Source organism: Embiotoca jacksoni, unplaced genomic scaffold (genome assembly GCF_022577435.1).
Source record: "Embiotoca jacksoni isolate LCO1_2020_lvr unplaced genomic scaffold, fEmbJac1.0.p SCAF_6, whole genome shotgun sequence".
Classification (NCBI taxonomy): Eukaryota; Metazoa; Chordata; class Actinopteri; family Embiotocidae; genus Embiotoca; species Embiotoca jacksoni.
Genome location: NW_027185414.1, coordinates 3,265,518 through 3,409,696, shown reverse-complemented (window position 1 = coordinate 3,409,696; position 144,179 = coordinate 3,265,518). Strand labels below are relative to the sequence as shown.

The following is a 144,179-nucleotide window of genomic DNA, read 5'->3' as shown; positions in this document are numbered from 1 at the left end:
GAGACAATGGTTTGACAGAATCGCAGCAACTATTGTTGACAAGCCAGTGCAACACACACACACACACACACACACACACACACACACACACACACACACACACACACACACACACACACGCACGCACACACACGCACACGAGAGAGGAAAGGATGACAGACAGAGACAAAAAAAGAAAACAGTGAAGAGAGGAAATCTCACCACACTCTGCAAACCTAATTGAACCCGCTGCCGCTGCTCCCAGACCATCCTCTCCTCGCCTTAACTCCGCCTCAAAATCACGTCATCGAGTCACAGCCGGTGACGTGCGGACGCCACACTCTCCTCCTCCGTCCCGGAGCAAAGCATAATCAAAATCATCCGTCCATCTCTCTCTCTCTCTCTTTCTCTCTCTCTCTCTCCCCCCCCCCTCTCTCTTTCCCTCTCCCTATCCCTGTCTCTCCGTTGTCTTTTTAATGTAACTTCTGAATGATCGGGAGAGCAGGGAGCGTCTGGAAAGCCTGGTCCGGTGTCTCCATCTCTGATGAAGGATCTGCACGCACGACATTCTGTTTAAAGCTGGACACAGTGCAGAAAGGATCCGCTTGTGTATTTTGGGATACCGCTGCTTCCCCTTGTGGATTTCGGCTCTGTCTTCGTGTCTCCCTCTGTGGATGTTATAGTGCATTTTAACGGTTTGAATGAAGCTGTCTTTTTGGATTTCCAGCGCGCCGAAGCTGTTTCTGGGTGACTGCTCGTTCTCCAGCCGTAAAGTCGCGCGTTATCATTTTATCACGTTACCTTATTAGCTCTATTGGTTTTCTATTCCGCTGCCACTCGTATTTAATGTTGTCAAACAATGCCGCAGTTCCCTTGAAAGTGTAGCAGTGATTCATGCCGACAAATCGCGTGCGTTAATTATCGCGTAAAAAGAGGAAAGTTGGGCGCGCAAAAGTTTTGGAGACGGTCGACATGGCTATGGTAGCGTGGAGAAACACCGAGGGCGTCGGGGACGCTCAAGGGACGCTCTCCTCCCCGGTGTCCCAGGTTGCACCTCTGTCTCTGCCCGGAGAGCTGACGGGACACATGAATCCGGCGCCCTCTCTGGAAATACCCCAGGCGGCAGCAGCAGCAGCAGCAGCGCCCCAGGGAGCACCGCCGCCCAATCCGTCCGGCACCACCGCCGCGACCACCAACACCAACACCACCACCAACAACAACAACAACAACAACAGCACCTCCTCCTCCTCCTCCTCCTCGTCCATGGACAAACAGCAGAGCCAGCATATCGAGTGCATCGTGTGCGGGGATAAATCCAGCGGAAAGCACTACGGACAGTTCACGTGTGAAGGATGTAAGAGCTTCTTCAAACGCAGCGTCAGGAGGAACCTGTCCTACACCTGCAGGGCCAACAGGAACTGTCCCGTAGACCAGCACCACCGCAACCAGTGCCAGTACTGTCGCCTCAAGAAATGCCTCAAAGTCGGCATGAGGAGGGAAGGTACGGGCTGGCATCCTCCTGTTGTTGCTATCGGTATAACCACATGCTATTATCCAGCACTACACGGTTCACGCGTATTATTCCGCTTGAACACACTGTCTGTCCTATTTTATTTTATTTTATTTATTTATTATTTTGTGCATGCTACATTTGCATAGCCTAGCTTGGGATTTCTTTGTGGACACAGTAGCCTACTTTGCGTCTCCTTTGTTTAGACCGTGACATTGAGAAGATATTAAATCCGCCGATTTTTTTTATTTTTTTAAATTTTTTTAATATAGGTTGTTGTCATTTTGATGTGTCCCGGATCCAGCTTTATATCACGCAGGCCTGCAGCCTACTCGGCCGGTGTGTTGGTATTCCTGAGACAAGTGTCCGGGCTAGCCCCGTGTAGCATGTTTACTGTGTTATTGTCGCTGCCCTCCCGCTGTTCGGCCGTCACGCGCGATCACTGTGGAACTGGACCAGCGCGAGGACGCTTTCATCATCACGTGCTCTGATTTAACAGCGACGTTGCTACATTTTTGGTTAATTTCGTTTAAATTGTAGCCTTTGAGCGCGTGACGGGTTTTTTTTGTTTTTTGTTGATAGGTTATGTGTGTGTGTGTGTGTGTGTGTGTGTGTGTGTGTGTGTGTGTGTGTGTGTGTGTGTGTGTGTGTGTGTGTGTGTGTGTGTGAACTTGCCTTCGTTGTGCCCGACGGTCGGACAGGCCCGACAGTAGCCTACTTCAGCCCGCTGTTACTGCCGGCCGTACATCGGTGCAATTTTAAAAGTTCTAAAAAAAAAAAAAAAAAATTCCAGTTTTATTGTCAACTTTAAAGTAGTTTCACGCAGCTGTTACCACCGATGACTAACACCGAGAATAACAACAAAAACAGGCCTTGCAATCAAAGTAAAGTTACAGCAGGCCTACTCCGTAGTAGTTCTTACGAGAGGACATTATTTCAAACTGCGACAGTTTTGCTGTTGAAGTGAAACAATTTCAAATACAACGAGGACACGTTAAAGACACACAAACAGCCTCTGACCAAATCATCTCGGGCGCCATTGTGGCTCGTGGCCTGGAAACAGATTTCGAGCCCAATGTGACATTTCATGTCCGTTTGTGAGGAGTCAGCCGACCACGAGCGATGCTGGCTGCAGAAGAGATGGCTAATGGCCGAAAGAGGGTGTGTGTGTGTGTACGTTTGAACTGACGTGTTGTTTTAAAAGATGCGCCGTGCATTTGTCATGTCTGTTTTCTCCTTAAATGTCAGCTGCGATGCTTTAAGCGCCTTCCAGCTTGACGTGGCATTTGTGCTGTTTTTCGTTGCAGCTGTCCAAAGAGGCAGATTACCCACTCAGTCTTATCACGGCCAGTTCGCGCTCACCAACGGAGACCCTCTGCAATGCCACTCCTATCTGTCGGGCTACATCTCCCTCCTGCTGCGGGCCGAGCCCTACCCGACCTCCAGGTTCGGCTCTCAGTGCCTGCAGAGCAACAACATCATGGGCATAGAGAACATCTGCGAGCTGGCGGCGCGGATGCTCTTCAGCGCGGTGGAGTGGGCCCGCAACATCCCCTTCTTCCCGGACCTGCAGGTACCGGACCAGGTGGCCCTTCTGCGCCTCACCTGGAGCGAACTGTTCGTCCTGAACGCCGCCCAGTGCTCCATGCCCGTCCACGTGGCCCCGCTGCTGGCCGCCGCGGGTCTCCACGCGTCCCCGATGTCCGCGGACCGGGTGGTGGCCTTCATGGACCACATCCGGGTCTTCCAGGAGCAGGTGGAGAAGCTCAAGGTGCTGCACGTGGATTCGGCGGAGTACAGCTGCATCAAGGCCATTGTGCTGTTCACCACAGGTAGGGTGTCTCTCTCCATCTCTCCCGCACCAGGCTGGACATTTAGCACCAAAAAAAAACAAAAAAACAACGTACAATTTAGGACACTGAAGAAAAAAAATTATTTCCAGAAATATGTATTATTTATTATTATTTATGAATACAATAGCAATAAAAACAAACACAAATTACTGCAGTAGACTGCATTGTAGCCTCCATAACATGGAAAAATATAAGGTCATAAAATATGTTAAATGTCTTTAGGGAAATTAATCCGAATTTTTTTTATTTTTTTAAATTTTATAATAATGATGTCCTGAACATTGATATAGTGGAATATAAAAAGATGCTTAAAAACCCTTAACATACTTTTATATGAGCAGATGTTGGAAAACACAAAAACCCTGGGTTTTTTTTGTATGTTAATTGTGTATTTTTATGAAATAAAAAAAAATAGGGGGAAAAAGAGATAAAAATTAAAATCAACATTTTGGGATTAAGGTCATCAAAAAACATTTTAGAGGTGATATATGGAAATATTTATTTTTCTATAATTTAAATGTGATCAGAAATATAACCTATTTGATCATTTTCAAGAGAAGATAAGGAAATATATCAGAAATTGTTTTTAATGTTGTGTTTTCTTTTGAAAAAAATTCCCTTCATATAGCCTACATGATGTGTTTACTGGCTGGGCTCTGCAGTGAACCCACGTGACCCTGCGCAGCTTGTCAGCTCTTAAAGCCACAGTTTATAAAGTGTATTATTATTTTCAGAACATTTAAGAGGCAGTGAGTTTCAGGGTTCTGGTTGGTTTACAAACTGCATCGAATCCCTGCAGCTCCTAAATACTTTGTATGAATCATACAATAGTTTATGCAAATGAAAGCAGAGCTGGGCGTTTAACATTTGACAGCATCTAATATTTTATTTCATTGTTGCTTCACTTGAAAGAGACATAAGCAAAGGACTTTATCAAGCAGACTGTTTTATCCCATTGACAAGTTATTTATTATTTTATGCCCAAATAGAAAACTGTTAAATTCACTTAAAATATGATTTGCATTTATTTATTAGATAAATAACAAATTGCTTTTTTTTTTTTTTTTTTTTTTTTTAATTCAATTCTTGACAGATCTAAATGAAAATATGAGTATTGCTTTTTTTTTGTCACACCTTTGTATTTGTCTTTAAATAAGACTTTAAGACTTTAAATTATTTGGTTGTCGCTGCATTACAAAATGTGTATTAGTCACTCTGCAGCCTTTTAATAAGAGTCAGAGTGATGTTTGATGGCTGGATCAAAAGGACGAGTAGCAGCAGAGTAGAAACTAAAATAAGGTCTCCTATGTAGATCTATTTTCATCTCCATGAGCACATCAGAACACGTGTCTTAAAAGTGGGACACGGTAACCGCGCTTTAACCCCTGCTGCCGTCCGGCCTGCAGCGCTACAGTACAAACACAGTGGTCTGCTGTTTCTGGAAATGCAAAGGTCTCCCGGTAGTGCAGTTTGTGCTGTGGCCGTGCAGTGACACTCATTCGTACTGTTTCCTTATTTCGATATCCTAAACAGCATTCGTTTTTTATTTGATGGGAGCAATAGCGCCATCTTTGAACCCAGATGGCTCCAGAGTGATAATATCAAATATGCAGTATTTTTTTTCACCACGCGCTGCACTGATTATTTTTGTTTACAATTTTGACCCCTCTGTTCTTTTATTGCACTTCATTACCTGACCACGTCTGACTGACTTTTGTAATTATTGTTAAATAATGTGCAGAGAGGGTGTGCCCGCTTTACTATTCTGTCGCAATTTCATGCAGACTCAGTGAAAGCTGCCAATTATAAGACAATACATGTTTTATTCAGCCAGAAAAATTCTGTATTTTCACCTGAGATTTCACCTGCCTGTTTGTCTTGGTGTCCTCCTCTATGTCTGCAGATGCTTGTGGTCTGTCGGACATGGCCCACGTGGAGGGTATCCAGGAGAAATCCCAGTGCGCTTTAGAGGAGTACGTGAGGAGCCAGTATCCCAACCAGCCGAACAGGTTTGGGAAGCTGCTGCTTCGCTTGCCTTCCCTCCGCACCGTTTCTTCCTCTGTCATAGAGCAGCTTTTCTTCGTCCGTCTGGTGGGGAAAACGCCCATTGAAACTCTGATAAGGGACATGCTGCTGTCTGGCAGCAGCTTCAACTGGCCTTACATGCCTATTCAATAGAGGAGAGAGCTGCAGCGGTGCTACGTAGGTCAGGAAAGGTCCCACACCTCTAATCAAGTCATTTCAGATGGAGTGTGAAATCTCTGATTCAAACAAAAGAAAAGAAAAAGCTGCCACTTGAGTGAGATTATTAGAGGCATTTTAAGGGTAAAAATTTGATTTAAGGAATGATATGCCTTATTATTCTGTGTTTATAGAAAGGTCCCTGAAATAAATGAACGACACTGATGAATTGAAATGATTTCACCCCACTGGCAGAATTTTCCACTTGTTCAAAGAGAAACATGAGATGACTGGTTATGATGGACATTTTTTTGCAGTGTGGCGGCCACTCACTGTCTATGGTTTTTGGGATAACAAACAATATTTATTGGACCTGTGTGTATATTTATCGTGCTTGTAAATTATGTTTTGGATCCTTTTTAAAAAAAAAAAATTCCGTATTTTTGCCCAAGCCAGTGAGAAAACTGCAGGGATCGTCTTGTGTTGACCTGTTCAATATTTCTTTTCATTATTGTTGTCGTTGTTGTTGTTGTTGTTGTTGTTGTTTTCATACCTTTCAGACATAGCACTTTGGACTAAAAGAACATTTCAGAAAGATTTAACACGAGTGTTTGAGACCCAACATCATCTTAGTTCAGCCTGTTTGCTCATATTCAGACAGAACGGTGAGATTAACGCTCTGTTTTGGGTTCTTATTCTGATTTCATCATCGACTTACAATGAATGAGAACAGCAAAAATCATTTGGAAACTGCACTTCTCGTGGTCAGTGTTAGGTTGCACCAAGTAATGCATTACTTGTTAATCATTTCTTTGGTAAAACTACTTTTTTACATGAATATTCCCTTAAATAAATTAGATGATAGTTTGGCAGATAGATTTATTTCCTTTTGCCATAATGTTCAATTTATACTGTGTTTGCCTTTAAAAAAAAAAAAAACATTTAAAAAGAAGTATTTCTCCTTTAAATAGTCATAAAATTATGTTTATTTCTTATGAAATCAGTAAATTTTGTCAACTTTTCTGTTATTTCTCATTTAAACTGAGAGACAATGGGCAAGGCGGCTGATTCTGCTGCTGGTGAGTAAGGCTGTACATTAATCTGCTATTTTTATATATTCAGAGGGGTTACAGTCCAAATCCTTTTCCCCGAGGCAGGTAACGTTCTCACAGAGAAAAGAAATGACACTACGAGATTAATGCATTACCAAATACTTCAAATTCATTTATGTTTCCAGAACTTTTACACTGACTTTCTCAGAGATTTTTAAGAGCACTGGGTCTGATTTATTGCTAGAATTTCTTAATGGGATAAAGTGTACACAACCTCCCTTATTACTCATGCATTTATGAGCCCAGGCCACGTAAAGGCACAACAGACCACTGCAGGGTATTGCTGAAATGAGAGAGTGTGTGTGTGTGTGTGTGTGTGCGCGCGCACGTGTGCATGTGTGTGTGTATTTGTGTTTACTTCTTTTTGACAACCACTCTGATGTACTGTGAAAGCATATTGGTTAACATATTGGTACCGTATTAAATTATAACTCAAGATTTATAAATAAAGTGTATTTGGTTTATTTATGCCGTTTATGAAAAGTGTGTTTACGTTTGTGTGTGTGTGTGTGTGTGTGTGTGTGTGTGTGTGTGTGTGTGTGCGCGTGTGTGTGGGCACGGGACTTTTTTTGTATGTAAATTGAGAGAGAGGAGCCAAGTAGAGCTGTCTGGTGTCCGGGAGCCTGTCTGTGACTGTAATACTGCCACTAATTGGACAATTTAATCAAACTAATTGCCTCCAGTGAGAGTGACAGCTGTAGGTGAACGTCGGGATGGATTTCAATTCTCCTTATTCTGCTGGTATATTGGGCTTCATCAACCACTTCTGTTGACAACTATAAAAAAAAAAAATACACCGAAGCAGAACAAAAACTGTTGATCTGGCTCATGAAATGTATTTATTTGATCATTTTAAATCAGGTTTTTGATTTTATAGTGCAGTGTTGTTTTATTATTTTCACATTTAATAGAATAAATCAATTCTTTGCATTTTAATTACTATTTAAAGTGTCTAAAGAGAAAAGAAACAACAATGAAAACACACAAATCCTCAGATTCTGACCAGATGTTTCAGGATACTTAAATTTTAATATAATATGGTTTAACCTACATTTTTAGAATGCCAAAATAAAAGCATTAAATGTTTTTCTCATGTAAAAAAAAACAACAAAAAACAGTTTTTACTCAAGTTAAACCAGTTTTTACACTTTCACAGCTCTTTCTGCCATTAAGTGCTGCGTCCTTTCACAGAGCTGGTTAACAATCTGCATAGGAGAAGAGAGCAGAATGAAAATGGAGTTGTAATCTGTCCGCGGTGCCAGATTGAGGAAGACGAGAGGATTAAAACTGCTTCTTAGTGGACAGAGAGCTAATGAGGGGCCCCTGAGTGCTCTGTCACTACAGTTTACCCTGAGGAGGATGAAGCTGGGTGCTCCACGGCCCCTGGGTGTTCTGGGCCAAAGGGCCAACGTAAAACAATGGAGCATTTTCCCACACACGTACAGGTCCAAAGAGAAGAAAATGACAAAAGGAGGCTGATCTAGTGGAGGGAAAGCATTTGAGTTCAAGCTGAGGTCTGTGAGCTCCACTCTGCTCAAACTGAGCTTCATGTGCGGCTTCTTTCCCCGGCCTGAGGAATAAACAAGAGAGAGCTACCTCTGCTGCGTCTCAGGCGCGGAAGCTGGATCGGTCATTACGCAGCCCGCTGTGCACTCAGCCAATCCGCTTCCAGGAGTGAAAGTGTGCAGCCACTCGGATCATTTCAGACTTTTTTTTAAATATTAATATTCAGCGAGTCAAGTGAGGACTCACTTGGTGAACCTACATGTTCGAGTTCACAGGAAGCTCTCAGGGTGTTCACAGCTCAAGTGGCAGAGGAAACGTAATCAGAAATAAAAAGTTGAAAATAAAAGTTGATCAATATTCAATATTATCTGATGATTTAAGTATCCCCTTTCTCGTGGGGCGATCCATTAAACCTGGTTTACGATTATTTGGGGTAATTTTTCTAGAATATAAAAGCCCATAATATTTGATTTGAAATTATTTATTGATGAGGACGCTTCTGGAAAGGTCCTGAAACTGTGTTTAAGACAATAAAAATGAATTTCACTCTACCCGTTTGAAGGAAAAAACGGTTCGGGGGACTGAAGAAGAAATTATATGACGTCAAGTGCATTTCCTATTATCTTTATTATCACAGCCCTTCAACCGTTTGGCTGTTCAACTGTTCCGTGTTAACTGTATGTAAGCACAGATCAAATTGCTTTTATTTATCTTGTTTTTTTACGCTGGCTTTTAAAACTTTTAGTGCGGTGGAACAATAAAAACAGGGCTTCAATAGAATTAATAAGGAATAACTTATTGATTGTTGGTGATTTAAATCGTGTTGATTGCTGTTTTTTGGGGTTGTGAAATAACTTCTGCAGCCTTTGAATCCGTTTCAGTGACACGCCTTAAACCAAGAATAACGACTGTGAACGGATTCATTGATTTTCTTTCTCAAAAATACAAGTTCAATGTCCTCATGTTGGTTTAAAATATCTATAAAATGTGATTTTACTGTTTTAGAGTAGGGTATTATATAAATCCAGAAAATTTTCTAAGAAAAGAGGTTTGGGGAAAATCAAAAGAACGCGACGCCCTTTATTTTTCTCTTAAATAGGCTGAGAATCGTGATCAGTCCTCCAAAACAAAAACAACAACATTGTTTTAGTTTTTCATTTGTACATGAAGTTACCCTGCATACCGAAAAAGCAGCTTTACGGTCGTTTTACTTTACTTTGAAAAGCCCGTTGATAGATGACGAACCTGTGTCTCTGTTGTATTTCTGACATTTGTTTTAATGCGTTTCACTGCTTCGGTTGAGTTTAATAAGTTAAACAGGAAACGTATATAATAAAACAACGGTAATAATTCTTAGAGACTCCTGAGTAAACTGTTGATCCGCAGAGTTGGGACTGAAATGTTAGTAGCCTATACTTGAAACGGAAGTTTCTTAATAATTAATAACTTGGAGTCGCTGTGGATATATTTTAGAAGCGGATATATAAGAGTTTTACACAACTCTTTCTGTTATTGCTGTATCTGTTATTTAAAGGATCAATTTATTATTAATATTAATAGTAAAAAGAAAAAGAAAAGACTCCAGTTCTGAAAGGCTGAAATGCATCCCTCCTTCTGCAGCGCAATCGTTTGAAATACAAAAAACTATTTTTTTTCCAATTTCTTTTAAATTTTATGACGTATTTTTAATCTTATCATTTTTTGCAATTGTAATATTAGAATTTTTAAGATACTGTTTGACGTGTTTTCTTCAGTTTATCTTGTGATAGCAAAGTCTGAGTGGAAAAAAAAAACCCGGGTGTGCTTTTACAATCAAACACTTTAACTGTTAACAACGAAGCCCAATGCAGGAAAAATCAAATAAAATCTTCATAAAAAGTAACACAAGGAAAAACAAGCCTATGTAGGCTACATAAACTGTATATTTTTCATTAATATTGCTGCAGTGACCCGGGGTGTGTGTGGCAGTATAAGAGAATGCTCCGCCGTCCTTTCAGGTATTTTATCCCCAGAACTCCTCTAATAGAATATTTACCGGAGTAGAATGTTTTTAATCAAACATTAATTAGTGTTGGATTTTATTTTGTAGGAACCTCTTAATTTAGTCGTCATTTTTGCGTCTTATTGTGAAGCTTGTATTTATGAAGCACGGCCGCCCTGGACTTTGTCCCATTAAGGAAAGAGCAACAGTATATTCTGTACAGTGGTTTAATTTAATGCCGTTAATCAGCCTTAACTTACACTGACGCTAAAACAACCAACTCTTTTATCCTATGAAGTTCTTCTTCCTGGAGATTTACAGCCTGCTGAAGTCTGCACGCACACGAAAACAGGACTAAATATGTTACAAGTGGATAAAAGTTCACTGATTTGATACAGATGGCCGCTGTATGTTCAGGGGAAGTAAAAGAAACACGTAAATAGCTGAAATGAGACCTAGTATGTGGAAGCTGCGTTTAACGGACCTGAAACATTGAAGGTTTCACATTTTGTGAGGAAAGTCCATTGAAAAGTTACAGTTCAAAAATTGCAAGTGAACAATTAATGGACTTATTTTTTTTTTTTTTTTTTTTTTAATTCTTGTCCTTCAATTAAATGTTGGAAATACTGTGTAAAATCCGTTTCAAGAGTCTTTATCCATTATTTTCATCCTAAGTGAATTGTGAAAATGAAACCATAACTCCATCGTCTCTCTACACATCGTCATGGATACATTGACTGTACATCCATCTGTGTGCAAAGCTGGCAAAAGAGAACAAGTTCTGTCCTTCCTCCTTTATTTCTCTCCGTTGTCCCCCAGTTGCCCTTCTAATCCTGTTCTACATGTCAGACTGACATCATGCCACCCCGGCTCCCTGCTCAGATGCCTTCCAGCTGATGGTGTGATTCAAGAGGTTCCCCCTGCCTCCCTTCAGTGACCTTTGACCCCGGCTTGCCCTTTCACCCTACACCAGCTAAAGAGAAGGGAGATATGAGACTGGTAGGGGATGATGTGCTGCAGCACGAAGCCACCAGACTCCAGCAGCTCTGTCGCGTCATTTAATGTCATTTATGAAACCATGTGACTAGAAAGGTTATTAATACTCACAGGGAAATCATCTTTAAAGGAGCATTGCTCTCAAATCCTCCCTGACAATATTCAATTTCTGTCATTTTTTTCCTCATTTGAAACGTGAACATTTCCACCCAGTGAGGCGACTGCCACGCCTCAGCGCGTCCATCTGATGCTCATGGAAACGAAATGTTAAAAGCAGTGAATATGGAAGGAAGCCTGTCTGCTGAGGAGCCCCCCTCGCAAAACATTTCAGCCACTGAGGAGGAAAAAAAAAAACACACACACACACACACCAATCAGCTCAAGGACTGTACAAAGAGCGGTCTGTTGTTGCTAAGAGACAGATGCAGAATAACCTCCATGAGAAACCTGACCATGACCCTTCCTCCTCCTCCTCCTCCTCCCAAACAGTCTCTGCCTCTCCTACCCAATTACCACTGCACATTAAAGCTCACCTCTGTCACATTAGAGCTGAAGCAGGAGGGTGGAGGAGGGAGCGGAGTTTGTTTTAAGGAGAAGCTGCATGGAAGATTTTGTATTAAAGCTAAAACAAACCCGTTTTTTTTTTTTTTTTTTACATGAAAGAATGAACGTGGTTTGGGCGCAGCCGTCATGGAGGGCTGGTGTTGGTGTGTTTTCTGCAGGCTGGAGAATGGGCGGAGTTTGGGACGGATAAGAAGAGGGTGGGGGTGGGCAGAGGGAGTCTGTCAGACGAATGAGAAGATGAAGATTTGACAGAGAGATGACACAGAGTTCATCTCATACTAGGGCTGCCGATTAGTGCGTTTGTGGCTGACAGGTGGAGTCCCAGGGGCGCGTCTGTCACCGTAGTCTGTTGCCAGGCCCGGCCCCCACCACCTCCACGGGAGACACCCATGGGCGGGGATTTGCCACAGACACCGCGGCACCTCATTGGCCCAGCCCCGGCGGCCCGGCCTCCCTGTCGAAGCCTAGATTAAAGCTTTATTGTGCACGGAAAGCAGGGCGAAAGTCATGTTAATCCCCCATTAATACATTGCTATCAGTGATCTGTTTTTACAACACGATCCAAACAAGCTTCCTGGAATGGACATTAATCTAAACGAAGGCACAATAGATGTTTTTGGGCCGATGTGAAATTCCATTTTTTGTTTGTTTTTGATATGTACTGTTGCAGCAGTGCGTGGAGGCTGAAAAGCAGAGTGCTGAGAGGGCCTCTGCTGTTGCTAAGATCCATTAACATGCAAATCTTCCTTTTAAAAAGTTGTTTTTTTCTTTACTGAAACGGCAACGGGGGCAAAAGGAAAAAAACATACTGAGATGAAAGAAAGAGGACAGTATGGCAAACTCAGATGAGATCAGACACTCATTTTTGGGGATCTTCTAATATCTATCCAATATCTTCCAATATCTAAAGGAAAAGTTGTTTTCAGACCGAGGATGTATATAGAAAACTGTGTTCATCAACCATGACAGCTTACTTTATAAAAGTACTTGACTTTGATTCATGTGGAGAAAGTATTCAGATTACCCACTTAAAGCATCTGTAATCAGTATTTTTATGATAACAATACAAAATAAAACCGATATGATAATGTAACAGGGGTCGTTCATACAGAGAGCCGCTCACCTTTGGCTTTAAGGAGCTTTAGGGAGCTCATCGTCTCGCAACTTAACTGATGTGGTTCATTCTCGCTGCTCTCGTGCAGGAGGCAACAGTTTTCACTGAAAAAGTTAAATACAGCTCTTATGGTAGTAAAACACTGCTATCTTCTACTAAGAAGAAACAAATAGGCCTCCATGTTTCATTGCAAAATATTCCATCTATAAACTGACAAAAGTAGTTAAAGGACCAATATTATTGATTTTTAATATGGGACGACTGCAACTGTTAACAACTCAGAAAGGTCAAACCCATAATCTACATCAATGATGTGTTTACTGAAAGACAGAAGTAATCCATCACATCACATCACAACACTCACTGCTACCCAGAGTTAATGGATCAAAAGTTACACAGTGACGTAAATCTTATTAAAACCCAATTTAAACCCCTCTGGCCACTATTCTTCTGGTCTTATTGGAAAATTAAAACACTTACAAACTTATAGACATTAAATTCAGTCAGACACATCTAAAATATGTAATATAGTTGACATGTTGAGCAGACCTGAGACTGTTAAAAGGTCTCCTGCCACAGTTATGGTGCCATTTCCACAAAATCCCAAATCTCCTTTATTCATGTGGATTCAATCAGAACGGTGAAATTAATAATATTGTACATTTAGACATAAACATGGTGTCTAGCATCCTTTCTGTGGTGACAACATGGTTGAAAGTGCTTCAACTAGTGTCACACAGTGATATAGAATAATGCATTCAACTATCAATTTACCAATTATCTTCTTTTTTTTAATGCAGTTTTTTTTTGTTTTGTTTTGTTTTTTTAAAGCATTTGAAGTTTTATTTTGAAAAGTCAGGAGAAAAATGAAAACAAAAAGTCCACTGATGTTATAAACTTGTGTCAGAAGCTCTTAGCATGACAGTAAACTATCAAACAGACGTCTCAGTGATGCATAACGACATGTTTTGGCCACTAATATGAAGTTTCATCAGCCTGTGAGACGTGCCGGGATAATGGAGGTATTCCGGAGTTCACCGTTCCCCCGTGTTTGCATTTGCTTCGTAGCGTAGCATTGTTCCGAACAAAGACGGAGAGACTTTGAGTCCCTTTTCAGCACTTCTTAATCACATATGATCATTCACGGGTCACAGGAATATTGTCCATGAGCTGTGACCTTTGACCTCTTGATCTCCTGACTACCGGTTGTTTGTAGACTTACTGATTAAGGAAATTGGATGACAGCGGATAAGTAACGGACTGAAAGTCTTCTGGTACAAAACTGCAGCAAAAAATAAACAGTTTGAATTTTTTAACGACTTTGTGACGTCAAGAAATAAAAAAATAAAAATGATGAGTCCTCTGTTTGACACAGAGAGGCTGTTCAGGATCTTTAATTGTCCCTCTGCTCTGCATTTCTTATTACAAGCAGTCAGCGTGATATCCATATACATTTTCTTCAACGGTTGTATTCTATTTTAACGACTCTGAAGACTTCGTACGGTTCAGTCTGAGCCCCCGTTTTTAGTTTGGAAACTTCTCACTGGTCTGGAGAAGATCTCAGACTGTGATTGGACGACTGTCTGTGACAAAACTTTTCATTTGTGGTTTATCGTCTGTTTCTCATTCACCTTACAACAGTCACAAAATGTGTTATTCATCCATCAGCAAGAATAAAGCCCAAATATAAAGTGGTTTAGTCAACATCTTTTATCATTTACCAAACATTTTGCCAAAACAATTTGGGGGTAAGTGCCCCTGGTGCTGGTTTCACATGACTCTGCTGGCCCACACTAACATTTTTTTATTATTATATATATATATATATATATATATTAAATACTAGTTATTATTTTAAGGGTGTGGGTATACCGTGTTTTCCTGGAGATGGGACTCTCCTGTCTGCTGCAACGAAACCTATTTAAGTGCTGATGGAACATTTGGAGTTGTACTTCCTGTTTAGAGCGGCCGGGAGGTGACGGTGTAGATCACTGAGTGAGGAAAACATCAAATCCAAACTGAAGCTGTACATCTTTACAGTACCAGTAGATGCATTCGTTCAGGCTGAATTGTTATTATGTTGCACAGTGTACACACCTTACAATAGCTGTGTGATTTAAACTAGTGTTGGAGTAACAGCAGGTATTTTACATGAAGTGCATGACACTGTTGTATGTTTCATTTTACAGAGTAGAGAATCCAGTAAAAGTGAGGATTATTGTCAGTTTTTTCCCCCCAAAGTTTTTCAATCACTTCTGTGTTTCTAACTAATATGATATAACAGCATACTTACAGTTCCTCATTTATGAGTGTAAAGACAATATATTCATGGTATTGTTTAAATAAAAAGCCCTCCATTTACATCCGTGATGTCCAACAAAATGAAGAGGGGGAATCTTAATCCAAAATCTAGCACCAGTTTTACATTTGGTTGTGTGCAGAGAGAGTCTCTCCATTTAGATGTGTTATGTAACAGGAGGCTGTAATCTGTTATATAATGACAGAGAAAGTTAAATGTACTGTACTTAAATGGGTCGGTTCCAGGATTTGTTTTTATCTTGCTGACATAATTGTTTGTTCCCTCCAACATCTGATAATCTAATAAAATATCAAAGATTATCGGAAAAATAAATTTAAGTTTACACAATTTGAATGCAACCCTTTGAGATCCTCTAAGAATTTGCTGCATCACAAACACGTTTACATTATTTATTGTGGATACATAATGTAGCTACAGTGCACAAAGTGTTATTTTTAGATCTCAGTAACGTTTAACTACAACATGATGTGTTAATTATTTGATCTGTAGTAGTTAAGTTCAAACAAAACTTTAAAAAAATAAAGAACTTCCTGTGTGCCAGAGCACCAAATTAAAAGACTGGAGCCAAATGTGTCTACGAAGTTGTATTTTTTCATAAATTTTACTCTGATAGCAAGCTGCAACTAATTATAGCTTAAACTGCGGTATCTTTTTTTTTTTTTTAAATTTTAATATATTCTTTACCCGTTAATTTAATAATTTGCTTGCAAATTGCCAATTATATCAATGTATTTTGATGTGACATCTACGTAATGCTTTTTACATCCAGCTAAAAGTCCAGAACCCAACATTTACTCTCATGTATGACTAAAGAAAGCAGCACAAATTCACACCAACTTAAACCAGACATTCTGTTGTACTTTTGCTTTAAAGATGACTCAGTTTGTAGTTTAGTATTTTAGAAGAGGAAATAGAAAATATTTCATGAGCTACATATGACTTGAATCATATTATAGAGCACTAAAGGTTTGCAAATTTACTGTCAAACATGTTTTTATATGACAAACGTAAGATCATTTACAGTATTTGTATCCCTAGAGATTGGCAAAATGAAGATGATGATAATTTTGTGTATTTCACAAGAAAAAAAAAAAAAAAAACGGGGCGAGAGGAGAGGAGGAAGAGAGGCCGATGCTCCAGAAGATCTCACACTGCAGATGGTCTGTCGGCTCATTTCAAACAGAAAAATACAAACCAGCATTTCTCCATTACCTGCATGTGGCCCTCATAATGACATCTTGACTTCGTCGTCAAGAGAAACTCGCACTGACTGACTGAGTTAGTGGGGAAAAGTGATTTCATCTCCATCGGATTGAATCACATTCTGTCACAGAAGGTCTGAACTGCTCGGTCCACTCTTGATTCCTCTCTGCGGATATTTTTGGCACTCCGACGTGGCAAACAGAGAGATGCACGGAGAGAGAAAAGAGATGGGAGAGAGAGGCTCACAGAACTCCCCCGGCAGGCAGTGTGTGAGATCTGGGGCCCCGGGGCCCTTTGGATGGCTCACGCTGAATGGGTGCCCCGGAGAGGTGACCAGGCTCATTGAGAACAGGTTACGAGGGGAAGGGAATGCTTTTGGTCTGCATTTGGCCCCCTGACCCACTGTCCAACGTCTGCCTTGGCAGCTTTGAAACCCAACATATTTATTTGCAACCCTCTGAAGAGAGAGGGAGGAGCGGCTGTCAGAATAAAGTCATCGTCCTGCTGACAGCTTCATCTGCTGTTGAAGGGCAGCTATGACAGGCGCACAATGTCGCTGCGTCGGGCAGCCCTGGGCAAAGGACTGTCATATGCGGACATGCTGGGAACCTCCCCTCCTTCCCCTCTCCCAAGCTCCCTTCATACGCCAGAATTATTTCTTTGGCCCAGTAAGAGACGTTTTTCATCTCAAGTGTAGAGTACAAAGATGTCAGCTGGCAAACATGTGGGAACTCTCTGCTGCTTAGCTACTGTGAACTTTTGCTTTCTTTTCATTCTAAGACCTAAAACAATAAAAATCAAGGAAACATGTATGTAACCCACATCTTGATATCTTCGTGCCAATATAAATATCCAAGATTCATCACCATAGAAAAGAAATTGAATTAATCTATCCCACTGACCAAAATATAACTCTGCAATTAAAAACGTGACATATTTTCTCTTTCTTTACTTAAATTTGTTTCTCATTTGCTGATGAATAAGAAGTATTTAAATAAATTGAGGTCTCTGAAGACAATTTAAAAAAAATTCATACAATTCATTTTGACAAATCACACCAAACTACCGCCTGATTAAGATGTATAAAAAGAGGTATGAAATGACATGAGAGCTACCTCTGTTCACAGGCCATCTACAGGTAATTGCATTAGCAGAGCTCTGGGTGGTGAAAGCAGCGGCTCCTCGACCAGCTGGCGTCATGCTCGTACGCACGGGGCACCCGGCATCCTCTCCTATCAATAAGTCATTATCCGAGCCATTCCACTGATGGGCATCCAGCAGCCCTCTCTGCAGCTCAGACAAAGAGGATGTAGGGGGAGGAAGCAGAGGGAGAGGAGGAGGAGGAGGATGAGGAGGAGGAGGAGGAGAGGAGGCACATGCAGGTTTTAGTGTTGGAATGCTGCCCATGTATGAGGTGTTGTTCGTGCCAAAGAAAAGCAGCGACACCACAGCTGCCATACCTGAGCGATCACACTAAAATTAGCGTTCCATTTAGAAACGGCCGGTGTTGGTGCAGCTCCTGATCTGAAGGTGGAAAATGATCCAAGGCACGGGTGTAATTTCTAACAGGGAGTGGCGGGACTGGGGCTGGAGGCACGGGGGAGAGGGAGGCGGGGGGGGGGGGGGGGGGCGGCAGACCCCTCTCTTTTTCAAAATCCTACTTTTGTCTCTCCGCCCACTTTTAAACTTTCAGTTTTATTTACTCTATAAGATCCCTGCAAACACTGTCGCTATAATTAAGATGAGAGAAGCTCTGAGTTTGTAAAATTGTTGACACGCTCGTCTGAGTCGCCCTCAGGTATTACTGACAGTAAAGCTCTGAGCAGCAGCGAGTGATTAAGTGATTCCTTTTTTTTTAAATTTTTTTTATGCCCTAAATACAAACTCCCAGGCAACAAAAACACACTCACCTGCTTTCACGGTGGAGGTTGCTGGGTGGAAGCAGAAGACGTGGAAGGTTGATTAAATATATATAGTGACGTCGTCCACGTGAACATTGGTAATTCTAAAAAAGTAACTTTGTGTGTTTGGGCTTTTTGTCCAAAAGCAAACTGTGTTTTAGGTCACTGAAAACGGTTGTTTTTGAAAACCCCCTCAGGAGTGGAGATTTGAATTTGTTTACATGAGGCAACATTTTGTGCAATGGCACACATGATCAAAGTAGAGCTGGCTCTAATCTGACAAACGGGACTTCGGATATGTTTAAATATACTTTTATAACTCTTCCACTAGAACAGAGGCGTCAGATGAAGGTCAATGCTAAACATTTCAACACCGACGACAGACCTCGACGACAACGTCGCTGGTTTTGGGTCAGACCTGTTTGGAGTTGGTTGGACAACTTTGAGAACAAACTGTTTGTTGCTGAAGATTGATGAGAAAACTTTGGTTCGTAAAGGACATCATGTTGGTTTCGGACGCTTTTGACAGCACTTAAATTGTGATTTTGCATGTTGACAAGATTTTAGAAGAAGGGAAAAACAACATTTTCAAAAATACCCATATATGTGTGGACAAGGATCGTATCTGTTTATGAACCGGAGCCGACTGACCTTGGCTTGCCTTGCTTTCTCAACTGTGCCTATGCGGTAAAAGTAAGCTGCCTTAGGTTTAGGCGCCAAAACTACTTGAGGAGAAGATCATCTTTTGGGTTTAAAAAAGCAATTTAATCTTGGTAGCATTACGTTTGTCACCGAAGGTATTTTACATAAGTTAAATACGTTACGTAATTTAAGCAACTTACTTATGGTACTTAAAAGAAATCCATGTTGACTTCTGCTGTCCCGTTGACTAGAACACCGTTCTCCAGGGTGAAAGTGTCGTGTTTGTTCCGTTTAAACTCCACCAACATGGACGTTATGTCTCTTTGCCCTTGGTCAAATGACCTCGTTGTTCGACCCTGGTTATACTGGGCGAGGCCAAACATGACTCTGACACGGTATCCTCTAGTAGACTGACGTGCAGTACTCTGTGTGATACTAGGCTGTATTATCACAGTCTTATTGCTGTGATACATTTTATACATTTATATTAAATGTATACTATAAATATTTACATATATATTATGTAATATTATATATTACATATATATATTTACATTTATATTAAATGTATATATTTACATTTATATTAAATGTATAAACTTAGATTACAGTTGTGATATGAATGTAAGTTCAACTGGGAGCTTCTGACTTGTGGGCCTCATCACAATAGACCTATTGAAACCTGACCTGAAAGTATACATTCAAAGAAGGAGACACTTTATCTGAGGGGACCTGAGTACAGCCAGAGAGGGAACACAAACACTGGTGGAACCATACAAACTAAAATGATTGGTTTTAAAGACAAATATATATCAAAAACTGAAAGTCCCATTTCCACCTCCTGCAGCAACAACTGCAGTTACTATAAATGAAAGGAAATTACATCTGCACGCTCAGTGCCATTCAGATTGGGCAGCATCGGCACAATCACAGACCTGAAAGTAGAAATTGCACCCACCGACTCTGGGACCAGGTCACGCCTCGATGCCCAGTAAACCTGTGAATCGAACACAGTCCTTCAGGAAGTAGATGGATCACTCATGACTGTGCTGTGCTGTTACAGTGGACCGTTTCTTCCCCAACAAATGAACAAACAAACCAAACTGACCAATTTAACGAGTCTACGTTTGTCATTTTAACTGTCAAAAGTTAAAACTACTTAAACAAATCGGAAACTGCAACCTGGTCATATGTCCTGATTGGCCCTGGTACCATTTTTGAGAAATCTCTCCAGCATGTAGTTGAACTGGCCATTGCAGTGGTTGCTTTTAAAGGCTGTGTTTTTCGACATGGAGCAGTCGGTCTGAATGCAGCCTGGAGAGGATTAAAAAAAATCCAGAGGAATGCTGCTGCTCCCCACACGCTGCCACAAAATACCTGAACAAAAGCTGAACTTTGCTGCGGCATTAATTACCCCCCATACACCCACAACATCAGCACTAAATCTCTCCGCACCGTCTCCACCATCAGCTCAAATTACCATCCACCTCTAATTGATATGAACAATAACAGAAGAAAGCTTGTTAATGGTGAACATAATTGTCCGAGACAAAAGGCCAAACACGGCAAATCACACTTTACAGCAGGAGCGAGCAGAAGGCGACGTCTGGGCTGCAGCCAGTGAGCGGCAAGAGATATTTCACAACAGATATCCATCTAGCACCTGAATCACATTTCATTACTGGGTCACCCAGTGAGCAGAACGCCGGACTCCAGTAGCTCCACTTACAGCCTGACACACAACATGGCAGTATGTCTGCTGGTAGATTTAATGTTTAGGAGTGCACATGGCAACGGAGTGACTGCTCATGTGAGTATTACGAAAGCAGGTGTGTGTGGAGGTGCGCTATCTAATGAAATATTCAAATTGCAGACCTAGATAATCATTTTCAAATTAAAAGTTGGAAAAAGCTGCTTAAAATAAATGTATTTGCATTATTTTTAAGGATCCCCTGTGGAGTCCCTGCCAGTGTGTGTACGCTTGCTTCTCATTGCGTGACTAACTGCAGCCCGTCGCAGATGCTAAACGAGGTAGACAAGACTTAAATCCTTCACTGTGCTGATAAACTGGCTCACTACTCTCTCTTTCTAACACATCGCTGCGAGGAGGAGGGTTAACTATCAGCTATAATGTGTAACTGAAGATCCACCCACCCCCTCCCCATCCCCCCGCCCCCCCCTCCGGCTTCACTCCTCACACCCTCCCAGCGCCTCACCACCCTCCTCCTCCTCCTCCTCCCTCCCCCTCCCTCCCCTCCCAGCATCCCCTGCTGCTGTTGTTGGGGTGGTCTCTGCTTCTGCTGTCACCAAGCTGCTGGTCTTTCAGCCGTCCCGCTCCCTTCCCTCTCCCCGCTTTTTTTTTTTTTTTTTTTTTTTTTTTGCCGTTCTCTTAGGCGTCACAAGATTACTGAAGCAGTGCTGACATCTCTATCAGCCTGACCTAACACTCTGCCCTTTTCCTCCTCCTCCTCCTCCTTCTCCTCTTCCTCCTCCTCGTGCACTCCAGAATCCATCACACACGGGCCTGAGCTGCACACACAAAAAAGAGAGAAGAGAATATAATAAAAATGAGACATGACATAAACACTTTACTTCCTCCAGCCCTTAAAAGTAATTTAGATAAGAGTGTTGGAAGTGTCTCTTATCCCTGACAGACGTTTCCGGAAGGAAAAAGCTGCGCTTTGGTTGGCGGAGGTATTATCTCCTGTGTTTAAATATATCATTTTTATTCTTACCAGGTATTCTTTTTTTTTTTTTTACTCTCATCAGCGAAACAGATATGTAATACAAATTTGTTTTTAAAGGACAGTTCCACAGAACTTCCAGTTTAAAAGTGTGATTTGTGAACTGTTTTCTGAGGAGTTTTCCCGAGTGGCATGTAAAGTATGCATTTCTGACTGTCTAAAAATGCAACAGTAGTTCAGAACAGCAGATGGAGAGTGTAACTATCTTACTGTACTTTCAGTAATAGTATTTTCATTTGATGTATTTTCTACTTCACCACAGTTCAGAGGGAAATATCGTATCTTTTAGGAAGCACATTAATTTGACAATTATACACATGAATGCATACTTTCTCTGCATTCAGTACTTTTAATTTTGACAGTTTGCTAATCAAATTTTATATTTTGACTTTTTCAATATTCGGCTTTACTTCCGACATTGTGTTATGTCACATTATAGTAATGTGTTGTTACTTTGACAGAAGTAAAATATATAATTATTTCTTACACCACTTCTGAAAAGTAGAGCGAGCTTTATATTTTCAATCCTCTTTCATCTACAAAAAAGCGTATTTTAATATATTCAGCAAAATGTCACCCACTTAGACTCCCGGTGAAAAAAAATTTGTAAGATAAATTTAGGGACAGATATAAAATTGTTTACATGCTGCAATTTCTTCTCAGAGGTAAATTATTCCAGGATGTTTTTGCAAAGTTAAAAAAAAACCCTGATATTTTCATGCTGACTCTGATTGGAAAACTTTTGGAGAGGGTTGGATTTTTGGCTCCATATTTACTCTTCAGATTTGAGTCCTTTTCAGCTCTCAGTGTTAATGACGAGCAGTCTGAAAAGAAAACTGAGGACTGTGTCCACACATTTGTGTGTGTCCCAGATAGCGGCTTCAGTAACATTGATAATATACTGCGAGAGGGCGAAGTGATGAATACAAATCAATAGTGTATGTATTTATCCAGTGTAGTGTGTGTTTTTAGTGGGACTGTACTTACATCCCTTTGGGAAACTACAGCAGCCATCAGAGAGCTGCTCCAGCGAATCTAAAACTAATGTGACTCCTGCCAAACACAAGATCTCATCTCCAGAGTGACATGTGTCGTCTTTTCTCCCTGATGTCTTACATCGTCCTGCACACTGTGTGTCAGCATATCCAGCACTATTATCAGATCTCAGTATCTCTCTGTACCGGTTTAAGATTTATTAAAAAACAAACAAAAAAAATCCCTGTAATTTTATTCTTCTTGCTGAATGAAGTGATTCAAATTCTGCTCTTTTTTCACAAGTTATATTGAATTTACCCCGCTGAATGCTGTCTTTGCTCACTGGCTGCATTCATCCAATCACCCCCCCCCAGTGTTAGCTTTTCAGATTTGTGAGGGGAATGATTTTCATCTGCAAACAAACTGCTGTTCCTGATAGAATTCCTTCGTCGGTGGAGGCCGAGTGTTGTTATTAAGCAACTTAAAATGACACAGTCTGCAGGGGGCCCTGCCAGTGGAAAGATGCTGTCCATTAGCTGTCAACAATGACCACTGGGTCTACCCTCCCATGGGACTGGCAAGCAAGGCATCGTCTCATCCCGGGTCTGGCTGAGAGATCACACAGGCCCCATTGTCTCAAGCAGCCTGGGGTCTTATTGTAGCAGCGCCTCTGGGAAAGGACAAGCCTGCACGTCCGTGGTCGGGTAAAGAATGGGCTTTCTCCAGGATAAGGCCACGAAGACTGTAAGGGATGAATCCAGGGGAACACAGAGAGGCTACGGAGTAGATTTGGAATAGGGGCACCCCTCCTTACACGAGTTTGGAGTCCCCTTCCAGAGCTCCCTCTCCCTCTCCCAGTGCTGACCTCCCTTCTCCACCTCTGTTTAATAAAGCCTGGGCCTTGGTCATTATTTTGGGCAGATGGAGACGGGGGCAGGCGGTGAAAGGAGTTGGTGTCACTCCTGAGGAGAGGATGGTAGGGATGACAGAGAAGAAAAAGCGAATCAGAGAAAAGATCAAAAGCAGAAGCTCGCCTTTCACTCGCCTGAAAGCGCTAAAGAGGATAAGGAACGATCAGGCCTGGGGTCTCCTGTCCTCTCTGGCAATTAGACTCAGCTGATGGAGAGAAAGGCGTGAATGGCAGGGTTCAAGGCCCTCTCTAGGACTCACACAACGGGAAGGAGTTTTTTCCCCGACGCCTCCTTTATCTTCCTCTCCTTTCAGAGTGTCAGAAATGCAGCTGAAATATCTCTCCAAAAAGACAGCACAATCCCCAATGCCAAACCTTAATCACGGTGGCTGATGAGATTGAGAGGGGGGAGCGTTTGAGAGAAAACACAGATTCTTTTCACAATTCATCTTTACACTTTATATGAGACCAGGATTCAAGGGCGGTATAGTGGGTTTTTATGTGATAATTAAATGGAACAAATTAGAGTCCATATTTTCAGGACACAATGGGACATATTATATCCTGGGTACAATGTTAAATAAACAACTATTTCTCATTGTTGTTAAAGACATTTTTCAACGGCTGAATATATCTGAAAACCATTTATTCAGCTTTACTACTGGTAGTTCATTCTGAAATCAAAACACAAAACAGAAAGAAAACTAAAGTTTTAAACGCAGATACGTCAAAATAATAGAAAAACGAATTCAATGAGAATGTGTAATAAATCAGCATGCATACATTAGTAACCAAATGTTAGCGCTGTCCCTGATGGAAGGGCGGCCATGACGGGTTTCTACAATGACTCAGATTGTTTCATAAAATGTCTTATTCCTTGTTTGAATAGAGCCGTCTTGGGCACGGCCACGGCAACATGTCCCACAGGAACCTATTACCATCTTCTACATATGCAAGAGTTTCAATAGGCCGTCTATCATCCTCACAGAGGGACGCGCAGCTTTTGCTACAACTTTAACAGCTTGTCATAAAAGGCGCGCAGGGGATTTCAATTACACAGGTCGTCAAAGAGTGAAGGAACCGTATTTGGGTCGCGCAAATTTCATTTGAACGTGTACGTTGTGGTGAAGATTGTGAAAAAGCCATTTGTAAAACAGAGAAATGTGAAACCAGCTAAGGTTAGTGTAGCTATAAGGAGCAATGGGGGACCCAAACAGGAAAAAATGTACACAGAAAACCTTCGGGGGATGAGTTGTTTAAAAAGTAGGTTTGTCTGTGGAGTCCTCCCTTCAGAGGTTTATTTAGGCCTAGCAGTGTGGACCCCAACCCATAATCCTCCCGCAGACACACCTGCAGAGGAGAGTATAAAGACCCTGAACTGAACTGAGTCAGACATCCAGCTTCAAAGAGTCTCTCCACACCGACCCTGAAGATGACTCGGCATCATCCAGCACGAGCTCAACCACGCTCTGGGCTTCCAGCACGAGCAGACCAGGAGCGACCGCGACCAGTACGCCAGGATCAACTGGGAGGACGTGGACAGAAACATAATGTACACCTTCAACAAACAGAACAGCGACAACGCCCTACGACTACTCCTCCATCATGCACGACAGAAGAACGGCCTTCATCAACAGGAGGGACGCCGTCACCCCCCCATCCCCAACCCCACAGTCCGGGTCGGCCAGAGGCAGCTCCTGTCCCGCTGGGACGTCACAAGGATCAACAGGCTCTACCAAAGCGAACAACAAAGCTTAGTTATCTATTGGGAGAGCTCAATGACGCGTGCAAGTTTCTGGTATTAATTACAACTAGACACCAGAATCTCAAATGAAGTCAATAAATCTGTGAAATTTGCGATAATAAATTATAAATAAATTAAATTACAGTTAAAGTTGAAGTTTGTTGTGTTACATTTTTATTTATTACAGCCAGTGAAATCAATGGTTAATAACTCAAATCAGCTCAAGCCTACTTTGACTTAACTGCTAACTCACGTTGATATCAGGCTTGGATGGAACAATTCATTGAAAAACCAACATCGAAAGATCCTCACAAGAAATGACCTGTGAGTCTCATTCTGTTTAATCTTCACGGCGCAGACCTCCATCGGTGCACAGAAACAACTGGACACTGTTGTTCAGTTGCAATCAGTCCCAAATACAAAGTTCTGCTGCCGTGAACACAGGAGCACTGATCCCCACACAGGGGTATCTGTGCTGCAGGGGGTTTGCATAAAGATTAGAAACAGAAATAGCAAAAGGGCTTTCGCACCATTCGGTGCTCGGGCCCTAATTATGATTTGATTGAAACACATATTCACATAGAGAAGCGCAAGCGGTGCAATGGTTAGCACTGTCACCTCGCAGCAAGAAGGCTCCGGGTTTGAACCTGTTGGTCGGCCGGGGCCTTTCCGAAGGAAGTTTGCATGTTCTGCCTGTTTTTTCTCCGGCTTCCTCCCGGAGTTCAAAGACATGTGTGTTAATTGGGTGAATTGGTGACTCCATATTCACTGTAGTTGCAAACCAGTATCACAGCAAAAGCCTGACATAGACACGCCCATCTGGGTACTTCAAGGCTACAACAATACCGGAACACGTGTGTTCATCCATCGCTGAAAATACTCCCCAATAAATGCACTATTTACTACAGAGCTGTTTGCTTTTAAACTACAGTGCCCAGCTGTGTTAGGAAGTTATTTCCATTTGTTTTTCCTTTTCTAAGATGAAACTTAGCAGTTGAGACTACTTTTGTAAATGTTTTACATCTCCAGCAGAAACAGATGTATTTCAGTTTGTATAAGCAGGCTGGGGAAGTCGACGTGAAGTACAAAGAGGGCGCTTTGGTATTTTTGTGGGATTTGTTGACAAGAGCCGAAAAAAATAATTTTGGCCGCCCTTAATCCTGAAGATAAAACAAGAGAAATTCTTTTGCCAAGAATTGAGCATTTCTGAAAGTTTATTTTTCTGATTACAGTATTGTAATTCAGATGTGTGTTGATGTAATTACTTACACAAAGGAGCCAGAGCTTCACGCGCATCCTGAAGATTAATGGATCTCGCCTGTTGCCAGGAGCAAAAAGTTATAGACAAAAATAAACACCTGAGATTTAAATACGGCAACAAAGACGAAAATACCAAAACTTTTGTACCAATAGTTTCTGAGGGCGGTCTGAGGTCTTCTGTCTTGTACAGACCTTCATGTAGGTCAGTGTGTACTGTGTATCTTGAACACATTTACACCCGACTCTGATTCTGACAGGACTTTAGGTCGAAAAAAATCTGTAATATTCAAACAAAAAGCAAACACAGACAAAAAAGAAAAGCCAACCTCACATCATTGTGTTGGTTTCATGCAATCATTTTGCATCTCATCTGTCAATCACAGCTGTAGGCTGCCTTTAGCCTCGGGCTCCTCTGGATCACGGACTTTGATGTTGGCCTGCTGAGGGACAACACGGTGGCCTCACAGCCTCTGGGCAGCAGCCCAGCCGGGACACACGCCGCCTGTGGTTTACCTGGACCGCGACTCCCTGTGGGATTGTTGACACCGTAAGGCGGGGGATGTGGGGTGTCCACGTGGTCAGAATCAAGCTCATTACTACTGACAGCTAATGACTGTTGATGTGGGGATGAAAGGATTGTGAGAAATCAAACTCTTTCAAAAAAAATAAAAAAAATACTTGCCATGACGAGATGTCACGCGGTAAAATGACAGATATGTTGGAACAATCGGTGGTGCTGCAGGACGGCAGACGGCAGAAGTCCTCAGCTGACAAAATGACAACTCTACGGACTGATCGTGTAAAGGGAAAAGTCAGACATTTTGAGAAGGATTTGTTCTCTTGCAGACACTTGGAGGTTTAGATCTCTCTCATGTCTGTCCTCTGGCTACAGAGCGAGACGTTGGCCTGGTTTACCATAAACACTGGAAACTAGCGGGGACAGAAAACTTAGCTCTGTCTGCGGTAATTAGTTAAATATTACTCGCAGCAACTCAATAATTAACACCTAGTTTGTTATTAATACGTACAAAAAGTCAACAGTCAAAGTGACATTTTCATTTTGATGGGATATTTAGAAGGTTATTTGTTGGTTGGGCCTCGTAAATGACTGGGATCTTTGCTTCTTGTTTGGTGGTGACAAGACTCCAACTCGCCTTTCTAACTTTAGTTTTCACTTTGGCTTTGGATGAAGCTAAGCCGGTCGTCGCCTCTCACTTTCAGCCTTAATGTGGATGAAGCCTCCGCAGGTTAATTAGGTCAGTTGGCAAAGTTCCCTGGATGGAGGTCGCTAATACAGTTTTTTTGGGAAGCTGCAGCGAGCGAGTTGCCCCGATATAACATCTTTGTGGGACTCCTCGTTTCCCCAAATTTCTACAACGAAGGTGGAGGCTGCAAAGTTAGCATGAGCCACAGCAGACAATACACAAAGTTTAAATAAGAAAAGAACTAGAACTTGAAGCAGCCTCAAGGAGCGGTGTCCCAGTGTAAGAAAATCTACGCTGGCCACAAAACCTGCAAACCCCCCCCCTCCCCAAAAAATGCCCGTCTGGAGCCAGTGTTTGGGTGGTCTGGTTGGTTTTAACTCAGAGGAAGAGGACTCACTCCCATCGAGATATGAAGGGCTCATTCTAAATTAACACAAAAGCTAAAATTATTAGTTTTATGTGATTATACACTAATGAAACATAATTATGAATATTATAATCAATTTCTGCCAATAGCTCCCCTGAGCTCCTACACACTGGTCCTTCACCAGACATTAAAGTGACATTAACTTTCCTGTGTAAAGCTATAAAACGGAACACAAAAAAATTCCTTTAAAACCAAAAATCCTGAGCCTCTCAGGTTTACATCACTCCAACCGGGCGAGTCTGAAAAGCCCTTCTTTATCAAAACACATTAGCAGTTAACGGCCGCTGGTGAGAGGTCAACAGCAGTGATGGGAATGATAATGGTTCACAGAACAACTGTGTGATAATTATACATCTCTTGTGATGAGTGGTGATATTTGGAAATAGGAAGGCACGACGGGGAGAGCGAACAGATGTGATCCTGCGATTCTGAACACACCTGACTGGACCGGTCCACATCACCCGAACTGGGTTTGGACGTCTCCGCAAGTAGCCAGAGGTCGAAGGTGAAAGGTCGAGGAAGACAAGACGAAGTGACAGAGTGGAGAAAACTGTGTTGACCATCAAAGCCATCGACAAACCCAAACATATACAAACAGTCCACGGCGAGTTAATAAAGATTGTTCATGGACAATACTGGACATTCACAGCCTCTGCAGAGTATCATGTGCAGCCCCCCCCCCCTCTCCCTCCCACACACACAGACACACAGACAGACAGACAGCTGGATGTTCTCTGGTCCGATATCAAGCTATAACAAGTCTTCTGAGACCGATCAGCCGCTGTATTTGTGGCTCATCATAATGCATGTGCCACATCACATTAGTCCCCACACGTGAACCAGGATTTTACTTGGTAATTCTGAAGCGTCTCGCTGCCTATACATATTCATGCAGAGCCTATAAGTGTCAAATTGAGATGTCCTTCCAGTGTCCTTGACAGCAGGTTATTAATATTGAATACCTAAGTCAACATTCTAACTGGATGAAGAGAAATACAGGTCACTGTCTGCCACATCCTCAGTCCTCAAGACAATTGGGCAAATCATCAAATCACTGCATGTATTGTGTCGCACTATATCTACGAGCAGTTATCTTCTCCAGTGTAATTTAAAACAATCCAATGTTAATAGACATCAATTATACTCATATTCTGATATCTTTAACAGGTCAATCATCAAACTTGATTTGTATAATATCTGATACAAGAAGTAGGAGATTCTTATTGTATTTCACGAGAGCAGTTTTCCTCTCATTTCACTCAAAGCCCACACGCTCCGACTTAAAAGCCATAAATCCTGCGGTATTACTCTGAACAGCAACATCTTAACTATTCCAATTCTCCAATCCCTAAATTAGTGCGTCTGTTGTTGCTCACGGCTGCTTTTAAAATCCTCCTCCCGAGCAGCCCGGTACTGGAGGTTTGTCTGTGCATGATAGGATGCCGGCTGCAGGCATCTCGTCACAGCAGCTGAGAGGAGGTCGCCGAGGTCCTCCTGGCTTGCGGCGACGCCCAAGGGCCATCCGCACAGCAGGGAGCCCGGGTGCCGGTGAGGTCTCGCACAGCCTCGCCTCGCTTCATGAAAGCCTAATGAAGAGAGGGGGCTCGGAAACCGTGCTGTTCCAACGCCCACAATCCTGCAGCACGGGAGCAGGCAGAGGAGGAAGGCTGCGTGCAAGAGGACTCGGAGAGATGCAGCACGGAGCTCGGGCAGAGAGGCGCCGAAAAAAAAAAAGAAATACTACACGGAGTCGGTGTGCGAATTTATTGCCGTTAGAAATGAAGGACACAAAGCCTTCATCAGTGATTGTCAATAATAAATAAAAGTCAAGTGTGTACAGAAGTGGCCCATCCCACTCGCAGGCAGAGTGAAATTATATAGAGTACAGAGCATCCTCTGTAGAGGACGAATGAAAGCTAAAAACTAAAAGCAGGCACTCGTTTTTGTAAAAGAAGTCAGTTACCATGCTGAACTAAAATTACTCAGTCAATTACTGTATGTACAAAGCTCTTTATCCATGTTTAAAGATAAATGTAAGAAATTAAAGAATATGACACTGCCAACTTTTCATATATGGCTGTATATGGACACATGAAAAGCTCATTTTAGAAACTCTTAACCGGAAATCATCAACAATATTTAATACCACAAAGGCCTTAAAAACACCTCAGAGTCATCACATTTATGTCATTACATCTTTGTAATAATTATGTTATTTTTCTAAATAGAGGATAATCTATTTAGGAATAAGACTCTTCATGTGTGTTATGTAAAATATATAAACATGTATGTTACATACCAAACATATACATTCAGCATAAAACAGGAGAACACAACCCGGGTCATCAAATAAAGCAGCTTCTGATTGATTATCTTTAACTGGACATAGAAAAATACACCTACAATTTTTGAAATAATATTACAAATTGTTCCCGACATGCACAGACAGACACATTAGTAAATGTGGTAAGATCATGACTGCAGGGTCCTCAGCGACGACCTCTTTGGCTGAAAGGGACGAGTCGTGTATCGACACGGAGAATTAAAGATTCATGCGTACCGAAACCGACACAAAGTGAGACTTTGCAGAGCTTCGGCAGCGTTCCCGTCCTCTGGAAAGTGTTGTTGGTTTTTTTTTCAGGTAGGAAACCCACAAAGAGCAACTTCAGGCCCGGTATACATACCGTCCTCCTTCTGCAGGACTTCCTACGAGATTTTCTTCTTCCTGCTGCCTCTCAGCTCGCTGTACTGAACCTGCAGGACATCAGAACATGAATGAACATAACAAAAGCCGCAGAGACGATCGCAGACAGATTCACAGTGAAAAGTTTAAAGTCCTCAGTAATTCATTCCATTTAGAAAGTGAATAACAGTGAAAGCAGTTCTCCCAAGTTCACCTGAGGGTAAATAATATACTCGGGCAGCTCGAATAAAAACGAGATGTTTTCTTGTTGCTAGTGAGCAGCCTGATATTTCATACAGAATACAGTGATGCTATTTATGTTCTATAATTAAACCCGAAACACAACGAAACTGATTTAACGAGAAGTAAAGCAGCACGAGAACGATGGATATCTCCAGTCACCTGGGATAAATGTGCCTTCCCCCCCCCCCACTTATTATTTCACCTATTACGAAACAAATTCTTTTCACAGATATCACTAGCACTGCTGAGCGGGAAGCCCGTGGTCATCGTTCATACACAATAAGAGCGGAGAGACTGGAGAGCGCCACCGTTACTCAACCCGGCGGCCCAAGGGCATCGGAGAGGGAGAGGGAGGAGACAAATGGGGTCAAACAGCTTAGAGAGACGGAGAGGCTGAGGAGGAGAGACGACAGAAAGGAGAGAAGGAATAAAGGGAGTAGAGAGGTCAGCACCGAGACCAGATGGAGGAGGAGGAGGAGGAGGAGGAGGAGGAAGAAGAGGAGGAGGAGGAGGAGTACAAAAGCAGCCTCCAGATTTCTTCTGAGAACTTAAAAAAAAAAGAAAAAAAAAAAGAGATGTTTATGTGGCTTAGAGGCAGGGGGTGAATCTCTGCATGTTTTTATGGAAGACCATCGACGCAGGACTGTGTAACCTTCACGGTAACTTGTGTAGCGGGGGTGTTGGTGAGTTCGTACAGGAGACACCGGCAGCAGCAGCGTCTCCTGCCTCAGCCTGGGAACAGACTGCGTTACAAAGCTGCTAAGCAGCAGACCTCCACCAGGGATGTATCACGACCAAAACACAACAAAAATTATACAGGGGCCACATAATTATACAGATGAAGCTAATTATACAGACAAGAGGGAGGAATGCCTGGGAGTTGTAGTGCGGCGCGAAGCCAGCGGGCTGTGGGATTTCAGGCTTCCTGGCCGGCTGATCCAGCAGAGCTTACCTTCTGCACATCTGACGGCACCCTCGACAGGAAGTCAAGCACTTCATTGTTGTCAATGCTGTACGGGTTCCGTAACTTCTTGGTGAATTTATTGATACCTAAAACAAAGATTCACACCAACATATCATTAACAGTAGTCTCTGGTGGCGGTGCTCTTTGTTTCCACACAAACAAATCCTTGCAGGGTAGACTCATGCTGTCCAAGGAATATGACTGAGCGGCCCAGTGAGTGCCTTTTTCTGCTTTTACTTTCACTTTTTATGGCTGGAGGACTCACAGTATTTTACGGTCTGATTATTCAGCCAATAATTTCACCAGTAGAACTTGGAATAATGGGATTTCCTTCATTACGTAACATTATAAACCGCAAATGTTAAAAAAAGAATCAGGCAGAAAACACAGAAAGCAAATATTCCTGTAACCTTGTAAATCTGCTGGATAACAAAGATTCTGACAAAAATAAAAAATATTTTTTTTTTCCCAACAGTTATAATAGTGGACAGGATTTGATGGTGATGAGGAGCTACTGAGCTCAAATGGAGGCAAACAAACACATAAAAACACAAACAAAGGAAATAATATACATGTCTGAAACTCACCCCATAATAAAACGATGTAGCGTACAGGGATGAAGTATGTGAGGACGGCTGCAGTGACAAACACCAGGAGAGCCAGACCCGACAGGAAGGGCACCGACCAGTTGAACGTGCTGACAAATTAAGATCAGAAACATCAGAAGGAATGTTTGTTTTACTGATATAAACGCAGAGTAAAATGTAACTGACGATTGTATTTGGTACTGGGTAATGGGTAATTCAAATAATTTAAATTAGGCCATTTCAAGAAAAAGACATACTGTAATTACAAATCATTTCATACTATGATCATAATCCTGTTTAATTCCTGCACTTCAACAAAATTGTTATATTTGATAGTGATGAAGTTGTAATTTATAACGGATCTTTTCCTTTTACTTTTTAATCCTCTCCCCGAAACAGGCGACCTCGTCCAGCAGGTTTTGAAGGGTGATGATGGTTTCTTGGACCATGTGGATTTTCTCCATCAGCCCTCTCCTCTCTGACTCCTGTCGCAGTAAACGGTAAAAAGAGAAGCTCAGGAAAAGACAAAAGGAAACAAGAATGCTAATGACAAAACTGGAAAAGGTGTCTCGACCTTTCGTATTTCATACTTTGGTACGTCTTGTTGGGAATTTTAATCAGGGAAAGTGCGATTTTCAATGTTTCAGGACAGAGAGTAAAGCAGAACACGGAGAATAATAATGAATGGTAACAGAATAAACTGCGTTGTTTTAGTACTTCAACAAACGCTCTAATTAAAAATGAAAGATGGCATCTTCGAGGTTCTAATAAAAGATTGGTGGTAATTTAGTGTAATACCTTGTGACAGATTTTCAGACATGCAGCTCCTTTAATTACTCATAACTTTCAGCAGCAACACAAACAAACAAGTCGTTGTTATTTTAAGAAGACAAGGAGATAGGAGGAGGACAAATATTAAAGACGGTCTGTGAGTGTTCCTGTGAAACTTTTACACTAAAATACTGGACTCCCTATTTTGCTCTTCTTTCTAAAAGTAATGATGATAAATAAATATGAAGGTTGAATAAAAATAACAAAGTCATTTGTTGTATATAGAAGGGACTTCAGTATTATTTACTACACATAAGTAAAATGAGGCCGCTTCAAAATAGATTAAAAAAAAACCCTAAAGTTTAGGGATAATTAGTCTGTTCAAATATAAACTAACTGAGCTGGTTTATCTTTGTCTGGTCAGACTGACGACTGCAACATTCACAAAACCACAAGTTTGATCAGAATAAGAAACCAAAACACTGAACAGACTCATTCAATCCTATTGTAGTGATCAGTGTCTGCAAAATGTGAATGTAAAGGCAGCTTTACTTCTAAAAAAGTTTAGAAGTGAAAACTCTCCTGAAAGAGACTGGACATCGAATTATAAAAGAGATGAACTATTGTACGGTTGAAATGCACTTATTGTAAGTCGCTCTGGATAAAAGCGTCAGCTAAATGAAATGTAATGTAATGTAATGTGCCGCGGCTGGTCCAGATCCCACAGGGGAAGAACGACTTTAAAGTAAACGGACTCTCCGAAGGTCTGTGCAGTGAGATCCAGACATCAGAGACAAATGTCCACATCAAACACACGGAGACTAAAAGGGGTTACAGGACTGAAGAGAGGAGCAGTGTGGACGGTTACTGGGGGATTGTTCATGGGGCTGAAGGATATTCCAGATGTTCAGACTCCGTCTCAAAAACCACAAATCTAGCTTGTCCTCAGTCAAATATCCATCAGCGCACTAAACCACTTCAGGGTCACGTTCCCACTGGAACCAGTACGAGAACCCGTTTCTCATCAGGCCATTCAAAACATCCAGAATGAGCTGCTGTCACTCTGAAGATATATTCCGTCGCCTAAAAGCATTTTAACACTTTCAACACAAACTTTGAGAATGAGCAGTAAAAAAGCAGGTCTAAGTGCCGTCATTAGTTCCATATTGATGGTATAATATGGCGTGTTAAGCTCACAGACTTTTTCAAATGCGGCAGGACCTTTTTCCCCACCCCTCTATTTGCATATGAATGTCTTGTGACAAGTGGAAACAGGTTGGTGAGGTCTTCATTAAGTCCAAATGTCTTTTGGTAAGCACGAGTTTACAAAAAAATACGACTGCTGGTTGGCAGGAATCAAACCGCATCAGAAGATTTAGTGATGAATAAAGAGCTTAGCCACACAGACCCGCAGATCACAGAGAGATACCTTTGTCAACATGAAGGGAAAAAAAGCAGAGATCTTTTATATTCATCCGCGTACATAAGACTGCAGGGAAATATAAAAAAAACAAACAGTAGGCACAGGTACGTACCTTCTCATCGTCCTCATCCTCATCTGCTAAATCCATGCTGTCCTGAAAGAAAGAAAGAAAGAAAGAGTTGTGATGAAGAGGTGAGATTCAAAATCCAGACTTCATAAACTCGCTGTGACACTGCATTAACTCGAGTGGCTCAGCGGTGACCCTGAGATTAGCCTCACAGCTGATTGACAGGTCACAAGGCTTTTTTTTTTTTCCACAAGCCCACACTGACATACTAGAGCATGTTGAAGTGGCTGTAATCAATATGTTTCTTTCAGTCGCGGATCCCATGATTACTTGTGTGTGATGGGAGCTGCTCCGGGTGATAAACCCAAATAGAAATGCGACCCTCGGCTCTGCAGAAGGGTTTTAGCATCTTTCAGCTCAGTGTTGTGGTTTTTCGGCCCACGACTTCATTGTTTTGGTTCACTCTCAGATTTCGTAACTCTTCGGCATTCTTGCATTTCTTTTCTGCCAGATGCATCAAACGGCATCAAACAGCAGACGGCTAAAGTTAGCGACGAGCTAGTGAAGACGTGAGCAGCTACAGAGCCAGGTCTTTTCCTCAGGAGAGGGCTGACACCAAAACCTTTGCTAAAGGAAGACTCAACAATGTGTCTACGTCTGCCAGGTGGCCGGAAGAGAACAAAGATAGTTTTAATACGTGCCAACATGTTGCCACATAAACTTAAAATATCAGTGTTGTTCTCTTCTGCTGCCCCAAAGGGGGCAAAAAAATACATTTCTGTAGATTTAAAACTGCATTGTGATGTGGCACAACAGAAGTAAAGGACCTGAACATATTTTTTCTAACCTCTGAGTAAATTGAAACCAACATAAACATGCAAGCCTGGCAAACTATTTTCTTTACAAACTATTCCGGTTATTTTGCACGAGGAGTTTTCCGTAATCTTTGTTTTGCGCGGTTGGAAGTGGGTGGAGCTTATATGAAAAAAGGTGATGTCACATGTTTTGTGGACCAATCAGGGTTTAAAAACATTTTACAGTTGCAGGGTCGTTTGCTTATGATACACTGTGGTGAAGCAGCAAAGAGTTTTTGAATGGTTTGTACTTAAATTCTAATTCTTCCCATTGCATATTTAGTAATGAGTACTTTGTGTTATAGTAATCTTAAACAATGAATTTGGGGGCTTTGAATTAATTCCAGCTCTAAAATCAGTTCTATAAATATTCACTCCTTCAATTCATTTTTATTTTCCCATCATCAATTATTCGTGTAAAATTAATCATCACATGTTGGAATAGCAAACGTCTAAATTTGTTATTTTAAATGGATTATTGTCATATTCTTCATACTATACCTTTGCAGTTTATCAGTTAACAACATGATTGTAGAACAGAAACAATCAGTTGATTAATTGTTCAATTATTATGATAACAGATTAATCATTTAACTTCTTTATTATTGTTTTGCATCATTTTAAATTACTTTTTTTTATTTGAAATGTCACCCTGAGCTGTGCAAACTAGTGAAGAAGATACATTTTCTGACATTTTATAATCTAAACAATTCCTTAATTGGAAAAAAAATAATAACAGGATTAATTGATAATAAAATGAATTGTTGCAGCCCAATACATTTCACAACATAATGAAGTTACATGGTGTCTGAATAGAACTTGGAATATCTAACTTGCTGTCAGCTTTAGTCTGTGTTCAGCTATGACCACTGTATTGACTAAAAACAGTTATTGGACAGAGAATACACTCTTTTCTGTGAAACAGAGCAATATAGTAGGAAGGAAACATTGTGCACCTTGACCTTTTTCAGAGTACAATGCTAAAAACTTTTTTTCTTTTCTAATTTGTCCAGTCACAACAAGAACAGGGCAACAGACCAATTACAGTGAAGCAGAGGCAGGAATCAGGACAAAACCCTCGGAGCGGAGGGGAACAAACCACACAGCAGCGTCGGCAAAGGACAAGCTCTGGAAATTAGATTCAGCTATAATGGTCTCTTACATCCGTCTATTCAGTGAGTTTTCTATGCTTATGTATTAAATGTTTTTCTATTATTATGCATTACTCAGCCATGTGCAACTGGTTGCTATGGAAACATACCCGTATTTAATTATAAGAATAAAATGTGGCTGGAGCGGCCGTTTCTTTTGACAAAATAAAAAGATGAGGAGTGTGAACAGGGGCCAGCGGGTCATCTGGCAGAAAGAGCAGAGAGATGGAGGCTGTGTGAATCTGCTGTGGACTCACCACATCCTGACTGACTCGCCCGTAGCGGATCTGGAGGTAGTTCCACGAGATGAGCAGAACCAGGAGGAGGGGCAGCATGTAAAACTCCCAGTGCCACACCATCACCAGAAATACCTGCAGGCAGAGAGTACAGAGGTGGCAGGATGAAACAAACGGACCTTCATTAAGTCACATTAAAGACGTTTTCCTTTTTTAGATTTTCTCTTTGCGCTCTTATCGAGTGTACATTAAAGCAGACTACAGCCACAGAGAGCCTGTGTGTCAATATGTCATTAACATCCATAATGGCATTATGATGCACATTCAACCTGTGTGTGGCTCAGGTAAAAAGGATTAGAGGATGAAGAAATACGGCCTGTGATGCCTCCATCGAACGGCTAAATGGAACTATAAAATAATCCTGTCAGAGAGGCAGCGCCGGCCAAAACGGCAGCGAGCCAAGAGGCGTCGGGAAGGGTTTACAGGTTTTTATATGCTAATAAAAATAGAAGTGAACATCTGGTAAAGGCATCACTCTCCTCTGAGGCACCAACTGACATAAAAGATGGCAGATCAGACCCCCCCGTCCTCCCTCAGCCGCCGCCACCACTACCAGCATCAGCTTTAATGTGCAAAAAGCCAAGCGGGCTCTTGTCTCTGTTATCACAAGCCAAAACAGGGCCTGGGAGAGGAGATGAAACCAGTTCCTCACTGGAAGGGTTATGTTTTATTAGTGAGGACTTTGTAACGACTGGGCGAGCTGGGATAAGGGGGCGGGGGAGCCGAGTCACGCTTTGGTGGAAATGTATACTCAGCCCATAAAGATTGTGATAATTGCAGCCCATTTGAGCTTGAGAGGCATTACACAGTCTTCGACAGCAAAAAGGGGCTCTGGGAATACAATCCAGATCACAGAAAAAATTAAAAGGGGGGGAAAAAATGAAAGGCTACAGAGTGCTGGGAGAGCTACTGAACTGGAGGGTAGCACATTCACAGAGAGCAGCAGGATTTCCACACTAATGTTCCGGGGAAGGGTTCGCATGGCACAGAAGTCACTTTACACCGTTCACTGTTTCAAAGTGAGAACATACGAGCGACCGGCACACCTAGTGTGGCCACAAGCAACAATTATGGCATGATGATAGCGGCTAAAATGTGGTGTAACATGAGCGGAGGGGAGTCAAAGTTACTGAAGTGAACTGAGCTTCCACCCAAAATGTACACACATTTGCTAATTTTAGCCACCACAAGCTACCAGAGAAAGTAGCTACAGAATCGAGCAGTCGTGCTCTTTTATTCTTCATTAGTTATAAAAGGAGGGATGTGTGTTCATTTTTTTTTTTACAATTAATACTTAAAAAAAGGAAGGCATTTGCAAATGACAAGGCTAATAGAAAATGTAAACCATTGCTTGATGTTTCATTTTTTTTTTTTTTTTTTTATCTCTGCTGAAGATCTCGCATAGTATCACTTTAATGCTGGCTAAGTTACCAATACTGACTCAAAAATACCAGCCAGTGTTATGTGAACACGTGATTAATTAGCTTGAAGTGCACCACTACTTTCAGTGTCTACAAAGCTTCAGAATTTAACATGACTTTTTCTCTAATTATTTCAGCACTCTTACACTTGGTTGATGCGGGTAGACTGGTGCAGGCACTGTGGACATAAACCCATCCCTTTCAGGTGAAGAGTCACAGTGTATGTCGTGGGTGTGCAGTTTTGTAGTCAGAGCTGTACATTTTAAGATGTGTCACATAGTTATCTGCATCCACTCAAGGATCAGACTGCATAGTTTTATACAGCAAATTATACTCAGATATTGGAAGATGCAAGGAGATCCTCCTTTTAAGGAGTGGGTGACTGAGGAGGGAGAAGTTGCTGCGTATGAAAGAATGACAGATATAAGTGAGAGGAGGAGGTGGAAGAACATCGACAACACGGATTTCCATGTGGGAAACGCTATCCTGTGTTTGGGTGGGGTGAGGGATGATGGGAGGAAGTGCTATGTGATCTTTTACAGTCCAGTGGTTCGACACTAACACTGCCAGGATTGAAGCTTCTCACCGAGATAACCAGCTCCTATGAAGCGACATTTAAAGCACACTGCACCGACTGAAACGCTTTGTCTGACGATCGGCAGATGGTGCAGGTAGTTCGTCACTGTATCCTGTCATGGAGATGAAGCCTTGATTCATGACCCTTATGTGGTGGTATTAAGCAGCCATTTATTTCTTCTCACCGAGGCTTGAAAAGGCAGCGAGCATTAGTGTGAAAACATGAGTACAGATGGTACTGTCTTTCAAACACAGAGATGCAGTGGGAGGACGTACGTGTGTGTGTGTGTGTGTGTGTGTGTGTGTGTGTGTGTGTGTGTGTGTGTGTGTGTGTGTGTGTGTGTGTGTGCGCGTGCGTGTGTTCTTGCTCGTATGATTTTATGCTCCAGTGTTAGTGTGTCTGAGCTGTCAGGTAAAACATTAATATCATCCCTAATAATCAACAGTATATGAATATATGTGGGGTAGTCTAAAGAATTACACTTATAAGAATCTGTAGCTTTATTTTACTTTGGTTTGAACATTTTGATTACAAGTAGCTCCTGATGAAAGCACACTGACCTCCGACCCCATCCTGGATGCCACAGTTTGCATCAATGTAATCCTAAATCATAAAACCGAACACACGACTCAAAGCTACAACACAGAGCGGCTTGTGTTCAGATAACAAGCTCTGTGTCGCAGCTCCCATTTTTCACAGTAAATTGGACAAACTGTACTACTGGCCTGCGTACAGTATCTCTTCATCAGCCTTATACGCTGAGCAAAACCTCAGTGCCACCTACAGGCCGAGAGCTAGAAAAACAGGGGAACTCTCCATGACCTTGATTGCCTGCATAGTTAATGAACAATTTGCAGTGTGCCATTTTTATCGAGCCCGATCTGAGAGAGAGAGAAATGCCGAAAAAGATCAGCACCCACTTCACTTTGTAGTTTAAAGACAAGGGGCTGAGAGGCGACTCCTGTGTCTCTGTCTCCACACTTGCTTCACACTTGTATTCAACAAAGACAGGGTGGAGAATCAGCCTTATCTCTGAAGAGCCTTTTAATTGAACTTCTGTCAGCATAATAGCATCTAAATCAAACCGCACGCAGACTGGACAGAGGGTTAATGAGTTGTCAGAGAAGTAGAACAAAAATAGACTCTCTGGACTCCACTGGGACTCTACTCTCTCCAGCTGAGGCTTAACTCTGCATCCAGGAGACACGCACCACTGAAAGCGTCCACTCCAACACAGAGCCGGGGCCAAGCCTGCGTTTCTGCTGAGCCCAACGCCGCATTGATTAAGATTCTCGCTGGGAGAGTTCAAGTAGGGGTTGGCCAGGCTGCGGTTGTCTTCCGCAGCCTCGGAGGGAAAACAGAGAGGGAAATGCAGATAGTGTGTTGATAAGCAGTTAAAGCACTTCACCAGGAAGGCTAGCAGGCTCCTCTGAACGCTCTCCCACTGGAAGCAGCTTTTGATGTACTGCAGCGTCGACATGATCGCCCGGTATAGCGTCTGAACGCGCAGCACGTTCCTGGCCAGAGCCTGAAAGATACACAATATAAACACATAGAACAGATCGATATTACAGTCGCTGTGTTTAAAATATTACAGTTAATTAAGTTTCCAAGGTGTAGGGTTTGTAAGAAGTTCCACTTATAACAAACAAAAGACATGCAGTGAGCCAGAGAAATACTGAGAGGGGTCAGTGTGATTTGGCTTGAGCCTCCCAGGGGGAAAAAATTTCAGTAATCTGACCTGATTTTGTCAAAGTAGACTTTCAACATTAAAACAGATTGAAAACCTGCACGTTACAAACCGGGTCCTCAGTGTGTAAGCCAATTTTGCCGCAATTGTCTGACAACAATGAGTCTTTGTGGGAAGCACAGACAGTCAGGCACCCTGTCTCGCACCCTGTCTTGCACACTGTATATCAAACTAATGTAGCAGAACAGTGAACAAGAATTCAGTCACAGTTGGGTTTAATTAAAGCTCAATTCAACTAATTCAGGCAAAGGAAGATCAGCTTCTGGAGCTGATTTGCTTTTTAGAGAAAAAAAAAAAGTACAACTTTTTATACAGTTCATAAAGAGCTACTTGATTAAACATCTGTGCATCTCTGTCTTTTCTTACTTCCTTTTCTTTTATTAATTACACAAGGATCACATCTATTTTCAGATAGCAGCAATCCCCGACCACCTGACGCATTAAGCTCGTTACTGATTAATCTGCCAATCATTTTATGAATTAAATGATTAATTGTTTGGTCTATAAAATGTCAATACAATGTGAAAAACTGAAATTTTTAAGAATTTCCTGAAATCTAACATCACATCTGCTTTCTCTAAAATGTATAGATGTTGTTTATTGTCACATAAAACAACCAGAGAGCTGTAAGTACAGAATGTGTGTCATTTTTGCTTAATAAGTTTTTGCTAAACAATTATTAAAATAGTTCCTGATGCCTCCTCTATCAAACAAAAACTTGATTTACAAATTATTTCAGCCCGAGTTGAGTTTCAGAGTTGTATCAAAACGGTGTCAAACCTTTTTGGAAAATTTGGGATTGTCCTCCATGAACTGTCTCTCTCTGGGCTGGAAGGTTCTTAAACTCGCTCTGACCTGATCAAAAAAACAAAAAACAAAAACCATCATGAAGCACCGAGAGGCTGACAGAATCAGGCCCATCCTTCAGAGCCGTCATGTCCTCATTGCAGGGTGAACTTTTACTTACGGGGTTAAAAATAACCTCCAGCTCCAGAGTGATGCTCCCCTTCGACAGCCCACCTAAATCCTCTTTCTTCAGCGGGATGGCGATCTGTTGTCCCCTGCGGATCTGCGGGACAGAAAGGGCATCAGGTCCTGAACTCGGCCATGAACCTGACCATCAGTCGCGCTGGATTACATCTTAGCAAGTCTTCAACCCGCTGAAGTGTTATCGCCCTCTTCACTTTAATTTAGATGCAGAGTGTAAATAGATTAGTCTATGGTCAGCATGACGGACTCTGTGAGGTAGTGTGTACCGAGAGAAGGGGAATGGCAACTTTTCCCAGGAAGTCTGGCGCCTTGTCTCCATCCTCATCAAAGATCGTCACCACCAGAACATCATGAATGTCTTTGACGGGGCTGCAGAGGCAAACAGGGGAGGCAGATATTTACAAACCAGCACATACAAGTTGTGAAACAGTGAGATAAACGTGTCTCAGTATTAATAACAGAGAGAGAAACTGACAACGTGAAGACTTTATTCCACTCTGGGTGGAGGCTCTTATAGATGGTGTGGGTCTGCAGTCTGTTGTTCCCCACTTCCAACACGCAGAAAGGGTCGCTCTTGCCTGCAGAACACAAACCACAACACTTTACCGGTGGGCTCCTGTCATTGTTCCCTATACCACCCACAGAATAAAATCCAAATACGTGAAGTACCGTTTAAATCAGCAGCCAGCAGATCTGTAGCCTTCATAACTTTGACCTGAAGGAAACCAACATCACGGGGATTCTTCAGGGTACTTCTCAAACTCTGAGGGGACAGAAAATAAAAGACAGACGCATGTGAAATCAGAAAGAGAGCATATAACTCAGCAGAGACTACATAATACTCTAAATCTTGCTCAAACATACAATAGATCATCTCATAATTTAAGAAATCCATGAAAAGATCCACACCCAGATTGATATAACTGCATCAAGCAAAATCACTTCTTTCTGGTTCCATTTATCGTCTTTCTTGCAATAATATTATAATCAGACATTTTGGTCCTCAGCCCAGACATACGATGAAGCTTTACTCCGTTTTGCATTCAAGGTTTTCTTCTCACCAGCTGACTTGCAAGTCTCATATGTCAGTTTTTCCACAAGACCTTAAACACAACGTGACAACAGTCCATGCTTGTAAGTGCAGTGCTTCACAACTGGCAGTAAATAAATGCTCACCACAATAGATTACACATCACATGCAGGTATCAAGTCCCAGCAAGTATTTTCATAATTTTCTGGCACAAACTGAACATAATGTAACACGTACAATCTAGCACAGTACTTAACCAGAAAGCTTTTGATGACTATATTTAAGGCCGGCTGTAATGGGATGGTGTCTACAAAACAGTCCAAAGTGTTTATTGCCTCCTCCTAACTGTACATCATCAAGTACAGTTTACTGAATGGGAACATGGAGGACCTTGTTTTCTTTTGTGTGTGTATACTTTCTCAGGGCAACCTTATTTCATTTATTCCTCATTCCTTCATTATCAGACTCATGACGCAGAGCTGCATCTTCAGCTTGTAACATTCTGAATATGAAACCGAATGAACGACTGCCGAGCCGGAGTCTTTCGCTTCGCACAGATGCATCAGAAATCCTGTTTCAGGCTCTCGGCACAACACCAGAGACTTCTACCTCTTGGCCCTTCAACACAGAACACAGAAAGGGCTGCAAAGGTCTTAGTTAGGCATGTTATCAGGTCAGGCAAATCATTAGGGTTACATATCCATTCAGCCAATCACGTGGTAGCAGTGCAATGCAGAAAATCTTGCAAATACAGGTCAGGGGCTTCAGTTAATGTTCACATCAAACATCAGAAAAATGTGATCTCCAGGACTCTGACTCTGGTCTGATTGTTGGTGCCAGACCGGGATGAAATCTGCTGATCTCACATACACACAACAGTCTGTAGGATACAATCAGAACGGTGTGAAAACAAGGAACATCCACTGAGAGCCGGTTCTGCAGATGGAGACTGGACAGACAGGTTGGAGGTGGCAGGTTATTGTAACTCAGATAATCTTAAAGTGGATGGGCTATAACAGCAGAAGACCATAGCAGGTTCTGCTCCTGAGAAAATTGGAGGCTGCAGTGGACACGAGCTCTCCACAACTGACTGAAATGACGCAGTCTGGTCTGCTGAGACTGCAGATTGTGGGCTCAGGATTTTGCATCTGCAACATAAATAACCAACCTGCCTTGTGTCAACATCAGTCCAGGTTGCTGCTGCTGGTGGTGTAATGGTGTGGGGAATGTTTTATGGAGACACTTTAGGGCCCCTAATAACAACCCATCATGCTCTGAATGCCGTAGCCTATCTGAGAATTGCTGTTGATGATGTCTAAAATCACAGGTCTTCTCAAGCTGGTTTCATGAAGATCACAATAAGTTAACAGTACTTCCTCCCCAGTCAGCGGATCTGAATTAAAAATAAAGCATTTGTGATGTGGTAGAACTGGAGATTCACAGCATGAATGTGAAGCAGACAAATATGCAGAAATTACACAATGCAGTCATGTCAACATGAAGGAGAATCTCAAAGGAATGTTTCCGACATCTTTAAGAATCAATGACTCCAAGAACTGAGACCAAACGGTGGCCCGACCCAGTATCGGTGTTCCTAATAAAGTGCTCCGTGAGTAAACGGTGGACATGTAGATGGTGAAGTGATGCAACCGTAAAGTACAGACAGAAGTGCACAGTGTGGATACTGACGTAGTTGTCGAACTGGTTCTGTTGTTCGTGAAGCTCATCGAGCGGCGCGGCGCAGAGGTCGGAGATGGAGACGCCGCTGCAGGTGTTCAGTGTCAGCAGGAAGACCAGGCGTCCTCTCTCCTGGTCCAGAGAGTGTGTGAACAGCTGCCTCTGATTGAAAGGAACCTGGGACAGGTCCACTTCACACCTGCACACACGCACACAAACACACAGACAGCGCAGTGTCAATCAACCATAAATATATACAGCATTCAGAATATGGGTCTGCACAAGCGTATATGCATTCTCGCTGAAAGATATTATTGCATGTCACACGTACATCATGTCATCAACATACTGTAGCACGGATGACTGGCATTCCTCGTCTTCATTCAGACACTAATTTGAGTCCATCACCTGACAGGATAAACGCATCAATCTGTAGCTACTCACTGACCTTTACTCTGTATTCATAAATGGGGAAATCATAGTAACCGTTCTGGTCATGCTGCCAATCCTGTTTTAGTTATCTAACAACATCAGCTTCTGAAGAGGCGATCGGGCATTTACAAAACGTTTAAAATAAGTGAATAGATGTTCACAAGATTCAGGCATTTCACGGCCGTTGAGTGACAATATTTGTCTTTTCAGATCAGTTCAAAAACACGTGTTGTTTCCCTGGAATAGACCGGACACTTGTGTAAACTCATTTTGTGACATATAATCTGTCTTTATAAGGCGAGCACAACCAAACAGAGACTCACATCCCCAAGCACTCCTCATTCCTTCGTCCCTCCTTGGACCAGAGCTCCACCTCGAGGATTTCCTGACTGTCCAGGAACTGGTTGAAGGTGAACCTCTCTCTCCACTGAGGATTCGCCACTTTGCAGTGATTCTGAATCAGAAAGAACATGAAGCATTCAAATCTACTCTCACATTCAGGAGCATGTACACTGAGCAATGACTGATAAAACAATCAGAAAGGCATAATCATTAGCTTTATCTATATGCTGTCTGTATGCTAGAGGCCAAAAACACAGACTTTAAACACCAAGTTTGTTTTTATATCAGATCCACTGATGCAGATCAACAAACTGAGGCATGTCCACATTCTACTACTTTTGTGAATTTGATTTACAAGCTGACTAGTGTATGAATGCTCTTTTACTGAAGTTCAGCAGCTTCTGACATCAGAATCAGAAATTCCCGTCACTCATGAAGGCATAAGTAATTACAGTCACTTGAACCTGCCTATACGAAGAGGAAAAAGGAAAGGAGCAATGCTGCTCATTAGCATGCAGCTTTGATGTGTAACGGATGATATTGCGCAATAGCAGAATAATCATCGATGACAGTCGCTGCAGAGCCAGCAGCGCATGAAAGTGAGCATCGGTGCTAGACATCATCCAGCTGCCAGGATGAGCAGCAGTCAGACATGTTACACACTACAAATCCATTTGATCTCTCGTCTTGGCTCTTCTTCCATTTATTTTTCTAGGACTGGCTTTATACATGATCTGTGGTCACATCAGAGATTAGCGGGGCATTAATTCCATAAGGTTTGCACTATTGAAGAGATTGTTGTACTGTTGTATTAACTGTAAGTCACACTGGACACAAAAATCAGCTAAACAGCAAACATGCTGTGCAAAAGACACCTACAAAATGCTCTAATGTTAAGATGCTTATTAAACAATACTGCCACTTACACTTTTTATTTATCAATTAACTTCATTTAAAGTGCGGTGAAGAGAAAAAAATAAGCCGTTTTAGTTACTTCTACTTTATTTTCAGAAATACAGCCCTAAACCTGCAGCATCTCATCAGTTCAGAGCACCTGCTGCCATTTTTCTTCACCCCACTTCTTATGTTACTGTGCATTACTTGGTTTCCTGGCTTTGCTTGTTCATCAGAGGAATGGCTTTTTGGCTGTAAATCTTCCATTACTGTCCACATCTAAGGAGACTTCACTTGTCTAACAAGGCCTCACTTCTCATCTTCTAGTTTTGAAGAGACGTTAGCTTTCATCTGGTACACTCGGCTTTCCTCGGCCTGCTGCTCCATCACCAGACCTCAGCCCTGCCGGTTTCTTTGTGCTGCTGAAGAGGACCTTGGAGAGACACCTTGCTGATGCAAAGACAACCACCTAGTGTTTTGCTGCTGAGCTCACTCTTCATATATAATATTTTTTAAACTGGCATCTTTCACCCGGTTTTATACTGTTTCAGTGAATGATTTCAGTTCAACCTTCAAAATATATGTTGGTACTTTGCTGTTTTGTTTCTGGGAAAGTGGTCTGCTATTTTTTTTAAACAGTTTATGAATATCTCACTGGATGACCTCACTATATTTGCAAAAGGAAAATATGATATTTCCTGTTGATACATTAATGTAGAAGATTTTGCTTTCTTTTATTTACATGTGTTTTTGTGAAACATCCAAAGAGCCTAAACTTTTGCTGAGCCCTGTAGCTTTATTAATCATCTACATAAACTCCATTACATATCATGGACTGTAAATCGACTGTAAATTTGTGCAAGTCAGACACACTGTTTGGGTTCCTCAACCATCATGACTTACTCTCAGTGTGAACGCAAAGACTGGAGATTTGGTCTTTTTCTGCAAATATATTTCAATAAAAGTATTATAACTTCATTTGGACCAAATCATCGCAAAGTTTTTCATATCAACTGAAGAGGATCTTTATATTAGACTAATTTGTTGTGAGTAGATGTGGTGATCAAACACTTTTGACAAAGATCTCTTGAGTAATGGAAAACAAAAGTGGAGATAGGCTAATGGAGCATCTTCTACACAGTAAAATATAAAGAAGGTTTGAGAAAAAACAAGAAAATAAAAAGGGGTGAGGCAGCAAATAAATATAGTAGTTAGGAACTGAGTGTTTAGGTTTGGGATGAAAAGAGGAGCAGAGGAAGGGGAAAAGGGAATTGGGTTTGTATATAACAATGACAAATAAAGAGGTGGAAGGGATTGGGAGAGATGTAAACTCTCACTCCTCCATCGAGTACCTTGCTTTTGTATCGCTGCTCTCCCAGTCTGAAGCGAACAAAGAGTTGCCCTCCTGGAGTGTCCAGCGGCAGCTCCTGACCCTCGACCAGAGTCACCGACACAACAGAAGTCCACAGCTGATTCTTCCTCAGCGTCTCTGATAAACGAAAGCTCTGAGGACTCCCTGCCGACTGCAAGAGACACACATGAGGAAAAGGTGGAAGAAAGAGGGGAGAGGCAGGGATACAAATCCCAAACTTGAGCTAACACTTCTATAAATCTAATTCTTTTTCTACTGATACACAAAAGCATGAAGTGCAGACAGAAGAGACAACAACCAAAAACAAACCAGTACCTTAAATAGAAAGGGGACTTTACCTCTATTACCTACACGATATACAACTTAAATCAGATGGCGACAAGCTTTGGACATTAAAACAGGCACAGCTGAATGAAACAGCATCATCTCCCCATTTCAATGAAAAGAGAATGACACTGATTCTTCATTTCACTGAGAGAAAGGAGAAGTTAAAGCCTACAGTAGCTACAGTGCAGACAAGAATCTTGCTTCCCATGTATGTATCCCACATTCAATCAATGCAGATCAAGCTGACACTGCTGTAATGTCTGCCACATGCACAGGCAAGAAATCGTGTTCCACTTAACAAGCAGCTACGCGTGCACTTGGCAGATGACAGGAAGTATCTGAAGCAGCAGGAGAACATGCACTCTGGGGCCACTTTATTAGGTACACCTGTCCAGTAAAACAAATAACATCCAAACCCAGAATCATGGGATTGAAATGTAATCAATAAGCATGCCGAAACAGTCAAAGGCTGTTCTAACTAATGCAACCTTTAAAAAAAAAAAAAAAAAGACAGATTGCATTCCTTCTACTTCCTCTAAATTACACACATTCAGTTGGTTTGTTGCTTTAAAGTTACTTGGTCTCTAAGACGACTAACTTACAGTGGAAAATGTTCGCAAACTGTAGATAAAGTTGTAGCCGACATCAGAGGCAGCTTGCTGACTTGATGTCTCTTCTGTACGAGAGCTCCTCTTACACAGAGTTTACGCTTTTATTATTAACTTTAAAATACAACTCTAAACACACAGGTTCAGTTTTGTATTAAGTCGGCATGAAAAAAAATTGGATTTATGCTGTTTTGGTTCTGCTCAGTTCCAGACTGACTGTTAATTGGTCTCAATGTTTCATCTTAAAACATGACATTGATCTGTTACATTTTCTTCACCAGGCACCGGAGTCGAAAACGTGGTGATTTACTGCCCTCTTGTGACAAGAGACACAAATTATGTAGATCAACTTAAATACAGATAACTGCCAACATTAAAGTGAATCAGTTTGATTCATCAGACTTTTATCAGAAGGAGGTTAAACCCTGAGATAATGTCATTTTAACACAGATTCATCATTGTACAGACCAGACGATGAACCTTGTTTCATTATAGTTGTTTTTTTTTTGTTTTTTTTTATCCCTGATGTAATCTAGTCTCTCTTTTATATTTGGCAGATATCTGCGTAAAGCTGGCCCCCATACGTGCTCCATAATGTCTGTCCAGTGTGCTCCATCCATCATGCCTTACCCTAATACTTCGTTTTCGTATTTGAGGCCACTTCTGCCGCCAGGAGCGTGCATGTTAGGTGCAAAACATAATGACACTTAGGTTAGTAGGCTGTGGACAGAAATGTTACAGACAAATATAATATAATAAATCTAATGCACAGAAACATGCAGTGAATACACAGGGCAGCATGCACATACATTGCTTCTCTTGCTGTCTCTGTCTCTGAGTGACAGGCTCATGTCCACCAGCACGACGCCCATGTCCTCGTTCAGGCTGTTTGGATCGTCCAAGGGCAGACACAGCTCATTGACCCTGGGACAAAGTGCATAACAGCTGAAGTTAAACATGTCTAGATGAGAGACGGGCAGTCATGTGACATGGATGATGCATTAAATAGTTATTACTAGACACAACTGTACTGTATAGGGTTTGAACAAGCGGCACAGCAGTGCTACATGGTTAATGTGGGTTGTGAAAGCAGCTACAATAATGTTTAAACACACTGAGTTGCTACTTCATTACTATGTGCACCTCAGGAGTATAATATAATACAACAGCACTGCAGTAAATGTCACTTCTACCATGTTTAGTTATTTGACACAGAGTAAGAGAAGTGTTTAACACTCTGGACATTTTAAGGTTGTCAGTTAGTTGTATTATTTTATAACAGAGTGGTGTTGAAATTTAACGCAGAGTCAAATCAACACTTAAAGAAGCTTCATAAGGATACAGGTCTCTTCATTGCAGTTCTGTCATTGACTGTAATGTATTTCTGTGATTTCTACCGTGTTAAGTCAGTGTTTGGCCTTGAGTGCATGTGGAGGTGGGCTGTGGGTGACTGAGCTGGTTAAAAAGGTGTGCACTGCATTGCAGTATGTTATTTCTCTATTAACATTAGCTGGTCTATTTATTTTACATCCTTTATAACAGTACAGGTTTAAAGAGGAGTGGAGAAATGGGGAAAACCACACATACTACAACCCGTACTATTTATGCATCATGTACTATTAGCACACACTAAAATAATAATCAACTAAAAGGACATTTAGTTCAGTATATTATAAAATATATTTCTGCTGTGAAATTTGTTCCTCAGTGAAACCTGCTACTACACTCTTAATGTAAATTAATGACCACACTTTAAAAAAAAACAACTAAATATCAACATGTCAGCCGAGTCGTGCTTCACCTGCTGGACTAATTAATGTTTGGGACAAATATAGTGGCTCACAGTAGCTTATTGCACATGCTGCCATTAGAATAAGCAACAAGAAATGTGACAGATATGTTTGAGGTAATGTAAAAACAGCAGTTTCATTACTTGTCCACCAGAGAGCGCATTTTCACTTACACTTTAACAAGGTCAGTTATTTAAAAATGTTGTAAATGAATACATTAAAAATTTATAATTTAATGTATTTACGTAAAGATCCGATTTTTTTTTTTACTGTCAAATATCAGATTTTAAGCCTCAAAAACAGTATCAGCCCGTTTACAATCTAAACACGAACAGTTTTCACTCCATCTGCCTTCAACACGAGATCCTTCACTCCGCCAGTTTACCACCACACTCACTTGTCTGTCTCCAGATCAGTCAGGAGGACACGAGCAGAGCCCATGAAGTCATCAGTTGTCAGGTCGCGGTCGTATACCTACAGTGTACGTCATATCAAACAAGAGGCTGTTCAGAGAAAGAGCATCATGGAGACAGTTCAGGTTATAACAACCGGCTGACTGTAGAGTATCTGTTGAACCTCTCACAATGTGATCGCTGTTGTTTTGTAGTGTTTTTATTTTAATTCCAGAGACACAAGTTTTCATCATAAATTCAATTTACTGATAAAATATTGCAAGATGGAAAACATGCATCAGTTTTCTTGAAAAAGCAAAACTCTCACGACAGACAGATTTTCATTTTAACACTTAATTCACATGTTAATTATTCCCACACAGCTGCAGATCAGATCTCCTTCATGAATGGCTGAGGCTACACAACGTGAGGTGCAATCAAGGTAATTCCCCCTAAAGCACTGCGCAATGCAAACACTCTTAATGTCGAGTGAAAAACATAAACCCTTATAGAGAAGCTCCACATGATGAATCTCTGACTGAGAGGTTACCTTGATGTAAAGTTTCTGATTTAGATCCTTCACAGGGAAAGAGAAGGACTCGTTCCACGTAGGGTTGAGGTTTTTATAAACCACTTTGCTTTTGTAGAACGTTTTTCCGTCCAATTTGAATTTCACGTACGGGTCGCTGGTACCTGAAAATCAACATGATAAAAAAATATGTATATTTACTGCTCAGACTGGTAGGGGGTTTAGATGTGTTGCGAAACATCACACAAAACACATTACTGATGGAGATAACTTTGCTACTGGAGAGTAAACATTAAATCCCAGATGATGATTTTACCTCAACCTGAAAATAAGATCATAAGGTTTTAAAACCTGAACTAAATAAGCAGACTTCAGTCATGCCACAGAATATTCCTCCTGAGTTGTAAAAGCTTTGGTTTCTGAACTTCTGAACTGATGGCACATCACAACTCTTCAAAGAACACAGTTGACTTGTCATTAAGAATGACCAATGAAATGACACTGCTTCAAAGTCTCAAACCAGATTTATAAATAGTCATCTCCCCTCTTTTCTTTACTTCTAGGTAAATGTGCTGGTTTCCAGTAAAAGGGAGGCCTGACTTGCTCACAGTGTCATCTCTCATGTGTTAGTGTGGAGGATGTGTTTTTTTTCTTTGGTTTTTTTTACTCCCCAAATGATGGGACCACAACTTCCTGAATCGATAACCAATCAGGTTTAAACTTCCACTGCGAAAGATGACAGCAACAGGAAACTTTGTATTTGTTTGTTTACATGTGTTTCTTCTGAACACTGTGACGGCTGTAGGCAGAGCAACGTGAAACAATGACGGTACCAGGATTCAGAATACACAACTCTTACTTTCTTATGCACTTTTATGAATATGCTTTCATATTTTTTATATATTTGGTTGCTAATCAGTCAAATAATTTGCACTTCAAACGACTAGGTGAGGGCAGCAGTCTACCAAACAGTCATATACTCCTTGGCATTTATATCCATAACTGTTAGCACATGCTACGAATACTGTGTGTAATCTGATTGCACACAAAAAAATAAAAGGTTGATCGTGTGCTGCGTTTAAAGACCATACAGTCTTTCATGAAACCAAAACCTCCTTCCTCTTGATCGTCCCCTTCATTGTCTGTACTATCTCCACCCTGTCTGGTTGTGTAAAAACGCAGCTACACAACAGAGACAAAAGGAACCCAAGCACATGCCAGGAGCGAAAGGCCCGGTGGATTGAATGCTGGGGTGCGGCTCAGACAGGTTTTAATACGCTGGGAGGAATTTTGGCCGGGCTGTTGCAGGAGCTGCACAGACAACCTGACAGTCTGCTGTCTTTGGTGTCCCTGGACTCAAGAACATGGTGCGTCATCAAACAAGACATTCCTGGCCATCATAAACGAGGCAAGGCTAAACACACACACACACTGAGGCCGGTGCCAGCCAAAAACACACACACACACACACACACACACACACACACACACACACACACACACACACACACACACACACACACACACACTGAGTGGGATATTTCCTGATAGCTTCAAACATCAGAAAACTCTTGTCACAGCTCATGTAATTGTAAATGTTTAGTAGATTTAGGACATCAACTCAGATACGTGTGGCAACAAGAGAAGACAATTGGTATAACAATAGCAGCACTCATTCATTTGGGCAGACATGCACACAGAGGCGTGATGACGTAGGTGACAAACCGACAGGAGTAAACCACAATATACAAATGTGAGAAATGAACCATGTGAAAAAGAAATGACATAATACAGAGACTATGCTGGGGAACTTTAATAGGGGTGTCGTTGATGACATGGCAGGACAGCAGCGCTGGCTTCATGCGTGTCCTATTTCAGAGCTCGTGAAGCTTTCAGGTAGAAACCATATGGACAGAAATAGTTGAGCAGCAAGCAGGGAAGTTAAAATGACAAAGTTGTCATCAAACAGTAATCTTCAGATTGAGGATGGGAGGGCAAATCATTCATCAACAACATCATTACACAACCATACTTCTCATTTTCTGTCGTGCTTCCCCACAATGTAAAGTATTGTTTGCTTCCACATCGACCCAGTTTCCTTATTCTGATCATTAAGGTATTATTTTACTTCTGTTAATTTAGTGCTGTTTGCAAAATGTCCCTCAAAATGTGTTTTAATATCTACCTACATGATCTACAGTGTGTCTGTAGTGCTACTGGACTCGACTCCTGCAGCTGCAACCTGCTGTGTACAATATACCCAAACAAAGAGCCCAAGTATAGATTATATTATTCACGTGTGTAATATGATCTTCCCTATCGTCCAGAAGTATTATGTGTGTCAGCTTATTACTATGCACACAGATGGTAAAGCTAATACAGTGAGTCATGGCAGAGTTGTAGCCGTGCTGAGAGGAGGTTCTTACCACAGCGGTCCCGGATCACCAGGTTACGTCCTTCCTTCAGGTTGATGGTGAGCAGGAAGGACCTGGGAGGATCTCTGATGTGCTCCGACGCACTCACAGTCTCGTTCCCCATCTCGCACTGAACACACAGATCAGTCCATTACTTACACTACCAGTTGCAGCAAAGCAGCAGTACACACGATAACATCTGGACCTTCTCTGAAAGCCAACAGCTCAGTCTGAGTGTGAAGACGCCATCATGTAAAAATAAATGTGGATATTCATACATTTAAAGTGTGATTTAAAAAGTTCAGAGACTGTTCCTGTTGCGCATAAAATGTTGTGTCACTCTTGGGGAAGCTGCAACAGGAGCCAACAACAATGAAGCAATGAGCCGGGCAAAGATGCTTTAGTGGTATTTGTGTTTCAAGAGGAGCAGAACGTCACTGACTAAGACCACAAAAGGAATCAGGTCAGAAGCAACCAGGTGAGTTTTCTTTGACATTGGCAGAGTTGTGCACCCTGAATTTGTCCCCCAGGGTCGGACTGTTAACGCCGACTCCTACTGTGACGTTCTGAAGCGTCTGAGGGAAAACATTCTTTGCAAATGAGCTGACCCTTGTGGGGCGAAGGCACTTGGGTTCTCCAACATGACAACATGCCGGCTCGCAGCACGCTGAAAACGTCCGAGTTTCTCACCCTCAACAGCTCCATCGTTGGTTCCCACCGGCCCTACTCGCAGGTTTTTAGATTCCAGCGACTTCTCTCTTTTCCCCAAAAACTTGACAGAAAATATGATGTGCACTCTGTGCTCAACCTTCTATGGTGAAATCACATATGCACACATCAGTAATCACAAGAACCAATCAGGTGCTGATGCTGATTAAGCGATGTAACTTTGACGAAGGTTATTGCTTCCTGCTGCGTGCACGTGACTGCACAGTGCAGCGTTTGCGTGCAACAGGAACCCTCTTGGAACTTTTTGATAGGACTTTCATACTCTACTGTTGAATTCAATGAGTTCGAAATCTGTCCAGACATTTGATACCGGCCAGACTTATTTCTGTCAATAAAAATAATTTTTCAGGGGTTTAAAGCACAGAGTTTTTTTCCGGTTTTTTTGTAATTCCAATGTTACATTATTGGTGTTGTCAATATTGTTCTTGTTATGAGCATTAACCACAACATTATGATGAAGAGGATGACTGACTTTTTGTTTGGCTGTACTTTCACTTCATTTCAAAGTCATGTTATCAACATGCTGAAATTTGATTCTTCATTTTGAACATTTTATTGCATCATTTTGGCTAAACTCTCCACTGCTGTTCCTGTTGAAGCACACCACACTGAAGGCTGTAAGCAGTTGTGTTCTGTGTCGTGCTGCTTCTTGTCCGTGCAATGGATTATTTAATCACTATTAAGCCTCTCCACCAAATCATGCACCTCTCAGTGAATAAACCGAATCATCCGGCTCAGCGTCACTCCCAACCCTGACCGACCACAAAAGTCAGGACGACAAATACTAAACTACAAGCAGCCTACTGTCCCATTCTGTCCTGAACAGGGAACAATAATCCTGAATTAAACTCTGACACGAGTGTCTGTCAGCCAAAACACAATGCTGCTGTCTGCAGGACATAAAAAAAACACCAACGCAACGCTGCCTCTTCACAGAAACAGTCCTTCTAACCACAGGGATGTAGCTCAGGATAAAACTACAGACCTACAACTTTTCAGACATTATTTCTGAGATAGACATTATAAAGAATATTAAAATTATATCAGTACAAAATCAATCATATTTACAGAATCTGCAAAATAAATGCCTTAATTGGAAGGAGCACTTACATGTTGGTTGTCTCCATCCTTTACCAGGTCACTGTTGGAATCATGATGCTCAAACTGTGGAGACAAAGATAAAGACTTTTTAAGAAATGTATCATGTGATACTGTCTGAAGAAGGTTATATAAGCATGTAAAGTCCCAGATGATGAAAGAGAAAAGTTTCAGTCCCCTGATCAGCTAAAGATGCAGGAACTGGGCTCGCTGGTATTTCGACCAGAAGCACAAATCCTCTGAGCATTTATTAAAACTTCCTGTCCTGGGGACTGAACCCAGTTAACCCAAACAGCTTCATCAGGAAAAGAGAATTTTATTTTCTGCTCTCTTTCTTTCCTGTGCAATTTGCTCAAAGGCACATTGAATATTTTTTCTTTATAAAATTTGAAAAATCTAGAAAAAGTTGCAATTCTTTCCTCCATAGCTGTGTCCACAAATATTTAATACATTACACATCATTTACAGATGTTTTGGGACCCTGACATATAATATGGACGAGTCACATAACAAGGCGCTGCAATAATGTCAGTGTGTTGGAATGAAGACAAGAATGATCCTTTTCCTGTTTTGTTTCTTTATTCTCTGATGTGGTTTCCACTGAACCTGCTCCGAGGCCCTCGGGGGCCCTCGGGGGCAAACACAAGCAGCCGGCCCCCAACTGGACCACTCGGTTTTCACACTGTGCACAATACGTAGTCAAATCAATTTGACTGATCTAAAAACTAGACAAAGACAAGACCAACAGGACGAAGAGGCTGCAGCCATGCTGGAAGCTCTGGGAGACCCACTGCTGCTACATGCTAATGTCAGAATGCTAACATGCTCATGTTTGGGAGGTGCAATGTTTACCATGTTTACCATGTTTACCATCTTAGTTTATTGTGTTAGCACCGTAGAATTGGCTAATTAGCACGTAACAAAATACAGAAGCTGATGGGAACCGTTTTAAGGTATTTGGTCAAAACTTAGAACTATGAAAAAGAAAACTAGAATTTGGCCTGACGATGGTGCATAAAATGTTCAGTGATCAGCAAAGTGATTATAATTCATCCTCGGGGCAGCATGAATATTTCACAGCAATCTGTTGAGATAGTTCACTAAAACCCCATCTGGCACATGTTGAAATATATCATTACTGATGATATTTGAGGTTACCACAGGTTGTCCTCTTGACATGGAGCGAGAGCTTTACGTAACAAATGCGTATGTCAACATATCGAAGGTGTGGTGAAAGGGCATCAAACAACATTTCAGTATTTGCCGTCATGGTGTGGCAACACATTTGTTCATCTGAGGAGAACAAATGTGACTCGCGTCTTCACCTGACCGACTGCACTGTGGCCACACCCCCTCTCATCTGACCCCGACCCACGGTGAAGAAATATTGAGGGATTCAAAATAATGCACCATTAAAAAGGACAAAAATACCAAAGTAAATGATTTAACTGTTAAAAAACTATTGACCATGAAAGACTGATTTATTTGTGTGTTAAAGTTAGAGAATCCCGTCACCCACTGTGAATTACAGGTCTGTCTTGGACCATCCCTCGAGTTTCCCCTTGTTTCCCCTCCTGAGAAGTTTTTACAGATGTCACTCATCCTCTGAGAACACCACTTAACATCCTTCTCTCGACAGGACTTTTGCAGCTTTTATTGAACAAATTCATTATGTGATGACGCCGCTTTTCAATCTCTCAGTGAACAAAACCGGATGTGTTGATCCTCTGACGGCGAGCTCACTTCTGGTCTGCCCGATCGCGCTTTAGATGCAACCGATCCCGTTTCTGCAAAGTGTTTTAGAGTCCCTGCACTGCCGCCTTAGAAACCTTTAATCCAGCCACGATATGATTCTCAGAAAGCCTTTTTCTTTTCAGAACAGTCTGTCACTTGGCTCTGATGTTTACCACTATCACAATACCGCTTACTCAGCAATGTTCTGCTAGAAATTTGAGGCACAGCCATATTTATAAAAAGTGAACAATAGCTGCAGGGTAATTTACATAAACAAGCTTCTGATCAGTCAATCAAATTCAGCCCGAGCGTCGCCTGAACGCTGCTTCAATAGCTGAGAAACAACTTAAGGAAAGCCGACCTTTTGTATAAAGGAGCATACATGGTCACTGCTGCAAACTTACTGCAATTTGATTGCCGATTTAGAACTAGTGCAGAATCTGACATATTTTACATGTCAGAACATGTTGTGTTTCTAACTCCTCAAACTTACTAATTATTCCCAGTTTACATGATAAAATATAACAGATTTGTCTTACACTTCTGGACCCCGCTTTATACGTCAGACTTATTGAATATTATTGATTATTGAATCAAAGATGCAGATACAGCTGCATCAAAAGGTCTTTCAGGGCCTTGCTGCAGGTCTGTGAATTGATCTGCTGATGTCTCCGATGGTGTTCTTGCCTTCGTTGTTTTGTTAAAATGTGAAATGAGGCAGCAAATGCATAAACGATGTTTACATTGTGGCAGTCACGACCTGTGTTACATATAAATAAAATAAATCCCTTGGGCAGGACCAAACAGGGCCATGTTTATTCATCCTTTAGGGTTGTTTTTTTTTTACCTTTGAAAACACAGAATACAAGCAAGACTTGAATTTAACGCAGTCAGTTTAAAGTAACAATCATTGATTTCTGATTGATTTTCTTTGAAATAAATGTTGAGTGTAACAATGTTGCAACGATGCGTCCTCAGATCTGATAGCACGGCAGTAAAACAAACACACACAGGCACAGTTTATGCAGTGCTGCCGTAAACTATTGATTTTGGATGTCGCTCCAGTATCCAGCTCCTCCAAGTTAAACTTTGTACGTCTTGTGTAAATACACCCGACACCCACCTAAGTACAATAAACCATCCAAGTCATTATAAGTCCCTATCTTTTTACCTGGGTGTTACAGGGCACCTAAATACCACCTTATTCTGCTGTCGCTGGTGACAACTGTATAAAAGTTGTTAAATAGCACAGGGAAACATGAAGAAAAGTGAAGAGACAATACTTGGAGACCAAAATGTTTCTGTACCCGAGAGCCGTCCTGGGAACTCTCCGCAGCGGGGACGTCCCGGCTGTAGACGGTCATCATCTCGGGCAGGGCCAGCTCCTCAGCCTCCATGCCTCCTGCAGGTCTGTAGTACGTCTCCGGAGAGCTCTTCTCTTCTCCACACAGACTGTTGAAGGACTCCTGGGAGGAAGCCCAGTCTGTGCAGTCTGCAGGCACGATCAGTCTGTGTTCACTCCTCCCAGCTCCTCCACCAGCTGCTCCCACGTTCAGGCCACTCCCACCTGCTCCTGGGCGTCTAGCCGACTTGACAAACGGTGTGGAGGGGTTGCTGTAGCTGGGAGTGTTGTACTGCTGGAGCTGCATGTCGGAGGACACGGGAGTGTAGTCCCGCCTCATGTCCCTTATGTCGGGGACGGAGGAGCTCATCCGGTGGTCCATGGTGTGATCGAGCTGGACGGCTGGCTTGTTGTGGCTCGTCCTGCCTCGCCGAAGGTGTGGCAGGACCTTCTGGCGGAGATGCCGCAGGACGCCGGGCTTCTTGGAGTCCATGATGGGAGGGAGGTTCTGTCTGTGTCTAAGATCTGGACATCACTGACAGCGACTGTGAAAAGAGATAGAAAGAAAGAGGGGAGTCGATCAGTCATAGATCTACAGATATGACGGATCAAGCTGCGCGTCATCAATCATGTCATGTCATGTTCTTAGTCAAAACCAGCTCAGAAATTCTCTTGCTACTCTTACTACTACACAACCATTAAAAAGATGTTGGCATTTATGTAGAAATTTAAAAAAATATATCTTTAAAAGTCTGGAAATGTAATATTTTACCTTATATTCCCTCTAAAATGACAAGCAGAAAACCGTTAGGAAGAAACTGAATACAGTGACTTTTACTGCTATTTTATTGCTTTCTATTATTCTATTATTATATATTGCTTCCTGTATGCTGCTGTAGCGAAAAAAAATTCCCCTCGGGGATTAATAAAGTAACTACCTAACCTAACCTAACCTTTTATTCTCAAGACTTGTGATTGTTCAATGTGTTCCTGCTATCACCTTCATTATGATCTTTACTGTAAAGTCAGCACCCACTGGGCTTTTACACATTATATTACATTGCACAAACAATGTGACATGTGTGATCATGTCAGAATTTATTCCTTATTTACAGCAGGTCTAATGTCGTTGTTGGAACAGGAACAAAAAAAAACAAAAAGGAAGAAGGAAAAGGGGGAAGAATGTTTCAGCAAACCACAAAGTAAACAGTCCTGATCATTACCTCATGACCGCTCACATTAATAAATCAATCTTCTGTGTCAGATGCCAAAATACCAATAACAAAATGTATTCAAGCAGGACATTTTAAATTCATCTATTGTAAAAATCCTTCGTATTGGAATCTCAGAAATAAGGTAAACTCCAGGAACGAACTTACAGCATGTGGAGCGGAAACACTGCAATAAAAAGGAGCTCGTTACAGCAGATATTAACAAGAGCAGTGTTTTATCAAAAGTATGGTGGCTCTGCACTGCAACTTAACAACATACAAACAAGTTATGAGAAAAGATCACCACTTTGACAATACAGGCATTTTATAAAAAAGACGTTTCAAAACACAGCCAAGACCTTAAATGCTTAAATGTTGAGCAATAAAATGATTTGTAATTTTGAAATAGGCAATAAATACAGCAATCAGCCAAAATACAGACAAGCTGAAATCCCTGTATCCATCTGTACAAACCTTCATTAAAACTTATTTACTCAATAATATCAACTGTCTCCATGTTAAACACAGCAGCAGCAGTGCAGATACACAAGACACTAAAAATGTCCCCTCCCATAATCAATAACAGTTCAATAATAGATCAACCAAGACATTAATAACACCATGAACGCCTTAACTCAGCATACTTGTATGTGATACCATAGGTGCGGTTGTCTAAAATTACAAGGTGGCAACAAAAGGCCTTCATGAACTTCTGCATCGCAGGTATTCTGCTCAGAGGTTTGCTTGAGCTCATTTGTGGACTGAAGCCACAACGTGTTTAATGCTTTGTTCCTTCAGCTTTTGTGTGCATATTTGGCCGAGTCATCCGTCATTCGCTCACAGGTTACCCACTGCTTAAGTTAATGCATTAACAATGAAATGTACAAAGAAGGAGAGGACAAAGCATCGTGTGGCGTGTTATTAAAGCCGTCATCTCTCTGAATGATCGCTGCAATACAAACAGCAGCATCACCTGCCCAGCGCTCCTGACAAAACCCGATTCTGTAAAACAAGCAGCTGCTGTAAGCCTCTTACCAGCTTCTCAGTTTGTATTGTCATTAACTGCAGCCGAAGACTGCTGCCATGTTATCAGCTGATGAAGAGATGTGTGGGAACAGAGGGAGGAGACGGATCGAGAAACAAGACAAGGGGCGGTGTGACAAAATTCACAAAGGTTATGACGGATATCATTTAATGTTGAGAGTCTATGAGACACCTAATTTCAGACACTGACCGCAAACCTAAGTTGTCACTGGCATATTATTTCCAAAATAAATTTTTGCAGATGTGAAAAGTAGTTTTTGCTGATATTAGTCAAAAACAATGTATTTCTACTTCTAGTGTTGAGAAAGTGAGCAAACCGATGACTTTCAAATCTGCAGCTTAGATTGGAAACTGCAGCGTGACCCAAATATGAGGATTAGATGGTGGATCGCTGAAACTGGGAGACACAGAGGACGAGGACCACTATAAGCCTGATGGTGGTTCTCTCTATTATTCAAGTGATGACTTACGGTTGTTGTAGTTCATCCAAAGTGTAGTCGTTATCATTATCTAACCGTTTCAACAGCTGTTGAAATGGTTACAAAATATTCAGGTTTAAAATTTTAAAGCCAAAGTGATATAAAAAAATTTAAAAAATGTCCAACCTCTCCTCCAGTATTCTTGTGTTAAGTGTTACACTTCTTACATGCTCAATGTGTGTTTATGCCAAGGTCACACCCTTTCATTTTCTTGTCAAACATTCAACTATTTTTGATGACTCAGTTTGACTTGCAGGTGCCGAGCAGAGCATTGTCACAGCAGGAGGTGTGTGTTTGGGGATCAGCTGGTAAAAAAAGGTTACACTCTAATCCCTGACCCAACAGCGAAGGAGAGAGTGGAGGTCTGCAGTGTGTTACCGCTGGTGTTACCGCTGCGTGGCTGACTGTCTGTCACAGAGGATCTTCTGATGCAACTACTGTCAACAATGGTCATTCTTTTGCCCCAGTGCATGCTGGTAAGCCATCACACAGGCCTACACAGTGAGCTTCATGACGATTGGCTCCCTGGCAGACACGCGTTGGACGGATCAGACAGACGGTTTAACTGCCGTTCAGCTGGACATGTGCTCGTTCGGACAGACACAGAAATCTAGTTCGTCTCTGCTTCAACATCCTGTTAAGAGGCCTTACTTGGTCCTCTTCTCAACGGCAGCTACGCCAGTCAGATGCTAAGTGACGGAGCCAATGGCGCACATCGTTTTCAGCAGCAGCAGGCATCCGTTTTCAGAGAAAGAGCTTGTGGGAAAAAAAACACCACAGAGGTGATCGTATTTGGAGGAGCTGGGGAGGAGCAAGTTGGTGGATCTGACTCAATCTGATTGGGAACCCGATGACTTTATGCCCGCCTGCAGCAGAAACCTGACTGCAACGCATCAACACCTGGCGCTTTTTGAGGCCTGATATCTAATGAATGATGATTTTCAGACGGACTGACAGAAAACGAATAGGAAGGAGGGACTTTAGTGAATCGCACCATTATGACAAGTGGAACATATTTATTAGGGCCCGAGCACCGATGGTGCGAAAGCCCTTTTGTTATTCAAGGAATTATTTTTCTCGTTCCTTGTTATTATTCTTACGTAAAGTGATTTTCCTTTTTGGAGGCTTTATCATATTCAAAAACTCATGAAAGTGGAGACATGCATGTCTCCCGGTGAAAAATTTCATATTCTAGTGGAGTCGCGAGTGGGCGTGGCCAAACGGCTCGAGAGCGCCCCCTGAAGACATGCCCCGGCGCCCACATTTACCTAAATTCACCATTACGTCAACTCGACAGGAAGTCCACCATTTTTTATTTAGTCGCCATTTTGGGTGATTCTGACACGTTGTACTTTGTCGAACTCCTCCGAGGGATTTTGTCGCACCGACTTGAATTTAGTTTCTATGGATAGAAAACATGTTTGGGATTAAATCTTAAAATAATTAGTTTTTGTTGATGTGTGTGCACGTAGTGTGGCGGCCATTCTGAGCGTCTCGCCATGAAACTACGAGTGACTTTAAATCTGATGTACATGGACCGACCTTCTCCAAACATCACAGGTATGATAACAGCCCCGCCCTGAAGACCCCTGTGTGGTAATATTCGCTCAGAGTCATAGCGCCCCCTGTTGGCCACTGGAAATGACACTTTTCATACTTTCACGTTCTCCGTCGAGCTGGTTGATCCCATGAACGTAAAGTCGGGTCACAATAACCTAAACATGTAGTTGATGATATATTGAGACATTCGTTCGACTTTGTCAACGAGCGTCGCCGTAACGATGCGGCAAAGTTTGATGTCTCGCCGTGACACAGGAAGTTGATGTTTAAGGTCAAAGGATGTTTGAAACCTCACGAAACGTGTCACACACATCCGGCGTGGTGAGACCATACATCGGATGTGTTTTGCGAGTGGTCGTGGCCCCCTAAAATTCAGCTCTGGCACCTAGTTTAACCTACTTGCACCAAATCTGTTGGACTTGTGCATCACACTGAGATGGACCGAAAAGTGTCTCGGCATCATGAATTTGTTTTCGTGGATCGGTGACCGTGTCGTGGCGGCCATTTTGAGCGTCTCGCCATGAACCTGCAACTGACTGTAACTTTTATGAACATCTTCCGATCTTCCTCAAACATTACATCTTTGATATCAGTCCCGCCCTGAAGACACCTGATAGTAATATTCCGTCATAGTCGTAGCGCCCCCTGCTGGAGACAGGAAACGAGACAAAAATAGCAACTTTAATTGGGGATATGTGATCCCTCGCGCGCTGCACGTCGGGGAGACGGCTTCAGGGGGGCGGCGCACAGAGTGCGAGGGCCCGTTATCACTGCTTGCAGTTTTAATTGACTGTATTTTATGGGATAATTTGAATGGGAGTCTATGGAGCCAGAAGCTTTTTAGAACCAAGCCCTAGTGGCATTTGGCAGTATTGCAAATTATGGCACTTCCTCATTGACCTCACTTGTCAGACCCAGAAGCTACGTGCACTTTTAAATACAGTTTATGGTAAACAGTTTGTTATTGCTGCTCCTAAATGGCCAAAAAAAAAGAAATCATTTCATGCAGGTTAAAGATCACCACCTTTACTGGCTTTCCTTTATAGCTATTGTCAACATTTTTCTGCGTTAAGACAGGTGCCATACGTGTTCTGTTTAATGTTTTATTTGGCTTCTAACATTAAGAATATAATTGTTGTAACTGTAGATATTTTTTTCTTTTTTTTAAAGAAATTTGCGGTTTATATAGAGAGAAATGCTCCTGAAAGGAGCAGCAGCTTGTTGCTCCTGAAAGGAGCAGCAGCTTGTTGCTCCAGTATGAAACTGGAATGTCATTGATCTACTTTCTATGACTTCTCTATTGGTCACAGCAGACCAACCAAGTTATGCATGACTGCTTAAAGTGCTAATGGCCTGCATCTCTTTCTCACCATTGCATTTTATTGTGAAGTGTTTAACTACAAAGGCTCAAGTTAGAGCATCAATTTATATTCCAGGATCAAACAGCATTACAAGCTATCAGTAGTTGGGGGTAGTTTAACCAGGTGGTCTTTATATGAACTGCTAACCCGGATGCAACAGATAATCCGATTACGATCACTTCAGCCTCAGTTTTATTTTCTACATGGGGAGAACTGATTTAAATATATAACACAGTTTAGGTTTAAAGTGCCAATTATGTTAAATACACTGATTCTACCATCACTTCTACGGTACATTCCTGCTGCCAGCCCAGTCAGGGTCCAAGTGAAGGCTGTAGTGCAAAGCCAGCCCAGTTCAAGGAGATACCATCCATCTGTGCTGCAGACAACCTTGTCCCTGAACCCATCTCACTTATCTGACTGTTTTACGGAAAGAAAAAAAAAACATTCAGTGAGATTGGCTGTAGAACAGGATTAGTCCCCCTGGTTCACAGTAAACAAGCAACAAGAGGTCAAAGTGCAAATAAAAAAAAAAACATAAAAAACCCTGCTAAACGGTTATGCAAGGGGACAAAAAAAGGAAACACAGAATGACTGTCAATAGCTTTTGATCATGAAAGTTATAAGCAAGGATAGGGGACAGAGGAGAACAGTGGTTAAGCTACAGCCCATGTAATATACATATATATAAAAAAAACATTTAAACAGACTAATGCTGTGACATTCATACATTAAAAGACCATTGACAACAGAAGTACACACACTAATGTAAATCAGGTGTCAGTATGGATAAAAAAAAAAAAGTATCAAGAAAGACGATGTTTAAACGGATGCAGTGCTGTAAAGGCTGGTACAGTCACTGAGTATACATATTAGATTGTGTTGCTACAAATACAAAGGCAATAATCACTGGGAAAATGTGTAGTTATTCAAAATATACCCGTTTTATGGATGGCAGCTAAATTCATGCTATTCATGGATGTTTCCCTTGTCATGCTCGCTTTTTTACTTTAATGAAATTTGCATGCAAAGAGCAGGTCGCAATGTGACTGACGCCAGGGTGTGTTAGTAATAAAGAGACGGAGGTCTGAAGTACAAGGTAGTAAGGTAATCTGATTGATACAGTAAGCGTCAATCATTGTTATTTCATTGCTGACACATGTACTGATGACGATGAGAAAACCTTACTTGAATTTTTACTTCCAAATGAGGTCACCTCCATTTCAAAAAACTAGACACTGATTTTACAAAAAGGCTGATAGACCACAAATAGCGGATGATAGTGTTTTAAAACAATACTGGGTTAATCCGTTGTTAAACATAAAAGCACTTTTGCTGACTGGAGAGATCTGACAGATAAACGGGCAACGAGGTCCTCTTTCCTGAAACAGATAATAAAAGCACCGGTCCAATGTTTAAATGATCTTTGTAAAAAATACCTGCTGTACACATTGTTCTCATAATAACACGTCTTTTTGGAGAAAGCTACTAAAAGTAGTCTACTGTTGCAGGTCGCAGTGATGGAGGCTTTTTACAGTGTTGCTTTATGTTTACCCCTCAGTGAGTGGGATGTATTGAGCAACTGCATTGCAGCCCTGTCTTGTCAGAACAAGACAAGAAGCTACTTCCTGACTTTCACAGCTTGTGGTTTTCCTACTCTGATGTGGGGTATGTCTAACACTCACTGCAGACAACACGCAACAAAAAAAATTAGTACAACTCCAGTACATCTCCGATTTGTAGTTACCAGCTTCAAAGTTGTTGTGTCAATATAAACAGGAGCCTGAGTGTATGTGGGTAGTAAACATTGAATGTCAATAATAGCAGGTTGTCAGAGATTAAATTATGAATGACAGCATTTCTTCACAGACAGTATTATATGTCAAACATTTAACTGTGTTAATAGGATCTGAAAAAAAAAAAAAGCACCAACCCTGCAAATAAGACATTTTAGAAGCAATGTGAGCGGGATTCAACAGCGCTGTTGCCGACACGCTTTTAACTTGATATCAATGCCGAACTACTGGCTTACTTTTACCGACATTACAACTTAAAAAAAAAAAAAAAATCGTGTTTCAAAAGCTTTGTAAGACCGTGAATAAAAATAAATAAAATAAAATAAAATATAATAAAATCGTTAAATAGGCGCATGTTTGAGCGGAGTTCCACCTGAGCCTTCTGCAAAAGGTAACGACACGGAGAAATCCCACGAGGCAACAAAACGCAACAGTTCAAACGGGGACTTCTCACCTGCCCGCCAGGTGGGATGTTTCCGGGAAGGAAGAGGACTCACCTGGCCGAGCCCACCTCGGAGACCACCACGTGGAACTTTCTGCTTCTGGCCAAGAAAATACAGGATGAAACACAACATTTACCTTTTCCCGCTGCTTGGAACCTCCGACGTGTTTGTCATTCACTTCATGGCTGCTGAACAACGCGGTTAGAAGAAGGGACGCCAACAGGTCCAGACATCGGTCGTCTTGTGCGGCTCTGACTGACTTCCCCCCTCTCCGCTATAGCATCAAAAAAAAAACAACCAAAATCAAGTGCGACACATCAAGGCCGCTCCGGAGCTTTTCAAAATAAAGGCTTTTCCGGGTAGCGCGTGCACGAAACACCCAGTAGCGAAAAGTATTAAAAAATACAATAAAGATAATATATAGGCAAACTGAAAGTATTTTATACCAGCCTTAAAATATAACAACAATCATGTGTGTTGCGTCTCAAAGATATGTCTTTTTCTTAAAACTACATATTGCTGTTTTTAGAGTCACAGCCTTTCAGTCAGTCTTTAGACAAAAATATCATTTTTATTCCAGTAAAAAAAAAAAATAGTAATTCACTCAATTGGCTCCTATTAACTATTTCAAGTCTATTTTATTTTTGAAATTGAAAGTCGCATTTTCCGGTGGGCTATCACTCCCTTAACTTGACTGGACTGGCATAATTAAATTTTTTGATTTTTGATTTTATACACTTTATTAATCCCCGAGGGGAAATTTCTTCACTACAGCAGGCATGACAGCAAGGGATTGTGATTGTGTTATATTTTTACATTTATTTGACTCCTTTCACTTCTTGAAAGTATCTCCCATACACATAGCCTATTGAATTTGGCTTCACATAAATGTAGGTGAAAAATCAGTTACACACTAATTATACATACTTAAAATGTTGCATGGTCAACTAATGGAAACACTGTGGTGCACCTTTACCTGAGGTCACTGAAGTTTAATCTTCTTAGGACCCAGATAGTTTCGTGTAGGGCTGAATCACAAATCTATACTCATACAATATGTCTCCCGTACATCTAAGAGCTGTCTTTTCTGTCTCATGGAAACCTAATCTTTCCTTAAACAGCTGTTTGCTCTATTTAATACATGAATCCTCAAACCCTCGTCATTGTACTCAGTAACTCAGGCTTTTGTGGGTTTCTCTTCATCTGAGTTAGTATAATTCTGCAGACCTCTTTCCTACAACATGTTGACTAAATTCCATTGGTACATGTTAATGGTAATCATGACATTCACAAACTGTCAGTATATAGTTAATCACCAAAATGATCCGTTCAAATGTTTTATAAATAACTCTACAGTGATGTGTTTTCACATGATTAATTACTAAGTTAGCATCATTGCTTATGTTACACATCACAAGTGTTACAACAGCCTCAACTTCCTCCATTTAATCCACATCTCACCCCCTGATGAGTACATTCTTCTTCCACTTCTCTACAACATAACACATAAATTAGGTCAACTTCATACAGATTATATTTTTACTTACTCAGTTCATCCTCAGTGAACTATAGTTCCTGTTTGTAGCCGGCTAGTGTAGTCTAATTATTAAATTAATACAAAACAATAAATACAGATGCTCTCAACATCAGCTTTATATGTTCACACAGCCTGACTGCCTCTTAACAGAATTTTGTTCCTGTATTTTCCTTCCTTGCATTCCCATGCCCATGGTAATTCCTTTCACAGTTGTAATTTCCAAAATTCCATTTACGGGGGCCTCATTAATTTGCACATCCAGATACCAGACGCCTTCTTTAGTGACTGGTGTCACTGAAACGCAGGATTACTTTTTTTTTTTAAAAAGTACTCTGATGACCTTCCCATACATACTGTAATCATTGAAGATGTTTCCTTGCTGTATCAGTCCACACAGTTCCTATTCACGCTCTCATTCGGAGGAGACACTGTGGTCAGGCCTCAGCAGCTTGTGCACTCCTCGGCACGTGTGCGGTCTTCTTACTTACCCAGACGCTCCAGTTTCTCCGCTTTAATCATTCGCTGCTCGGTAAATTCTCGTCTCAGACAGGATATCAGTGAGGGTCATTTTTCTCAGCACTGAATTTCAATGGGTCCATTAATTCATGGATTTATTCAGTGAAATTAAATTCATGTTCATCTGTGGTAGGTTTATATGTACAACCTTAAAAAAATGCATAAAAGGTATTTAGAGGAACAGTCGAAGGGTGTAATGCTTTATTAGGGTGTGACTGACTGCTCTAATTTCTCTGTTTGCATATTTAGTTTGCAGGCTTCATTAAGACGATGGAAGGCCAACAATGCTCCTATCTTTAAAGACAATCTAAGTATTATGTACACACTAGAGATCTCGTGCTCGTAGGGACTGTGTTTGGTTTGGTGTGTGTTTTTCACCCGATTAATAAAGCAGATTTAATCTTCTCTCATAAGACCTCATGTCTTCTCACCTCACTTCATCACTTTGGTCGATTTGATCAGGTACATACATGTATGCCAAACAGCCTACTTTTTATAGTTATATTTGTTTAGTTCATTGAAAATACTGCATAAAGAGGATTTACCTTTCACTCTGGTTTGGAGAGCTGTTTTCAGGAGAGTGCAGCCTAGTGTACTTCACACTACAGATTTATCCTGTAAACATGCACCTGATGAGAAATGAAAGGGAAACGTCTTGCAAGTATAGCAATCACCCACCGAAATATACTTTTGTAGATCCTGGTGGAGATGTCATCATTCGCTCAGGCAGATAAAACAGAATGCACAATACAATATAGTTACACCAAAAGTGATATATATTAAAGATACTATATACAGGACATATCTTGGTAGTACATACAGAACAAGTGTCCATGGCTTTCAGTTTCAAATCTGAATGAAATGTTGTAATATTCTGTGCACAATATAAAAACACTCACAAACAACATAAAAAACAGGATACTGCTTTGGCTGATATAAATAAGTGTTGTTTTTTTTTTTGTATATAAAGATGTGTAACAGAGATGATGATGTGGAGGGAGTATTGCTTTAATTTTGCACTCATTTAATGTTTCAAACCCTGAGAAGATAAGAAATGAATTGGTTGACACCCAGTGGGAGACATTTAGGAGCACTTCTCTGCTTTACTGCCAAAAATCATGGTCTCACAAGACGGGCAGTCGTGCGTTTATCCCACTGGATAAGAAAATAAATGATTGTACTGCAGTTGGACCCTCATTATCAGTCTGCGATGCTAATTGTTGTTTAAAAAAGTGACGTTCAGACTAAGGTTGCTCAACCTTTCCCAAAAATCGGCCTGACAAAAAAAAAAAAACAAAGAACAGAGATAATTTAAAGAAAAGTTAACAACACATCAATTAAATCCACATATAAATTGCATAACAGTGTCCATCCTGTCTTTGCTCTGGTGCCGTGACGTCATGTGACTCAGGGCTTTATGTCACCCAGCTGTCCATTCGCATCCGTTTGACCGTCGGGCTCTCTCTACCCTCTGACCGGCTCGCAGCGACCGAGTGGAAGTCCGGCCGCTGCCGCTGCCGCTGCTGCTGCTCCTCCCGGTCGCTGCTGCCGCCCTCGTGGGAGCTGCAGGACGAGCTTACGCTGTCTGCAGGGGACCTCCCCATCTCTGCCCGGGTGGATGAGTGAGGATGAGGAGGGACATGAGGATGGGTCATGTATCCGGACTGGCTGAGGTGGTCGCGGGGCGGGGAGATGGGCTCGGCTTTGATGTTGATGTTGTGGTTGGTGTTGATGGAGAGACTGGAGCTGTCCAACCTGCAGACAGAGGGACAGAGGAGGAGGAGGAGGCTTGTTTGAGGCTGTGAACGTGGACTGGAGGCGCCACCTGGTGGTCAAACTAACTGATGTGGACAGAGAAGAAAACTTTTCATTTGGTTCGCTCATTCAGAAAATTGTGTACAGTAACTTTCCATGTAAATGAGTACTGTAATTAAAAACAAATGTGAGGTACTTAAATTATACTCGGGCATTTCCATTTTATGCTGTTTCATACTTCTACACTGCCTCAGTAAAGAGGCAATTATTGTACTTATCACTCCATTTCATTTATTTGACAGCTAGATACAAGTTTGTAAAAGATTTTACATGTAAAACATATAATGAGCTTAATAAATCACACTTTGATACAGTAAACCACTCAAATGAGCATAAATTTATAACAAAAAAAACAAACTCAACCAACTATAATAAGAAGCACTACTTTAACTTCATTAAGAATCCGAATATTTCCTCCAGCACTGAACGCGAGTCATTTACAGTTTATTACCTCAGTAATTAGCTGCATCTCAATAACCAGATTCTTAACAACTCCCTATGGCTTTTTTTCCTCTGCTTTAAATATGACTATCTTTATTACACATTTTTCGTTTAGAGTAGATAAAATACATCCACAAACAAAACTGAGTAAACAAACAGGGAAACATTGAACCTTCAAGTCATGAGGAGAGAAATGTAAACTGTGTCAGGTACTCACCCCAAGGAGCCGAGCTGGTGCTGCTCCCATGCTGCCATGGAGCCCAGAGAGGGACCTGCAGCCGAGCCGAAGCCCGACAGCTCTGCACTGTTCACGGAGTAATCTGACAGAGAGAGAGACGGCGTGTCACGTGACAGCATTCAAAAAGCATTAGACAGATACACTGAGTCAGTGTCGACCTGCCGTGTCGCAGCTTCAGCATCAGTCTCCAAGAGCTGCAGTGAAACTTTGCTTACACTCCCCCTACGAGCTGCTCCAGTAAGATACACCTAAAACTAGCTCACTGTCAGTGGTTTGCTGCAGAGTGTTAGTGTCCTGTGATGGTCCACATACACAGAAGCTCTTTTAACCCAAGAAGACTGACATGAGCTTTCTGAGGAGACTTCTGTGTTGGATAAAAAAACGGTATATTTAAAAAGACCTACTATCATTATGCATATCTACATGTAGAATTGTGTTACTTTCAAGTTGAACAGTAGGGTATTTGATCTTATGTATAATCAAAAACAAGCAGTAAGGGTAGAATGCATTGAAAACAGAGGCCCTGAAGTACAACCTCAATGAAACAAAACTCAGTTATTTCAACTTTGGGCTAATTACATTCATGAGTGAGATTCCATTCTGTTGTTTTTTCTTACATTTAGTACATCTGTCTTTTTTTTAATGACAGATTGGATCCTTCTGGACATAATAAATGTTGCCGGTCTCTCACAGAAATCTGTGGATATGTTCAGATGACTCTTTTCAGCTGTTCTCTTTTGGAGGAGTTTTCTGGCTCTCCTTTCCACTTTGAAATCCTCCAGAGCTGTGCTATGATTCAAGTCAGGATGCATATTAGTCACAGTTTTTACTTTTTCTTTCTTTAAAAACTCTGCCTCTTTTTGAGACTGGAAGTCATCTTCTCATTCAGTTGATGGGGATACAAACTTGTATTAATAGTGCATCTATAAATGTCCTCTCTACTACTACTTCTGCACTCACAAAGTTCCATATAAGTGCATTCCCACCTCCATGTTTCAGTCTCCACTATACAGTCATTGTGGTAGTGTTGACTAGATCCACACCAAACATGCTGGATCTGATCCAAACTAATATATTTTGGTGTCATCAGACCAAAGAATACATAACTAATAATCATCTGGCTTCTTTTCTTTTCTTTTCTTTTCTTTTCTTTTCTTTTCTTTTCTTTTCTTTTCTTTTCTTTTCTTTTCGGCAAAGTTTAATCTTACAGTTTGTGTGTTTGTTTTGGAAGTGATGGTTTTCCTCTTAGACATCCTTGTGAGTCAGAGGAAGTTATCTGTTTTGTTTTTTGTTTTTTAAAGAGAAAGGTTGTGTAAATTCTGCATGGTGTCATTTTTAGAGGACAGTCACTGCACCCTCTGTTATTAGAAGTACGGCTCTTCCTATTTCTCCTAACCACTGCTGCAACTGTGTTTACGCTCATGTTCAGTGACTCCTAAAGTTGTTGTAACCTCTCTTGTGTTGTTTTAACACCTCATTCATGAGGTCAGCCTTGATTAGTAATAACACATAAAATTCCCTTCTGTTTGTTGTTGGTTGTACTCTGGGGACCTTATTTTCTTTTTAGTGTACCTAACGTGTTTGTTTTAAATTTCATATGTGGTTAAATACCCTGCACTTCATCTTAAGTTATTGTAAAATGATATAATTTAGTATGATTTCACATTTTAGTAATATACTGTACTCAGTATACAGCAGATACAGTGCTGTGAAAACGACCTAACCGTGTGAGATCCTCAAACAAAATCTATCATTATACAAGAGCAACCTGAGCAAACATAAAATACAGGTTTCAAATGTATCAGAGCAAAATACCAGCTGGGCCTGTGAGGAAAGTATGATTTGCCCCGTTATGCCTGATGCACAAAGAGGATTTTCAAGTCCTAACCTATTCTAAAAACACAGGTGGAGCGGAGAAAGAAACCTGCCAATATTAAAAAAGTTGTTTTTACACATTCTGTGAACTTCAACAACTACAAGGAGGCCGCGACATGTTCATATTATTGTTCTCTGGGCTGTGTGTCAGGGAGACTCCAATCCAGAGTGTAAGATGAAGATTATGAGAGTAAATCCGTCACACTACGGCATCATTTGAGTAGATAATCAGTTCACACCAGATTTGAATCTTCCCAATAATTGTTGGGAGGTGAGAATCGGATCCAAAATCATCTAAATTATCCTCCAGTGTGCGGGGTCAGCTTTAGTTATTAAATCCAGAAAAACTACCCGTGCAGTGATAACAGTGTGCAGCTGGACTAGATACAGCCAGCCTGAATACTACCAGCCCTGTTCAGTCAAATCATCACTTAAATAGACTTTTTTTTAGAAGCATGAAGCGACGAAAAGGTCTCACTATTAGCAGGCTATGCTAAAATCAAAAGACATTTTTCGAAGAGAGAGAGAAGAAGGTGACTGAAATACATCAGTCTTTTGTAATTTAAGAGCATGTGAACAAAAATGTAACCTGTTAATTAAATAAAGATGTCTTTTAGGCATGTTGTGGCATTTTCAGATCAACAAGGGTTTCACTAATGACAGCAACACGGCACCAACAGTGATGATCAGGTACCATTGTTGTAGGCAGAGCTGATGCCGGAGTAGACCAGACTCTGGTGGGGCAGACTGGGTGTGGTGATGGAGACCACCGGTGTGGAGAGAGGCTGGCTGGACTGACTGCCGCTCAGCCTCTGGTTGCTCTGTGAAATAAAAACAAAGACACAGTTCAAAAACTTCTCTCTGTTTGACTATAATTATACAGTTGTGTATAACTGGACTTATGATGCCGTGTTTCAACCACATGATGTCAGTATAAACTCATTTTCCCGTGAAACCCTTCTACGGTGAAGACATGCTGGTTCCCTTTTAAGAAAAAGTTAAACCTCAAATATTCACACTTTATTTAAATCAAACTGCCACATTTAATCATCCTTCACGTCCTAATTTTCCACATTTCCCAGAATGCCTCCAACTTCCACATAAAGTTGATGGGGCTCAGCATCCTTCTCAGGTAAACTGAATGTTTTGTATAACAGAAGTCTATCAGAAATTCACCAATCTACCAACGGCAGTTTCATAAACCCCTGTACATCCACTTTAAGACAAAGACCTTAAAGTCATTTGTTAATTAAGATTTGTTAATCAAGCCTTCTGCTACAACTTCAGCACTTATTTACTTGATTGAGTGTTTCAACAATTATAAAAAAACAAAACAAATGCGAGCAGGTAATTCACTCTTAATCAGTCTATGTCTTAAATTAGGTTCAGCACACTTTGCGTCTGGTTGGTAAAGATCAAAACTCGACACACGTCACGCAGCACTTCGAAGTTTTGTGCTGTTCCTCTCTGAGCTGTTGGCGTTCCAGTCTGATAATGTAAGCAGTGACATCAGCCTGAACGAGGTCATTCACTGAACACACACACTCACAAACGATCAGTGAACAAACCGATGCACGTTTGAAACCGACATGTTATCAAAGCCAACCCAGTGTGATTGCCTGAAGTATCGCACTGTTTCCTTCCTGTTTCCCTGCGCTGTCTGTGGTATCCCTGTCTCCGTGAGCAACAGTTAATGCACTACACAATCCAAGTTGAAGCTAACAAGGTAAAAATGTTAACTGAATCTGAAGAAGTTCTGGATGTCACTTTAAACAAAGCAAACTGCACACACTTTCATGTGAGGAGGAAGTGAAAGGCAGTTTTAATGTGATCAAAGTGAGGTGCTGCTGTCTGACCACAGAGCAACATCTTTTACTGCACTGGCAAACACAGAGAAACAAACACAAGCTGTCATCTGAGCAGCTACTTTTTCTTCTGCTTGTTTAAAAAGACATAGCAGGATGATGGTTCTGCTTTTAACCATGATGCAGGTTCCCACCACTGTCAGCCCATGTAACACACTAACAGACGACTTAAAACAGACCGTGCTAACCGCTCCTGTTGTCAGCGATCACCAGTAATCGCTGCAGAAATGATGAGGAATTATGACGATGAGTGGAGGCAGTGTTGACTGCCACATGTGGGATGAAAGGATGTTGATTCATTTGTCACTTTACCAGAAATTTTGTCACACACTGTTGAGTCTTAATAAAAGACTTTAAAAGATACCCATAATGTGCTTTTAATTTGTAATCAACTCATAAAAAGTCTCTTCTTCTCATATGTGCGGTATATAAAACTGTTACATTACGTATGTTTACATCAGGGTTAAATATATTTTTTTCACATTAATGCTCATAACAAAAGAGACTAGAAACTCCTTTTTGGTCCTTTTAGTAATGGATTGCAGTAAAATGTAAAAATCCCCTGGACACTGCAGCCAGCAGAGTAATGGAGCCGCCCGGTCACCATAAAAAAGAAAAAAAAAGTCTCAGTTTCCATTGTTTGCTAATCGTTACATCATGTTTGAGCATAGTGTGGTAGGGAAGGGCAACAGTAGGAGAGTTAAGGGCAAATCAATAACTTCAATGACCCAGCACAGCTGCAGAGTGGAGAGTCTGAAGGAGGAGAAACTGACTCCTTCTCCAGGCTTCAGAGGCACTTTACCAAACCAAGATTTCGTGCATCAAATCACCGCAGCTTCTTGTACTGAGGATTTATTTACGCCACAGTTTGAGATGTGACTCAAATGTAACGGGATATTATTTCTGCATTCGATTTTTAGTGGTAGTGAGTCTAACTGGAGCCTCTGCGGAGAGTGTGCACTCCCTTTGCAACAAAGGAGATGATTTGGCAGCTTGCTAGAAATGTTATCAGTCTTTTTTTTAGGAGCAGCCTGCTGTCTTTCAAAAATTTAAGGCCGAATTTTACTTTAGATGTTTCATCTAAATTCATTTAAATTCAATCTGGCAAAAAGGTCCTTGGAGGTGTCTGTCTGTGTGAAAAAGCAATGGACTCAAAACTACACACAAGTAACACTTGTGGTCTTTCTGTAAATGTCAGCAGAGGCTACAGAGATGACGCTCTTGTGATCATCAAAGACCTCAAACTTTGTTATTTTGATGTCCAACCAAATTATTTCTTATTTCATAGACAGAGTTATTACATAGAATATATTTCAGTGTTGATGATAGCTGCTATTAAGAGCCTGCAATGCACAGCTTTCTATCATGAAGCATCAGACATGATGCACATTTAGTAAAATGTCTTTCTGGTTAGAGACCTTTGATTATAGCTGTTAAATGATGAAAAGTGGAGTGCTGAATCAAGACTGACTGAAAGAGACCATAATGAGGATTCCTGGTTGGAGCACTGACAGCTCCTGCAATGGAGTCCATTCTTCACTAAATTAGGCACCAATCTCTTGTCTTCTTTAAAGGAACCATGAGTCCACCAAAAAAAACCAAACGGTGTCGAACCAATTGTTGTGAAAAGTTGGAGAGTCACTCTGTGTTCGTCTGCGTCATCTATTCACCCTGTCCGTGTGTGAGTCCAGCATCCCTCAGGCTTGGAGCACATCATGTACTGTTCGGGATCCTAATATGACTCAGAAAGCGAGAGTCTATGTTTGAGTTGTCCTCGAGAACACTTTCTAATTCTGTTTTGATGTGTTAACGGGATGGAGTTAAAGATGCTTGTGTTAATGTACTTCATTAGATCTAACTTTGCATGGATTACTTCAGAAGTAGGTAAAAGGTGGTTTTGCTCTCTAGTGGATGTATATTAATGTATGCAGGATCAGTTTACAAAAAATGTAGGATATTATTCTTCATTACCAAAATTTATGAGGACTTTTGTTGAGGTGTTAATTATAAAAACAAGCCCACACGTACCAGCGTCTGCATCATTCCTTTGGACTGAGGGATGACCACTCGCAGGTCGGTCTTGCGGCAGGCAGCGACCAGGCTGTTCCCATGAGGAGGAAGAGGAGGAGGAGACTTTGGAGGGATGATCTTGCCCAAGCTGCTACCCCCAGGTGACACCACAAATCCGTTCACTGGGCACCGACATGGGGAATAGGGAGGATATTTGAAAGGTGAAATAAGGAAATCCCAATTTGTGCTTAAGAACTGATCGACAGACTGAGCGGTGCTGCCATCTCTTCACCATAAACACTTCATGCATGTAGTAGAAATGTAAAACTATTTAGAGGTTTGGAATATGCTTGAAAAGGAAGTGCCATGTATTAGATCCATCAAATGAACCTGTCCAACCACCAGGCTCTGAATGCAGAGAGAATAAAGTACGGCTATATATAATACAAGAGATACTGAATAATTGATCTTTTCTCTCTCTTGACATTATATAATGGCAGTGCTTCTGGGAGGCAGAGCATGAAGACGACAAGGCGGGTGGTCCGCATGGACATTTTGTAGCGAGGACTGAAGACAGGTGAGTGAGGACAAATACAGCTACACAAGGAGAGGGGACACTGAGGTGCATCCAGGTGCATCAGTAGTTCCCGACTTAAGGATCGGGACCAAGATGCAAAATAATTCAGAGCTAACAAGAGGAACGGAAACATTAATAATCCGTTTCTGTTCGTATTTGCTTTTTTTTTCTTGCAAATTAATGGATAATTTTCATTGTAAAAAGTAAAATTTAAAAAATTTAAATGCAGCATTTTAAGGGTTCATAAACCAAAAAGGTTACAAATACCGCTCGAGATGTAGAGAAATGTGTTTGTGTGCTGTACATGTCAGAGAGTGTTCGTAAGACTCCTGTAAGATACACACCAGCTCCATTTTGCAGAGCCAGATCAGAACTGCCGTGCAGGCCACCTGAGGATATACACACACACACACACACACACACACACACACACACACACACACACACACACACACACACAGGTTGATTTTTCTTTCTTTTTAAATGGTTTCAAATGGTTCACACTCATCACCTGCTCAAATATATTGGCAGCAGCATTTTCTATCACATCTATGCACATAAATATAGCCAGACTGCCTTATTTGTCAAAAGTAGAAAAACAGAGAAATAATGCATGCACTGGTCTGTGTACATGTGTCAGAATACATGAGTGTGTTTTTTCCAGATTCTCTGTTAAGTAATACTAATTTGAATAGTGATATTTTGCACAGCTGCTGGTCCATCAAGGACAGTGATAAATGCACAAAGCTGTTGTTGTGTTTCCTTTGGTTGATTGTAATCAGATCAGTGTGAAGTTTACCGATGAGTTTATTTTCCAAAGAGCCGAGCAAAATTCCTGCTACTTGCCTTTCCCTAACAGCACATGCAGTAAACACACACACACACACACACACACACACACACACACACACACACACACACACACACACACACACACACACACACACACACACACCTGTGTTTCCAGTGCTGGGAGGTCTTTGTGAAGAGTTTATGTTTCTGTGGAGATGTGTGTGAGGTGAGGCGAGGATCCCGCTGTCAGCGAGAGCTGCTGTGGCTGCAGCTAGAGCCTGGGACATCGCTCCTCCTCCTCCTCCTCCTCCTCTTCCTCCTCCTCCTCCACCAGAGCTGTAGGCCATGCTGCCTGCTGCTACATGCATGAAGTGCTGCTGTGCTTGGCCAGTAGACTGAGGAGGAAGTGACAGACAAAAGGACATGAACAAGAGCTTGATCAATATCAGTACAGATTATATGAAATGGTAGCGACTATTTTTCTGAAATCTGAATCTTTGTGTTTATGCAAAGGGTTCTTTTGGGCTTGAAAAGGGCGAGTAACGACAATGTAATAATGACTGTCGCATTTTACTTTATTTTCTGTAGTACTGTAAGAACATAAGGCAGTGGAGGAGAAATCCAATGAAAACCAAAAGTGGCAGATCAGTGGGGAAGCAGCTATATGACTGGAAGGTTTTCGGTTCATGCTTTTTCAGAGAAATGTGGGCAGGAAAAGAGGGTGGGTTTCTGTCTCTGAAGAAACTTCAAACTAAATTAAGCAAGGCTGTGATTTGTGTACTGAATGTACATAACTTTATATACTGCAATCACATCAATGTGAAGAACAATGGAGCTGATGAAATATAACAATGAATTACAATGCAACTTACAATTTTATGGCTCTTCATCATGTTGTCAAAGTCCTCATTAATCTTCTTGTACTTCTCCTCAGTGTGGGGGGTGAGGACGTAGGACGCCTCGGCGTCTGGGCTGTCGCAGCCTCTGTGCTCCTTCTTGTTCAGGGCCTGCGGGGCAAATCAAGCATTTAGTTGGGAAAAAATGGTAAAAGCATTGGGAAAAAAATCTAAGGGTTATAACAGGTCTTTGGCAAAAGCTTACAGTGGTCTGTAGTTGACTTCATAATGAAGCCATGTTAAAGTTAACCACTGACAGCAATGAAGGAACATATTTCTTCCTTGTGTGTTTTGTTTTCTTGTGAAGCATTTAATGAATCAAAATAAAACGGTTTGTGAAAATGATTGAAAAACATATTTGATTTTTTTTAATAAAAATGCAAAAAGACTATACTAAGTAAATACTTTGGACATATATTGTAATCAAAAACAGGATGTGTATGCATCTGGTTGCTCCATATCTGCTATGTGGTTAAACAGCAGGAAGGACAACCGACCACTGACATGACGTGAAACCAGATTTGAGGCTCACAGTATTTGATTACTTCTCTAACACTCAGGCCAGGATTACTTTTCTGTAAATAAAGTCCTGGTGAGTTCCTTATTTATTTCTTACTGAAGTGAGGATGGAGGGAAACACGTGTTGGTCACTTTGCAACAGCACCACAAAGACCTGCTGGTGTAATGTTCCTGTTGTTTGTACTGATATTTGTATGGACTTCTCAGGCAGCTTTTTCCATCTGACTGACCGACTGTTAACGGTTCATAGCAGAGGGAGTTTTCATTGTACAGATTGTTGGTTTAATTCACACTTGTCAAGCATTTACGTATCTGAATGTCTCTGTGAATAATTAATTAATTACAACCATAAACCAAAACCTCGCAGCACAGTAATTGCTTAATTTTAAGCCACAGTGTTGGCTCGGCTCTAGGAATGATGATGTCAGTCAGTCGGTCCACGACTCTGGTTCAGACTGAAATGTCTCAGCGACTTTTGAATGGATTTCTCAGTTGGCTTCAGCAATTCATGGTCCACTGAGGACATGTCTTAATGGTGATGCCCTGACTGTCATGTAGCGCCACCGTCAGGTCACAATTTGTTTCCACTTAATAGCCTGCATGATATGAGGAAAATCTGCAATGTGTGATAACATTGTTCAATATTGCGATATGACTTTCAACAAACAGTCAAATATTGAAGTGTGCATATGAGCTATACAGTTTGTGTGTTTATCTGCTGTTATACTGTAGGTTCACTGCTAACAAAGACCCTAAGCGTTTAGCCTACAATATGCCCAAGAAGAAAATAAATAAATGATTTCAGACATGCTTTTATTGAACAAATTGTACATGGAACCGTTTAAACAAAACATAAATAGCATGGCCCACGTATCTAGGAATCTATCTCTATCAAATGTTGGCCTATAAATAAAATGATCGCTCAGTCTTCTGCGATGAAAATACGTTTTATCGGCTAGCACAATTCACAACTATCGAATTGATTACAATTATATTTGGTTCAGATATTCATGTTCCCCAATAGGATAAATTGCAGTAACATTGGTGACCCACTGACTTTTCATCTAGCGCCATCATCAAATACCTGCACAACTCTTCTTATACTTTGTGTCTCACCATCAATACACGGCTGATTAAAGATGTAAATGTTTGAAAATGTGGGGCCTCTTTGTCTGCTCTCACATAAAAAAAAAATGAACTCTGAAGTGTACCAACGCACGAACAAGTAGATTTGATCTGCGGGAGTTTTGACATACAATTAGCTTAGACTCTGAATACGGATAAATTGTCTACTGAACCGCTTGATCTGATATTCAGTCTTTTATGAAGCACGATAATAATGACCTTCCCTTAGAAATTAGACAAAGTACACATGGTGTCAACTTTGAGTAATGCATCAATGTTTTACACGTAGAGTAGCAGAGCACCTGAGTTCCTGCTTTAACCAAACATCATCTGCCCACACAACACACACACACACACACACACACACACACACACACACACACACACACACACACACACACACACACACACACACACACACACACACACACACACACATCCTTGTGTTTCTGTACAGTTTGTTTGAGTTAATGAGCTCTGAAATAGTGTGACAGACAAAGAGCTGATCTGTGTAGTGCAGACGTTAAGGGAAGCCCTCCTCTGAAGATACGCTGCCCCGAATAGCACATTTACTCATCTATATTCACAGCAGCCTTTTAAACACAGTGAACTACAGTAAGCAGGTATTTTTTATGGCGTGCCTGAAATAACTTTGAGTTTGCTAGAGTGTTTACAGCGGTGCCGGGCGGACAAACGGGGAAATAAAAGGCTGAGATTTGTTTGTTAATGTATCCCTGAGCCCCATGGAGAGCAAGTGGTCAAATTAGATTCATTAGCACGAACTCCTCTGTCTGTGGAAGATCCTATTACTGTTGGCGGCACAGCGTGGACAAATATCTACAGCACTGCAGGCAGGCAGGCCGGGCGACCAAAGCACTGCTTTGAAGACGCAATGAAATGTTAGGATAGAATTAAAATTAGTTTTTGGTAAAAAGGCTAAGGGCCAAGATAAGCATTGTCAATCATCAACATTATCTATTATTATTGTATTCATTACATAAGTACAAGGTTGTTACAATTGTTGTTGTTGTTGTTGTTGTTGTTGTTGTTGCAATTAAATATGTACACACATACATGAAAATAGGATGTGGAACTAATATTAATAAAGTTCCTCGCTCTTTTGATGATTATAGTGGAACCTCAAACCTCAATGGTTTTGAAGAAAATTGAGAACGTTTGTTTCCTCTTATTATAACAACATCCTCCTTATAGTTGAATGTTTTTTAACTCCTGTTGTAATATATTAGGGTCACAAAAGTGTCTTTACATCTCATCAGAGCTGAAACATATCCATAATTTCATGTAATAATAATAAGTCTGACCCCTGCTTGAAGAAGGCAGGAGTTGTAAAAGACCTGCTTTTTTGTCATCTGTTGATCTGTCATAGATTATTTTTTTCAAGACAGATTGTATATTTTGTTTTGAAATATATTAATTGTTAATAAAGTATAAAAGGATACCTTTTAAGTTCATATGGCTGAAACTGTTCTGCTTTTAGATCTGTGTTTGATCTCCACCAACTCCTGAGGGACATATAAAGCTCTTTATCTGTTAGATGCTCCGGTATGTTCCCCAGCTTGTTGTTAACTTTACAAATCTGCTGTTCAGTGATGTTAGATGATGTGTAATGGGGCTCCTAGAGCTGTCTGCTGTTTCATGAGGTGAAATGAAGTTGATGAAGGTCGTAACCAAAACAATGAGCTAAAAGATACTGAAACTCTCTATAGGGCTGACTCGAATATAAATAAATACATAGAGAACTGTGTGATGGCATATTTCAAATATTTCAATTAGACATGTGTTATGCATTATATTAAAAGGAGACATGTAATTCTCTGTGTAAATAAATCAAGTTAAGCGTGGAATGGGCAGTCAGCTGGCTCAGAAAGATTACATTTAGATAATTGCTTTAGAAAATAGAAGAATAAATTGATGGATGTTAATTTACAGCACCTGTTAAAAAACAAAAAACATACCAACGTCATTCAAGCCTGGACGATGACATCACTTTTCTGGTATCCATCATCTCATCTCTGCTCCTTATTACATTACACGTCATAGCGTGAAAAGGACAGACTGACAGACCAACAGCCAACTGACTGTCTGTCTGCCACATGTCCTCCGCATTCCCAGACACTAGTAGTTACTCCAACCTTTAACAACACACTCACAAGTCTATTTACGCTTAAGAAGTCACATGCTCAGTTCCCGCTCAAACGAATGGTTGTTCATTACTATGCACAAGTAAATTGAATGGTTTAAAATTACTAAGGAAGCACATGTTTGTTTTCTAATTTTGTTTGACAAGCTTTACCAAATCCTGTCTGATTGTGCTGCTTGTTTGTTGGACCTTCTGTCTCACAATTATGCCGTTTCATTGAATTATAGGATGGTACATCATGTGATTTACACAAGCAATTATTTGTTATTAGTCACAACGCTAGGTGATAAAAATGATCCATCAGTGATTTAAACATTTGGTGCATTACAGATAATTTGACCCTGACAAACATTCTGACACACATTGCAAAAGAAAAAAGACGACACAAAATGCTCCCAAATTCAAAAAAAAAAACTCCTGCATCAATGACAAGTCCATCGATGAACAAGAGTCTGTCATTCCAGTATACAAATTAGAGAGTGACATTAACTGCTTTCTTATTGCAACAGAGCCGAGGTCCTGACCTTGCTTCAGCAAAGCACTGCAGTGTCATATATCTGTTTTATGACTACAAGCTTATTGCAGGGAAACACGGTGATGCATAACCAATGTTGCAATAACACATAAAAGGACACTGCAATGTGTCTGTACAAACAAGCCTAGCAATGCTGTTTAAATGATTGTTCCTGCTTTCAAAGGCTAAAATCTAACGCCTGTCATGGGAAAATAAAACTCAGGCATGAATCCAATTTAACAGCTAATTCAGCTCAAATGACCTCACTTACATCTATTCTGTTTGATTGCCATCATGACCGTCAACATAGCTGCATGTGAAGGTGAATGTGGTGCAAGTCTTCTGAGTACTTTGGTGACACAGCTCAAGAGCAAAACAACTTTCATTCCAGCAATGATGTTCAGCATACACCGATTATTATTAATGATGTGAGGCGACGTGAGCCAAATCGAAGCAGATGGGACGTTTTTAGTTGCTCAGCATCAGGAGTTTATAAACTGTTCTCTGATTCTGGAGTGAACTCTGCTTGACCTTACAACAAAATATGAAGGGAAGAGTTGCTTTTAGAGAACAGCTGTTCCCAATCATGTGATCACCGCGGCGTCTTTAAACGTTCCACAGCATCTTAAGGTAGCTTTGAAGTTCAGCTTTAAAACACAGGACAGCGCCAGCTCCTACGAAATCTGCTTTAGAGAAGTGACAGTGGACGGTATGAGGGCAGAGAGGGACAGAGTGGACCCAGGAGAAGGGGGGCTCTATAAGTGGGATTTGGTCCTGGATATATGTCTCCACAGATGCTGGTTTAAACCACTACATCATGTCTGGGCACTGAGGACTATCTTAAAGTGTCTGTTACAGGATCTGAGAGTGTGTGTCTCCTTATCATCTCAAATGTCAAAGTCAGCTTTAGTGGATCTCCAAAGGCATCTGGATCGCTGCCACCACGAGGCACGAGCTGCACCGCTAAGCATCTTAACATGTGAGGGTGATATCTTGTTGCTGTTGGGGCGGCATCAAAGATAAAATAAGGCCCCCCCCTATTTCACTGGACTGAGCCCTTTCCAGTCGGGCGATTGCCCCATCGGCTAAGAATAGGGCAGGCACGAGAGTGCTTGAGATGTGATCCGACACATCTCTGGCAGAGAAACGCTCAGCTCACACACTTATCCAAGGCCGCAGCACAAACACTTTCCACAGCCTGCTTTTTGTATCATACAGAGCTGAACCCAATCAGCTGCTGTGTTGTTCTCCACAGCGTCAGGTTTCACTGGACTGCAGCTTTCTCTTTCTCTTATGGTTCTCATTCATCTCCGGGCTCCGCAGCCCGACACGACTCCACTGCATACCTTGGATGGCTGCTCTGTTGTTACTGAAACTCAACTCTGCTGGACACAAACCTGTCTCAATTATCATGACAAAAGTAATCTGTCAAGGAGATGAGCTGACCGGTGAGAGGCTTGTAGTTGTTTTAGCTGTCAGGCCATAGTCATGAAATAAAAACACTGTTCCTGGTTTCCACCTTCATTTCAGGCTGACCTTACAGTTTGATCTCCTCCATATGGAGATAGATCTGTAGAGATAGTTTCAAAAGATTTGTATTGCTTCAAGTCAAACAGAAATTAAATGTCGGTTATCTTAAGAAATCGTGATCCACTGTATCCGGGGTCATATTTCTTTTTGCAAACCTGTCTGTTAGAATCACAAAAAAATGTCAATTTCAACATTGTTGATTGATGCTAAGCGTCATCTTTGATGTATTTGGGGTTTCTGTATGTTAGTCTGCATCATCAATAGAATCACACTGTAATGGATCCAATGCTGAGGTGACTGGACTAGTTGTTGATGTAAGCTTTGACAGTCTGGTCATCTGCCATCACAACTGGACCCATGAAAGAGAGTCCACTGAATTGAACAAAATGAGACATTTATCAAAATGAGATGGATATTAGTGCTAGTTAGACTGGTTTGATAGCTTTGTATACTAAGTGGAATAGCAGCTTGAAAGGACAACGGAGACTCCCTAAATGTTGAATATTGTAAAAGGACAGCTTTCTCAGAGATAGATGAGACTCAACTCAAATATTGTATCTGTTACAATAAATATGAAGCTACAGGCAGCAGCCAGGTAGCTTAGTTTGGCACAAAATAAAATTGAAAACGGGAAAACAGCTACTACAGCTCATCACCATGTTTTATCTTGTACACAAATCTTAGTGTAAAAACAACATGTTGTTTAAGACAAGGTTGTGGATTGGACTATTTATTAGCGGCAAGAAAAACAAAAAGCCTACTTCCCCAAATGTTGAGCTATTCATTTAAAACTAATTTAAAACTGTGGTTGGCCAATTGCGTGGTGTTGTTGAAAAGGGGAAAATGTATAAACATTGTTGAGCTATAAAGTATGAAGTTTCTCTGGTTAGGATAGCTAATCTGTAATACAGCACGTCAGCTACCACGGATAAGATTTCCACAAATGTGCCCAAAAATGAATCCGCCATTCTTTGAAAATGACAAATAACTTTGGTTTAATTATGGTTTGTAGTTTCTTACAGAAAAATTCAGGAGAATTTAAATTTTACTGAACAAACAAAGCAAAGAGACAGAGTGCTGGCTGTGTAGCGGTGGGGCTCGTGTGTGTGTGTGTGACAAAGGGACCAGGGACCTATTTGTGTTTTTAAGATAGTTATCGGTCAAAGTCGTGTCCCTTCAAACAAAGACAATGAATCCAAAGAAGCTGTCCCTCCTGACATGAAGCATCTATTACAGCCAGTGGGGCTTTACTTGACACACAGTCAAATTTCATGCTTCAATGTTGCAAATGGCCTGACCCATATGTAAAAGAGCAACCTCTCTCTTTCCAGGCTTTGTTTTAACTGGCGTGTCCATCTGTGACATTTGTGGGAATAAACAAAGTAAAAGCTGAAAGTAAGCAAATGAAGGCTTACAGAGCTTTCACAGGTGGCTGCATGTGGTTTACAGTAGGAGAATAGACAGGATTATACTCTTTAGAATTATTGTGGCCATGTTAATGATGCGTATTAACGACCTCCACCACTACTATTACTACGTCCAACAGGAGGAATTCAGCATTTAACAGTATTTTAGAGGCTTTACAGATCGACATACATGTTCCTGTCCAGCCCTAACGCTGGATTTTTCTTTTCCTTTTCTTCCCTGTAATCTCAGATTTACTTTGGAAGGTGAAAAGTTTGTGTTACTGGCAAGACTGAGGACACTGAGTAAGGAAGAAGACGGATGGAAAGAAGCAATTCAAAAATAATCACGGTTAGTTTGGGAAGTTCAGCTTCCTTTATGTGGCTGTTTGCATTTGGTACGGCACTGCTGTGTGTGTGTGTGTGTGTGTGTGTGTGTGTGTGTGTGTGTGTGTGTGTGTGAGAGAGAGAGAGAGAGAGCAAGAGCAGTAAATTCAGGCTCTCAGAAAAGCAAACAGGCATTAGCAGCTTACATAAATAGGCAGAACGTGAGTCACGATGGCCATTCATTTTAATGGCGGTGGCAATGAGTACATGCTGTGAAAGACAGGGACTGCTCAGGATCTGTGACACAACAATGTCGGCATCACATCACCACACAGAGGACGCCGTGTGACCAGAGAGAGAGAGTGAACTGCTGGGTCTTATCTCTCAAAACATCTGTCTTCATAAGGCCAGTTAAGGTCTGTGTTTTAATGCTTCATAAACAGTCAAACAGATTTGGAGGATCAACCTGTTCCATTTATTTATTTCTATTTCCTGATTCATTAGCACCAAACCTTTTGATTTTTTTAAATAACAATGTTCTGCCATTACATCCATTACTTTTGTTAAGAAGGTTATGTTTTCAGTTTGTTTGTTTGTTTATTTGTTTGTTAGGATTATGGAAAACCAACCAGCCCGATTTTCATTAAACTTGATGGAGTGATGTAGTGAAAGGCCAAGGAAGAACCCATTCAATTTTGGAGCGGATCCAAAACACAACGTGGATCCAGCAACTATTTCTCACTTTCATTAACACTGAGACAGACCCTCAGGATGACCAAATGCCATGCATGTTAAAATCCATTAGATTTTAGTAAAGTTCAATAGAGACAAAACATAAGCCATTCTAGAAATACGGTGACTTCATATCACAGTCCACATTCACAGACTAGTAATCCACTGAGATACACGTGTACTTGGTCAGATTTACTGTAATGATGTAAGCAGACTTTATGGAGCACTTAGGGTTTCAGGGTAGTTTCACTGGTAGAACCGCAACAAGTACCACAGCTGTGATGTGAGCTTCAGAGGTACAAGTGTTTTTTGACATCATTCTAGTAGTTTTTGGAACTATATCCAGACATACAGTACATACTGGGTGCAGTTGCAGATTTTCAGATTGTAGAACAATTGGCTTTTGGCCTTGGCGGAGATCTCTGCTTTCAGAGCACAATTCTAGTTTCTTATGTTTTCCACCCACTAAAAACAATAATGGCAGATTTAGGCTTAAAACAGTCTACTTGGTTTTTACAACAATACTAATTGCAAAAAAAAATGTTAAAAAAAAATACTAGGGGCGTTTCTAGGCCCAGCAGAGATCTGGGCTTTAGCCCTGCAATCTCTGAATGAATCTTGGGTCACGTGTCGATGAATATTGCATCATATAGAACTTGCTTCTATACTTAATATAGAAGTCTAAGATGATACTTAGTCTCATAGGGTTTCGAAAGGCTAGACTGCTGCGTGTTGAAGAGGGCAGCATGAGCTCAGCGGGGAATTTGCCTCCGGATGAAAGTAACGAGAGCGACAATGAAAACGATCCAACATCGGATGAAGCAATTCTGAGGCTATTCAACTCCGACACCGAAGGAGATGACTTCAGTGGTTTCAGTGCACAGGAGGAGGAAGATAGTGACCAATGACTTTCTTGGTAGGCTACTGTTTACCACTCATTTTTTATTTTTGTTACAAGCCGTGTTTCGTTAAAGCCTGTGTAAAGTTCATTTGTTTCAATGTACCGCTTATGTGCGGCTTATTTATGTTCAAAATAATTATTTTTTAAAAATTCAGTGGGTGCGGCTTATATTCAGGTGCGCTCAATAGTCCGGAAATTACGGTATACACATTAAACAACCCACCCTGTTCTTAAACCTGACTGAAGACCCAGTTTGTTTCCCTTCAGTGAAATACTCCAGATGGGGCACCTTAGGTGCCCCATTATCCATGGTATTTTCCTGCTCAAAACATTTCCCTACATGAGTTTTAAATGTTCAAACTCTGTATCTACATTTATTGTTTTGGATGTTCTAATACATAACGGATTCTTTTATTGCTTTGATCCCATACTAGAGCCAGTTCCATGTTTTTACCACTTCATGTCCTAATATTCTCTGACGGTCTGATTACCATCTACTTTAAATCAGGATGAGATTACCCTACTGACTTCGGATTCACTGTCCCCTACATGAATTCCTCTGTATTACTGTAACTGGTGAAGGAGGTCATTCTAATTTTCACTTACAGTGGAGGAGTTTGGTTTTCTCACATGATACACCATTTTAAACCAGTGAAAGAGAAACAGTCCCATCTCTGTTTGTCTCTTCTGCCTCTCTGTTGTTACAGCTGGCCTGCATTGCATTTTGTGTTCTTCATCAACTTAAGCATTCATGTGCTCCACACTGAATGACACAGATACACCAAATGTCTTTCAAAATGTCAATTTTAAAAGAAATAAGAGTATTAAAGGAAGCAACAGCTGGAAGTGTTCTGCCGTAACCTCTGGTGGTATGCTTTCTAGCAATTCATCTCTCTGAAACACAACTGCAGTCATTTCGGTCACTAATGCTCTAAGTGGATGATAAAAGCGTCTGTCCGTGGAGAATAAAACACAATTCCTCTGGCCTGAAAGCATCTATCTGCACTATCAAATGACAAAAACAATCAAATACGTCATTGTGTTAATGCAAAATAAGCTGCTGCATGTGGCGCACATTTGCATATTGCACTCAGAACTGCTGCACATGGCAGCATAACAGGTTTCAACAGCTCCTCCAAAAAAGTTTCCTCTCTGATCAGACTGTAAATAAGACTGTACTGGGCTGACAATAAATTTCTCCCACGTACCTCAACGATATCTGAGTTGGTTCTGCTCTCGTGGGGTTCGTTGTACTCGGTGTATTTGAGCAGGACTTTGTCCATGTCGGTGCTGGCATACTGAAACAGCTTGTTGGAGCCGTTGAAGATGATGAGGGCGATTTCACAGTCACACAGGACACTCAGCTCATAAGCCTTCTTCATCAGACCAAACTTCCTCTTCATGAAAGTCACCTGGAAGGACAGAAACCAAAGCTCAGTTCAGATGCAAAATTGCAATCTAACAAATAATATATCTTTAAATTGCTGGCACAATAATCAGTTGTTCATCTGCATATTTGTATCATTTTTCTGTTACCTACATATGCTGAGATGTCTTTGAGACAAGTAAATTACATTATGTACTGTATATAATTAAGCTGTCATGGTGGAAGACATACAATAATAATGCTAAATAGATATATGAAGGGGCAGTGGAAGTCAAGCAAGTTTCTACAAACATTTCCTAAAGGCAACAAATATATATTTACCGTTATAAATCTGAAGATTTCCTTCTTTCAGCAAAAAACACAACTTTTAAATGTTTTAGGTTCAAACAATCTTCCAAGGTGGAAGTGTGCCAAAAGCTGAAAACAGAATAAAACGTTTTAAACACCTGATTACAGGAACATTCAGTATTTCTTTGCCATCCAGTGGATTTTTAAAAAATCAACAAAGAAACGTTTAACTGCTCTGAGCCAATAAACGCAATGAAACTACTGACACACAATCAGCTGATGACAGATTTGTGTGTGTGTGTGTGTGTGTGTGTGTGTGTGTGTGTAGGGGGGGAGGTAATGCCATTGAATTTTGCTTCTCCTATGTGGGTGGGGAACGCTACTGACTAATTTTTTTTCCCTCCCAGGATGATCAGTGTCACATAGCCTTAATAGTAACCAGAGCAGGAGGGCTTTGAGCACCTTAAAGAGTGTAAACCTTTCCAGGAGAAACACAGCTCATAGACGCAACGATCATCTACTGTTACTGCCACGTGCCATCTAAAATAATAACAGTCTTTTCTGACACCTCTGTGTGCCTCTAAACCACACAGATGAAATGTATTGTTTGGAGTGGACCATTTACAGCTCACATTAAGCCCACACAGCCCACAGGTCACACGTGGGTCACACTGTCACTCCCTGCAGTGAGTCATCTGGATTTATCTTCCATAACAGCTCCTAGGAACCCTGACTCATTTCATCTCGTATCTGGAGGCTTTCTTACACCCTCACACCTCAAAGTTGCACAGAAATGTTGAGTACTGAGTGGTTAGTTCAGGTACTCCTTCAAGGTGTCATGACAGGAAATGATAAAGGTAGTCCTAACTATTAAATTTTAACAATATGAATTCTCCTGTAAATATTACTAAAGACTATAATTGACTCTCAAAACACTCCAGTCCTACCAAACTTGTATACTGACAACGGGCGCAGAAATTCCTGTGAAATGTTTCACTTCTCCGAGGGGAACTCAAGTCTACATTATCCTATAAACATGGTGATGATTTAGTGTTGTTTAAAGCAACCATGTGTGCCTTTCCCACCAAGTTTTAATCTGTTTAGAAGAAAAACGGCAACTCCTCTCCCATACTGCTCTGCTCTTCCTGCTTTTACATGCTCCAGAAATGAAGAAACACAATGCTCTACACGCTGGCATCATACATCTCATTACTCTATGTAGCACCTTGCCACTTTTACAGGTTATTCAGTGGTCACAAGAATATCCATCCAATCAAAAATCTGTAGCGACTGAGCAAGAAATTATACTTCGTCAAACTCACTGGAGGTCCAATTACTGTGTCTTTAATAGTCTTGCTGTCTGGTGAAAAAATATATACATTTTGGGGCTTTTTAAAAAAAAAAATTTTTTAGATTAACTGTAAAACTAAATACTTTTGTGGGGTCAGATCATTTTCCTGTATATGAAACTTAAGAAAAATAAGAGTGATGAATCGTAGCTTCTTTTTCATACTATTTATGGTTAGCATTTGTTTTCTGTAATATCCATTTCATGTATTTTATAGTAGTCCTTACATACAGTAACTTTCATTGTTAGGTGCAGTGTGATTTTATCTTACTAATATCAGCCTCAGTGTTTACTGTTCTATTAGTTGCCACTATTACAAACCCAAAATTACTTTAAAAGCATTCAACTGGTGAAATACAGGGTGGTTTTATTATGAAGCAGTCACAGGAAAGTGTATTTGTCACTGAGGTGAGGGGCTTACAGCGACTGTTCATCAAAAATGCACATACAGAACAAGAAAACTGTACTTTCTACAGTTTCTTAAATCAAAAGAACAAGTTAGTGAATAGTTAAAGAGCTACAGACAAAAGCTTGTGTGTTTGTTTTACTGCTCTTCTGCCGTATTTCTGAGAGTAGGTGCTCCAGTAGTGTTTGGGTAAGTGTTAAACCTCACTTGCTGTTACTGAAAGCTGACATTTTGGAGATCCATGGTTTTCATTGGAAAACAACATTACCCAGAGTGTGAAACAGCCTACAAAAGCCAAATCATGTCAGATACTGAGCTACATATATGGAAGCTGGTGACTTACAGCTGCTCTCCACTTTCAGCCTCACTTAAAGGCTTTCACTCAGAAAACTGTAGAGAGTACAGCACAGTAGCTTTTTTCTTTTTTCATACCACAGAAAGGCAGATAGAGACAGATGTGGGCTGTTAACAAATCCTTTGGACACCTGTACGATGACAAAAGTACATTTTTCTTTAAACATTTCAACATCTTCTTCCCAGCGGGGTGATATAATACCATTTGTCTCCAGTACAATTTAATTTGTTTTTGAAAAGTCTGAGGGGTGAAGTGGCCTCAGCCAAGCTCCTTAATTTTCCAGTTGGGGAAAAAACACAATCAGAGGGCCAACGAAGTTCATGTTCAACCGAGCCACACATTTGTACTAACTCCAGAGACATTTGGGACGGTAGGACTCAGAATAATTGTTACAAACTCATTATGTAAACCAGATTAAATGATAGTGGTAAGAAGGACGCCACAGTTCTCACTATGAGTCCAAACACAGTTAATGTTGAAGTTTGTTTCTTTCTTTTCTTTAAATGAAGTTGTAAATTATTTCGTGAACGTGATTTGCACATAGATTCATTCAGTTCTTTGTCATCCCTTTTCACAGAAATCTAGGTTAGGTTAGATTAATAAAGTAACTACCTAACATAACCTAACCTAACCTAGATTTCTGTGAAAAGGGATGACAAAGAACTGAATGGTTTCTCTGTTGGAGTTTGTGGCTGCTGATGTGTCACTGGTGTCATTGCTACATATCCTGCAAATGTGCAATAGTGTGATCATTAAAAAAAAAAGAGGAAATAAAACTGCTAAAAACTCTTGATGTGCTTGACAGATAAAACAAGAGCACAAGCCAACTTCCCAAAATAGAGTGCAGGAACCTAAATATATACGGCAGGCTCCAGTGATAGTACACACCAAACAACTACAGCAGTGTCTATCTAAAAATGCTTCGGCCAGGACAACCAAACATCAAATATAAACATCATCCCAGATATTTATTTTCCAGCCACATCCCTATTTCCAGCAGCCGTGCCTTCCTCTCAGACAGGATGGTATTTGTTGTGCTGTCAGGGGTGATATATATAGAGGAGACAGACAGACAAGGATTCCAGTGGGCAGCAGTGTGGCTGCAGAAGGAGACGGTGAGGAGAGAAGGCCACTGTGTGTCCCTAACACTGACCCACCCTGCTAATGACAGGGTGCTGTCCGAACCCAGCTAACCCCAAATTACTGCCCTCGCCACCAGCTGTGACCGCTGCACTCTCAAAAGTGAAATGACTTAGAGGACTCTTCAGGAGCTCCTCAGATTGAAACTTACTGGGATCCACAAAAGGTTCCTTGAGGGATCCCTTCACAAAACGTTCAGGAGCTTGTCTATACATGCACATCAACATAATATTTTTGTCTTTCATTAATCTTTATGACTAAAATATCAGTTCCCCATTCCCCATGAATCCTGGATTAAACAGTGAATCCCACTTTGTTAGGGTGTGCTCTCAACAGGATTCAGGAGACACATACATCAACGCATCATAAAAAAAAAAAAAAAGTCCAAAACTGCAGCTCGAAGTTGGATTTCTTGCACAGATACAGTACGTGCAGCACGACGCATAACAAACTTGGACAATGCAGCAGTTTATGTGGAAAGAAGCTTCTTACCCAGAGGTTTCTGTACAGACAACAAGCAACACATAATTATTATCAGACGTAATGTAAGAAGACAGTAGAAGAAGAGGACACTGACCTGTCGGTTCCTCTCATCTACGATCCGGGTGATCTGAATCTTCTTCCTCCCCATTGCCAAAACAACTTCCACGAACAGCCGAAGAAGAATATCAGCGGGCTTCAGGTCGTTAAGAATTCAGGAGACGATCCTTAACGCATAGTCTCACGATCTGTCGCTGTTACTCCGGTATCAGCTTGGCATGGCTCGCTGCAAGACAGACACAGTCACAGTCACCTTAACGTCATTCAGCCGTCTCAGTATGAACAGTGACACAAACAGTTATATTCTGCAAACACATTCGAATGTAAACACGAACGGCCCGCTCTCATTCCCAGCGTGTCATATACTGCCACTTTGTCAAAGAACCACAATCTTTTCCTGACCCGAACCAAGTGGTTTTGGTGCGTATACTTAAGTCACCTTGTGCCTATGTACACGATGCAGAAGAGCACCGTGTGTGTATCTGTGAGACGCCAGCAGGTTGTAACTAAACGGCAGTATTTGAGGCCCAGGATGAGTACGAGTTGGCACATATCATACGGTGCAAGAGCACAGCCTAACAGAAGGTCATAGATTCCAGACAGTCAGGTTAGTAAACACAGGTGATTTACAAAACAATAGATAAGGTATCAAGAAACTCAATTCGGTCACTTCGGCAAAATTACTTAAGATAAAAAATAACATTAACACAGCTGGTCAGGGAAACAAACATTGACTATCTTAACCATTTGAAAGATGACAGTCCTACACACTATATTATGTGGCAGCTTGGTTGGAACTGATGGGTCATCCTTGCAATGAGTCTTCAGGCGTTTCTTCACAGTTTGGTACGTGAGGTAAATTGCTGTGTTGCTGCTGATTTCACTGTCACAGGAGGACACCGGCTGCTACCTGACAGCAAGGAGCTCCAGCAAGAGGACACAAAACACACCGAGGTTCACTAACCGACCAGCACGACTTCCTACTCCAGCAAAGAGGATATGGCGCCTCACTGGCTTCCCACCCACAAACACTGCCAACAACTGAGTCAGGGATTAAACATGCAACTTCTGTTTGTTCTTCAGAGTCTTTTTCAAAGTCCAAACCACACCAGAAAAGACACAAGGGCACACGCACTGAGAAATCCAAAGAGAAGAAAAGTGCATCTACTCCATCACGCACCTTGAATAGCTGGCTCCAAACTCTCCTTCATCTGCACCAACAAACTCAACACCAACCAACGATCTCCTCCTGCAGGAGCGCCCACCTGCCTCGCCGTGTCCTTCCTCTCTCCAGCCCCAGTGTTTCTGAGCCCTGCCTTTCCCGAGAGTTCCTTAGCTCTTCCCTAATCTCATCTGATCTGGGAGGAGGCAGAGAGTGAAGACGAAGCCGGGCTTTATCCTAACCCTCCCTGGATTATTGCAGCATGTGGAGCCCAGAGCTGAGCCACCAAAAACCCCCACTGCAGACCCACTTCACAGGGTTGAGAGATTGAACAAATGCATTTGTCCTTCACCAAGGGAGACGTACTTGCGACTACTGCTGATTTAAATGAAGTCTATATTTTATAAAAGATAATCCTGTTGAGTGACAGTCACTTAAATGCTACATGAAGCAGATAAATGAAAAATAAACAAAATTGAATACTAAATCCATGTTGATTTAAAATGCATTGAAAGTCTGGTGGCTTTTTCCCCAAAGCCTTCCTCAGCCTGTTCTGGTCCTCTTCCATTTAAGTAATTATTTAAGAGCCTGCATTTTACATTTTGCTCATTTGTCCTGGAACATTTAAGCTAAGTTATATGTAATCGCAATCAGTTTCCAAGAGGCTGCATGCTATGATTCGTATGAACCCTTCCAGTTCACCACCACCAGCCTTGAACCCAGCCGACCTCCCAAGTCAGCATGAGACTCACACTGGAACGCACAAAGACTCCTTACATATTTGGGATTTAAAGGTCACAAGGATTTATCTGTTTGACAATCTGGATGATTTGATGGCAAGACAAACATTTCAAAAGGAGAGATAAAAAACAAAATCCTTTCCGCCACGCTTTCCTCTGCATACATTTTTGCAAACGTTTAATTTAGCGTGTCTGTTTGAGTGAGGGTTCAGTTTAATTGCGATGTCACATTGCTAAGTATGAAGCAGCTAAATCCCCGTTGTAGTGTCAAGTCGCTCTCGTGCTCTTGTCGAGTAGGGAAGTCCTTGAAATGCAGAAGGCCCTTTCTAGGGTTGTAGCGACTGAGTTATTGTGTCAGTAATCACACAGTGATCTGCTAAAAGTCATTAGCTTTAGCAATAAAAGATTACATCTGATTGACGACCAAACTCAATTATTAAACTGAATCAAAACTATTCCCTTGATTGTCAGGACTGGAAAGCTAAAAAAAAAAAAAATTAAAAAAAAATTAAAAAAAATGGACACCAGTAGTGCAGTTACTGCTTCCGATAGCAGCAGTAAATATTTTGGCTCTACTGCTCGTGTCACTACTTAAATAGTTTAGTTTCTTTTTATTTAGTGCAGAAGGCATTAAATCTTTAGATGTGAAGTTTTTTATCTTCTGGTTTCACAAACTGTTGTATTAGAAACAGTGTTCAATGTTTGCTGTTATATATTTAGTGACGTCATTTCTGTGAAATACTGCAATCTAAATGTGTCTTATGTAAGAATGTTGAGGAAATAATGCAGATGTTTATTTTTCATTTTGTAGGGGATTAAGCATCATTTCATATCATTGCAGTATGTTGATTTCATGAATCTACTGTTTTGACCGGTCATTACTAAAATGAAACATGGTTTCTTTCTAAAATCTATTCAATAATTACATCTGAACTGAATCGCCAACACACCATATTGAATATAATCATCTGCTGTACCCATAATTAATCTTGTGTATACTATACATGTATTTTCACAGACACATTTTGTTGTTGACTCCAATAAATTAATAAAAATAAAAGCATCAGATTCCCACCACTGCCCTTCTTACGAATACAGTTCAAATCACTCTTCTCTTCAACTTCAAAAAGGACAATGAGGATAAAAACTGGACAAATTATTGTAATGTTTTTAAATGATTTGTGTTGATTTCTTTTGTAAATGGTGCTGGTTCATGGTAGACCTTATTTGTTCTGTGTAAATTAATAAAATAAAGGCTGGACTGTGTTCCCTGAAACATTTACTTATTACACACTATTCCTGCGTAGAGAGATTGGGGTGGACAGTGGCTCAGGACTTTGACACTAAAGACTCGGGTTCACATTGTCTCGTCTTGTGTCGTGTTTGTTTTGGGCAGCAGAAGCCCTTCTGGTGAAGGTCAGGGAGAGACTGTGGGTTCAGTGAGACGGAAATAAACTGAACACACTGTGGACTTTAACAATGATCATCCAAAAACATGACTGGACTGAGTATCTGCATATAACCATAAAAATAGTTTAATAATTTGTTTTTGCCACATGCTGCATGTATTGCACATGTATTGCCAGATAGGATATTAGAGGGAAATAAAATACACTGTCGGTGAACATTTTGCTGACAGCGCTGCCCTACAATAGATGTTCACTGTAGTTAAGATTCATTGTTCACACTGACAGTAATCTAGTGTCTACTTGTTGTCCTTTCACTGCTTCATTGTAGTAAATTTGAAAACAAATGTAAACTTCAATAAGAATACCTACAGCACCAATAAATCACTAATTTAACAAATGTTTATGGCCAACTTTGTCGATGTGAGACAATAAATCTCAGGCTGCCGAGTCGGTGGAGCAACAATGGAGCCTGTTCTACATCTCCTGTGCATATGCCTCCCTGATCAATGCAGATGTAATATGTTACCGTGGCAGAAACTCCATCTGGCTGACATGAAAATCAATACAACCCACAGGGATGAGCCAACAGGCTGCGGCAACCAGCACTCACACAGACCTCTACAAGGATGAGCTGCAGTATACGCTGTAATATTACTACACCTTAAAAGAAAAGGAGTAGGCGAATAAACAATATTTCACAGTAAGTCAACAGGAATTTATCCTGTTAAGGCTCTTTATATTTTAAATACTGAACTTCTGGTGATTTTCAAGTGTCACATTTTACATGAATATGGACATGTAGCTCTGAGAATAAAAATGTAAATTATACACATTAACACTGGGCCTGAAAAATGCTCAAACATCAGTGAAACAACTCTGTAGTTTTCGAATCTATACTTGCTCTGACCTCTCTGTAACTTAAAAAAAACAACACCCCCTCCTCCTCTAGATACATCCTTAACAAGAAGTGCTAAGCCCCGGAGCGAACCTCACAGCCAAAGACCCTCCTCTTTATCTCACCCATGAAATCCAATTCCTGTGGATCTCTGGAAGCGTAACCATGCTTTGTGAGGGTGTGAAACACACTTTTCCAAGGTTGGGTAGCGCTGGGTTTTATATCCGTTCTGCCTCCACAATAGCAGAATCTCACTTATTGTTGTTTTGGAAAATAGAGCCTCAGGGTTTCCATCTCACATTTTTCTACACATAATAAATGTTGCAAACGACCACATGATGAGCAGAAAATGAACGTTACCTCCTTTGTTTGCTATAAATAGTATTCCTGATGGCTAATATAGCAGTCACTAAATGTACTAAAGATTTACCTTGACTCTAAGATATTTATAATTCAACAAACTGTGCAAAGTGTATCATTCCACGAACATTAGCAGAAAACATCAAAAGACATCACACGAAAGAAAAATATGACATCGGTGACCGTGAAATCAAAAAACAAAGTCCAAAGTACAGTTGTACAAAAGTACACCGAAAATCAATAGATTTTTCCGTTATCAATTTAAGAATATTTTACTCCTGCATTGATGTTTGCCAGTTTGAATAAAATGATAAGAAATTATCTATTGCTTCGGGCTTGCGAACTCTTTTCCATTATTTGGATCTCACAAACATAACTTTTGGAAAATGTGCTTATATGCTTTCTTGGGAGAGTCAAATGATAACACTCGAGAGTTGGCTGTCTTCAAATGTGACCCAGGATGCATTGTGTACACACTGCTAAACAAATGAAGCCACAAGCGTCCCAGATCACCTCCGAATGGGGCCTGAGCAGATCGGCTCTCAATGCGTCCCGGGTGACTTCACACTTGGACTTTAGCTCCCCACTTGTGATCCGATCACACCAGAACGGACTGATAATGGCAGGTGGAAACAGGGTGATAGCTTCTCTTAGCATAAAGACTGGAATACACACGGTTAACAGCTGGACATGAATGACCTATGAATGACCATGAATGACCTATGAATGATCTGTGAGTGTACTGAGCAGTTCGAAGGAAAAGGGAAGTGTATGTGGGACTTTGAAACTGAGTTTTGCTGATGAAGTACATCTGTGGTGATGACCAAAACTTTCTAGGAATAAATGTTCTTAGTTATCGTCTCCTGAGATAATAATTGAAGTCCAATTCAAAAAAAACCTCTGGAATAACGATTAAAGATGTCAACCAGTGTGAGTTTCGAAATCTCACCTACATCTGTCATTTAAAGTAAAAAAAAAAAAAAAAAAAAAAAAAGGGTATCAATCACCAATGTTACAACAGCAGGACTGTACATAGCTAAAGTACACAGCAAAACTCCTCCACACTGCAGACTTCCCGTTAGCTATGTCAACTAAAGTACTTCCTGTTTCATGATCTGTCCAAACACACAGTAAAGTATCTAGAGTGAAAAAAAATACAAAGCACCAAACACTCAGCTGGAGCTGTTGTATCTGTTCTGTTTGTGGACGAAAAGAAAAGAAAAGAAAAGATAGAAAAATGCACAAGTTCGGGTGATTAGATTAAGAGGTACAGAGGTGCACTGTCCATGTCGCAAAAAACTCCTTCACCCGAGTAAAACCAGTTTGATTTGGATTAATAATGGTTCTTGAGCAATACTTTCTTCGATACAAAAAGAAAATTACACACTTTTTTTGTTGCAGTTTAGAAGGGGAGAGTGTAACCCAGGTTATTTTCTATGGCTACAATTAACAGATGCAAGCTATTTAACGATTTTCCCTACACGCCTCACCAGCCCTCAGTGGAGTCTATGTATTGGAAATGCTGTGGTTCACTGACATTGATGAGCTTTTATTTTGTGTAAATGTAGCAAAAGTTATATGTTTTAAAACAAAATCGTTGTTACTGAGGATCAATCAAAATTTGGTACCAAATGAAAAGGCATTTATACTGTAGATCAACACTACGAGTGTGAAAATAGCAAATTCTAAAGAAGTGCTCTAACATCACCAGCACTAATTAATAGCCTCCCCTTTCTCCTCATGTAAGGAATAAACAAAGTTAGAGCGGCAGAAGGTTAATCATGCTGGGTCTTAACAGCACCACGGTGTTTTCAGTACAAAGCAGCACAAAGTAATTGGCAACCCTTTCATCCCTGCTCATTAAAGACTATGGGTCCATCTCTAATTGTGTTGACCCCACCATGACCTCTGCTCCAGCCACTCCAACAACAAATCAATGAGGCTTCAAGCTGTTGCATCCCAGCATGCACCACTAGGTAACCCTCCAATCCTCTGCTACCAACAGCATAAAGGAGCCACTGTTCCTGATAATGTGCAAGAGTGAATGTCATTTTGCTCCAGTAGATTATGGAGCTGATCCTGGCTGTCAGTGCAGCAACAGCCGTGGAGAGATTCATGGCCATTTGCTGGAACATGAAAGAGTCTCTGTTTCATTACGGCTTGCTAAAGTGTTGAGAACTGATGACAGAGATTACATTCATATCTTTACCTATCCTGCAGCTTTGCTCATCTCCCCACTCTCCTCTAGCTCCCATTTCGCTCAGCGTCGTTCTTCTTCCTTCAAGCAGCTTATTTGCATGGTATCCATCAGCAGGGAACGAGAGGCTCTTTAGCTAAAGGCATAATGAGGCGGACTGATAGAAGATTCTTCTTCCCTGCCCCCAGCAAGCCTGGACACTCTTTGAAGTTCTCATAAACTGAGTTTTTATAAAAGTTCTTGGGGGAACTTTCATGGTAAACAGGGAGGCGATGTGGTAGACCTGCTCCCTGAGGGAGGAGGAGTGAGATCAGGCTTGTTTACTGGCTCAAGTGTTTAACACTTCCCTGTTTATACTCCAGCCCTCCCCACACACCCAGTTGTGAATGTGAGTTTTCTTTGATGTAAGGAAAGCGAATGACAATTTATGTTAAAACATAATAGAGTTGCAGCTACTTAAAAGAAGCAGTGATGAAATTAGCATTTTCTTATGCAAATGATGGTCTGGCACAATGCATCTCTGAATAAGCACCAGTTAATGCACACATCACAAGCAGCCACAACAGCTACAAATGAGTCTTCTTGTAAATCTACCCGATGACAAAACCTGACGTTCAGTCAAGTCAGTCTTAAAATGTTCCATTTCACCCTTTCCTATGGCTTAGTGAGACAGGAACATGTCTTTCAAAGCAAGGAAACCGAGTGATGCTGCTGTCTGCTGCCAGGCACGGCAGGAACTGTGATTAATTCATCACCCGCAGTCAGGCGAGCACGCCACTGGTATCAGGCAGCCCGCGTATTGACGCCGGCCTCAGCTGTTTTACAGGTCACTAAGTTAATGAGTTTTTGCCTGAAATGTAATAATTAAACTCATCTCCCTCCACCAGCAGCGCGGCCATTTAATGCCAGGCTGAAGGCCAGGCAGATTAGACGGGTTAAACTGTCATCTGCCATACCACCAGACTCCCTCAGTCAGTTAGCCAGCTAAGACGCAGTAAATCAGGAGGAGAAGGCAGTGCACAAAAGGCTGGGTCAGTGTCTGTGTACATTAATATCAAACCATGATGAAAAAAAACCATTAAAAATGTGTATTAAAAAAGAAAACATAATAATTTCACATTCAGTAAGACCATTGCTTCGGAGCTGCATTCCCTGACACCCTATTCTCCTGTGTGCCGCAATGTTACTCACAATCTCCCAGCCTAGTAAAAACACCAAGACAGCAGTCTGCTCATTTAATTACTGGCCCGCTGTGATGTCATTTCATTATTGTGTTGCTTTTATGGCAGTAGCAGTGGGCTAAGATTTTCCTGTCTCAACACAGAGACACTGATGTCATGCCTGCAACACAGATTGAAACACAAGCTGCTCTGTAAAATAGAGCTGCACTTCCACACTCTCTGTTCCTTACATAAAAAACACTAATTGGTCTCAGACTTAACTTTCAATACTAACAGAATATGTTTGTTTTTTTGCTGTCTGCCATTGTCGTGTTTCCTTGCAAAGCCGTCAGCTGTGAAATTAGGGTGAGGTGATCCTGGACTGCATTAAGTGTCCGTTTTCAAACTGTAATCATGCAGCATGCACAGTGTAACGTTTCTAACAGGTATAAGAGGCTGCAGCTCTGATGGGCCAATAATAAAATCACAACTGCTCCCAAACAATTCCTTATCAAAGACCCCCCAAACACACCCACAGAGAGGAGCACTGCTATGAACCATTTAGTAACTCAGACACTGAATCCCAGAAACTTCATGGATGCTGAGTATAAAAAGCAGATTTCCTTGCAGAAATCAGTCGAGAAAAGATGTGAATAAGGTTCCAGTCTCAATCAGTCATGTGTTCACTTGGTGCTTCAATGAAGTGCCTTTGAACAGTTAGCAAACAGAAAACAAACTACACAGTCACTCAATTTTAGCTCTGAATTGAAAAAAGTGATTCAAACAGGCAAAGTGATATTCACCTCTATTTTGAATTCACAACAGCTCAGATGTTCACCTCTGACTGGCATCTTTAAAAGCCATTGCGATTAAATACAACTATAAATATCAAAATAAACATGATTTCTCTGAACTTGAAATAATTAGAGGTGGTGTACATACCACAAATCAATAAGGTTGTTACATTATCTGGGAGAAAAATTATAAACAAGAATACAAAGTGGGAGAAAACACTTCCTGAAGTGTTGGACCCTCCCACTTCACAAGTCTATTTCTTCCATGAAGGCGCTCTTGATTGTTTATTGTTTCAACAGGAAATAGATTCATTCAGCTTCAGTTGTGCTCCACATTTTCACCCCCCCCCCCCCCCCCCCGCAACATCTTGACAGCGACGCTAAAGCTGATAACGAACAGTGTGTTGTGAGGAGAATCTGACTGTAAAGTGATCTCCTGTTAGTACATTCACACAACATGCATATACAACACTTTCACGACTCAGTGCAGATGAGTTTGCAGAGCCACATAACTCCCTCACTGAGAAGTATCTGTAGCCTCAGCCCAATCTTTTGATCTACTAAATGATATTATAATGAATTCTTTAACATTTTTGTTTGTTCCTGCTCTCATTGAAATTCTGTGCTTTCAGCAAAGTAATAAAATCCTTTTAATGTTATGAAGCAATGGTAAGTAGATCTGAGGCCTCCATCCTGAGGGTCCTCCAGGCGATCTCCATCGCCCACACCGAACTCCCCTCACACACACACACAAACACACACACACACACACACACGTTTCAACATTACCATTTCTCTCTCTCTTTAAGATTACTGGGTAAACAGTGGACCCTTTTTTAAGTTGGTGTATATACAGGACATGTAGAGTTCAGCTGGAGCCTTCATATACGCCCTTACACTCGCCTTCACCTCGTATCAACCTCACTCAGGTCGTGTATTCAGAGGTAAAATAAATTCTGCTTGCGATTGGCACTTCACACAGAAAGCGAGCCGAACGACCTCTTCATGTCAGTATTACAGGTGTGAGTGACATATGAAGATGAATAACCGACACAAGCTCAAAGCTTTGACAGATTTTAAATGTCAGAACTTTTTTATGGTGAGCCTAAAGAGAGCTTGACATGAAAGACAGCCATGTCTCCTGATCAATAGAGGTAAGGCGGGGGTACTTTGAACACTCGTCTATAGGGCTGGGCACGAGGGTTGACATGAAGGAAAATGAGTGTTCAAATCACACTAAGCATATAGATGGACAGGGTGGTAGTTTGACAAGTGATACTGATAACTAGCTATTGTTATGAAATCTATTATATTATGTATCATATTATAATAGCAGTTGTTTAGTGTTTGAGCTCAGGTCTGCACTCTCTTTAATCAGAATGAAGCCTTATTCTTATATTAGCTAAAGAAGTCATTTTAGCTGCTAGTAAATGCAGACAACACAACATTTTGAACTTCTTTTTCTTCATGAAATTGCAGTATTGGTAAGCAGAAAATGTAAAGCAGTTTACCTGAACCACTACCCTCACTGTGTCATGAATACATATTTCCTTTCCCTCCTCACATTAAAAGCATCTGCCAGTGGAAAGCTTTAGGTTTGAAGCAGCAACAGCAGAGAAGCCGTGTCAAACTGGTCAATAAGTCTTAAATCATCTAAATGTAAAAAAAAAAGGCACCATGAAAAAAAATAATTCCAAACTACAGACAGTCACAAAGAAAACTACAAACTACAGCAGCACGGCTTGGCAAACATCGCTGCTGTGAGGCTACAGTGGAAACGCATGTCATCGAGGTTCAGCTCAACACGCTGCAGCACGACACGGCACAGTTCAGCTGAGCCGAGCCAACCCAGGGTAGTGGAAAAGTCACACAGAGTGTGTGGAAGTATAAACCTCAGCTCAGCGTGGAGTGAGAGCGTCTTCATGTAGAGCCAGCGTTAATGAAGTGTTGGCACCATTCAGGAGAGTGTCAGGCCCAAACCGCTCCCTGGTCTGGACCCTGTCCCTGCAAATCAACACTGAGTTTAATTAAGCCAAGCCACACTGCCATTGACCCAACATTACTGTTTGAATTGGCAGAGCTGAGGGAAACCTATTTACTGTGAGCAACAAAGGCAGATTTATGTGACTGCAGGAAAGTAGATTGCAAGGCTAATATTTAGAAATTGTTTTATTTGATTTCTGTATTTATTGAGTCTAATTTCTGAGCTCCTCTGAAGCATATTTAGCATCAAACATGCGGGTGTGTGGCCCAGCGGTCAGACGGCAGGCAGCCAGAGGTTTGGCTGGTTCGGAGGGAACTGGCTCAGGCCTGATTACCAGGGTGACCCGCAGGAAGAGTTCTCAAGTTCAGTAGATTAGGACCTCCTCCAGAAACCACAGCAAGGGGAGGAGAGGAGAGGAGAGGAGAGGAGAGGAGAGGAGAGGAGAGGAGAGGAGAGGAGAGGAGAGGAGAGGAGTCCTGCTTGAAAGTATTGCTCAACACAATAAAAAAAAATTTCAATATTACTTCCATATAACGATACACATAAAACATATTTTATATTTCCCCTGACCCCTCAATATTGTCTGCAAGTAATTTGAATCATGAGAACCAGCGTTGCATAAGATAACATTTCATCATATCAAAACAGAAATACATGGTTGTAATTATCAGTTACAGCCAAACCATGTAAGAGAGAAGATTTGATGGAGCTGTCCTCCCAAGAAGAAGAAACAACATCCGCTGCCTCAAAACAACATGCTGTATGTTTACGTTTTCAAGTGACAGATCTCCTGGGTCGCTGTAGTAATTATGACAAGAAGCAATTTGGGAAGCCAGATGATGGTATCATACAGCAATAAAGTCAGCGTAGGGATCAGTGTTATTACTGGAGGCCACTGTCTATTCCCTGTTTCAAACCAACAGTCAAAGTTTGTTTTTGTTTGTTTTTAAGCCTAATTACAATCATTTCTGAAACTGTACCACCTGTTGATAATTGTAATCATGACAAACCCTAAATAACTTAATGCAACCCATGATATTTCTTTAAACCAAATCATCTCATTTTGGAGGCGAAACAAATCTTTAACTATAGCAACGTCAATTATTATTATTTATTTCTTAAAAGTGATTTATAACTGTTTTGGAAGAAAAATATGGTCCTGTGCTGCCGATAAGGGCTTCAGATCAGAAGACGCTCTGCATGTCTGTTTCTGTCCGTCTTTCTGTGTTGACTCAGTTGACTGCCGACCTTTCCAGGGTGTTCCCAGCAACATCTGCAAATATCAAAACAACACTACGGGCTATTTTCTATCAAGCGTACGTTCTAAAGCAAAAATGCATTCAGAGCGTGTCCACATCCACTTTTTCTAGTTTAAAGGTGGATCATTGCTTTCATTAAAAAAAACAGTATGACGCATGATTCAGACAGGTGGCACTTTTTCTCTCTTTCCTTTCTAAGTGTGTTCTGGTCAGATTTGCCAATAATATTATTATAATATATAATTAGCAGAAAAGAAGTTCTCAGCAGAGGACACAGATCTGCTCGTTCACATATTGAGTAGATTGTTGGTCATTATGAGTCGTTCACACTGTAATCATTTGATTTTGAGTGTTTTGTGTGTCTGTGTGCTGCTGCATGTCCCTTTGTGTGTAACAAGCAGAGCGTTGTTGTAAACCCAAGACAGCTGCGCTCCAACAATGAGCACGCAGGTACTCAAATGGACGCAAGCGCATTTCGTTTTTTAAACAGCGAGGGCCAGAAAATGAAATTCATTGTTCTGAAACTAGCAAAGACACTTCCATTGCGTTTGGCGTTGCTTTGTACCGCGTTCAGATAGAACCTACAACCATGAGCAGTCTTTCGGCACAGCCGTGTTTTAACCTCAACATCTGCATGGCATCACGCTCGCAGTGAAAATGCTACCAAGCTCAGATTCAGCATTATGTTTCCCACAAACACGATCTTCGTTCACCATATTGGTGTGCTAACATGTGCTAAGTAGCATTGAACACAGAGTAAAGCCGACTCTGATGGGAGAGCCACTGGCTTTGCAGGATGGTCGTAAACCAAAGTTTTGGACAAATAACTGATGATGGTGCCACATCAGATCAGAATTCATCCTGAGGAAAGCCATGAAGGACTTTATCAGATGTCATAGCAAATCATTCAGGAGTTGTTGAAATATTTCAGCCGGGACCAAAGCGGTGGACTGACAGACCAACACTGGGAAGGTCTCAGATATTACCTTGATATGTTTGGTACAACGACTGGAAAGTGACGAACACCTCTTCGATCCCAAACTTGGATTAAAGATACAGAAGAGACGTTACAGATGGAGGTTCTTCCACTTAGATTCTGAAAGAGAAGAAAGGTTAACAGAGTGTCAGTTTCCTCAGTTATTACTGGCTTTGACCAAGTCAAATCGTAAAAGTGCCACAAATTTGTATTTTTATTGAATTCAAGTTTTGTCTTCAGCTGAAAAAGATGTTCGTTTTCTCCTTTGGTTAATAAATGCTAAAAGTGAGCTTCTCCCATTTAGAACAGCCTCCTTTTCTCCTCAAATATGTCATAATGCTCACAGACATAAGCACTCAACTGTTTGTGTGAAACCCATCTGTAATGAATGAAGCCATTCTTTGATGAAACCATCACCGAGAACAATTTTTCCAAAACAGATATGCTCTCTGTATAATCACATCACTGATAAAAGAGGGATGGTCAATGCAGAGTGGAAATAAAATGAGTTTGTTTCCACAATCACATCAGCCTGGATGTTAGCATCAGCACAGACAGGTAACAAGCTCCCTAGAGGCAGCTACAACCTCCCATCTTCTCTGCACTGCACACAGCATGCTTTAGGTTGAGCTAGTCTTCATCACAGCCAACCAAAGTGGATGAGAAATGCATTAAGTCCACACTGCAGCAAACTGCGTGAGCGTGGGTCCTCTAAAGCAGGCCATGTAATTGACTAGAAGAAAAGCTTAAGTCACTCAGTCAGTCACGGAGACTAGAAATAGCCTCTCAATAAAAAACACACACACACACACACACACACACACACACACACACACACACACACACGTACAGTGCAGCCTCTATTTCTTCAGTGTGTGGTGCAAAGAGAAGTCTATCCTTCAGAAGTGTTGCTATTTCTGTTTACCACAAGGCGGCAAATATTCTATCATTGGAGAGACGAGGAGGGAAAGGAAATACCACTGGAGAGCACGTGGACTCCGTACAGCCACACAAAGGAACCCGACTGACAAGTGATTAAAGGCTGTCATGTTATTGGTAACACATTTATTTGGAAAATATCCACTTGTCGTGTTATATAAATGAGTGAAAAAGTGAAATTTTCTCATATCTTCTGAGAAGCACCATCATTTCCTACTTTTTTATTACAAACTGATTCAGCACTCACCCAACCGATGGCCAAGTCATCAAGACTTTAACATTTACTGTTCTAAATCTGGTACACCACTTTTCATTTATTTGTTCTTATGATCAGGTAAAATAGTAACAGTGGCTTTAGATGTATTAGCTTTACAAAAGACTAAATCTTTATTACAGTTCTCAATAAATTATTTTTTTCCAAATAAATTATGGTTTAAAAAGTTCATTTGACTTCTTGAAACCATCGTCTTTTATTTTGTCATCTGCAGGTCAAAGGTGTCACAGTGACGTCGGTTGGTTGGTGTTGTGGCTCACTGCTTTTCTCGGGGTCAATGGAAGTAAAGTTAGTTCAAAGCAGAACCGTGAGCTGCGAGCATCGCACATATTCTACTGATTGTCTAATGAACACTGCTTTCTTCACCAAACGGCACATTTCATTTCTCTAAAAATACATCACAGACTTTAACCTCATTTTTACATTTTTAAACAGAGATGCATCCATCTCTGGATGGATCCGGTAAACAAGACGCAGGTAAATCCTCATTGGCAAGTCGTTTCATTAATTTAAAGAAAAAAGTAGTTTAAACATAAAGTAGAGCTTGCAGTATTTTCTTTAGGCAGGTACTACAAATGTAAAATCTGCAGCTGCATTTTAAGCGTCATTTAGATAAATGACCATTGTAATAAAATTCATAACTTCACATTGCAGTAGTTGTAGTATCTGCAACCCTCACATCATTCTCTTGAAACAATATCAAGCATTAAGCCAACTCTTTTGGAGGCTGCCCTGTTTCATTTTGGCAAATGGAATGAAAGTGTCTATTAATGTCTGATTTAAATATTTTCTACTCTGATTTCCACATGTTTACAATCTTGATAATGGATTTTACAAGCAAGCTTCATAATTCCCTGCATGTTTGAACTGGAACAATGATCGAGGTCCCTTCGTGTGACAATCTTCTCTACATGTCTGACACAACTGTCGAGGGAGATTTTATTCCTTCAAATGTAAACACTGGAAAACATACATCTTAATCGGATTTACAGAAATCAGAATATTGTGTGCATGTAACCATAATGCAATGCAATTGTGCAATGAACAAAAATCCTCAATACAATCCATTTTAACATCTGATGTCTTGATATAATACAGTTCCTCCCACAATGGTCCTAATCTGACCAAGAATTTGAGTTAAAGCATTTTCAAAATTGAAAAGACACAACCTGTTTTCCTTTTAGTCCAGGATTATAGCCAGAAATGTATCCAGATAACTTGTGTCACAAATTTTTCCGCCCTCTATGGGGCAGCAGAAACAAGCTGAAAGAACAATGACAACTAATTATTAAAAGTTAATCTGACAAACATTTTTGCAAACAGTTGCTTATTCACACATCCAGCAGGTACAAAGGGAAATTACTGCTCATTTGGAGTCTTGTATCCGACAACCTGATGAATTAAAAGTTTTTACCTTTATTTTTGGTCTCCACCAACACCTGAGAGAAATATTTGCTCCTTCAGCTGTTAAATCTCCACTGTGGTCACCAGCGGCCGTTAGGTGTGTAGCAGGTGGTGTATTGCTATCGTGGTATTATCAGACCCAAATTCACTCAGCAAAAATATCATCACACTCCTCTGAGGATTGTTTCCAGTATTTGCATCCGAATGGGCTTAAACCTCAGGTTCATTTTGAAACTACTGGAGCAGCCTTTAGCCAATGGGCATTGACCACCTTATGATGTGGACTGAAACTCAGCTAGCTGTAAACAACAGAGACCCTCCTCCTGCGTGAGCGGAGTGCACCGCCGTGTCACTAAAGGACCGTTGCGTACTTTTTTAAGGCGTTGTTCCTGCTCTGACTCGCAAGCGTTGCTACAACTCTTTGCATCGCCTCATCGTGCTCTACCACCGACACTTTTGTTGACTGAGCGAACCTTCATGCAAACAGGGTTTCCAGACTACAACCACAGAAAAGACTGAAGCTGTGAGCAGTAGGCCGGCGGAGCTGGACGAGTGTTCAATGAGTTTTGAGAGTTCTTTTTCTAGAAGACAATTTGTTTCCTGCAGCTGAAAGCTACGGTGATGAAGGCTGAGAGACTGAAACAAAACAGCTGAGGTCCTGATGATAAAACACTTCAAAGAGTCCACAGCCACACTTAGTGGCTCTGTGAGGCCGGCACAGAAACACTTTGAGCTACTTGGTGAAGACAGTGCGCGTTAATGCTCACAATGTTGAGTTCAGAATCAGAGCCTGGCAGAGAAATGAAAATATCAATAGAATATGTGTTTTACAGGCAACAACAAAGGCACATCTTGTAAGTTCTGACTCTGGCTGTGTTATTGGCTCTTTGTAGAAAGTCTGTGCTCTTAACGGCACTCATATGATAACTGAACTACGAGCTAACAAAAGAAAGACATCAACATGTTACACTGTATTGCGACACAATTTAAATACAGTATATCTGCTCCAGACGAGTATTCAAGGTATCTAAGCTGGGTAAGAGTGAAGATGGGAGAGTTCTTTCATCCCATATGCTCCCTGTGGTCTCGGCAGTCTGACAGGGTGATAGTGTAACCGTGACCTGATTATCTGTCCCCTGAAGCCTGTAATCACTAAGGCCAGCAGACAGGCACTGGGTCCGCTGACAGGGAGGATAATTGAAGCTGATGGTACATGTTGCTAGCCCCGCTAATGAAATATGAAAACACAGAGCAGGCGGGGGGGGGGGGGGGGCAGCAGGGAGGAGGAGGAAGGCCTGAATCACAGAGCCAATATGTTCTCTTCACTTTACCTGACAGTCAGACGGGTAAAATACGAGTTGACTGATCTGTAGATTAGACTCTCTTACAATCCAACGCGATACGTTTTCCACAAACATTTATACCATGTCTCACGTTGAGGGAGGGATTAAGTTTTGTTGTTTTGATGCGGCTGATGTGCCGAATGAAAAAGCGTCAAACTCATCGACTTTCAGGGGGAAGCCCTAAAGGAAACTTTATATAATGTTAAAACATTACAATTCTTAAGTAACAGTAGTGCTGTTGACATCTGACAAATTTTATATTATATAAAGTTAGGGTATTTTAGTTTATCATTGTTTGTTGTTGGTCGATTATTACTTCCATAATTAGTAGTATTATCGTTCTTGTTGTTGTTCTGTCTGGTGTTTGATGACCGTGAAGCAGCCAATAACATTACACTTTACAGTTTCTATGATCCTTTTTTTTATATAATAAAAAATGCTAATGCGCAGCATAGTTCCCCTCCTGGCTGTACAGTTACAGTGTAAACTATTAAAAAAAATGAATCCTGCTTCAGTGACGTCGTCCATAACATCCTGGAGATACTTTGAAAACGTGGACTTGGGTTTACCGGTTATCTGAGGCCTCACTAACGAACACAATACAGCTGAAACATAACATTTTGAATTAAAAGAAGCTAGAGGACATTTTCCAATCTGCTGTTTCATTCTAAACTATCTGTGGAGGTCAGCTGATCACATTAGACCATCGTCATGCTGCCTTTTAATACAACTTCCTGACAGATGATCTGTGAGAGTCTGGGTAAAACCAAGCATTAATATTAGTACTGTAACTTCGCCCTGCCCATGAGCTGCTTAGAGCTTATCGATGCTTCATCTAAATGAGATGCCTTGATGAGCTGGCTTCTTTATTAATTAACACACTGAAAAAGCAACCACATAAAACAGTTTTATTTAACACTGAGCTTCATCATTATCTCTTTTCTTGCAGACTTTATTTTCGGTTATACGATTTATCTGCACTGAAAAGGGCCAATTTGGAACAAATGTGAGAGTCTTGAACACACAGAGTTATAATGTCTCCTGATTAATGTGAAGAAATTAATAAATATTTTTACTCCGTCGGCCATTTACCGCTGATAAATCGCCCAGACCAATCACTATTAAGAGCGCTGGGTGCGGCACTGGCATTCAGGCTGACTGTTAATTTTGTTCCTGGTGGTCACTCAAAGTACTGAAACAGAGCAAATGCTCTGCGGCCCAAAAAGCATTTTCTCCATAGATCATCACTACAAGTAGAAATAAACTTTGGGCAGGACACCACAAACTGTAAGTGAATTTTGTTTATAGTCTTTATGTTATGAATTTTTAATCCATATTCATATTTGAAAAACTTTCAATTTTGCTATTGGAAAAGTTTTATTTGGAGTTTTGTTTGTATCCCAATGTAAAGTCTATCAGAAGAGACAAAAACATGTGGGTATAGGGCTACTGGGGGAAACTCGAATGCTTACATATTGTTGGCTGGAAGCAAACCGACAAGCTGGAAAACTTTTTGGCTTGTCAGCACCTGACAGTCCTGCTTTGTGTCAAAAGTCTTGTCTGTGGGAACGCAGGGGGAATTCTGTGCAAAAAAGTTACGAGCTGCAATGATTATTTAAATAATCAGGTAGGTGATCAAAAGAAAATGAAATGGCAATTAAGAAAATGTTAAACATTTACTGGTTTAAACCCCTCAAGTGTGAGAATTTGGTGCTTTTCTTGTTTTTACATTAAAATGTAATATTTTGGGGGTTTTGACCGCTGGTCGGAAATTTTTTTAGATTTGAGGACATTTACTCAGATGTCATAATGGGTGTTTTTCACGATTTTCTGCTGTTTTATTGACCAAATGACGAATCAATTTATGGTGAAATCATTTGACAGACTAACTGATAATAGAAACAATCATTAGTTGCAAACCAAAAAATATCACTCACTTATATTGGCATTAGTGGAACAGTAACAGAATATATTTTTACTAAATTTAGTCACTTACATTGGAATCACTTTAGGAGGGAATATCAGGGAGGGAATATCAGGGAGGGAATATCAGGGAGAGAATATCAAGGAGGGAATATCAGGGAGGGAATATCAGGGAGGTAATATCAGGGAGGGAATATCAGGGAGGGAATATCAGGGAGAGAATATCAAGGAGGGAATATCAGGGAGGGAATATCAGGGAGGGAATATCAAGGAGGGAATATCAGGGAGGGAATATCAAGGAGGGAATATCAGGGAGGGAATATCAGGGAGGGAATATCAGGGAGGGAATATCAAGGAGGGAATATCAGGGAGGGAATATCAGGGAGGGAATATCAGGGAGGTAATATCAATGAGGTAATATTAATGAGGTAATATCAGGGAGGGAATATCAATGAGGTAATATCAGGGAGGGAATATCAGGGAGGTAATATCAATGAGGGAATATCAGGGAGGGAATATCAAGGAGGGAATATCAGGGAGGTAATATCAGGGAGGGAATATCAGGGAGGTAATATCAATGAGGTAATATTAATGAGGTAATATCAGGGAGGGAATATCAATGAGGTAATATCAGGGAGGGAATATCAAGGAGGTAATATCAATGAGGTAATATTAATGAGGTAATATCAGGGAGGGAATATCAGGGAGGGAATATCAATGAGGTAATATTAATGAGGTAATATCAATGAGGTAATATTAATGAGGTAATATCAGGGAGGGAATATTAGGGAGGGAATATCAAGGAGGTAATATCAATGAGGTAATATTAATGAGGTAATATCAGGGAGGGAATATCAGGGAGGGAATATCAATGAGGTAATATTAATGAGGTAATATCAGGGAGGGAATATCAGGGAGGGAATATCAGGGAGGGAATATCAAGGAGGGAATATCAGGGAGGGAATATCAATGAGGTAATATTAATGAGGTAATATCAGGGAGGGAATATCAGGGAGGTAATATCAAGGAGGGAATATCAGGGAGGGAATATCAAGGAGGGAATATCAGGGAGGGAATATCAAGGAGGGAATATCAGGGAGGGAATATCAGGGAGGGAATATCAGGGAGGTAATATCAATGAGGTAATATTAATGAGGGAATATCAGGGAGGGAATATCAATGAGGTAATATCAGGGAGGGAATATCAAGGAGGTAATATCAATGAGGTAATATTAATGAGGTAATATCAGGGAGGGAATATCAGGGAGGGAATATCAATGAGGTAATATTAATGAGGTAATATCAATGAGGTAATATTAATGAGGTAATATCAGGGAGGGAATATTAGGGAGGGAATATCAAGGAGGTAATATCAATGAGGTAATATTAATGAGGTAATATCAGGGAGGGAATATCAGGGAGGGAATATCAATGAGGTAATATTAATGAGGTAATATCAGGGAGGGAATATCAGGGAGGTAATATCAGGGAGGGGATATCAATGAGGTAATATTAATGAGGTAATATCAGGGAGGGAATATCAGGGAGGGAATATCAGGGAGGGAATATCAAGGAGGTAATATTAATGAGGTAATATTAATGAGGTAATATTAATGAGGTAATATCAGGGAGGTAATATCAAGGAGGTAATATTAATGAGGTAATATTAATGAGGTAATATCAAGGAGGGTAGTAAAGTACTGTATCAGATTTCAACCCTACCACTTAAAAAATGACCTTGACCGAGCAACTACTGCTATTACATAGTGAACTGTGGCTCCTATCAATCCCCCACAGACTCCCTTACGCTCTCTTTGACATTGAAGGCACAGAGACGATACACATTTTGAGAAAAGGCGTAATGTTTGTGGTGTTTCTCACACTTCTAATATTGCTTCAATCAGTGACTTCCTGCAGGATCTCCCAGGGGCACATACAGCTGGCTTTCTGAGAGCAATGTTATCTTATACTCTCATTTACAGCATCTGCAGGAACTAGTTTTGGTAATCCAATAAGATCCTTTTAAAGACAGTTAACTCAGTACGTCTTACCTCCTATAGGGTCACTACAGGGGAACTGTCATATTCCTACAGGGACTGCGCCTCTAATTTGTACATTACTTTATGCTTTTAGTTTCTGGTGCTCCAACAACACCCACAGCGACCGCTGTCCTTTGTAAAAAAGGATACACGTTATGATACAAGTTATGAAAACAATACAGTGTATTTTTTAAACAGGCACTTCCGTTATATTTTATATATAAGTGACGCTTAGGGGCAACAACCAGCTAAATATTTGTACAGAGCGCAGTTAGCTCATCAAAGTTTTATAAAGCTCTCCATCAGAAGACCTCGGCTTACCACAACATGTACAGTATACAAAGCACACAACTCCAACACAGACACATTACCGTCGTTAAACTGTCACTAAAAACACACCGTTTCAGCTGCGCACAGTGTTTTGCTGTCACTATTTACGTGTGTTTATAAAACACATTCAAAGCAGAACATCGCACCGCTGGATGAAGAGCAGCGGCTCCTCTCCAGCTGCGCCTCCACAGCCCAGAAGAAAAGCCACTAAACGCACTTCCACGCAGAAAGACAGACGTGTTTGCTCCACTTACCCCGCTGCCCTCCCGCTGCTGCTATAAATACGGGCTTTTTTTTTTTTTCTTTTTTTTTTGGATCAAAGTGTCTCCGGCAGAAAGACACAAACTGGTCCGCGTCCGCTATATTTAGGAAACTGACAAACTCCGAGCGGCGAGAGCTTTGGCTCCTCCCACCGGAGCGTGCGCGCGCGTTAGGATCATAACCGTGGACCGTCCCGCGCACAGCGACGACTGTACCGAGAGAGCAACGTGCGCTTTTGTGTGTGTACAGTGTTTCAGACAGAGTGTATGTGACTCTATCTGTATGTTTTAGATGTGACTCTGTGAGTAAACTCTGATACGTGTTGTTACGTGTTGTGCCCGTGAGTACTGACAGGAATATTTAACCGAGCACGCACGTCTTTAGTGGGACAAAACCTGAGCAGCAGTGAGAACATGCAAACTGTTCACAGCAGCCTGCAGGGTTTGAACTCAGGACCAGATTTCTGGGAGGTAACGGCGCCTGTGGGGCAAACACTGAGCAGCAGTCCCATTAAAATTGGAGCTGGTGGCGTATTGTGGATTACTGAAGGCGCCTGTCAGGCACAGGCCTAGGGGCCAGATGAGTCAGGGCCCCCCCCTGAGCTTCACTTGCAAAATTTCACTGAAAAAGACATCACTGACTACGAAAGACATAAAAGTTCCAAAAAGAGACTACACCATCTTAAAAAAAAAAAGACACAAAACAAGCACAAAAAGATGCAAAATGACTACAATTAATACAACCATAAATGGAAACAAAATGACCACGAAAGAGGCAAAATAACCTCAGAACAGCCAAACAAATCAAAAAGAAATGCAATAAAACTGCATAAAGGCACAAAATGAATACAAAAAGAGGAAAATCTATTACACAGAGGTACAAAAGACATGAATCAACCACAAAGACGCAGAGCCAACAAAGACACATTAAATGACTGCATAAAGACACAATCTGAGCACAAAGAGACAAAAAGGATCATTTAGATTTGGGTGTCTTTGGTGGGTTGTGGATCCCAGAGACTGCTATCGCATCTGTCCATGGGTGTATGATATAATAACAGTCCTATTTTAAACCTGGAATGCGATTAAATTAAACCAGGGATTGTTATATCAAAAATAGTAAAGAGCAGACTTTTTAGAAACCAGCATAGCATGTGAGTCGCCTTGGTCCCAAACACGGGCCCAGTATAATAACTCATCCATTGATATCTTATTTAGCCTTGGCCTAAGGCAAGGGAAAGTAAGCTTGTGACTGTGAGGTCACTGGTTCAGATGCATAAGGCAGCTGAGAAGATCTGCTCAGAGCAGATTCCTCACCAACACTGCTGATGAAGCTTTGGACACCTCACTGAAATCCCGACTGTTCCAGTGGAGCTGCCTGGAGATCACATGTATTAAACATGTTTAAGAGAATATCATTAGCATGAAAGGTTTTCATTACTGAAAAATTTACAAAAAAAATCACTTGAACGGCAAAACAGATCTGACAAGCAGAAGGATAAACACAGTAAACATGAATGTTTAAACCAGAAGGGCACTCCGAGAGTGTAGACCTCCACCAAGGCCAGTCGTCTACTTTTCCATGATACAAAAACCCAACTATTGCAACTACTACTGCAACTATTATATATTGTATGCCAGGACTTATTTACCAATGATGTCAAAAAACATTTGTGTCCAGATGAAACCTCAAATCTCAGCTGGTGTACTGCTATGCTTCTCCCCGATGAAACTACTGACCTCGAGCGCTCCATAACGACTGCTTGCTTTATTAAGTTTGAATAAATACATATGTATCCCAGAGGATTACTAAATATGAATTGTATGGGGTCATCATATTTCTTGACTTGCCTTTGTTTTGTCAGTATTTAGCCATTCTACTATCTGCTGGATTTTTTTTTAATTCAAGTCAATTCAGTTTGATGTCTGTAGTACCAAATCACATGAGTTATCTCAGGGTGTTTTACACAGCAAGGTCGAGACCTTACAATATTATAACGAGAAACCCAACAACTTGAGTTTCTGTACAGAGATTTGTGTTGGTGAGCTGTAACTTTAAGTCTTAGTTAAAGTCAAAATAATTCTTGGATCTGCTCCAGAGTTTTATGGGTTCTTCATTGGTCCACTAAGTTTTATGAAAAGAAGACTAGTAGGTTTACTGCCGCCAAACTGAGGAACAGACAAACAAACAAACTGAAAACAAAACTATCCTGTCTGTTGTTACAGAGGTCAGAGGTCAAGTTCATCTGCAATAAACCACCAGAAAATGGACAGGAAGTTGTGTTTAAGGACACAAAAAGAGGGCTTGTGTGTGTGTTGGTTGAGCTGCCACCATGTTATCTATTTTCTTTTCCTTTTGTAATTTGCAATCCAACCTTCAGTTTATTCTGTAATGGTGTATTTCCTCCTGAGGAAGTACAGCAGTTCTCCCTTCACCTCCAGTCATGTTTTTGTCAGTGCTGAACTGACTCTTACAGAGGCAGCAAAGAGGAGTTTGTGACTATTTGAATCTGACATGAGATTGAATTCCGTCATACAAACCCATCAGTGGTTCAGTAAAAGAGCATTACACAAGCATTACACAAGATTAGATAAGTTAGAGATGAGGTAGGAGAGCCTGCTGACTGCAGATGAGGTGGTGCATTATTTATACATAACCAGAGGGCTGCTGTTTACAATGAGGTATTGAAAAATTCAGTCAGGCTTTTCATTAGGTGGAAACAAAAATGTTGATTCTTGCTGGAGGTTTTTAAAATCTCACTCTGCCCACTCTGCCTCTCGGATTAAGAGACTTATTGTACTAGTGTCTCACAGAGCTCATGGTTGATCAACTTGCCCTTATAGTTTTCCAGCTGTTATTGAATGAATTTTGGGATGTTCTGTCGGAAGTAAATAAAATAAACAAACAAAACAAAAACTAGGGCTTAAGTGATTAAAAAAAGTTTTCTACAAGAATTTACAAAAAGGGAAATCACATTTACCTTGAGATAAAGTCAGACATCTTTTTGAAGAAAAAAGATGCCCAACCCCTCATTTCTTTTAAAATGTGTTGTTTCCTCTGTAACTTTGGCACACCAACATATTCACACCTACTGTTCATACTGAACACATCAGTCTCCCTGTGGTTATAATTCATTGTGATATGTATACATGTTGGTGATGAAATAAACTTATATGTGCAAAATATAACAAATGAAAATTCAGTGATGTAAAAAGCCCCCAAAAAGTATGTTTTTTAAATCCTTGGGTAAAATAAAAAATGACCTCTGAGAGTTTCTTAGAGAGCGTATATTTGTGTCCTCGGAGGATCAGTCGCAGTAAAAATGAAACCTTTCAGCCCTCTTAAGGAAGAGAAGAAAGGCTGTAGTGCCATCATGTGTCCTTGAGCCACATGGCAGCTGAAATACTGACTGTTCTTACACATTGAAGTATACGGGATACTCAAAAAGCAGAATATAAAGGCTACAGTGGTGTTTCGGTTCTGGTGTGTTTGGTGGTTAAGTGAAGTTTTCTTCCACAGCAGCATCAGCTGCATTCTGTTCTGGATTAATTGGGTCACTATGGATACACGGGGACTCGTATCATTTCCAGTTTGGTTTGATGAAGATGCAACATGTTCTGAGATGTAGAAAATACTCCTGTCTGACAGGGAAAAGAAACTGCAAATGCGCATCTTATCACAATGAAGTCACCTTCGTATAGATAAATGATTTATTTAGACAAATAACTTCATATTACATTATTACAACTAACATATAAATGTCGTATGCAGCTCAGTAAGGCAAACTGGTCCCTTTCCAAACATGAAATTCACAGCATGTATGCCTGAAATCAAAGCATGTGTAGGTTTAAACATGCTGGCTGTGATAGTTTGAATTCATAATAACAGAAATAAATCAGTTCTGTATCACACTGCTGTCCAATCTGTCTCATGCTGTAGCTGATTATGTAAAACTATTTACTATGTCATCTTATACACCCTAAAAAAAATGATTAGAGTTCATGTTAACTGTCACATTATTAATAGTCTATTCATAAAAGTTTTCCTGTTTGATTTATTTATCTACAGTACCAGGACCGTCTGTGAACATTTTAACATCTTCAGACAGACATTCATGTGATTCTTCTAAACTTCACTCACATGCACCCATTGCACATTAGTGATGCAGTTATGTTTTATCCACTATTTATTCATATTTAAAATATGATTTGGGAACAGAAGACATTTGATGAGTACTATCCCTGTACGATTTTAACATTATCAATGTTGTTGATCATCAGTGAATGTCTGTGACTCCAGCATCTGTTTCTTTTGTACTGAGGGTCAGACAATATCAATATCTTACTTTGATGACGAATGGAAAACCGGGTTTCTATTGTAAATCTGTTGTTTAAGATTTGTACCCACGTAATCCACAGTGCACAATTAGGCCTGCATTAAAATTAGTTAAGGTGGGTTATAAATCTGAGTAGCACTTAATAATCTTTTTGACAATATTCGGAAGATGCTTCTGTGGATTTGTTCTGTCAGGACAAAAAATGACAGCTTTATTTAAGCCTATTTTTGCAGCAGTTTTAATTCATTAAACCTTAATTTATGTGACATCTATTATTTTTATTTTTACTCCAGCTTGTGACTTTATTTCTTAACCAAACAGTTGAATTTCACAGGTAAACCATAGACTGCATATAAAAATATATGCAAGTCAATGCTTAGGTGCAATACCACTGTGGGTATCGAGGAGCTGGATCCAAAAAACTTCTGGCTCCAATAGACTCCCATTCAAAACGTGTTAACTTCTCTAATGAAATGCAAAGTCAATAAATTCAAATCCAAAAGTCATTATGGTGTCATTTACTACCTTCACTCCTGAAAATAACTCCATAATTAACTAACTTTAAGCCTCAAAGGGAGCAATGTTTCGTGGTGTGTCTGGTTTGATTGACATGCCCGGGGTGCAGTGCGGTGTCCTCAGGCTCTCCGTCAGATCCTCCCCAGCTCATCCAAATATGGTCACTTCTGGCTCCAAAACGATGCCCGACACGAAGCTTCAAAACAGCCGTTCCCAGACCACTGCGTGACATCACGGTGGGTTTCTGCATTGTCACTCCCCTCAGAAGGTCCAGAGGTTCCCTGTATTTTTAAGGTCCTGTGTGTCCACATCAGCTGAACTGATCCCAATGCATGTTTTTAACCAGCATCTATGTAAACTGTTAAAACTGAGAAAAATATAAAGCACTTCAGAGACATTTTCCACCTTCTTCCTCAAGATTTCTATGCAACAAGAGAAAGAACTGAGCATGAAGCACTCATTCGATGAGCTCTTAACATGCTTTTTTAAAAGTGAGTCATCCCCTTATATCTTTATGTGTGCAGATTATATATCCTAATATATAAACTGCATATTTAGCCCCGTGGTTTGTATGAGGTTAGAAGGTGAGAGGATGGAGAGCGGAGAGATAAAGGAGGGATGGAGGAAGCAGGCTAGGGACGAGACCCCACCGCTAAAAGACAGGAACCACAGCTGAGAGGAATATCATGTCCTAATAGGATTTCACAGCAGAAAACCTCTTTCCTCATGAGACACTGGCTGGATTTGATGCCCATATGTGTGAAATTCTCTTATAGAAGAGCCGCTACTGAAGCAGCAAACTTTACACATGAACCGATCCTGCAACAAATTCACAGACTTTACAAAACTAGAGAGCATCATAAAATACAATAAAGCTATTAATGTGTTCAAGAATGTTTTATAGTGTAAATACATTTCCAGCATTTATTTCCACTCATTTGTGTCAGCAGCGGCATGCGGCTGCTGTCATTTAACAAAGAGTGGGTGATAATGTTTTATTTTCAGTTCCATATCAGTGATGAAATGCAGTATGAATATGTACATTCATATGTTACAGGTAGAGGTTTCCAAAGTGGTAGCAAAGCTCTCAAAAATAAATAATATGCTTTAAATACACAAAACAAATCATATTCGCTGAAAACCTATGACAGAACATCATCCGTGCTGACAGGAAAGTTAAACACATTGCTATTAACACAGCTTGAAAGGTAAAAAAAAAAGAAAAAGAAAACTCAGTAAACACAGCAGTCCAGATTACACTGTAACAATATTGATTAAGAAACGGTTTTGAAATTGAATGAGTGATTTGTTGCAGTGATTACTGCGCCGGGGTTGGTGGGTGTCTCGGCTCTCCTGCGGTTCACGTGTTCACCGTGTTAGCAGCAGTGAGGAGGGAGGAGAACAGAGAGTCCGGTCTCTGCTTCAGCACATCTGGATGGCCCAACTCCGCCGCCTGTTGGACAGAACACTTAGCACGTCCAGGTTTGGGATCACATGAAGTTTACCATTGTATATTTTGTGTTTGTTCGTTACCTCTCCGTTGTCCATGACCAGAATGCGATCTGCGTGCATCACGGTGTTGATGCGGTGAGCGATGGTGAGCACCGTGCAGTCCTGGAAGGCCTCTTTGATGGTGTTCTGGATCAGAGAGTCCGTCTCTGCGTCGATGGAGGCCGTGGCTTCGTCTAAAAGGATTATCTGTGAGGCAGCAGGAGGGATGATTAGTGTCGATGAAGGGACTGAAAGGAAGATAACTTGGATGGCATTAAACATATCAAAAGTGGAAAAGACATAATAAGTAATCCTACTGCCTAAACATAGAGGTGGTCATGAGGCAACTGAGGGAAATACAAATGAAAACAAACAACAACAATTTCATAGTTTGATTGATGCATGTTATTGGAGTATGTAGCAGCAGTGTTCGAGCCAGTCGTCTGTGTATTAGAAGTAAAACTGGTAGGTGTGCCAATGAAGAGGATTCAACAAGCGACATGTTTACAGACCTTGGAGTTTCGGAGCAGTGCACGAGCCATACACATCAGTTGTCTCTCGCCCACAGAGAAGTTCTCTCCATTCTCCAACACTTGTGCTTGTAGCTTCCCCTCCAGCCGGGAGATCTGAGGACACACAGTCATATTTAACAGCAATACTTTCACCCCTAATGGACAGTGTTAAAAAAGACAGAAAAATAGCGAAAGATAGAGAGAGAGATGGTGAGCGTTATAGATAGGAAGAGAGATAAGTAGCGAGAGGGAGAAAGATAGTGAGAGAGATAGAGATAAAGAAAGTAAGATAGAGAAGACATATAACACACAGTTATGTCATATTAATAAAGTTACAATGACATATAAAGCACATAGTCCATCAGTTATTTGTTAAAGTGTGTTGCAAAAGTAACCAGACCACAATCTGTTTGATTTGGCCCTCCTGCTGAAAGTGTCCCTCTGATTGGTTGTAACTTGATAAACATGGGCAAGATTATTTAAGTTAGCACCAATGGTCTTCTGAAAAAGTTAAAGAATCTTTCCCGGCCTGTTTTTGTTGACAACGCTGAGGTTGCCTAGCCAACAATTATTTCAAATGTTAAAAATGACTCCATCAAAGATGAAACTATTTGAACAAAATTTGAAGTACATAGTCAAATCCCAAATGTGCACGCACCCGGTATGAGATTACTATAAAGATATGTATCACAGAGAGTTGCCATTGTGATTCTATAGATGGTGCTGAGATGATGACCAAGTCTAAAGTCTTTGAAAATGTTACCTCTAAAAAACAAATAGACCAAAGTAAATAACAAGGCTGTACAGTTCTGTTCATGCACCGAGCTTCATAATGTAGTGGTAACATACTGAGTCCTTCATGTAGGTTTTCTCCAGCGCTGTCCAGATCTCCTCATCACTGTAGTTAGCAAATGGGTCTAGGTTGTATCTGTAGGCAGACACAGCCTGTTGATCAGCCAGTGACCAACCCCCAGCAGTGGGGACAGTGTATGGAGGTATATCACTGCCATAAGTCAAGAGCATGCTCTCTCAGTCTGAGAGCAATATTTCTTGTTTCGACAATCAATTATCGTAATATTCTCTCTCAAAAGTCTCCCTCGGACTCAAATAGTCGCTGCTCGCTCGCGGATTTGCTCGGCTCTCTTCCAAAACTGTACGCTTGCACTCAAGATTGGAAACAAGAAATCATGCTCTCAAACTGAGAGAGCATGCTCTTGACCTATGGCAGTGATATACCCCCATAACAGTGCGTACTTGTGCATAAACATAAACCTCAGTGGAGCTGAGGGTTTAGCGAAGACTACCTGACTGGACCACTAAACAGCACGGGGTCCTGCGGGATGACGGACAACTTGCTGCGCAGATCCTGCAGGCCGATGGCCATGATGTCCACTCCGTCTATCAGGATGGTTCCTGCTGCAGGCTCCACCAGTCGGAACAGAGCCACGCCTAAAGAGGATTTCCCTTCAGACACAAAGTACAGAGCGGAGCAGTGAATATTAAACTATTGCGTCAGAGCTGCCTAAGATTGTCAGGACTGTGATTCAGCTCTGTGATCATTTGACATTTGTGAGTTTCTTTGATCACTAAACTATTTGAATGTGTAAATCAACGTGACGTTTTCCATATTCCCCATTTACGCCACTCTCCCTCTGAATGAACAAGCACAGATATGGGTGACACCTCCAGGATTCAGAGCCTTACCAGAGCCCGTCCTTCCCACAATGCCCAGCTTCTCTCCAGCTCGGATGATGAAATCCAGCCTGTTCAGGACAATTGGAGTATTCTCTCTGTACCTCATCTGATAGTCTTGGAAGGTGATGGCTCCACCCTGAGGCCAGTCCTCTGGGATCTGAGCCGCCTTTATGCGCCTGGGGGCTTCAGACGTGCAACCCTGCACATGTAACAAATAACAACTTTGAGAGAAGAGAAAGGGGGGAATTTTTTTGTCTTTGGTCTCCACAGGACCAGGACAGATGGTGGCGGGAGAGAAGTCTGACCGTGATGTACTCCTGCAGTCGCTCCACCGAGTTGAACCTCGCCTCCACTTCTGTTGACTGTCTCACCACGTACTGGAGCATGCCTGTCAACTGGACAACATACGAAGACTCCGTAAAGACACGTTATAACATGTCTCTGAAAAAGTAAACCCGTTAGTTTGCTGTCTAAACGTACCTGTATGGTGTAGGACATGGCCAGGCCTTTCAAGGCCGGACTGATGACATCATTACTGCTCAGCACGACAAACAGAGACACCAACAAGGTCATTGAGGCAGCCATGAAGTCCATCCAGAAAGAGAGCCAACGGGTGCCGGAGTGAAACAGCAAATAGTGATTGGAGTTGATGTCATTCAGGGACTTGAACCTACGACGTGACAAAGGACAGATGAGGGTTTGAGACCACATGGCCTAAAAATCAGAGACACGGTCACTGAGACAATAGCATTGGACGGATGTGAAGCTGAGAAGAGCAGAGCAAACATTGGACTTAAAACGTTAAGCTTCAGTCTTTGTTGAGGAGCTCTGCTATCTTACAGTTTGATGTGGCTGTCTCTTATGTTGTAGGCATGGATGGTGCTGAGGCCCTGCAGGGTGGAGGTGGTGAGAGAGATGCAGGGAGAGCGGCTGATGTTCTCCATCTTCTTCATGTGACGAATACTCCCCTGGAATATACTGCAGATAAATCACAACAGACACTCAGTTAACAGCTATTCACTGTCATGAGCATGCTTCTAAGATACAGTCATTCATATGGAGGTCTAAACCTAAATCAAAGCCCCAGTAGTGACATAGGTGACATGTTTAAAAATGTCTGGTGTAAACTCACAAGAGAATGAGGGTAAACAAAGCTCCGATGACAACCACAGCTGCCAGCATGGGGGGGAAGACAGAGGAGATGATGACTATGGTGAATGACACCATCAAAGCAAACTGTAAGAAGGGGTCCATGTGGAGGGGAAGCACCGTGTCCACCTCCTCCTGATCTTTAGCGAAACGGTTCAGAATGCGGCCTGTCGGCGTCGTGTCGAAGAAACTCATTGGACTGGCAATGATCTGAGAAAGGAAAAGACAAAAATAAATCTTCACTATCAGCAGCCCGACGGTCGTTACTACACGTACAGGGGTTCAGACGTTCCACGGTACCTTTCTGAACATGGTGTTGTGGAGTTTGCAGGCCGCTCTCAACATGACGTGAGTGTAAAAGAAGCATTTGATAATGGCCAGCATCACCATGACAACCACCATCACGCCGTAAATCAGCTGGTAGAAGTGCAGATCTGGGTTTTGGGAGATGTCACCGTGGTTCGAAGCCGTGCTGTTAGAAAACTGAGACCAAAGAGAAAATATATGACAACTTGATTCAAGGAATGTTTTTTATGCTTCTGTAAATGTTGTTGCCATACACACATAACACATATTTCATAACACACACACAGTGGGGACCAAAAGTCTGAGACCACAATTTCTCATATTTTCATGTAAACCTGGAAACAGTCAGAAAGATTCTGCACTACTTTTAGGTCAACAATCAAGTTTAAGGAATTTTGTAATTTTTTTTTATACAAATGGTCAATTCAGTTGTTTTATTTATGTGATGAGTGTCACGGTGCATCGTTGTTTGTTTCGTTGTGTCTTTTTGTCTTATTAGTTTATTAGTCCATTTTAATCTGTCCTCATCTTTTAGTTTTGTCTTTTCTTCCTCTTTTGGTTCCTGTTTTATTTCGATAACTCACCTTCTTGTCTCACTTCTGTTGTCTTTACTCCCTGTCCTCGTGTCTTCCCACCTTCGTGATCGTCCTCCCTGCCCTGATTGTTTCCAGCTGTGTTCAGTTATCCCCTGACCTCCTGTGTATAAAGTCTGTGTGCTCCCTACCTCCTTTGTCAGATCATCAGTGTTCCTTCCAAGCTAGTTTTATGTTTTTTTTTTTTCCCTTTTGGAATTTGTTTTCGCCTCACAGACTGGATCACAGACTTTTCTGAGCTTCTGGACATTCCCTGTATCTACTTCTGCCTGTTAAACTGTGGTAACCTGTAAAAGTGTCTAACTTTGTGTCCTATTCCCAATTTTATAACACTTTGCCTCAAGTTTCTAGCAGAACGTTGCTGACTAAGCTGAATTGTGATAGCGAGAAACACGGCATCAGAACAAAGTGGAAGTATCAGATGTCTGACTGTTATTCTCAGCAAAAAGCTTTCTCTGCATTAAATCACAGTCAGACTGAAGGGTAATGAAATGTGTATGTGTATGGAGCTCTAAAACAGTTCATGGAAACCGGATTAGTTGTATCAATATCAGGCAGATCAAAAGTGAGCAAGCCATCAGGAGATCAATACATCAAACTTTGTTCCCTGAGAGATAAAAAAAAAAAAAAAAAAAAAAAAAAAAAAAAGCAATTTCATACAGAATTTGCTAAACAAAGAACACAAGACTCCAGTCAGCCAAAGTCCTGTCAAAAGACAGCTGTCTGCTGGAGCTCTGAGAGGACGAGCAGCATCTCTGAACCACTTCTCAGGAGGGGAAACAAGGCCAAACTCCCGGGGTGGACTAAGAGATGGCGTCATTTCACAGTGGATGATGGGGAAAAAGTCCACTTATGAATTTAAGTTAGAGATTTATGGCAGCGACAGACGTGTGGATGTAAGCAGCACAGAGGTTATCGAACTTTGTCCATGAGTGCATGCTGTCCTTAAAGCAGGAACAATTTATGTTTCTCACAGATTCAACTAAAGTCACTAAAATTGTTAAATTGATATAAAACAAGTTTGGATTAAATTAGAAATTATGCAAAATAGAGGAATCTTCACTGGTGGTCTCAGATTTTCGGACCCCACTGCAATATCAATGTATAAAATTAATAATAATCAATGTATTCTAGTGACAATAACAGCTAACAGGTGGGGGCGGTCAACAGGCTTCCTGTTTCCCTCTGTAGGAATCAGTATGTTCATGTTTATGTCTTGCACCATATACTGCAACAGACTGTGTCCCCTCAACTGTGACTCTGCTAATAAATAAAGCTGAGTTGATCTGTGTGAGCTGGGCATCAAATAAACAGAGACCGTCCGTACTGGTTTTGGTGTTTAACATAATCATGATTTTAGTCCCACCTTTTTGACTGTTCTCGAAAAGCATACAACCTCCATCTCCACCAACACAGACAACATGTGAGTAGCTCTCACATCTCAACCAGAGCCCGTGATGGGTTTAGAGTGTGTGGATGTATGATAGAGAGAGAGAGACAGGATCCTCACCCCGTTACCCTGCCCCAGCCAATAGCTGAGCCACCAGTTGCTGAAGGCTGTGGATCCGATCAGCAGGACGATGTTCAGGATGGTGAGGAAGATGATGAAGTAGCCTGGAAGCAACACAGTAACACCAAACTTAACCAAGTGGGTGGTTTACACGTGAACTGTGTATTATTGCTCAGAATCATGCAAATGTGTGTGTGTGTGTGTGTGTGTGTGTGTGTGTGTGTGTGTTATGTCAGACCTCCAGCTGCCAGGCAGTACTGATGGTAGACACCACAGGAGACGGCGCCCTCTGTGGACGACTCCTGACTGACTAGCTGATCACCGGCTTTGACAGCTGCATCAGAGGAAGAAAACCATTTCATAGAATCAGAGAACGATTCAAATTACCTCCATTAACATCAGCTCATATACTGACTGATCAGACTGCATTCTCATAAAACTAAAAAGTAAAAATATACTGACTAGCTTGACTGGATCACTGATTTACAGTAACATAGTGTAAATACAATGTGTCACGGCCTGACATAACTAGACAAGTATTATCAATGTGTTATATTCATACAGACACTTGGATGATAAAAGAAAAAGCAAGCCTGTATTTTAAACCCACTGCAGTATTACTACAATAATGATTCAGTACATAAACTCACATATGTGCTTTAAAATAGTGAGTCTATACAAAGATAGTTGTACATACATGATAATTGCTTAAATATGCACACATGTTCTGTCTTGGAAGGCACAAGATACAGGTGTAGATGTTAAAGGAATGAAAATAAGAGTTGTAACCATGCTTACTGACACCTCACACACTTGGCCAATCACTGCAGTCACTAGGCGTCAATGTCACGTTGACGGTTTTGGAACAGAAATGCTCTCAAACACAAGTAGATTGGGTTCCAATGAGTGTATGAAGCATAGCAGTCACTTAAGTTGGGCACCCTTTGTCTGTTATGTTTCAATACATATCCTTCATATTTACGTTAAATCTGAACCCAGAGCTGACCTGACACCAACACCAGAGTTTAATTAACTTTGTAGACTTACATATTTGGTCAGCTGTCATTCCGTCATCCTTTTCATCCGACATGTCAAATGCTGAAAGGAAGCACAGATTATTTAGCTGATCACAACTCTCTCTCAGGACCTCCAGGATTTTAACAGACTGTGTTTTTACTTTGTGCACTTTTTTTGTGTTCATCTATTTAGTTATTATTGGTTTAATTTTTTGAGTTGCTGGATATTTTAATTTCCCCCTCTTGTGATGAACAACGTACATATATATCTATCGCTACACTTCCTTTTATGACAGTTTTATAACTACGATGTCGCTTGTGCTGTTTACAGTAAACATACAGAAATCTAGCTGGATGCTGGAAAGAAACAGGAGAAATCAAGAAAGGTGCTTCCATCATGATGGAATTATGTGTATGATAAACAGGAAGTTCTGGTTCCTCTTCTTTAAAATCTTTGTTAAAGTACTAACTACCAACCACAATAAAAACCCAGCTGGGTACCTTTGTTAAATGTCTCATGTCTCTCCTCTGATCTCTCTCTGTAGACTCCAATAACAGATTTATAGAAGTGATGTAATAAAATCAGTGTACTGCATTGACCAGACGGGACTGTATTGTTTCTGACTCTCTGTTATTGCTTTACAAAGCTTTGTCATGACTTCCCAAGCTTTTACATCCTCCTAGTTATACAATTGCTCTTTTACAAGCTACACTTTCACGATGACACTTTGCTCCACAGAGAATTATGACAAGATTACAGCAACATGTTGCATCAATCCTACCAAATCAATACATTTATGTTCTCACTCATTCTTCTCCCTAAACTGCTTTTAGGGATTTATTTCTGCAAGTGACCTCAACATGCTACAATCTCACTGGTGTGTCTTCATACTGAACTCTATCATGAACGAGCCTGATTTTCATTGATTTGAAGTCCTCTGCAAATCCACAGATGTTTTAATTTGCTGGTTGTCATACCGGGGTTCACGGTCCCACTGTTGGCTCGATGTCGGAGATCAACCTCTTTTAACTCGGCAGCATCGTGAGGTGACACCTCCTCCTCCTCTTTCTGAGTCTGATAATCGAGAGAATCGAAAACACAGTGTTACAGTTCAGTCACTGTGAACAAACTTTATTGACAACATATTGTCCCTTGTTTTAGCAAACAATTTCATTTTACTGAGATAATAAAATGATAAATAACTAATGACTAGGTTTTATGGCTAGTTAAACAATACGAGCTAAGGTGCAGTATGTTTTTTTACAGCAGGTTTTGTGACTCTTACTTTGGACTGTTCCATCTGGTAGTTGCTGATGAGCTGAGCGTAGCGGCCGTTGGCGTTCATGAGGGCCTGGTGGTCTCCAGCCTCCCGGACCTGCCCCTCCTCCAGAACCAGGATGTCATCACAGAACTCCAAATACTAGAAGACACAAGAGGATAACCAACATCAACAACACACCAATGTCAACAACACCACTCAGTCCCAGATATTAGTAAAAAAAACAAATGAAATTAATCTACACCTCATAAAAATCACCAGGGAAAGACAAAGGTCTGTCTCCTCCTTTTACTGGGCTATGTGCTTGAGTGTCTGTAAACTGTTGCTGTTTTCATGTTACTCTTGGCGACAAAGTGAACAACTATATTTCTAAAATGTAATATTCTTTATACAGTAACCTGTTCAGTTTCAGATTCAGTGTGTTCTGAACAGCGAAGCAGTTTTATTTGCCTACCTGCAGCTGGTGGGTCACCAGTATGATGGATTTTCCTTGGAGCTGCTTCTTTATGCATTCTTCAAAGATGTGTTTCCCCACATGGGCATCAACAGCAGACAGCGGATCGTCGAGGAGGAAGATGTCCTTGTCGGAGTAGACTGCTCTGGCCAGGCTGATCCTCTGCTTCTGTCCCCCTGACAGGTTGAGCCCTCGCTCTCCGATCTGCCAACAAAACAGCAGAAAGCTGCTAAAAACCAAACCACCAATTTCACTTTTACACTTTTACAAAAGAAGAAACACATCTATGACACATCTGTGCAAAAAAGAGGGCAAGTGAAGGAAGAAACTGATGAGAGCGAAGTACTGGCAGCTCCAAACATCAAACCGATTTGGACTTAACCCAGAAACGTCCTAAATCAATTGGCAAGCATCTAATAAGATATCATTTGTGCAATGCGATAATTATTTTTGTGAACTTTACTTTGCACAGCAGATCATTGTTCAGTCTCAGGAACTGTAGTAAAAGGTTAAGTGGCATGCTTGTCACTGTTTTCAGTTAAGGTTTTTTTGATGGGGATTGAGATGCTGTCCAGAACCATTTTGTATCACAGATTGTGCCGTAATTAACACAAATAGAAGGTTAAATGTTTTTTAAAACTGTCCAAATAAAGACCACCTGAGTAAATCATTGACTGTTCCAACTAATGTTTAAAATCGGGGTATGCCTTGGTTTTAGTAGAAGTAAAATGAAGAAAATAATACAAAAAGTGTGACACTGGTAAATAATGTACTTAAATGTTTATATGTTCATGATCAGCTAGAGGAAAGTTCACTGTGATCATGAGTCATAACATTTCATGCTGCTCTTTTTTTTTAACTTCAAGCAGCTAATTCCACAGTATCTTTTCAGTTTCATTTAACTGTGTTTCTATAAAAAAAAAAAAAAAAAAAAAAAAAAAAAAAAAATTTTAAAAAGCAGTTTTTATATAGAAAACGGTATTTTCTTTGGAAAATACATAGATTGTATGAGTAACTGTTTGACATTCATATTAGTGCAGTTACTTTGAACTGTGAGTCATCTGGTCAAAGAACAGAAAAAACCCAACACTATCCAGAAATCATGGAACTGAGGATCTTTGTAAAACAGTTGTGTTACTCTTGAACTATTCTGACCAGAACATTAGTTTAAAATGATACTCGTGTTTACTTGTGACTCAACTACGACTGTATATTCATGAATCTTTTAACTTGACTTCCAGGTCCAGTATGTAGGATTCAGGATGATAAAACTACAACATAGAAAATGAATCCAGACTAATTTTCAAACATAGATTGTATATAAAAGTGGACGTAGCTTCTGGCTCTGAAAAAGGAGGCCAATGCAGAAGGGCTTTAAGCTGCGAGTCCATCGGGTGCCACCAGAGGTCGGCTCCAAAAAGCCTCCGGCTCCATAGACTCCCATTCAACTTGTCTCATGAAATTCTCTGTTAATAAAGTATGGCTGGGTCTCTAATCAGTCAGATTCCCCTCCTCCCCCTCCCCCTCAGCTTGTCCAAATATGGTCACTACCGGCTCCAAACCGCTCCGAAATAGCAAGATGGTGCCGGCCAAATTCTGAACTCGAGGCTTCATAACAGCTGCTCACAAACTAATGGGTGACGTCACTGTTGGTTGCCATTATTCTGCTTTGAAAACACGAAGTAGAATAACACAGCAGGCATTATATGATAATTCTCTTTATAATGGACAAATTATTATTGGTAGAAATGTAGTCACTTATTTAAAGCCTTATGTCAATTTTCATTTCACATCATTCTGAGTGTTTTTAATTACTTTACTAAAAGGAATCAGGCTAGATATCGCTCAGCGATAACAGTCAGGTGTCTTTCTCTATGCTGAAGTGACCTCAGGTGCTTTGATACATCACATACAGGTTTATCATTCTTCAACACTTTTAAGAAATCATTTAGAGGGATCTGAAACTGTCAGTTTAGACAGAGCCTACCTCAGTTTGATCACCGTACGGCAGGATTTTCAAGTCAGCTTCGAGGCTGCAGACAACCACAACTCTGTCATATCTGTGGGGGAAGAAAAGAAGATAGCTCATTGGCTGACACTGGGGGCAGTACAGTAAGAGTAATGTATTCAATTTAAGTAAGCTAACAATAAAAAGTCACTGAAATTATTTTAGAAAAATGTATCAAAAATACATCAAGAAATATTAAGAAAAACCCAAAATTCTGTCTTGAAAAGAAATTATATTTTGTATGCATCATCTAATGAGTCTAATAATAACCCATACAGAAATTATAGGTCACTATTTCTTTTACATCGTAATTTTAATTTAAGACAAAAAAATATTACTATTATATACTATTCAGATCAGTTTACTGATTGTCATAAGCATCCTAACAATGCTTTAAAATGTTCTGCTCGGACATAAAGTCCCTGGTGGGTTATGAGAGGTTTTGTGAGAGAAAGCTGTCTCTATCAAGCCTACACAGTGTGCACTGTCAATAGTCTCCCTTCATGTCGCTTCCAGCACGTGATCTGTCCAGTAATAATCCTGTCAGATAACAGATGATCTCTGATCTTGTTTGACTACCTCACAAAGATAAGATGAACTTTCTCTCAGTTACATTTTTTTCATGTGAAATAACCTCAAAAGAGAAACCTATTCAAGTACAAAGACATTTGACTCAGCTTTGTTTTCATAGTCTGTGTCAGTGCAGTAATACGTTTCGCCCTTATTTAATAATACCTCTTATTCTTTCTATTTTTCAGTTGTCAGTATTCAACACCCTCCTGATCTCTGTTTATGTGTGTATCTCATATCAAACTATGCCAGATCTGAAAAAAATGAACATAAAACAAAGGCAAGTTTTACATTTTATGAGGAAAAAATAGTAGAAAATTAGGTAGTTGTGCCACCTTTAGCAGCAACAGCTGTAACCAAACACTTCTGATAATTGGAGAAGAGTTTCTGACGTGGCTGTGTGGTTTAGTTTTAGCCCACTCTTCTTTGCAGAAATGCTTTCATGCAGCTATACTGAAAGCTTTGCAAGCATGAAAGTTCTTTTCAGGTCCCACCACTGCATCTGGTCCAGACTTTTAATGATTTGATTGAACAGGAACAGGGGGCAAATAACAGGCTCAGCTGGTATTAGAAAAACCTTCTCCTTCAATACTTCTGTGGTAGCGGGTCATGGTTTGTGGGTCAGCTGCAGCAGGGGGAGGTGGTGAGAGTAGTCCAGGGAACAGTGCCAAGGAGGGAGGTAATTAGCTCAGGCGTTCACTGATTACTCTCTCTTCCTATTTATATCAGCAGTAGTACTGAACGGCTGGTCACATGGGATACTGGAAACACTAGATCAGATTATGGCTGCGTTTAAATTGGGGAATATTTAGCATGTACTCTACGTACTCACTACGTCAGAACTCTACATTTTTTATGAGCTTTGAGTTCACGAGTTGTGACTTGTTTGCTGACGTTTATGGAAATGACAGAAGCCACGGAAGTAATTTTTTTGTTGGATGTTAAGTTAATATATTGTAATTTTAGTCATGTGGAGTTTGCCTTCATAACTTAGATAATAGTTTACGTCTGTGGAAAATGTTGATCTTATCAACAACCTCATCTTTTCCCTTTGTGCCTTTGCATTTCCTGCATTACATTACCTCCCTGTTAGCTTGCTAAATGTTTCGCCTCTGTGACCTCTAGACGGTGCTGTTGCCGAGCAACGGTGTTTTTACAACTGCTTGAACGCCAAGTATATAGTGGACACGACTTCCCTCGTCGTAACCACGAGCTCCATTTGAATGCAGCAAATTACGCAATTTTATTGGATGTGCTCCGTCGGTGTTCGTCCTGCCCGGAGTGTCAGCGAGTGAACCAGCCGGCCATTCCCAAAGCGCCCTTGTACCCATTACCGTTAATTTAGGTCCCAGATGAAAAAGTGCTTGTATTGCTTCCTTCTTCCAGCTCTAAACTCCTCCAAAGTGGCGAGGACACTTCGTGGTCACACGGCGAGTGGGGCACGTCGACTATGAGGTGTGTGCGTTCTAAAACTTGCAACTTAAAACTTGTATTTTTGTGTTTGCTTGGCTTTTTTACTTTTACATTTAGTTTAAAGATCAGTTTTGTATGGGACGCGCACAAGAATAAGAACAATAATTAATGTGAGTTGAGGGATGAATTACTTGGCCTGGTCCAAAGGTTGCCCCATCAGGATATTCTCTTGTACAGTCCCATGGAAAATCCAGGCCTGCTGGGAAACGTAGGCAAACGTCCCGTCAGCTGTGAGGGAGCCCTTGAGAAGGTTCATCTGAAATAGAACAATATAACAGACAATCATGAGGAAAGCTGTCGAGTATCTTACACCACATCACTTAAATTAGAAATACAGAAGAGTTGTACAGTAAAATAATAGAAATGTCAGAAATGCTGTCAGAGGAAAAAAGAGAAGCACAAAAAACACAAAGGAGGAACCAACCTGTTCCAAAATGCTGGAAATCAGTGATGTCTTTCCGCTTCCAACGTTCCCACACACACCGAGCAGGTTGCCCTTCAGGAAATATCACAGATTATTAGTTTACCTTCAGTCCCGTTAACCTCATTTCTTCTCATCAGAGGTAAAGCACACCTTAGACAGTGAGAAGGAGATGTTTCTCAGGGTCGGTAAGCTTTCAGCCTTTATATTCTCCGACGTCTCATCCGTCTTGTCTTCTTTCACCCCGTTGGCCGAGCTGGGCAGAGGGTCGTCCCGGCTGTCTGGTTTGGTCCAGAAAAATGTAGCATTCTTCATTTCTATAGCTGAGACACTGTTTTTCTCTTGCAGCAGGTAGGGCTCTGGATTCTGGATCAGCAGTATTTTCTGAAAGAGACATAATCTACATTTACAAACCTTTTCAGGTTTTTATTATTGCGTTTTCTGATTGCAAGTGAGATCAATGAGAGTGACCAAACAACTGTTAAAACAAGCTGTTATTTCTGTATTTAAATAAATCTGTCTTGTATATTATGAACATTTCAACTGTCACCAGAGGGTAAGATATTACAGTCTTGCAGGCTGTATTAATTAATGACATCATGGTCAAAGTTGATAGTAGTAATGAATACTACTAACACCAGTCATAACGGCTGGGCAGGACACCATCAAAAGAGTTTACCCTTAATCGTGTTGTTGACAAAGTAGCCTCAGCCAGGGCCTTGGCAGATAAGGGCATGAGAGCAAGGCAGAACCTCATGGAGTTGAAGATGGCAATGGTGGTAAAGGCCTGGAAACAACAAAGAATGATAAAGCTCAATACTAAAACGTCACACAATATGGTCCACTACACTCTGAAGCAGGGCTACTCAAACTGCAGCCTGTGGGCCAGGTACGGCCCGTTTGAACGTTTTCTATGGCTTGCAAGAAGAAGCCTGTCTGGATACTGTTTCACTGTTTTCACCTTTATTAAATATAGATATTAATCTGTTATCAGCATCTCATGTCTGCTTAAACAAGCCCACACTGTTTTACTATGTACATCTTGCATTTTGCTGTTGGAAACTGACGCCATAACAGCCATAAAAAGGATGCCTGTGATTAGTTTATCCCATGTACTAACATATCATCAACATCAAGAGTTATTTTTAGCCTTTAATTAACAAAATATTGCGTGCGGCCCTTGATCCCCCAGTGACCTTCCTCTCCAGCGTTGTTGCTATGGAGTTTGAATAGCCCTGCTCTGCTGGACAGGAACAAAAATGTGGAAAAAACTGAAAGATAATCATCCATATTTAATGTCTCAGGCCTGAATATTGCTGTATCCTTATAAACTCATCTCTAGTACCCACTAAAATCACCCTGTTGGCAAAGGTTGTGTTACTGCGTCGCTGCGATACTCACCACGGACGTCTTAAGCGGTAAGCCCAACAGTGTGTGTACCAGGAAGGTGAGGACGGTGGCCAGCGTGGGGATGATGCTGGTGATGCTGGTGTTTATGTTCTGGACGTAACTGACGTTCCGCAGCTGTATCTTCTCTTTTTCCCTTAAACCTGTAAGAGAGAAAGTTTTTGGTCTTTTACCTTCTGTACATTTTAAAAGCCGTCCTGCTCCAGCTGTCCAGTGTGCCCACAGAGCGAACACCTTCAATGGGGGAACAACCGGGGATAAGCTTTTTTTTCACATGACTTTATTTAAGCTGCTGAGATATTTTGAATATTGTAATATTTTTGCTAAAAGGTACAGAAACATAAACACAAGACCGAGAAACTCATATAACGTGTAAAGCTGTGAAGAATCTGTTCCAAAAGTTTACAAGCAGAAAAAACATTTACGTATTGCTGTTGTTGATCTTACTTGAACTCTGGATTTTGTCTCTCCTGGTTTGTTTGCCTGCCAGCTGCTTTGTAACCTTCAACCATCTCTTGTATAGACCCCCCTTTTGCTTTTACAACCTGCCTTTGAGTTTTCCACTGAACGGGAATTCTGATGGATATGAAACAAGGCACACTGCTGTCCACTGTCAGAGCACGGACTGGTGGGAAATGAGCACACCATGATACTCGTTTTGGATCGGTACTGGGGGACGAAGGTGAGAGAGGATCTGGTAGCCTCGTCTTGCTCCTCTAGTAGCAGTATTGCGATACGTATGTTGGTTTGGTGTTTTGATAAAAACGGAGAGTATAAATGATAAAAAAAATAAATTAAAAAAACCCCGTATCTATCTGGTCAACATGCAGCTATCTGTCTTACCTGCAATCTTCTCCTCAAAAGAATCCTCCCAGGCGTACATCTTGATGAGCTTGATGCTGGAGAGAATCTCATTCATTGTGCGAACACGGCCGTCTGTCATCACCATGGCTTTCCATCGGAATATGTTGATGAGCTTGGCCAAGAAAAACTGAAAACAGGGAAAAAAAAAAAAAAAAGAAGACATTATTGTTGACTACAGAAATCAAGTAACAAAGGAGATAATAAAAATGTGTCTATCTATATACTTCACATAAAGACCTGTAGGGGGACAAAGATGATGTAGGTGGAGACTCCAGTCAGCGCGGTGATGCCCAGGACGTAGCAGGCATAGACAATACACACAACAAAGAGCACCGGGGTGGACAACACGAAGCTCCCGAACAATACTGCCTCAAAGACCCGGTGGCCATCGTTGGTCATGACATTTATCATCTGGATGGGAGAGAGTCAGAGAGAGGATCAGAGACAGACTGCACTGCCAGAGCTAGTCACCTTCACGAATAAAAGATGTATGCCCTGAGAAATGCATCAATTATACTCAAAAATGTTACCTTGTCACTAACTATTGCCCTCCAAGCGTAAGAAGATATCACAAATGATGGGTGAAATGATTCTGCAGTTCAATTTAAATCCTGTTTAGTACAACTTTGTGAGTCAAACGCAGGTACACTGCATTATATAGGTGTACACGTGTTACCCGGTCTTTACCTCTCCCATTGAAATGCCGCTGTGCACCCGCAGAGAGATGACTTTCCGAAAGGCCATCGAAGAGAAGGCGCCTTTCAGTCTGACGGCAGTGCGCAGGTTCACCGCCCACATTAGGGATATGAGGAAAGCTTTGGAGGACTCGGAGACGAACAGAGCGACGGACAAACCGACACCGTGGAACATGGTGGACTTCCCGGGGTCCTCGATATAGTTTAAGATCTCATAGACCAGAAAAGCCTGACAGGACAGAGGGAGAAGGAGGTTCGTCACACTTGAAAAGAGCACGATGTCATTGTGCTGCCTTTTAGTCTTTGGCTGCATCTCAATTTGCATCTTTGCGCTTTTGTGTGCATAAGTGTGTTCACATTGACAAGATGATGGTGTACTCATAGCAGTCAAAATATTGAGTATGAAACATTGGACACCTCTCACCCTCTACAGTCACCATCTGAGTGACATAAAGGACGAGTAGGGACCACCAACCAATTTCAAACTAGTGCTGGACAATAAATATATATTATAGGGACGACTAATGTTGCTTTCACATGATATTTACATCAAGGGATTTCTGATCAACAATCCTCACTAATGTGGATATAATGGGGGGTTGAGGCAAATAATAAAACAGTAATTATAGTCTGATATGTACCAAAAATGACATCACTTTACTGTAATGCAGCCTTTAAAACCAGCAAAAGACAAGAGTTATGCCATGTCACAATATTATAAAATCAAAGACAGAATTAGTTGTTGTGGTCACCACCACAATAAATGTACACGTCCACATTAAAGTGTCTTTTTTTTTCACTAAACAGCGCTTTGCTGCTGTCAGATATAAGCCATCAATACCTTTATTGTGCACAAGGAAAAGGAAGCCCAAACACATGTTTCTTAGTAAAATTACCAAACAAAGCCGACGGATATTTTTGTGGATGATGCATTCAAAGGTTGCGGAAGTCATTTCCATTAAACAGCCATGTTTGATTTGAGGCAACACTACCCTTTCAAAAGTCACACAGTAAGCAACTCATTTGCATGCTAAATACATGTTGCCTTGTTTTTACTGGCACCTTAGTCTGGATTTGCCCAATTACTGCCCATTACTTCAGTCTGAGTTACAATAAAAGTACCTGAGTACGTCCTCCACCGCTGCTTTTTAATCAAACATGATTCTCAGTTCAAGTGATATTTGGACACTTCATCCAGCCAACACTCACCGGGCCCAAAAACGCCGCCACCATGGCCAGGATACCGATGATGACAGCCAGAATCAGCCTGGTTCTTTGAAAGCGAAGGATGACACGGACCAGTGAGGCTTTTTCCAGGCCGACCTTCGCCACCTCTTCTTCCCAGAGTCTCTGGAGCCTAAAAAACATGCACTCTTAGGGGACATTCCCTTTCACCAATCAACACGTCCTCCAGTCGACTTGGACCTTTTCCTCTCATGTTTTCATGTCCTTTTCCAGATACAAATTTCCGCCACTACGTTTATGGTGTGTTGTGTTTTAGAACTACACTGTAATGGCATCAAATGATAGTTAAGAAATGTGAATCAGCAAGAAGAGTGTCCGACCTTTCTCCGCTGGTGTCAGCCATATCCAGAGGAGACAGGGTGAGAGAGGACACGTCCAGCTTGTTCCTGAACATGGCCCACATCATGGGGGTCATCCAGGCAAAGGTTGTAAAGGAAAGGAAACCTGCATTGTCCAAAGGGTGGGACCTAGACATAAAAAAAAATCATCCAATATCAGCCGTGTGAAGGGAAGGCCTTAAATATCCAATGTTACCTTAAGACTATGAAACTGACTGTGGTGAGGACCAGCGGAAGGGCTTGAGGGTCTGAAGGCTCTGGTGGTATTTTCTAAACATGGAAGTGTGGGCTTTTTCATTCTTATCCACGTCAGGATGTTCTGGACTGGAGACCATGGATCCAGTTCTCCGGCGTTCACCATCTTCTACCTGAAGAGTCAGAAACAGAGTTAAAGAATCTGACTGAAATCCAGAGCTGGGCAGAGAAATAAACAGACTATGTGTGCTGTCTTTGGTCAATATGCCAGCTTCAAAGTCTCAAAAAGTAGATCAAACACAGCTGCAGCAAAAACACCGGACACAGGCGAAACAATGGGAGGAAAAGATCTGAGGCAGAAAAAGCAACACGTGGAGATGTCAGGGTTTTTCTGCTGGGAGCTGCTGTTTGTTCTCTACTTACAAAAGAAACTCCTCGAGTACCGTTCTTCTCCAAAGAATTTTCGGTCTTCATTTTGTCCTGTGACAAAGAAAACAAGTGTGCAAAGTCAGTATCATAATGTTAGAAAAATTACCCAGAGGCTCGGTTCAAAATCAAACACATCGGACATGTATTCTTGCAAGAAGAAGCAACTACATGCACCCTCAAAGAGAGGTGTCCAGCAGTGCTCCCAGATCTCCTCTGTAGGGCAGCTTTTATACAGTTGACAAACAGTTGACCATCACTCCCGTTCCCTTTGTACCTGCTTTCGTATGGTAATACAGAGTTGGTTGTAGGTCACAAGATAAGGACACACGGGAGTCGTCAATTAGATGCGGAAAGTGAAACAAAAAGGAATCACTTGCAAATAAGACAGAAACCCAAAGAAACTTTTCAGAGCCTGCTTGACAAGAAACTTTCCGGAGCCACAATGCAAACAAGAGGAAGAAACAAATCTTTTTTTCCATCACAAAACAGCTGACATTGTGTCACAAGTATAATCAACAAACTTAAGGCCCTGATGTACCAGACAGACTTTTACTAGCGACAAAGTGGAGGCTGTTATCATGCCTCATCCTGTGTTATGTAACATCAGCACTCTGTGTGTGAAGCTGCCAAATACAACATAACAAAGTCATCATTCCAACCTCCCCGCCCCCGCCCCCCGCCCCCGCCCCCTCCTCCTTCCACCTTTCTACCGAGCCACTTTGTCAACTACTTTACTAAAAAGATAGATGACATACGCTCCTCATTTTCAAACCCAGCTTCTGTAACTACATTTCCATCATCTTCAACTTCATCCCCTTCACTTTCCTCTTTCACCCTCCTGTCTCCCAATCTAGTTCTCACCTTGGTAACCCCCCCCCCGCCCCCCCCCCCCCCCCCCAACCACCTGCCCCCTCGAGTCCAGTCTGGTTTCAACAGACCACTCAACAGAGACGGCCCTCCTTGCTGTCTCTGAGCAGCTTCACACTACTCCGCTCTTCCTCCTCCTCCTCCTCCTCCTCCTCCGCTCCCTTCACTGGTTACCAGTAGCCGCCTGCATCCATTTCCAAACATTGGTACTTGCGTACCGTGCTGTGAACAGATCAGGTCCAGTCTACATCCAGGACATGGTCCAACCTTACACCCCAGCCCGCTCCCTCCGCTCTGCTTCTACCAATCAGCTTGTTTCTCCTCACTGAGATAAACTCTCTACAAAATCACAACTGTTTGCTGTCCTGGCTCCTAAATGGTAGAATGAGCTCCCCACCGACATCAGGACAGCTGAAAGTCTGTACATCTTCCGCCGCAAACTAAAAACACACCTCTTCAGACTTTACCTTTAACAGTAGAACTTTAGTAGAAGTTAAAATGGCACTTACTTTTAGCACTTTGTAGTTTAGCTTTCTTGAAGAAATTGTATTTTTTTGATTCTTGTTGTTCTGGGTTTTGTACCCTCATGGTTGAAATGCACTTATTGTAAGTCGCTTTGGATGAAAGCGTCAGCTAAATGAACTGTAATGTAATGTAATCATGCGTTTACCAGTTGCCATGAGCATTAAAAAATGGTTCACTGTGTTCAATGTATCATGTTTTCACAAGGCCCTTACATTAAGGACTCTTTTTAACGGGATTGCCCATGACGACACACATTACAGGGTGTCATAGTGACCCCACGAGGATCCCTTTACCTCACAGAGCCAGAGAAACCTCATGATGAATGAAAAATCTTTCACAATGTAGACACAAAAATGTGCCCTCACTGCTTTAAAGGCTATACTGTAAAGTCTATCAAAAATATACATCAGCGTGAACCTGGAAAGAATGAGGAAATCATGTACAGCAACTGAGTATGCTGTGGTAGCTGTGATACTATGACTCAGCGTTCTTCTCTACTTCACAACTAACATGGGAAAATAGAGTCAATGAGTTGCAGGCCTCCTCCTCGTGTCGGCCCCTCACCTCCATTTACACTGTGTGTTATAATCGACGACTGTATGAGGACAATAAAAAAGACTCTTTATATTCTTACTTTTAACAGACCAATAAAAGATGAACCCACACAAAACCACAGATAGTGCAACCAACAGTTGACCGTGAACGCTCTTCAGTCATAAATCCAGAGATGACGTTCTAAATTCATCCACACTCTGACAACAACGATCACGTGCAGCTCAGAGAGTCATGTCAACAGTGAAGGACCTCAGAGCAGCTGCACTTCTGACACAACAGTAGATAGCACACAGTTGAATCTCAGCTTTTATCTATTTTACCACATAGTTAAACAACTATTTAAACCATTTTAATACCACATTAAAATGTGCATGTCATCAACTAAAAAGAGTATTGAGTCAAGAAAAATGCAAATTTCAGCACAATATATATATATATAAATATAATAAATAATAAATATAATATATATATATAATAAATATATAAATTTGCATTTATATATATATATATATATATATATATATATATATATATTACATCTATTTCCAACATAAATATAACAAAAATATATCTACAGCTGTAAAAAGGGAACATGGAAAAATAAGGCCGTATGCATCGAGCTGAACTAAACCTAACGGAGTTTTTTTTTTTTTTTTTTTTGCTAATAATTAATCAAAACAAACATAAATATAACTAAATCTAATGAAATTTACAGAAACATGATTAAAATAAGTTATTTGAAAATGCACCAGTTCAGATACAAATCTTCAATAAAGTGACAAAAGCAAAATAATAAATAAACAAACAAATGAACTGATCGAAAGTAGTTTTTAAGTGAACTGAGCAGAGCAATAAAACAGAACAATACCTCTAAGTGGAGGATGAGGACGGCAGCTCGATCTCACTGGATCCACAGCTTCCACTGAAACAGCGCTTTACTCTGCCTTCACACGCGTTAGTTATAGGGATCAAAGGTTTGCCTGTGCAGGAGTTTATTTCCCTTCCCTCCTCCCTCGGACAGCAATAACGTCAAAATCATAAACCAACTAAAACCACAATCAGATTAAATGATAAACTGAACAATTAAGTGAATAAACATTGGATTTTGAACGGTTTATGTAATACGACATCTCATAATGTTATATGTCGCAGAAAGGATCCAGTATTTTGACAAACATCCCCAAACTTATATGAACATGAAGATCATATTACAGCTTCACTGGTCGGGTCTGATTGAATTAAATAAGTCTTTGCTGAGCTGTGACGTGTGTGTGTGTGTGTGTGTGTGTGTGTGTGTGTGTGTGTGTGTGTGTGTGTGTGTGTGTGTGGAGCTATTGTTGACCCTGAGAGCTAATCGGCCATGAGGAAAAGACAACTAGCACAGATAACATACAGTCCAGATGATCTGACAGTGGAGACATTCACTTTACTGTACAGTAAATACTGAGGTGGAGTTGTATCAGTCAAAAACTGCTGTGCAGGTTGATGACAAGGGCAGTGACTGAATGCAAAGAAAGGGTCATATGGATAAAAAGGGGAACTGCGCTGATGCTGCATGTTCAAATTAATGTATTAATGTGGAGCTTAGTCTACGATACAGATGGAAGGCCCTTGTAGGCATATTATTTTGAGAAAATTGCACGGGTCTGGCGGCACTGGGGAGTCGTTTCTAGTCGTTGGATCCTATTTGGAATAAACCTCCAGTTCATTTTTAAACTACTGGAGCCGCCTTCAACGCTTGACCACCAAATGATCTGAAACTCCCAACACTGAGGTACAAAAACAAAAACATGCAACAAAGTTTGACTTTAACGGCATGGCATCCAGGTTACAGGTTACTGGTTACAGTTTGCAGGTTGCAGGAAAAAAAGCTGAAATTTTTCCCAGTTTTCATAGTGTTGGCAGCAAAGATGGAGGAAAACAGACACTTGGTCACCCTCTTTCCTGAAGCTTAAACACTTAAAGTTTACAATATTCATGTCTTTGTTGCGAAACTTTGTAAACAGACTGACCCACCCACCCAAAAAGCAGCATTTGTTCAACAAATTGTGAAATCTCTGTTGCTTGTTCACACTGGGAAGGGAAAAATATTACAGAAATGACCAACTGTAAATATTTACCAGAATTTGTCTGCTTGGAACTGACTGGTGGACGAGAGCAGGACCTGCAGCAACAATCACAGCATCATTTAATCAAGCTGTGAATGTGACAACCAGAGACTTTTAAAGGGAAGTGGCCAAAACTCATTCTTCAAGTCATGACTGATGTTTTTGACTCATTGTTTAACTGTACAGTTTTGATTTCTGCCCACAAGAGTGGAACCTGACTTGGGGTGCGTTCGAATAATCCAGTTTTCCTCAGGAAGGTTCTTAAGTGAATGAAGTGACCCAGAAGTAAGTGGCAGCCATATTAAGGGCTGTTCTACTTTGGGTTGCGGTACCAATTTCACATGAACAGATATTTCATTGTTTGGGGACTCAACTGGACTAATAAAACGATTTGAAAAATCCTTAAACTGTTGTGGGGGAAATGCC

General features: G+C 41.0%; 4 protein-coding genes across 8 annotated transcripts; 1 reads left to right on the top strand and 3 right to left on the bottom strand.

Annotated features, from left to right (window-relative positions):
* The first annotated feature begins 381 nt into the window (after window positions 1-381).
* Window positions 382-7,099, top strand: LOC138213060 (COUP transcription factor 2-like). Of its 2 annotated transcripts, none has more exons than XM_069173892.1 (3): window positions 382-1,513; window positions 2,797-3,321; window positions 5,246-7,099. In XM_069173892.1, the coding sequence occupies exons 1-3, from the start codon at window positions 952-954 to the stop codon at window positions 5,518-5,520; spliced, it is 1,362 nt and encodes a 453-aa protein (XP_069029993.1). In that variant the 5' UTR covers window positions 382-951; the 3' UTR covers window positions 5,521-7,099. The 2 variants fall into 2 exon arrangements, with proteins under 2 accessions (XP_069029993.1, XP_069029994.1); XM_069173893.1 differs by having other exon boundaries at window positions 383-1,480.
* Window positions 7,100-29,877: 22,778 nt separating this feature from the next.
* LOC138213249 (multiple C2 and transmembrane domain-containing protein 2-like) lies at window positions 29,878-66,769 on the bottom strand. Of its 2 annotated transcripts, XM_069174221.1 has the most exons (23): window positions 66,645-66,769; window positions 58,580-59,159; window positions 55,551-55,604; window positions 53,724-53,841; window positions 51,319-51,461; window positions 50,774-50,850; window positions 49,396-49,510; window positions 49,217-49,249; window positions 47,632-47,802; window positions 45,367-45,497; window positions 44,624-44,810; window positions 42,574-42,667; window positions 42,380-42,482; window positions 42,171-42,273; window positions 41,882-41,983; window positions 41,695-41,769; window positions 40,573-40,692; window positions 37,128-37,241; window positions 34,911-34,952; window positions 32,980-33,089; window positions 32,605-32,714; window positions 32,006-32,103; window positions 29,878-30,881 (listed from the first exon to the last, which is right to left on the bottom strand). In XM_069174221.1, exons 2-23 carry the CDS (start codon window positions 59,105-59,107, stop codon window positions 30,834-30,836), a joined length of 2,676 nt encoding a protein of 891 aa, XP_069030322.1. In that variant the 5' UTR covers window positions 59,108-59,159; window positions 66,645-66,769; the 3' UTR covers window positions 29,878-30,833. The 2 variants fall into 2 exon arrangements, with proteins under 2 accessions (XP_069030322.1, XP_069030323.1); XM_069174222.1 differs by lacking the exon at window positions 49,217-49,249.
* Window positions 66,770-68,832: 2,063 nt separating this feature from the next.
* On the bottom strand, window positions 68,833-115,314 carry LOC138213321 (myocyte-specific enhancer factor 2A-like). Of its 3 annotated transcripts, XM_069174348.1 has the most exons (11): window positions 115,189-115,314; window positions 106,693-106,802; window positions 93,784-93,972; window positions 89,491-89,694; window positions 79,047-79,181; window positions 78,338-78,569; window positions 77,727-77,771; window positions 76,824-76,987; window positions 73,625-73,751; window positions 71,035-71,137; window positions 68,834-70,316 (listed from the first exon to the last, which is right to left on the bottom strand). In XM_069174348.1, the coding sequence occupies exons 3-11, from the start codon at window positions 93,835-93,837 to the stop codon at window positions 69,977-69,979; spliced, it is 1,404 nt and encodes a 467-aa protein (XP_069030449.1). In that variant the 5' UTR covers window positions 93,838-93,972; window positions 106,693-106,802; window positions 115,189-115,314; the 3' UTR covers window positions 68,834-69,976. The 3 variants fall into 3 exon arrangements, with proteins under 3 accessions (XP_069030451.1, XP_069030449.1, XP_069030450.1); XM_069174349.1 differs by lacking the exon at window positions 77,727-77,771; XM_069174350.1 differs by lacking the exons at window positions 93,784-93,972; window positions 106,693-106,802; window positions 115,189-115,314 and adding an exon at window positions 89,991-90,075 and having other exon boundaries at window positions 68,833-70,316.
* Window positions 115,315-120,938: 5,624 nt separating this feature from the next.
* Window positions 120,939-142,603, bottom strand: abcc12 (ATP-binding cassette, sub-family C (CFTR/MRP), member 12). Its single transcript, XM_069174611.1, has 31 exons — window positions 142,514-142,603; window positions 139,693-139,749; window positions 139,291-139,442; window positions 139,057-139,203; window positions 138,701-138,848; window positions 137,484-137,720; window positions 137,034-137,207; window positions 136,776-136,923; window positions 135,927-136,075; window positions 135,205-135,312; window positions 134,679-134,909; window positions 134,529-134,600; window positions 134,236-134,360; window positions 132,041-132,113; window positions 130,054-130,257; window positions 129,606-129,740; window positions 129,298-129,394; window positions 128,351-128,401; window positions 127,542-127,637; window positions 127,304-127,407; window positions 125,195-125,377; window positions 124,878-125,104; window positions 124,586-124,723; window positions 124,226-124,415; window positions 124,051-124,140; window positions 123,755-123,944; window positions 123,355-123,514; window positions 122,900-122,978; window positions 122,051-122,164; window positions 121,581-121,745; window positions 120,939-121,500 (listed from the first exon to the last, which is right to left on the bottom strand). Exons 2-31 carry the CDS (start codon window positions 139,741-139,743, stop codon window positions 121,408-121,410), a joined length of 4,131 nt encoding a protein of 1,376 aa, XP_069030712.1. The 5' UTR covers window positions 139,744-139,749; window positions 142,514-142,603; the 3' UTR covers window positions 120,939-121,407.
* Window positions 142,604-144,179: the final 1,576 nt, after the last annotated feature.

Bases quoted from the DNA above. Each gene is read 5' to 3' on its own strand.
- LOC138213060 (XM_069173892.1), top strand. From the start codon at position 952: ATGGCTATGGTAGCGTGGAGAAACACCGAGGGCGTCGGGGACGCTCAA. The intron at 1,514-2,796 runs GTATAACCACAT...TTTTCGTTGCAG, and splicing joins TCCTCCTGTTGTTGCTATCG to CTGTCCAAAGAGGCAGATTA. The intron at 3,322-5,245 runs GTAGGGTGTCTC...CTATGTCTGCAG, and splicing joins CATTGTGCTGTTCACCACAG to ATGCTTGTGGTCTGTCGGAC.
- LOC138213249 (XM_069174221.1), bottom strand. From the start codon at position 59,107: ATGGACTCCAAGAAGCCCGGCGTCCTGCGGCATCTCCGCCAGAAGGTC. The intron at 49,250-49,395 runs GTATGTGCATGC...TCCTGGCGGCAG, and splicing joins GAGACAGCAAGAGAAGCAAT to AAGTGGCCTCAAATACGAAA. The intron at 30,882-32,005 runs GTAAGCTCTGCT...GATGTCCTGCAG, and splicing joins TGCCGTCAGATGTGCAGAAG to GTTCAGTACAGCGAGCTGAG.
- LOC138213321 (XM_069174348.1), bottom strand. From the start codon at position 93,837: ATGGGGAGGAAGAAGATTCAGATCACCCGGATCGTAGATGAGAGGAAC. The intron at 76,988-77,726 runs GTGTGTATCTTA...GTCGGTGCCCAG, and splicing joins GGCTCTGCAAAATGGAGCTG to TGAACGGATTTGTGGTGTCA. The intron at 71,138-73,624 runs GTACCTGATCAT...TCTCTCTGTCAG, and splicing joins CAGCTCTGCCTACAACAATG to ATTACTCCGTGAACAGTGCA.
- abcc12 (XM_069174611.1), bottom strand. From the start codon at position 139,743: ATGAAGACCGAAAATTCTTTGGAGAAGAACGGTACTCGAGGAGTTTCT. The intron at 139,204-139,290 runs GTCAGTTTCATA...TTTTATGTCTAG, and splicing joins TTCCGCTGGTCCTCACCACA to GTCCCACCCTTTGGACAATG. The intron at 137,721-138,700 runs GTGAGTGTTGGC...CTGTCCTGTCAG, and splicing joins TGGCGGCGTTTTTGGGCCCG to GCTTTTCTGGTCTATGAGAT.